Source organism: Pelecanus crispus, chromosome 16 (genome assembly GCF_030463565.1).
Source record: "Pelecanus crispus isolate bPelCri1 chromosome 16, bPelCri1.pri, whole genome shotgun sequence".
Lineage (NCBI taxonomy): Eukaryota > Metazoa > Chordata > Aves > Pelecaniformes > Pelecanidae > Pelecanus > Pelecanus crispus.
The window spans coordinates 5,412,006-5,532,623 of NC_134658.1; the positions used below are offsets into that span (position 1 = coordinate 5,412,006).

The following is a 120,618-nucleotide window of genomic DNA, read 5'->3' on the forward strand; positions in this document are numbered from 1 at the left end:
GGATGATTTACCGCCCGGCACTGGGATTTGCAGGTGCCCCGCAGCCCCGGCGGGGCTTTCCCGGAGGCTGCCCACCCACTCAGGACCTGCGAGCGGCCCCTCGGGGTGCAGCCGGCGCAGGGTGGGCTCTGGCCGGGGAGCTGGGGGTGTCCGCGGGGGCTGCCCCACAGCACAGCTTCGCCTCCCCCCCCCCCGCCTTGCGTTTTACCCATCCCCTCGCCTTGCTCCCGAGCCGAGAGATGGGAGGATGGGAGCCAGGCTCCGTGCGGGGGCTGGTGCACCCACCGCCTCCCCCAGCACCCTCCCAGGGACCCCGGCCTCGTGTCGCCGCTCCCTGCCTTGGCCGCTTCCCCACAGGGCCGGCTGCCGCCTGGGAACCTCTCCTCCGGCCCCGCATTTCACGCCAGGTCTTGTTAAATAAATATCCTATAGCCATGCAAGGGGGGAAGCCGGGTCCCCCCCTTTGCTTTGAGTGGCCCCGCAAGCCCGGGCCTCTCGGCCCCTCCTGGAACCGCTGCCTGTCCCCCGTCCCCGCGGGGACCCTCCGCCAGCCTCGCCCCATGCCAGCGCGGCAGCGGCACCGGCTGCTCCTTAACCAAAGACGGCGTCCGGGCTCCCCGGGCACGGGGACGGGGCATGCGGGGGGGCTGCGTTTGCTACATGGCGGGGATTGCTTTTGTCTCCCTGCAACTGAGAGGAGCTGGGGAAGAGCTGGGGGCCGGCTCGTCCAGCGTGGGGACGCGTTGGGACTGGGAGGTTGGCAGGAGGGAGACGGTCTCCCCCACCGAGGGGGATGGCTGGGGGTGTCGGGGGTCCTGAGTTTGGAAGGACCCGTCTTTCCCCAAGGTTTGGCTGGGGGGGGGATGCTGGGTGTTTAGGTGACTTGCAGCCCTCCCCCGGGCTCAGGGTGCCCTGCGTCGTGCTCCAGCGTGCCACCTCGTCCCCCAATGCCACCCAGCTCCCACCACGTGCCGCCCTTCGCCGTGGGTGCTGCCTCCCCCCGTGCCGTGGGGTGCTCGTAGCCCCCTCCCCGCGCCGTGCCTTGCCACGCGTCCTCTCTGCCCCACTGCCTTGGTGGGCACCCGGCCCACGCGCCCACCCGCTCCACGTCCCAACCGGGACCCCGGGGGACCGGCGCCCGCGCAGCTTCGTCACGCCGGGGCGAGAGCCCACGTCGCTGCCTGCGCCTGCCTGCCTGCCCTGCTCTGTCTCCAGGAGGAAAAAAAAGCAATGAAAATTCTCTTGTATAAAAAGGAAAAAAAAAAAACCAACACATGTAAAGAGAATCTTGGTTTTTATCATGGATATTCTAATAAATTAATGTTAATTTTTAGTGGGGTTTTTTCCAGCTGTTTGGAAACTCCTACCCCCGCTGCGGAGTCCCGGCTGTCCCAGACGAATGAGGCGGCTGCAACACCTCGTCCCCATGGCTGTCGGGACGGGGGGTCTGCCCCTCACCGTCGCGCTGTGGCCTGGGGAGATGGGGAGCCCCAGCCGGGGGGTCCTTTTTAACCCATTCCCAACTTTGGCAAAGACGGAGGCTCCGCGGAGCCTGGGGACGCCCGCATCCCTGCCCGGGGCTGTGCCGGCCCGAGGGGGCGTTGGGAGGGGAAGGGCTGGTTTTCGCACTTTGCAGGGGACGAAGGCCAAAGGCAGGGCCTTTTCCAGGAGTCCAAATGGCCCCATTGCAGCCCGAGGTGCCGGCCGGGCGTCCCGGGCAGCTCTGCCTGCCCCAAGCCCGGTGGGTTGGCCCCGGGGGGGAAGGGGCACCTGCCTGCGCTGCGGGGGGGCTTGGGGGGCCAATTGCTCCATCCCCAGAGGAGGGGGCGCGGGGATGTTTGAGTCCTGTGATTTTTTTTTTTCCCCTGGGTTTCCCCAGGAGCTGGGGCTGAAGCCGAGCCCTCGGAGAGGAGCCGGTTCCCACCAGCATCCCGCAGCCGGAGAGAGGGAAGAGGCTCAAGGCAGCGCCGGGCTGAGGGGCTGCACCCTGACCCAAAAATCCCCCAGGAAAGACCTTCCCAGCCCCAACTCACACCTTCCCCACCCCCCCCCGGGAACCCCCCAGGGCTGGGGGTGCCCTGGGGCGGCCGGAGCTCCTCGCTTTTGGGCAATCGCAATGGGAGCGTGTTTCATCGCTGCAAATTAAAGCTCTGATTCAATGCGGCCGTGACTCACCCCCTCGCCATCCAGCAAGCGCATAATGGCTGGCGTGGCTCATGTGCTTAAAATACCTGAAGCCCAGGGTCCCCCGTGGCCCCAGGCTGGGACTTGGCCCGGCTGCCGCACCCCAGGGTTCCCCGCCTTGCCGAGGGGTCCCTGGGCAGGACGAGGTGGCCGGGGATGAGGGGCAGGGGATGCCACGGGGGTGCCGGTTCGGTGGGTGCCAGCCTTGCGCCCTGCGCGGGGTTTGGGGTGCCTCATCCCTGGGGCAGCAGTGCCGGCGGGGGGACCCCAAAGCAGGAGGGTTTGGCAGGAATGGGCAAAGCCAGGCCTTGGCTCCGTCCTCGCTGGAGGAGAGCAGGAGTTTTGCCAGCCCAGCCCGAAGGGTGGGAGCGCCGAGAGGCACTGGCTGCAGCCCAGAAGCCGGGTGATGGCCACCTGCCCCGGGAACGGAGGGGAAAGCAGGAGCAGGCGGCAGCCCCGGGCTGGCCGAGCATCTCACCCGCCCCACGTGCCGGGGAGCATCACGTGCGGCCGCCCTCTTGATTTCGGTCATACCTTTAATGCGAGAACTCACCAAACCGAGGCATTTCCAGGATATTCTTGGTTCTGTCTTAAGGGGTGAGTAACTTTTTTAATGAGGGACGACTAACAACCCCTCCAGGGATGGGCTGTCATCGCTGAGCAAGTGCCAAAGCACACGCAGCGCCGAGGGGGGGGTGGCTGGGCCCCGGCGCGAGCCCCCGGCCCCGCGGTCCTGGCAGCGAAGCCTTTTCCTTGTGTGCATCCCCACCGTGCCCCGGCCCCCCCCAGCCCCGGCTCCCCCCCAAAGCGCGTTGGGGCTGTGGTGGCTGCACCAAGGACGGGGAGAACGGAGGGACCCTGAGCGGGACGACCTTGTCCCTGCGCACGCGTGTGCCGAGGCGTTCATCCCCCTTCCCGTCACCCCCATCCATGGGGATTAAAGAGCTGCTGCCTCTCTGCAGCTGCAGGAATCCGCCCCAGCCAGGACGGCTGGGCTTCCCCGTGCCTCAGTTTCCCTCTGCGTGGCTCGGCACGAAGCCCAGGCTTGCGGTGACGGGCAGGGGAGAGCAAACAGCCCCGCACCGCTGCAGGAGCAGCGAGGACCGGGACCCCTCGGGAAGGGCCGTGAAGTCACCCCCGGCGTCACGGGCTCCAGGCTCAGCAGCCACCCAAAGCGGAGCTCCCGGCTTTCCCAAGAGCAGCGTTAGCGGGGCGGCTGGCGCGGCGATGCCAAGCAGCTGGCAGGCAACGGGATGGGGCGCGCCGGAGCTGCCGCCGCCCGCAGTCGTGCCTGGGCATCACCCGGGGCCTGAAAACCCAAAGCAAAGGGACCAGCTGCGTTCTCTACCAAGCTCACATTAGTGGCATTAAGACAGGTTGTCCCTTGCCACAGCTTTAAAAGCACACGTCAGGCCAAGCAAAACAGCACGTGGTGTCAGCGGGAAGCCGCTGAGGCCGTGACACGCAGGTCGCTGTTCACACCGCGGGGGGAGCAGGGGATGGGGACCTCCCTGGCCGGTGACATCCCCCCCCATGACATTGAGGGGGCAGCTTGGTCCCTGCCCCATTCCGGGGGTGCGTCGCTGCTGTGTCCCCCTCCCTGTGCCCTGGCAGTGCCGTGTCCCCGCCGTGCTCCCCGGGCAGCATTTTGCAGCAGCCGGGGGAGGTGACGGGTGCCATTCCCCAGCTCTGTGTCACCCGCAGTAATAACACCCTTCGCTCCCTTTCATCTCAGGGCCTCCAAGGTGGCCCTCTCCAGCGTGAGGGCATCCCAGCGTCTTTACTTATTATTAATTCCAGGAAGCAGCCGAGGGCATGGCGTGGTGTGGGGGTCCCGGCTGGTGCCACAGGGACCCCAGGCTGAGAGCAGAGCCGTGACAGCCCTCGTGCCGAGCAGTGAACATGGGCGCTCACCACGCAGCCGTGCTGCCTGTGACACCGAATTTGGCCTCGCTCTGGCCACTCAGGGCCACGGAGACAGCCGTGGCACAGCCCCGGGGACACGGGTGTCCCGGCAGCGAGGGTCCGAGGGCAGCAAGCAGCGGTGGCACCTCTGGAACGGGCTGTGAGGGAGCAAGCGGGGTTGGACATGAATGCAAGCGACTGGGAGGTGTCTGGGAGCGGTGTTTGCTGAGGGAGGCTTTGGACAGGGCCAAGGAGATGGGCTCCACCTCCCAAACCACAGCGAGCCCAGGGAGGTGGGCATGTGCGAGGGGATGGCAGCGTGTGCGTGGGGACAGTGGCACGTGCGTGGGGACAGTGGCACGTGCGTGGGGCTGTGGGCATCTGCGTGGGGGTGGTGACAGGGGTGCACGGGGATGGCAGGCAAATGCACGGGGACAGCTCATGTCTGCACGGGGATGGCTGGCATCTGCGTGGGGACGGCTCGTGTCTGTGTGGGGACAGCTCGTGTCTGCATGGGGACAGCCGATATCTGCACGGGGACAGCTCGTGTCTGCACGGGGACAGCTCATGTCTGCACGGGGATGGCTGGCATCTGCGTGGGGACGGCTCGTGTCTGCGTGGGGACAGCTCGTGTCTGCATGGGGACAGCCGATATCTGCACGGGGACAGCTCGTGTCTGCACGGGGACAGCTCATGTCTGCATGGGGATGGCTGGCATCTGCGTGGGGACGGCTCGTGTCTGCATGGGGACAGCCGATATCTGCACGGGGACAGCTCGTGTGTGCACAGGGATGGCTGGTGTGTGTGCATGGGGCAGCCCAGGCATGCACAGAGGTGGCCAGTCCACGCATGGGACAGTGGGTGCATGCACGGGGACAGCTGCCATGGGCATGGGGACAGACACTATGGGCGCGGGGACAGACACTATGGGCACGGGGCCAGACTGGGACACGGCCGGCGTGTGCACGGTGGCAATGCTGGGGCGGCTGCCGTGGGAGCAGGGCAGGAGGAATGCTCCTGCCCTGACGGGGAGCATTGCTGCTCCCCCGGGGCCATGCTGGGTGACGTTGGTGGCTCTGGGAGAAGGGCTGGGTCCCTCCTGCTTGCTCAGGGAGTTGCTGCACACCCTGCTTAATGGTGGGTGGGACGGAGCTGGTCCCACGCGGGTCAGGGAGTCCCCGAGGTCTCTCTTTCACCTCCAGGTTGGGCTTTCACCCCCTGCTCTGCTTCCCCAGCTCCTCCAGCCCTTTCCCCCCAACCCCCACACTGAGCAGCCCACCACGGGCGCTCAGAGCTGCAAAAGGTCCCCAACACCCGGGGGGCTCCACTCGGCTCGGGGGGCTCCACCTCCACCCCCCCCAGCCACCTTCCCAGCAGCTCCTGCCCCTCTCCGTCCCTCCCGGCAGTGGGGTGCCCTATTCCTCCCCACGTGCACGCCGGGGCACGTCCCAGCTCCTCCCCAGGTGATTTCCCAATGGGGCGAAGCCGGTGTCCCCCGGGCAGAACCGGGACGCTGCCAACCCCGACCCGTGGCATGAGGGGGGGCACGGCATCCCCGGGGCCCCAGCCCCTGCCCATCCCCTGGGCCACCCTCACACCCCTGAAGGGGCTTCGCCACCCTCATGCCATCACCCTTGAGGTGGGATCCGCCCGCGTTTCACCCAAAGATGGTGATTATTCTTTAATTGGCAGCAAAACAAACAAATAAAGCCCGGGCTGGCCCTTGCTGAGCTGGAAGGAAACGGCCTCAGCGCCATTCCCGGCCGCAGGTTCACTGCCGGCAGCCCTTTGGGGTAATCGCTTGGTGATGGATGTTAACAAGCGAGCGGCTCAGCCAGTCCGGCCGGAGCGCGTCAGCTTTTTTTAATGGGCCAATGTTTTCTCCGGAGCCGCCAGCACGCCTGTCCCTCTCGGCCCGGGCAGCACCAGCCTGTGTCTCCCGGCTCATCCCCAGGCTGCCGGCTCGGCCTCCAAGGATCCGCAGTGACTCCGTCCATCCCATCGGCTCCGTGGCCGCATCCTGCCCCACTGCCCAGGGGTGTCGCGGCTGCTGGAGTCCCCCAGACCGCCCTGCCCATGGGGTGCTCAGCACCCAGCCAGCCCTTCCTCCTGCACCCACACCCACCTGGCCGGACCCCCGCAGCCGGGCTGGCAGGGCAGATCCTGATCCCTAAAGCCATTTGGCCCCTCTCGGCCTCTTGGGAAACTCTTCCTGACCCAGCTCTTTTGCCAACAGGATCAAAGGGATTTTGCAACAGGAGGCGGCTGCCTGATTTTTTATCAAGTTCCTTGGAAAATCACTTTTCCAGCAGGGCTGCCCTCCTCCCACGCTCCGATTCGGAGCCTTGCGGGGCGTAAAGCGTTTCATCCCGACAGAGACACCTGCCTGATGGAGCCACGCAATGATGCCAGCAGGAGCCAGAGAGCAAAATGCCGCGGCACGAGGAGCGTCCCGACGCGGGGACCCCGGCAGAGGGGACTCAGCCCCCGTGGGGACCCCTCAGGCTGTTGGTGCATCGCAGGGCGGGGAGGATTTCAGAGGGGACCAGGACTTGGGGCACCCCTTTGCCCCCTCTCCCCTCCAACCCCAGTTGTGGGTGCTCCTAAACACCCCATTCCCCACCAAACCCCAATCCCCCCATGACTCTGTTACTCTTTCCGCAGCCAGCTCCAGCTTCCAGCGGCAGACCCCTGGCAGATGGGAGAGGACAATCTGCTGCCACCAAGCCCTGGCTTTGGAGATGGAATTTGCAGCGTGGAAGAGCTCTGCAACGACCTTGAGACAAAATGCCCCAGCTTGGCAGCTTGGGGGTTTTCAGGGGTGCTCTTGCAATAAACCCCTGCGAGGGTGTAAAAATAAATCAGTGCTGGTTCATCTCCCAGCAGGGCTTGCAGCTTTTAAGGATGGATCCCAGCTCCGAGCAGGAACAGGGGGAATGGGAGCGGAGGCTGCAGATGCAGAGCCTGGAGTCGTGCCGGTCGGTCCGTGGGACCGCGGAGCATCGGGCACCGGCTCAGTGGGGAGGTGCCTCCTGGAAATGTCTGCAGGGTTAAATGCCGCGGGGAAATGAGCTCTTTAAAGTGATGGGAATTGTTGGGATGAAAGGAAATGGGCGGCCAGCAGCTGGGGACACGGCTGGCCCGAGGAGGAGGCGGTGGCTCGACGGGCAGCGGGGCCACGCGGTGAGTTTTAGGGGCTGGGGTTGAACTCCCGGGGCTGGGAGCACCCAGCATCAGCCTCCTGAGGTGGTGGGCTCCATCACCCCGGGGTGTCACCCCGTGTCTCCTGGGTGCCAGAGCTCCCGGTGGGTGCCGTGAGTCCCTGGGGATGCCGCTGGCCGGGAGAGCGGGCCCTGGGGTGGGGGTGTCAGGCTGGGGGGGCACTGGACTGTGCGGCGCCAGGCCATGGTGTATCAATGGGGCACCGGGACACGGGGCATCAATAGGGGCATCAATGGGGGCATCAATGGGGCATCAATGGGGCATCAATGGGGCACCAATGGGGCGTCCCTGTAACCCGCGCCCGTCCCGACCAATCACCGCCGGGATTCCCGCACGCAGCGGGCCGCGCTGAGGGGCGGGGCTCCACCAGCCTGTCCCGCCCCCTCCGCCCTTCGCCCCTCCTCCTCCCCTTCCCTCTCCCTCTGATTGGCGCCCAGCCCAGCCCCAACCTTCCTTCTCGACCTATGAGAGCGCCGGAGAGGCGGCGAGGCCGGGCAGGGATTGGCGGTGGGGCCGGGCCAATGGGGGCGCGGCCGGCGGGGCCTATATAAGGCGGCGGCGGGGCGCGGGCGAGCGCAGCGCTCGGCGGAGCCGGTGGCGGGTGGGGGGCGGCGGCGCGGGCCCGACTGTTGCAGCGTCCCCTGCGGGCACCGACCGCGCCTCCGCCCCGCGGGAGCAGCCCTCAGAAACAGCTTTTCTGGGGAGGGGAGCTGGCCTTTTTTTCCCTTTTTTTTTTTTTTTTTTTGAAGTTTTCCTCACGTTTTTCCCCCCCTCCCCAACCCGGCACTTCCGGCTGGTTTCCGGGCCGTTTCCGGGTGACTCGGGCTCCTCTTCCGGTGTTGTTCCGCCTGGGGAGGGCGATGGCGGCGGCGGGGCCCGCTCCGGCCGCTTCGGAGCAGCGCGGAGGCCGCTTCAGCGTCCTGACGTGGGAGCAGGTGCAGCGGCTGGACCAGATCCTGGGCGAGGCCGTGCCCATCCACGGCCGCGGGAACTTCCCCACGCTCTCGGTGCGGCCCCGCACCATCGTCCAGGTGAGGCCCGGGCCGCGGGGAGGGTACGGGCCGCGCTCCGCCGCCTCTTGGACTCTGCCCCGCTGCCGCGGGGGTCAGGCAGAAAATAAAACTGCTGAGGCGGCGGCGAGCGGCCCGCCGGGCCCAGAGCCAGCCCGGGCCGGCCCCCGCCGCCTCCCCCCGCCGGGCTCAGGGCAGAGCTCCCGGCCGGGGCCCGGTCCCCCGGGGATGCGGGGGGGGGGGCGGCGGGGAGCCGGCCCCGGTTGCCCCGGGGGGCTCGGTGGGGGCTGGCTGGGGGCTCGGCCCCGGGGGGCTCGGTGGGGGCTGGCGGGGGGCTCGGCCCCGGTCGCCCCGGGGGGCTCGGTGGGGGCTGGCGGGGGGCTCGGGCGGGGGTGCCTGCTGCACGCCGCCTCGGTTCTGCCAGCGGTGGTAGCAGAAATGTGTAAAGCTGGAAGGAGCCTCTTGGAAACGGCCTTTTGCAGGAAACAAATAATCCCATGCGTTTCAAAATTCACGCCTGGTCCCTGGAGCTGCTGCAGCTCTGTGCCCCGGATCCTGCTTCGCTTCCTCCCACCCTCTGTTCCTCCTCCTTTTGAGTTGGTTTGGTGCCCCAAGAGCTGCGAAATGTGGGTGGCCGAAGCAAAGTGGCTTTTTTTGGAGCTGCTTCCATGAAATGGCTTCGTGCTGGTGGACATGTTGGGCTTGTGCGTTGCGAGAGGCAGTTATTAATTTAAAAGCTAGATCAAATGTCAGTGTCCTTTGATTCTCGTCACGCTGGCTGTGTCCTCCAGAGTCTGCCTAAGTCTTCATCTTGTTAAAGAGTTCCTGTTAGTTTAACCAGAAAGTAATAACTGTGTTTAATATTAAACTAACAATGTAGTTCAAATAAGCTGATGCATATTCATGTTTGGGAGGCAACTTCATTCCTCAGTAATGACTCATCAAATGTAAAATCGGGCATGTTAGCTTCTAATTAAAAAGGCTATTCGCAAAGCTAAAAGCAAACTGGCTTTCACAATAAACTAATCGCTAGGATTTTGAAGGCTCAGCTGCTTGAGAAATATTTCTACCTGAGCCTGGAAAATGAAAGGGTGACATTTGAAAGACACTCTGCTGTATGAAAGCCTCAGCCCATTTCAAATTCCTCGAGTTCCTGCTGCATCTGTTGAGGGCAGGAGTGCTGAATCTTGGCTGCTACAGCTTTAGACTGAGTGACAGATGAGAGCTACTGTCAGGACACCGTCCTTCGGGGTTGTGCAAGGCCAGCGAAGCTCGGGCGCGGTGCAGCATCAAATGTTCCACCGGTTATTACTGTTTAGTTCCACAACGCTGAAGCGATTCGGTGTCGGAGCTGCCGAAAAGGATGTTGCCACTAGCAACTTCAAACACGAAATAACTGAGGGCTGTAATTCTGACCAACCGCGCTGGCAGACCCTGTACTTAGGGCTGACTAATCTGAAACAAGTAACCTAAAAGGCAGTTATTTATTGCGTGCTCGTGTTTTTGTGGGAGGTGGGAAGCGGCAGGTCAGGATGCAGGCAGGGTTTGCTCGCGCCTGGCTGTCAGAGTCAATTATCTGAACCACACGTAACGTGAGCTGCTGTTTTGGGAAGCAGGTCAGCAGCTGCCTAACCCTCTAAATATCCATCCCTCTGGGAAAACGCATACCTGGACCCACCGGCTGCGGCCGGGGGGATGTGCTTCAGGTTGAGACTGGTAGGCTGAAGCCCGCTGTCCACGGGGAAGCAGCAAGCCTCTCTGCTCCCCAGTGCTCTGCAGGTTGGGGCTTTTTTTGGATGATTTGGGACAAGACTGACTTGAGCAGTTGGATTTCTCCCCACACACACGTTTCTGAATACATCTCACACAGGCGGACCTGTAAACCTGGGGAGCTCCAGTGAGCCTGAAGTTCGTGGGTGTGAAATGCTGCAGGTCCTGAGCTGTGCCCAGAAAGGGGTCAAGCAGATGTTCTTTGGGGCTAGAAATTAATCTGGAATGAGATCTTCTCCAAGCAGTGGTCCTAGCTTTGCATCTAACGCTTTTGTGACCTGTATCTTGTCTCTCTAAGCCTAATAGCACAAAACTCTTAACTCCACAAGTAGTGCTGGAGCCGTGCCTCGGGTGAGTGACTCCGGCAACTGATGGGTCAGCAGCCACTGCGCACCAGCAGCTCCCTTGGATCGACTGCCTGATATTTGTTCTACGCGGGGGCATAACCCGGTGCCTTTTTTTAGGAGTAAATTCAGTCTTCAGACTGTCACCCTTTTGAGAAGAGCTGCGTTCATGGCTGGATTGAGTGTGCTGGTGGGGACTTGGGACTTCCGATGGTGAATAGCTCACTGGTTTAACTGTTGCCTGACACGTGACTGTCGCCATTCGGTTGGCAAAGAGCCCAGGTACATTGCTAGCCTGAGCAGCCATGGCTCATGTCAGGGAGTAATAGGGGAAACACCCGCAGAGAAGCTGCATCATGAGACTTAACAACCTCCCAAGTTCAAAAACATTCATCGGTTTGTACCAAGATATCTTCTGTTTGCAAGGGCACCTCGGGGCAGCAGGAGCTCCCTGGTGTGGCCTCTTAGCTCGGTCACCGAGAGGTCCGTGACCCGCAAAGGGTTGCATACTGCAGTCCTTGACCTTTATGTATTGTTTCTTCTAAACCAAACTGGCGGAGGGGCAGTTTTACAGCTGCTGAGACTCGCTGAAGCTGCAATGCTCCGCTGTCCCCAAACTGTCTGCTCAGGGGCCATGTCAACCAAGCAGGGGTTTTGGCCCCTCTGATAAAGTTTAGAATTTTAGCGGTGCCTCTCTTGAACTAGGACAGCCTCGCAGGGCTGAGAATCCCAGTCAGACTGGCTTCTGGTGATAGAACTTGTCCATTTGTATCCCAAGCTTTGGCTCTTTCAAGCTCTAGCCTTGCTTCAAGCACCGGGTGAGCAGGCTGGCTTGCTGGGCCTCACAGGGCAGTGGGTAATTGCTAGAGAAACATGAAAGCAGGATGGGAGATGGGCAGAGCTTCTGGTGGAAGATGTGAACTTAATCTTCCTGGGATCTTTGAGCTCAGTTAAACTCAAATTATAAGCTGGTGTCCAGATAGTTTATTTTATGGTCTTGGGGTTATTTCAGCCTCCTGCATGTTAAGTAATCGGACAAGTGATTCAGCTTAGCTCTAAATGAACAAAGCTTTGGAGGTACCGGTGGGTGTGCCAGGACTGAGCAGGCAGCATTAAAATCACTGGAGTAACACCCGTAAGATGAAAGCTGCCTCTTGTGCTTGATAGCATGCCAAGTTCAGCATGAAGCTCTGACACACTGGAAATTGTTAGGATACACTTACTAGTTAGGACACGAACTTGCATATGCCTGGCTGGGGCTTTTGAGCAGTTCGCCAGATCTTGATTTGCCTTTAATGAATCTTGACAGGCAAAGGGGATGGCTAAAAGGAGTGAGCCACCCTGATTAAATCAACAGGGACTGCTGCAGACTGTGCTGCCGTCTTGTATTTGGAGTCCTTTTTGGATCAGCTGGTCTTAGCTTGGTGGCTGGAAAGGCTGGCTGCAGCCGTGGGGGGATGAAGGCGGCAGAGACCACCCCAAAGGATGGGTTTGGGTAACCTCTCTGCTTTGGGGGAGGAAGGAAGGGGAGAGCAAACAGCTGCACTGGAAGCAGAAACAGCTGCTCATGCGCAGTAAGAGCCCCTTAATGCAAGGGAATAAGTAAAGGAGAGCCACCCCCAGCAGCTGGCAAGACTCTGGATGCTTTCCAAAGTGACCTATTTCTGATGGATTAGCTTTTTATTTCACTGTCTTGCACTGGAGTGACCCATATAAGCACAGGGAGTGAATCCTGCTGCTGTAACCAGGCTGCTCCAAGAATGCTTTCTTGCTTCTCACTGACTCTTTGTATCGCAGGTTGTCCGTAGTCGCCTGGAGAAGAAAGGAATCGCAGTCCATAACGTAAGGTTGAATGGGTCGGCAGCTAGTCACGTCCTACATCAAGACAGTGGCTTGGGGTACAAAGACCTAGATCTCATCTTCGGTGTAGATCTCAAGACCGAAGATGTCTTCCAGCTTGTTAAAGATGTGGTCATGGACTGCCTTCTTGACTTCCTCCCAGAAGGTGTCAACAAAGACAAGATCACCCCCATGACTCTGAAGGAGGCGTACGTGCAGAAGCTCGTGAAGGTATGCAATGAAACCGACCGCTGGAGCCTCATATCGCTCTCCAACAACAGCGGGAAGAACGTGGAACTCAAATTTGTGGACTCTCTCAGGCGGCAGTTCGAGTTCAGCGTGGACTCCTTCCAGATCATCCTGGATTCGCTTCTGCTGTTTGGGGAGTGTTCAGAGAACCCCATGGCTGAGAACTTCCACCCCACGGTCACTGGGGAGAGCATGTACGGGGACTTTGAGGAGGCAATGGACCATCTCCGGAACAGGGTCATCGCCACAAGGAACCCGGAGGAGATCAGAGGTGGGGGGCTTCTGAAATACTGCAACCTCTTGGTGAGGGGGTTTAAGCCCAAATCGGAAGTGGATATGAAGGCACTACAGAGATACATGTGCTCCAGGTTTTTCATAGACTTCTCTGACATCGGCGAGCAGCAGAGGAAGCTGGAGTGCTACCTCCAGAGCCACTTTGTTGGGATGGAGAGCAAAAGATATGACTATTTGATGACCCTCCACAGGGTGGTCAATGAGAGCACAGTCTGCCTTATGGGACACGAAAGGAGGCAGACCCTGAACCTCATTGCCATGCTGGCCGTGAGAGTCCTGGCTGAGCAGAACATCATCCCCACGGTCACAAACGTTACCTGCTACTACCAGCCAGCTCCTTATGTCAGTGAAATAAACTTCAACTACTACGTCACCCACGTGCAGCCCTTCCTGCCTTGCAATCAGTCTTACCCGACGTGGCTTCCCTGTAACTGAGCCAGAACAAACTTCAGGGTCTGTCCTCCAAGGTACTTCCTTGCCTTGGGGAGGGTGGGGTCGGGGGCAAAAAAAAAAAAAAGACCTTTCTAGAACTGCAACAAAAGGAAACTTCCTGGACTCTTGCTTGAGTGTCTTGTTCCTCGGGTTGTTGGAACGAGGCCTGTCTGCTGTACACTGTGATGGGAAGTGCAGTGTTATGGGAACTCGGACGTTTACAGGAAGACTCGATTGCTTATTGAATTCTGGAGGCAATGGGGGAGGGGGGTGTGCGTGAGGGGAGATTGTAGAATTACGCTAAGGTAGAGCTGCACTGCCCTGAAATGGATCTGAATTGGGGGGTTGTTTTGGTTTTTTTTTCCAGTGCGGGAGGTGTTATGGGTGTGCAGACTTGTGGTTTCTGAAGATAGAAGCCAGAGTGGCTAATTCCTTTGAAGGACCAAAGAATCCTGTTTAAGTGCCTGTAACAATATAAACACAACTGTACTGTAAACCTTATTTTTTTTTGCAGGGGCTGACATCCCAAGAGCTTGAGTGGGGATGTCCAAAGAGGAAAAATGTTTCTGTTGGGGGGGGGGGGGGAGGTTGTAAGATCATTTCTAGTAACCTTGCTGAAGCAAGTATGGGATCGCAGGTTACATGTCGCTGAGGTTTTTTGGCATGGCTTGCTGCCTGTGAAGGACCAGCTGTAGCAAATGGCTGTCAAAGTGGAGTTGCATAAACAGGGGTGGGCTTTGGATGACTACCTGTAAATGCCTAAAACTGGGGGGACACCGGGGGGGCGGGGGGGGTGGGGGTGAGTGCATGGTGGAAAATGCTGTGCAGAGCTTTATGGAGAAAAGGCAGCAGGGACCTATATATGAATTTACTCCAGCTCCCGAGTCTGCAGTGCCAAAATGTAATCATGTACATAAATGATGAGGCAGAAGGTCTGTCCAGGAGCCTGCCCCAGGCTACCGTACCTAATCGTGTATTTTCTAGGGGAATTTGAAATGCTGCTTTTTTTTTTGGCATGCAAGTGTGGTTTTAATGCACAAAGCCAGAGGCCAGCTGGGTTATCTGGGAAGATGAGGCTTGTCCTTTGAAGCACAAACCAAGTAGTTCACTAGTCAGTTATCTCCAGCTGTTGCTGTGATGGGGGCTGGAGCCCGTGTCCTTCTAGGAGATAGACAGACCTCTTCCAGAGCCTAGCCTCCCGTGGCTGGAGATCTTCCCTCTGCCCTCAGGCAGGTCCTATCTTCAAAAGCAGCCTACTTCCAGCTACGTGATTCCACATGTGAGCCACTGATAGCATTTGAAATTCATTCTGTAGCTAGAGATGGAGCTTGGCGGGGGGGGGGAACGACGATGACGTTTGTGCAAAAGTCAGTTGGCCTTAGGAAAAAAAGTATGTCTGCTCTAAAGAAACCCTCTTGTGTCTTGAGGGTTTGGCTCTCTTAGTCAAACGTGGCTTTGAAGTTGTTGGGTGTCTAGAGCACAAACAGTCTTTCACTGAGGTGCCTGGATTGCCGTGCCCGTTCTCGTGAAACATCATCTCAGACCTAACTATGCACAGAGGGAGAGGTGGGCGAGCAAGCAGGTGCTCCCTAGAGATGCTGCTCTGGGAACACCGTGACTTCATGGTGCTTCCCCTGAGGCTGACATACTTGAGTTATCTTTACTAACTTGTTTTTTTTGTTTTGTTTTTGTGACAAAACTGTAATAGCTGGGCAGATTGAACACTCTAATAAAGACTAGATCCTTGGAATGTGTATAGCCAGATTGCTACCTTTTTTGGGGTAGGGGCGATGTGGAGTGGGCGTAAGGGGTGGGGGGAGTGATGTGGGGGCTCTTGCACTTAACATGAACTAACCAATTTGAAATTGGTCCAGCTTTTGCTGCTTATCCAGTCAGAGGTGAAGAAGTGTCACTAACGATGTAGTTATTACAGGTTTAATTGCCTTCCCGTAGAACAGCTTTGCCTTCACTGACAAGGCTGGCGTGAGACTCTGCCGCAGCCCGGTAACTCCCTGGTGCCCAGAGCCTAATCCCTGTGGTGGGAGCTTGAGATTTTTCCAGTGCAAGGTAAAACTGGTTTAAGGGCTGCTTTTGAGATCCTAAGTATGCTGCCTTCATGGCTTCAAGGGAAGATAATTTTTTTCTTGCATCTTAAACTTCAGATGAACATAGATGACATGTAGCATGCTCTTTTTTACAGGCTGCTTACCCTCTACCCACAGACACATAGACGCACTAAACTGAGATTCCCTCCTTCCCTTTAAGATGTCAAAAAGATTCCCTACAGCCAACAGCTTGACAGGGCAACTTATGTTGAGATTGCACTTTTGATTTACGGAGTGTGTGTGGTGGGACTCTTGTGAATGGGTTGAATCTGAATTTTTCTAGACCTTGCAGTGATACTGTGCTGCCTCCTGTGAGGGGGCAATTGGAAGATTCCAGTAGCTTGAATGGCACTTGATTTTGTTTTAAATGTTTTTTTTTTCCTACACCTGTATCACTTGTCATGCGATGGGCTTGACATAGACTCACTAGATTCTTTAGAATCTGTTACAAATAAATACAGTGTATTCAAATTTGTTGGATTTTTTTTTATTTGCTTGTCCATCTGGGTAGCGTGGTATTGAGATGGCTGACCCTACTCCCACCAAGAACCAGGCTCTGAACCAACCAGTCACCTCGAGAGGAGCGAGATCCTGGTTCTGGACCCGGCCGAAGGCTGCTCATACGTCAGGCTGCTTAGCCCCTCGAACCGAAGCAGCTACGGAGCCTGGGAAGCGCGTAGCTGTTGGCAGGTCACTCCGGCGGCTGAGGGAGGTTTCTATTTTTAACGCTGTTCTTTAGTGTTGTGCGTCTTCCCTTTTCCTGGTGGCTCCTCAAGCTGCTGGTGGGGGAGGGTGGCCCGGTGTGGCAGCCTGCTCGGTGTCGGTGGTGATCTGAGGTCCCTTGTCTTGGGGACAGGGCTGGGAGGCTCTCGCTGCTGCTGCTCCTGGCTTTCCACGCTTCATTCTTGTCTGCTGATGGTCACGAACAGCAAAAGGATGCTTGAGTAATTAAGACTTGCTTATTTTGTGTAGCCGACCCACCTGCAGGGTGGTTCCTCTTGGAAAGGGGAGGGTGAGAGGCTCTGAAAGGTTTATCTCCCAAAAGAGAAAGTTTATCTCCCAAAAAAAGCTTGGATCTGCTGATGTTCAGGCCAGATGCCTGTGTGATGGCTGGAGGCTGGCTGCCTGTAGCTGGGTGCAAGCTCCTCCAACTCTGGCTGCTCTCCAGCCTAAGATGAAGTTTCACTTCCCCCTGTCAAGCTACAGGCAGTTCTGGTTCCACTGCAAGCAACAGTCGAGCTGACGATGTGCCAGTCCCTCTTTGGGACAAACTTGCTGGCTCTGCATCTCCAAATTTTTACGGTCCAGGGCCAAGCTTCCCTCTGACAACGGGTCAGGACTGTTCTTGCTGGGCTGGCACCATGTAAGACCGTGTCCTTATTGCCCGCTCGGGCAGGACTCTGCTCTCCAGCACTGATTTCTCTCTCAACCCGCCGGCAGCGAGGTGGGATGCTTGCCTCTTGCTGGCATGCAACCCAGCACGCAGCTCCTGCCTTCCCCGAGCGCCTCGTGGGTGGGAGTGGCTCTAAAATATCTGCTTAGGTTGTCAGCTGTCTTCTCGGTGCCAGTGGTCGGTCCTGCCGATGGCTGTTGATGCTCTGGTGAATAAGCTGCCTCTGGATTTGTGATCCTGAGCAGAGCAGCAAAAGCCCTGACAGAGACGGCTTGTCATTGTTGGAGCGGATCAGACTATACAAAAGGATGTTCGTGGAAAGTACTAGTTGTGATCAGAAAGGAGCTATCAATGTTTACAGCTCAGATTTGGATCCCTCTTTTGTTAATTGTCGAATAAAAAAAACCCACATATATTTTCTCACAGCATGTAGTCTGTCATTATTTTTTCGCTTTGAACAGAGGGTGATGGACGAGTCAGGATGTGCCTGAGTATCTGGTGGATGAGATTTGGGCTCTGTGATGGGTGCGTTGGTGTGTGCCAGGTGTCCGAGTGCTTCTCTTGGCCTTGGCTCTAGAGCTTTGCTCCTAGGAAAGATGCGTTGGGGTGCCTGTGGCTCTGCCCCAGCCATTCCCTATTTTTAGACTGCCGGTGTTATGCCCATGGCAGACTGGTCTGGGTTATGCCGGCAGTGCCTGGCTCAGGTGACTGAAGTTGGGAGCGGAGAAGCCCACGCTGTGCGAGCACGGCAGTACGGTGTGGCACGTGCCCTGCAGCACCTCTGCAAAGGGCTGGTGGGAGATCGATGCCTTGAGACGAGCCCAAAAATATTCAGTGGTGTTTCAGGCGAGATCATTTCCCAGGGCTTTGCGGTGTGGCGTTTACATCTGCAGACCTGCCCACAGCAGCTTTTCTCCTGGAGGGATGTCTGGCTGAGCTCCAAAATCACTGAAACGGCAGGAATTTGTCTTGAATCTCCAGAATGCAAGCAGCATCTTGCTCCAACCTTCCTGCTTTTCAGCTGTCCTTAATCTGTCGGCTGAATGCTGAGGGTGGCACCAGCTATATGCGGGCGGTAGCTAGACCCAGCGTGGCATTCAAATTGCATCTCAATCTCTCTAATGAGCCTCTCTTGTAGTACGCTAGCGTTTCTACCCGGCTGCTCTCCTCCTCGGTAGCAGCTCGGGCAGCGCGGGTGTTAACTCTGCTATTTGAGATCATGCAGAATGAGAGAACAGTCTGTCTGTGCGGCTCCTCTTTCCATTTATAGCTGTGTTTAGGCGATCCAGCACACGGACCCTTGTGCTCTGACGCCTGGTGCCAAGCACGAGACAAATGCTTCATTGATATGTACATACCGGGAGAGCGGTTTGCTCCCGGCGGGGCCGCGGCAGCGGGGTTGGGACGGAGCTGAGCTGCCGGAGGATGGCACAAGCTTGGTCCTGAGGCTGGGGAGCAGCCGAGCCTTGGCGGGGTGAAGGCTGATAGTGAGAAACGTGCGGCGTGCAATCTGTGCTCTGCCATTGAACCCTCCTATCTTATCTTCTGGCCCTGTCTGCTGGAGGTTCTAGTTTAGGCTTTTGTATTACAAATAGGATGTCGGCTTATGTGAGAGCTGGTTTGGAGGCGGAGGAGCATTTAAAAGGCTTTTTTTTTTTTTTTGTCCCATGCACGGGGCACTTGCACTGTTCAGCTCCAAACGCTGTTTGCTGCAGACCTTTCGGCTGGCGTCAGGGAGGCACAGCGGGAAGCTCCCTGAATCCCCTGGGTCCGACCACCTTCCCCCACCTCTGGCTTCTTGCACCCAGCCTCGAATCGGCAGCTCAGGCGTTCCCTTCCCAGCCACCGCAAGAAGAGATCGGCTCGTGCCGCTCCACCGAGGATGGCAGCCCAGCTCCCCAAAACCCCTTCATGCTTCTGCAAAAGCCAAGCCAGGCTCACCAGGTGCCCGCTCTTCCCTGCTCCTTCTCTTCTAGCAGCTCCTGCTTTGTCGGAGCGAGTCACGGCGTCGGCCATAGCTGGTGAGAGCCACGTGTGTGCCGGGTGCCCGGCTGCTGCTCGGGCTGGAAGCTGCGGTCGCTTTGCTGCTCCCTCGTCTGGGTGGATCCCTGTGCCCAGCCACCCATTTCAGCTTGTAGAAACTTGATGGCTCTGACAAATTTGATTGAAATCATCTGCTGGCATCCCAAGTTATTAAGGATGGTGACTGACAGCTGTCACAAAGTCATGTTGTCTTAGGAAAGGAGGAAAAAAAAACCAAACTAAAACCCAATCCGCAGCCTTGAGCTGTTGCACAACCGAGCTGTGAGATGTACCGGGGATGGGGTGTCCTTGCACCTCCCTACCCCAGCCCCCTGCACGTCCCTTCAGCCATGCCAAGGGGAGATAATGGCATTTCTAGGAGAGCAGAGAGCTTGTAAGGCGGGACCGTGGTTTTGGAGACAGGCGTTAGGCTGGAGCGGTGCCAGGGGAGGTGCAGGGCGATGTGTAATGTGTTATCTCTCTCCCCGTACAAGCGAGAACATGCATTTTCACTCCTGCGAGCTCACGTTGTTTTTCCAAGGTGTCGTCGTTGAGTATGGAAGGGCTGTTCCCACCTCTCCTTCCTGGCCAGGAGGTTTCTCTCCGGTGACGGATGGGGACGTCTCTCTTCGGGGTAGCTCCGTGCCGAGCCAGCTGTTTGGGGCTCAGCCGACAGCACCGGCGTGGTTGATCGTTGCCCTCTCCTGCCACCACAGCGTATTTACCCTGCTTATCTTGCCACTAAACCCCAGTTTCAGCAAGAGCGGTGTCACCCTCCCTTCAAAGGAAAAGCCACCAAGCAGCACGTTCCCCGGGGTGGTTGCGTGGCCTATATTTTTGCCTTGTAATCCAAGGAGGGGCTGGATGCACGACACCCCTCCAGCCCTCCTCCCTTCCCCCCGTAGCCACCGGGCTGGCGTGGCTGGAACAGCTGAAACAGCTGATTACTTTAAGCATCCCTCTACTAATATGCAATTACAGGTCGCTTGGGCTTGAAATCCCAGTTAAATCCGCATGTCCGCAGCGTGACTCACCTAACGACTGCTCCCCTAATGAATCCTGGGTGCATTCCTTAAAGACTGGACATAATGTTAACATGTCACTTACCACCCTTTTCAAATATCACCCGTGTAACGAGTTAAGCCAGTTCCTTCCCCTGCTCCTCCTCCCCTGCAGCCCTAGACGGTCCCTGCATGCTCCTGATCGCAAAGGCTGAGCATCCAGGGTATATTTGCAGAGGGGTTTTTCTCGCTGCCGCGACGGGGCTCAGGAGGAATCGGTCCCTGAAAGGCTGATCGTCTGCCCGGGGGTGGTTTAGTCGAGATCATAAGGAGCGGCCATCCCGAGAAGGCTAAAAAAAAAAAAGCACCTAATTGTGGATGGTGGGAAGGCAGGAGGGACGCAGCCCTTCCCTACGGTGACGGCCACCTGCCAGGGACTGCGGAGCACACGTGGCCTTCTCTGCAGCTTCGGGGTTGCTCGTACCCACGAGCAGCTCAGGGGTTTTCATAGAATCATGGAATCGTTTAGGTTGGAAAAGACCTTTAAGATCATGCAGTCCAACCATTAACCTACACTGCTAAGTCCACACTAGACCAGTCAAGGGTAGACCAGACTAAACCATGTCCCCAAGTGCCACCTCTGCCCGTTTTTTGAACGCTTCCAGGGCTGGGGACTCCACCACCTCTCTGGGCAGCCTGTTCCAATGCTTGACCACCCTTTCCGTGAAGAAATGTTTCCTAATATCCAATCTAAACCTCCCCTGGCGCAGCTTGAGCCCATTTCCTCTCATCCCATTGCTGGTTCCTTGGGAGCAGAGCCCGACCCCCCCTCCCTGCCCCCTCCTGCCAGGAGCTGCAGAGCGATCAGGTCTCCCCTCAGCCTCCTCTTCTCCAGGCTGAACACCCCCAGCTCCCTCAGCCGCTCCCCACCAGCCCTGTGCTCCAGACCCTGCCCCAGCTCCGCTGCCCTTCTCTGGCCATGCTCCAGCACCCCAATGTCTTTCTTGTAGTGAGGGGCCCAAAACTGGACACAGCATTCCAGGTGCGGCCTCCCCAGCGCCGAGCACGGGGGCGCGATCCCTGCCCTGCTTCCGCTGGCCACGCTATTCCTGACACAAGCCAGTTCTGTAACGTGCCCTCCCGAAGCAGGCAGCCTTTCAACCCAACCTGCTCATTTGGGGCTGGGTGCTGCTATTCCGGCTCGTGCTCGGCGGGTGCTGCCGGGCCGCTCGTGACGGAGGGTGCAGAGCAACGTGAGTAAGCACATCCTCACCGCCGTCCCACGTCACGGGTGACCTACCCCTGGGAGGGGCCGGGTACCCTCCACCTCCCATTAATGCCCAGGGAATTGGAGCCGGTCAGCATTGCTAATAGCAATAATTGCCCGGTAGTTATTTAGTTGATGATTTGTTTTATCCAGGCAGGCTGCCTTACGTCCAACCTCAACCCAGCCGCCCCGAGGCCATCCCGGGCTGCGCAGGTGAGCCAGGAGAGACCGCGGGGACAAGCTCTATTTTCCAGCTGGCTCCTGGCTGGATGAATGTGGTTTATCCGGTGCCAAAACCGAGCCCCATCACTCAGCCATCCCTCCAGTTTCTTATCTGCAAGCACCTCTTTCTTTGCTCCTCGTAAAACAGACGTTCAAGGCTTTTGTGGGACCATGGGGGCTGCAATGGGGAAAAACAAGGTTTCAAATCCGGCTCCACGTGTGCCCCTCTCGCTGCCACCCCGCCGTCCTGCCCCAGCCATAGGGACGGCGTCTTTTTGGCCGGAGTAAAGGAAATTCCCCCCCCCCCGTGGGGCAGTGACCCCTGGAGAAACCAGGATGCACCCGGCTCCCAGGGCTTGCTGCTCTTCCCCGCCAGCACAGCCGTGCCCTGGCAGCTCCCCGCAGCCCCAGGTAAGTGCAAAACCCACCGGCAGCCAGGAAGAGCTGGCTCCCACCTCGGGGAGAGGCGACTGCAGCCGCTGCTGGCTCGAGCGTGCCAGGAGCCACGAGCCACCAGCCACCACGATGGGCTGGGCTGGAGGGTCCATCTCCCCCAGGGCAGTCGGTGGTTTTTAGCCGATGCCAAGGGGAGAGCCTTTGGCAGGTGAGGGTGCTGCAGGGTGTTTGGGTGCCAGGGCTCATCTCGGCGGGCAGGCGGGGAGCTGCTCCGCTCCCCAATTCACAGCACAGTGAAGGCGCCGGGCTCCTTGGCTGTCACGTGGGTGGGAGGAAGGCAGGCTCATCCCGCAGCAGTTGTCACTCGCCTAAGCCTTCGAAAGCCGGGATTACTGGCGTTATCCTATAATTGAGGAAATCCACTCTCTCGTTAGCCGTATCGGTGGCTGCTGCCTCCTTCCCTCCTATCTTCTCGGGGGTGCCCACCGCTCCCCCTGTCCCCCGAACCTCAGTAAAGGCCCCGCGTGGGGCTGGGGAGCCCAGCAAGCTGCCGAGGTGGCCGCAGGGCTTCCCCCAGCCACTGGCTTGTGCCACCAAGGGCTGCGGGATCAAAGATGTTGGGTTGGGGTTTGTTTTTTTTTTTTTCTCTCTGCTCTAACTGCAAGCCGGCAGCTGCCTGCGTTTGCCTCCGGGCTGCTTTGGGGTAAAGCTCAATCATCTGCACAAGGTTTTCTGCTTGGAGCCGTCAGCAGGAGCCTGCTCCTCCCTGCAGCCTCCTGAAAGGACCCTGGTCGCTGCCGAGCCCATCCCTTTATGCACCGGCTCCTGCACCCCGTACCGGGACGTCCCTCGTCCTGTGCTCCGGCATCGGCGGCTCCGGCATCGGCTGCTTCAGCATCTGCGCACAGCTGTAACAGGACTCGGATCCAAGTCCAGCTTTGCCAGTGACTTCCAGATGTGGCACATCTGCCTATGAGGGAAACCGTGCGGGGCTCTTCCAGAATCCTGACCCTCCTCCTGCCTCCTGCTGCTTGCCTTATGGCAAGTGAAGGAGCCCTGCCAGCCCCGCGCCCTGCCAGCCGTGGTTTCTCCCCAGGCATGGTGGTGGCGGTGGACGCGTCCCCCCCTGCCCTGGGAGGACACGTGGGGGCCAGTGCCGCCAGCCAGACCTGCCTCGCTAAATCAACCCTTTGCAAGGAGGGGCTCCTGGGGGGCTGCCTCTCTCCCTGACCCACGGCTCCCCTCGCCCTGGGCCGGGCTGGGGGCATCACCGAGCCCTGTTGCTCTGCCCCACAGCCCAGCCCCACGCCGTGGTCTGTCCCAGCTCCTGCCGTGCCCTGCGCTGCGGGACATGCAAACCTCACCACGCAGGGCTGCTCCCAGCGCCGGCTGCCTGGCCGGATTGCCTTCATCGCCGCTCCTGCCGAAGAGGAGGATGCTGAGACGCCCAAGGAGCTTGGGCAGCATGAAAACCCACCGGCGTCCCCCACACCGGCTGCTCGCCCGCCCGGCAGGCTGGCGGGTGGGTGTGAATTACAGCTGCCCGACAGCCGCTCCGGTGCGTCTTGATGGATTAACGGGGTGAAAGGAGGTGTTGCAACGTAGCCCTGCCAGTACAGAGAGAGCACCCGGGCTGGGGAGAGCATCGGGCTGGCGGGGAGCCAGGTATGGGGTGCACGGGGAGGGGGTGCACGGGGAGGGGTTGCCCTTCCAGCACGGAGCAGAGCCCGACCCTGCCTGATCCTGGCCGGGTGGCTGGGAGCCGGTCCAGCTCGACAAGCCGTGCACGGCTGGGCCAGGCCAGCGCTCTCGGGGCCATTTCCAGGGAGGACTTGGCTGCAGGATGAGGCAACGCGGGAGACCAGTCTGGCAGTTTCCCCCAGCACAACGGGGTGCTCACCAGGGTCTCCCCCAACACGGCCGTGCCCTCAGCCAGGCTTTCCCGGGGTTTCTGCAGCGGCATGTCGATACACCGAGCAGATCCGTTGGGAAGGATGAAGAGGTCCATTTAGGCAGGAGTGTGAGGGCTGGATAAGTATTTCAAGCTGAAATAGCGATGGAGGGGGTATTTAGCAGGCGGGAGCACCCAAGGCTGCCCTGAGCTGGAGCTCGGGGCGGGTCTGAGATGTCAGGGCTGGTTCAGCTGGCCACGCTTCCTGGCACAAACGGGTGCCGGGAGGTGCCGTATGGCAGAGCCGAAACACCAGCACCAGGCACTGAGCATCAGGAAAGAAGACAGAACCCAACTCTCAGCCACCCCATGGCTCCATCCGGACAGAGGTGCTGCCCACACCCGGGGCTTGCATTGTCCCGATGGGAATTGCCTTCCCAGCCGCACAGGCAGGGCTGGAGGGGCCAGGGGATGCGGCTGCCACCAGCCTGCTGTCACAGCCCGGGCAGGACCAGGGCCACCCGTGCGAGCAGGACAGCGAGCCTGGAGCAGGTCCCAGCAGCGGGTGGGGGTGCCGGGGGAACATCACCCTCCCAAACCGGACAGGGTGGCTCTGGGAGTCCCCACGCCATGTGTCACACCCAGGGAAGACCTTTTAATTGTCCCCTCGTGGGACATGAGCTGGAAAAAGGAGGTGATGAGGCTCTCGGTGCTTTGTGATACCCATCTGCCCGGCTCCTCCTCTCCACGGCTGGGAGCTGAGCTGCCGGAGCTGTGCGCGGTCAGCGACCCCGTACCCAGCCGAGATAAGGACCCAGCTGTCCCTGCACCCCATGCTGCGCTCCAGCCCGCTCCCTTGGCCCCAGCCTGGGGGGTCTAATCCAGCTTTTCCCCTCCCAGGAGCGGGGATGAGTTTCCCAGCTTCACCGCGTCCCCCCGGCGCACACGTGTGTGCTGGGACACACCGGGACAGGTGTGTGGGCTGCATCCTGCTCCGGGATGACGTGAGCCCACCGGCTGCACACGGTGCAGGGGACAGGGAGGAGATGTGGGTCCCCACCATCACCTCACCCCAACGTGTCCGTCATGGGCTGGCACGTTGGCACGGCATGGCCCGGTGCCGGGGCTACCTGGGGCGAGGCTCATGCTGGGTTGTGCGTGCTGGAGAGGTCGGATCCTGCCTGGCAGCGCCTGCTGTGCATGTCCCCAGTGCCGGTCACCCTGCTGCCAGCATCCGCTCTGTCCCACGAGGCACGGTGGGATGAGGTGAGCCCAGAAAATCCCCTTCCCATCTCTCTGAGCCCAAGCCCGGCAATGCAGCACCGTCTGCACCACTAGCACAGCACCAAAACATCCCAAAAGCTGCAGCGGGGCCGGGTTATTTGCTCTGGGTGGGACTATTTGAATTTCTCCCCGGCAACTCTGCGGCTCGGGCAGCACCGGCCGGAGCAGAGTGAGACAGCAGGTAATAAATTCCCCTCCCCGTGCCCTGTTCTTCAGGTCTTTCAAGATTACAGCAATCTTTGTGTCCTGGCTGCTGTCTCCCAGCACGGGCTCTGTGCGCAGTACAGGAGATTACAGCCATTCAGCGTTATTTATGTACATACCTTTGGGGTTATTGGAAGAGCCTAGGAGGGGCAGATAGCAACATTAAAAGCACTTTGGGTTATAATGCAATTATAAGGTTAAATTGATGGGTTCCTAAAGCACATAAGCCGCAGCAAGTGTGAATTGTGCTCTTCGCTTCACTCGGGATGGGCCAGCCTTGCACCTATGCAAAGCCAAGGGAGCCTTTTACCTTTTTAATTGACTTTTGGGAGCATGTTGCTGTCTGCTTTAACAGGCCAGCATGGTAGGAGGAAAAGAATGTGGCTGTTTTCCCCCCCAGATGGGTCCCTGGGTGTCCTGGCTCATCCAGACCCATGGGCACCGCAGGACCCGTGGGCACCGCAGGCTGGGTGCCGCGCTGCCGGGCTGGAGGCTTTCTCCCCAAAGCCCTCAGCAGCTCTTCCCCAGTGGACATACAGCTTCACCTTGGCCAAAATTTTGTCAGAAAGGAGGGATTGGGGCTAAAATCCTGGGCTGAAAGCAGAGCTGGTGATGGGGGCTTGGGGGGTTGTGACCCTGGGAACCCACGGTGCAGCTTGGGCTTAAATTTTGGATGTTTCCAGGCTTTGAGCTGATGAGCACATCTCTGGTTCACCTGCCATACTTCAAACTTCTATTCTCAGGTGTAGGAAGGACTTAAAAGCTTTCAGAAAGAAGGGAAATGGGGAAAATACAGCCCTATGATCCACTTCAGAGGGGCTTCGAAAGGGCAGGGAGGGCTTTTTGAGGCTCACACCGCAGCAAGCGGGGTCCCGGCAGCTTTGCCGGCGACTCCCCAGCCAGAAGAAAATGGCAGGGACCTGATCCAAAACCCTCACCAGGAATTTTTCCATCTGCCGTGCTGGGCTGTAGATCAAACCTCGGGTGACCTGTGGAGCTGACAAAGGGAGAATGGTCTCTTGGGGTTTGTTTAATGTCCCCAGGGCTGGGAAGGGACGTTCCCAGCCTCCGACCTCTCTTTGTTCCCGGGTTGGGCATTGTAGCACGGAGCCCCAGCTGCGGGTGCGCTGCCCCGGGCTTTCTGCTTAGTCCTTGGTCAGACGGATTCAAGCTGTTGGGTCTTGGTGCTCACAAGGATTTGCAGTGGGTTTTAGGACTGTGCACATGGCAGGGGGTCTGTTCTCCGGGGTTTTACAAAGCAGGGGGTGAGGGTGCAGTGCTGGCATCTCCCTGGCATGGGAGGGAGCGGAGGGGAGCGGACCATCCCCCAAAAATAGGATGCAGCAGGACCCATTCTCGGCTCTCACAAGGTCCGATGTGTCCTACAGCCCCAGTCCAGCGTGGGCAGGAGGTGTTGGGCAGGATAGGGGTTGAGAGCACCCAAATCTCTCCATTGGGTCTGCCCCCTGTGCAGGGGAAGCGATGGGTGCGGGAGGTGGGTGGGTTTCGGTTTCAAGTCTCTGTCCGTCTGTCCTCTCACCGGCACTGGCGAGAACTGAAAGAGGAATTGCCGCAGACAGGCTGGATGTGCTCCTCTGTGGCAAGTCAGCCTGCGGCCGAGCCCCCCCAGCCTGGCAGACCGCAGCCTCCCGAAGCTCCCAGGTCCTCTTTCCCAGCAAAGCCAGGCTACGATCTCACTGCAACCTCCACGGCTCAACCGCGGCATCGTCTGCAGCCTTGCCGAGCCCCTGCCCGCAGCCCCTGCCTGCAGCCCCCCATAGCCAGGGGCTCGCCGGTCGGTAGCCGGCGCGTGGGAGCTGGCAGAGGCCACAGCGTTTGCTCGAGGTGGTTGTTTTACCCCTCAGAGCGGGGTTATCGGGCCAGCCGCCTTTTTCCACTCGGGGTGATAGCGGGGGAGCAGCACGAGGACGTGGCACGTTCCTGGGGACAGAGGGGCGCCGGGGAAGGGCTGTTGGCTTTGCCTATCAGAAGGTAAAGGGCAGAAAGCAGGCAGGGAAAAAACCACAGCTCCGCGTGGCTGCGGCCATGGGAGCCCCGCTGGCATCGGCAAAACTTTCCATGGAAATCGGTGGCACTGGGCGATAACGCTTCACCTCTGGGACGCGCCAGAGGTGGCACGCCGTGTCTCCGTGTCCTCCGATTGCTGTTTGGCCAGCCGAGGGACCACAAGCCACCCATCGCGTTGATGGGATGGGTTACTGGTGTCCCGTGCTGGGAATGGGCTCTTCTGGGAAGCAAAACAGGCACCACCCCACAGCCGGGGTGCGATGCTCATCCCGGGGGAGCCACGTTCCCGCAGCCGTCCCTGCCACCGCGGTGCTGCCGGTTCCCATCCCTGCGTGTCCCTCCGGTGCGTATTTTTCTTGGCAGCCCCCAGGCAGGAATGTTTCCCTGCTGCTGAGTGAAAGTGGAGGCAGGAATTGCTGGAATAGCAACAGGCTGAGTAACAGCGCTAACTTTATTCTCCGAAACAAAGGCCAGTGTCCCAGACGCTGAGGGCTGGTCTGGCTCCCAGCGGCGCGGAGGCCAGCGCTGGGGAGCGCGGGCAGAGCCAGAAACGCCGCCGCCGCAGGGGCCCCTGCCCCAAATTCCTGCCCTGAAGCCCCCCAGCCGTGCCAGGCTCCCACCGCAAGCCCCTCTCCTGCTGCCCGCCAGCCAAAAGTGCATTTCTAAGAGCGAAGGGGGGGGGGGGGTGAAAAATAGCACAAAAAGGGCTGGGATTTCCTTCTGAGACCTTCAAGCAGCTTCCCAGCCCTTCCCAGGGTTCTTCCCTCTGCAGGTGTATCCCCAGGGCACATCCTTGGATTTTGGGGGGCTCTGAGCCTGGCGCGGACACCCGATGGCTCTGAGGACCCCGCATTGCCTCTCCCACACTCCCTGCACCCCGGGGTGGTGCAGGACAGGGTGCTGACCTCCCCCCCGGCCCCGCTGCCCCCTTCCCTGGGTGATTTCCCAGCTGTGGAGGTGGCCGAGGAGGGGCTGGAGGAGGGTCCCCGAGCCCGAGCCCACAGGCTCCACGGGCTGTGACAGCATCTCCCCACCCCTCTCCAAGGAAGGTCCCAAATCCCCACGGAGCATCCCCGGAGCATGAGACCAGCTCCGGGCCGTTGTTTCCCTTCAATAAAGAGCACGGGTTTGTGTCTGAGCAGGATCCGGCCTCGGTGCCTGGTGCGAGCAGCCTCCCTGCCACGGCCGGCCTTGGCTGTGGGGCTCAGGGCGAGGCAGCGCTTTCCAAAGCAAATATTTGTGCAGTGCAACAACACGTGGGAAAGAGCAGGGGCATTTGCTTCCCCGGCTCTGGAGGGAGGTTCCTGGGGAGCCCGACTTAGCCTGGGGGGGTTCAGCCATGCCCTGACCTGGCCCTGTGCTGAGCTGCCCAGGTTTCAAACCTCGTTATGCTCCACAGCTTTGCACAAAGAGGCTTTTCATTTGCACCCCAGCAAAGGGGCATCACTCTCGGCTGGCCCTGGAAAACCCCGCTGGGCACCAGGGCAGGAGGATCCAGGGAGGACCTGGGCTGTTCCGGTGCCCGGCTCCCCCTGAAGATGCTCAAAGCTCCCGCGGTCCCTAAGGACCCCAAATCTACCCCCAAATCCTTCCACGTATGAAGTTGAGCAACGTTGCGCGGCGGCGGCACTGCGCTGTCGTGGCGGGGCCCTGCGCATCGGGCGCTGCCCACCCTTCCTCGCTGGTGCCCTTGGCTGTGACGGCGCGGCCACGCAGCCCACCCCAACCCGGCCCCTCACCCCCACGGTGGCCACGCTGCGCTCGGGGGGCTCCCATCTGCCATTTAATCTCCCCAGCGTTCACATCTTGAGGTTTTTCCCCTGTGGCTGCAGTGCCTTAAAGCATCATTTTCCGTCGCTTATAAAGCACGACTCTCCCGCATTCCTCAGACCGCAGCTGAGGATGGAGAAATTCCTCCTGCCCTGACAGCGCCGGGGCAGCGACACGGGCCCGACGCCGCTCCCTCGCCGCAACCATTGCAGCGGGCACTGGGCGTGTTCCCCATCCACCCAGTTTTTCTTGGAAATCATGTGGGAACTGGGGTGTGAGCCCACGCCAGAGGTGAAGGCTGATGGACCTGCCAGCCCTGACCCACCGGGCACCCACGGCACCGGGCACCCACGGCACCGGGCACCCGCGGCACCGGGCACCCGCAGCACCGGGCACCCATGGCACCGGGCACCCGCGGCACTGGGCACCCAGCGGCACCGGGCACCCGCGGCACCGGGCACCCGCAGCACCGGGCACGCACGGCACTGGGCACCCGCGGCACTGGGCACCCGCGGCACCGGGCACCCAGCGGCACCGGGCACCCGCGGCACCAGGCACCTGCAGCACTGGGCACCTGTGGCACTGGGCACCCAGCGGCACCGGGCACCCACGGCACCGGGCACCCATGGCACCGGGCACCCAGCGGCACCAGGCACCCGCGGCACCGGGCACCCATAGCACCGGGCACCCATGGCACTGGGCACCCAGCGGCACCGGGCACCCACAGCACTGGGCACCCGCGGCACCGGGCACCCGTGGCACCAGGCACCCACAGCACCGGGCACCCATGGCACCGGGCACCCATGGCACCGGGCACTCACGGCACTGGGCATCCGCGGCACCGGGCACCCGTGGCCAGTCCTTCTGCTTGTGCCTTGCCAGAGACTGGCTGACCCCCGAGCATCGAGGGTCAGCGCTAATTAGGTATTAGGAATGCAGAAAGCCCCAGGGTGAGGCCAGGTTATGGCCAGGCTGCTCCCAGCCAAGTCACCAACGCTCTTCCCCCTTCTCCTCTTCCTCCTCCTCCTCTCCAGGAGGCATCGGCCATAATGTAAAGGCGTCAGCCCTGCCTGTGGTCCCGCTGGTTTTTAAATCACTGGGTGCTTTATTGCAATGAGTCCCTTTGCCCGTGCGCAGGGAGCTCCCAGCGCGCCCGGCACCTGCCTAAAACCTGGGGGCAATTAGTGCATCTCCCGGGGGAACCCACCTCCCCTGACCGGCCGTGGCGAGGGCAGGACCCCCCATCCCATGCCTGGGCGGCTTCGAGCCGTGTCTCAGGGCTGTCCCCACAGATTATGGCATGTCCCAAGCACGTCGTCCCCCCCGCGTCCTGCCAGGGAGGCTGCTGGGGCCCCGCTGGGCACCCGTGCGAGCCAGGGCTTCCCCAGGGCTTCTCCATAACGGGAGCTGCTCCCGGCCTCTCTTCCCTCCTGCTCCTCTCCATAAGAGGCGAGGCGATGGGGAGAGCCGAGAAGAGCCTGCGCTTGGCTTCCCTCTGCAGATTCCTTTCCTGCCTGTCACCGACCGATATAGTCCCCGGCGTCAGCCCGGCCGCGCATCGGCGGTGCCAGGGCCAGCAGGCAGGCGTTGGGCTCACACACCCCGGGGACGTCACTGGGTCTCGATGCCGCGTGGGGCCCGGGGGGTCCCACGCAGGGTGGTGGGCGCAGCGCCCTGCCCGGGGGTTATTTCCACCCGAAGAGGCTGGGTCTCCTGGTGTCAGCCATCCCGCGGCACGGCGATGAGCTCGCCAGTGCTGCAGGTCCGCCACACCTGCATGCATGGGAGAGGGAAGAGAAGGAAGGGCTGTGGGGTACTTTTCTCTCCTCTACATTCCTTCCTTCTTTCCTTCCTTCCTTCCTTCCTTCTTTCCTTCCTTCCTTCCTTCCATGCTCATGACATGACAAAGCTGCTCAGCTCTGCTGCTGCACGCTCACGGGGCTCCAGGAGCTCGGTCCTTCACAGGCACCATGCAGCAGGACCAGCACCATGTACCCCAGCGCTGGGATTGCTGAGCCCCCAAAAACACTCCATTTCTAGCTTTGCCAAATGAGCTTTGCTGGTTGAATGAACCTGCCTTCAGACAACGAAGGGCTGGAAAAATTTGGGGCTTTTTTTCCTTAAATCCCCACCTGCCGGAGTCACATCGGCGTGCAAGCCCCGGCTCGGGGGTGCCGAGGCCGGGGGTGCCGAGGCCAGGGTGCCGAGGCCGGGGTGCCACCCATTTCACAGACACGCTCCAGCACGGGGGAAATGTGCCACGCATGGGAACCGGGACGTGCTGTCATCTCACAGGTGAAAACCCGGAGCTGCCTCTGCTCCCCCACCCCTGCAAGGGGAACCCCCAAACCCCAAATTCATTCTTTTTGAGATTTGGGGGTTATGGCACTGCAATTTTAGGAGATCCCCATGGATCCCGCAGCATGCAGAGCCCAGGGACCTCCAGGTCCTTCTGGAGGAGTCAGCAGGGGGGCTGCAAGCAATAACTGGTGCTTTTGGCAATTAAGCTCTTTAAACCCCTTAATGAACCTTGATCCCGTTACAGGTCTCCCCGTAACGTGGGATTGCTGAGGCTTAGCAGGGACAGCCAAATGAAATGTGCTGGAGGGGGACTTGTCTCCCTTACTGTCTGCTCTGTATGTCGCTGCTGCAGGGTGGGGTGTGGGTTTTAATATATATTTTTTTTAAATTATATTTTTTAATATATATATACACATTAGAGGTTGTAGGGGGGATCTGTTCCCACCTCCCCCAGCCGTGCCGTGCATGAGATGGGACAGTGAGCAATGCGAAACCGCTCACCCGCACCTTGCCCTTTGCTGTACGTGTTTTAAAGCTATTTTGGGGTGCAGTCCTCTCTCCATCACCCTTCTCAGGGCTGGCCGCGGATTTGGCTGCTGTGGGTGTGGGGAAACCCTGGTGCTGTAGGGAAGGGGCTCATGCAGGTCCCGGGACACTCGGGATCAGCTCCTGGGAACAGCGGGAGGATAACTCCCCTCCGTTGCAGACACAGCTCTTGGAGGAGACGCCAGCTCCTGCCCAAGCCCGTAACATAAAGCACCTGTGGGCTTTGGGAAGGAGCCGGCCGCAGCGCGGGCGGAGGCGTGTGATCGGATTAGGGCAGCTGGGGCTGAAAATAGAGACGCCGCTCCGCGACAGGAGGCTCACAGGGCGCTTAAGCCAAGCCCGGGTTGGAGGCGAGAGGTAGAGATATTTGAACCCTGGAAAATCACAGCTTGGACGGCCCGGGCTGTTGCCCAACAGCTTCCTCCAGCCCAGCCTTGAAGGAGAAAGGCCATGAGAAACCACAGCCCCGAGCCCGCACGCAGCAGGGTTAATTACCCCATTTCCCTTAAATGATTCCTTTACAAAAGGGTTCAAATGCCTGGAGAAAACGTTTCTCAAGACCCAGAAATTTGGAAAGGGTGTGGGGAGGGGGATGAAGCTGAACAAGCCACTTTCTGCCACTCCCCTCCACCCACGAGCAGAAGGTCTGTGGGGGGGACGCCGCGGGGCGGCCGTGCCAAGGAGGAGCGGCAGCACAGCCCAACTCATCCCAGCTCTGCCGGGGAGTGGGGTGCGTGGGGCAGGACCCCGAGAGAGGTGGGGGGTCAGCCTCATGCTGGGGCACCCAGCGGGCTCGCATGGACGCTCATGGCACGGCTCTGCACCCCGGTCCAAAGCTGCCCAGCTCCGCAGCATCCCTGACCCGGCTCTGGCTGCATCTTGCTGTCAGGGCTGCTCCTGCCCACGCCGAGCTGGGGACGCTGGGCAGCGTCCTGCCCGTGCCACACGCTGCCACTCATCCCCCGGGGCTGAGACACGGGCGACCAAGGGATTTGCCCAAGTCCCCACTCCACGTGGGGCTGCCCCGGTCAAAATCACCCAGGACGAGAGCAGGGGGAGACGAGCGATGTGACCGTGCCCGGCCCTGCGTGGGCACAGGGACTCTGCAGGCTGGGCGTCGGGAGTAAGCCGGGCAGGAATTAGGCACATTTAACTTGCAGGGCAAAACAAACCGATTGCTAAGGTTTAACCAGATCAGTGACTTAAAGAGCTTTAGCAGGGAAGAGAGAACTGGACCAAGACGCGCTTAGCACAGTAAGGCGAGCGCAGGGCAGCCGCGCGCAGCAGGAACAGGCTCCCGAGAGCTGGAAGCCCACCAGAGCCAGGGCAAGACCCTGGATGGGGACACGGGGACAGGGCTGGGGGTGCTGCGTGGGTGGAAAGGGGGTGGTGGGGACAAGGGGTGCCCGCTCCCACCTTCGTCACCCAAATGGCCCCGGGCAGCATCCCGCACCTCCACCGCTCTTCGGGCAGGGGATGGGGCAGCTGCAGACCCACAGTGACCCCCTGTCCCTTGGGCCTAGGGGGGTCTCAGGTCCTCAGTGGGGGGGTCTGGGCAGGTGTGGAGCAACTGAACTGAAAAGAGGGGATTTATCAAACTGAAAAGAGGGGATTTATCCCCATTTCTCAGCACATCTGAACTGGGGGTTGAAGCACAAGGGTGCCCATCCCAGGGGCTGATGCGGGCGGGGGAGATGAAGATGCCTACAGGCCAAAAACATGCCCAGGTGCGTTCACAGCCCCTGCAGCCACCCCCGGGCACTGGCTGCTCTGGCCGCAGGACAGAAAGAGGCCAAAATCCCGCTGAGGTGACTTCCAGAGCCCCCCCAAAGCTGGGGAGGGGGACCCCAGGCTGGGCTCAGCTGCTGGAAGGGGTAATTCGGGGGGGGGGGGCAATTCCCACACTCTGTGGCTGATTGGGGCTGTAACGGCCTCTTGAAGGAGTAAGGGCTGGAGTGGGGAGAGGGCATGAAATGGAGACTGGGGGGGGCAGGAGGAAAGAGTTAAGGGGGGGAAATGTCCTTTAAATGTTAATACAGCACTAAGTGCAGGGGAACGCTGGGCTGTGAGGAGGGGAGAGCTGGGGGGGATGCTGAAGGGAGAGCTGGGGGGGATGCTGAGGGGAGAGCTGGGGGGGATGCTGCGGGGAGAGGGGGGATGCTGAGCTGGGGGGGATGCTGAGCTGGGGGGGGATGCTGCGAGGAGGGGAGAGCTGGGGGGGGATGCTGAGCTGGGGGGGATGCTGAGGGGAGAGCTGGGGGGGATGCTGAGCTGGGGGGGATGCTGAGCTGGGGGGAGATGGGGGGGATGCTGCGAGGAGGGGAGAGCTGGGGGGGATGCTGAGCTGGGGGGGATGCTGAGGGGAGATGCTGGGGGGGATGCTGAGCTGGGGAGAGATGGTGGGGGGGGATGCTGTGAGGAGGGGAGAGCTGGGGGGGATGCTGAGCTGGGGGGGATGCTGAGGGGAGAGCTGGGGGGGATGCTGAGCTGGGGGGGATGCTGAGCTGGGGGGAGATGGGGGGGATGCTGCGAGGAGGGGAGAGCTGGGGGGGATGCTGAGCTGGGGGGGATGCTGAGGGGAGATGCTGGGGGGGATGCTGAGCTGGGGAGAGATGGGGGGGGGGATGCTGTGAGGAGGGGAGAGCTGGGGGGGATGCTGAGCTGGGGGTGATGCTGAGGGGAGAGGGGAGATGCTGGGGGGGATGTTGAGCTGGGGGGAGATGGAGGGGGGAGATGCTGCGAGGAAGTGAGAGCTGGGGGGGATGCTGATCTGGGGGGGATGCTGAGGGGAGAGCTGGGGGATGCTGTGGGGAGAGGGGAGAGCTTGGGGGGATGCTGAGGGGAGAGGGGGGATGCTGAGCTGGGGGGAGATGGTGTGGGGGGGGATGCTGCGAGGAGGGGAGATGCTGGGGGGGATGCTGAGCTGGGGGGAGATGCTGGGGGGGGATGCTGCGAGGAGGGGAGAGCTGGGGGGGATGCTGATCTGGGGGGGATGCTGAGGGGAGAGCTGGGGGGATGCTGAGCTCAGGGGGGGATGCTGAGCTGGGGGGATGCTGGGGGGAGATGCTGTGAGGAGGGGAGAGCTGGGGGGGATGCTGACTGGGGGTGATGCTGAGGGGAGAGCTTGGGGGGATGCTGAGCTGGCGGGAGATGCTGCGGGGAGGGGGGAGCTGGGGGCACGCTGCGGGGAGGGGAGAGCTGGGGGGACGCTGCGGGGGCGAGGCCAGGCGTGGCTGGGGCCCCCAGCGCGGGGGGACACCGCCCCAGTGCCGGAGCCGGGGTCCCGCCGGCCCCGCGGAGCTGCTGCCGGTCGCCGGGCGGTGGAAGGCGGCTCCTGCAGTGCCCTCTTGCGACGCCGTCCCGGGGAGGCTCGGGGACTCCGCGGTGGCCTCCTGGGACCTGGCCTGGGGGCCTGCAGGGGGGTAAGCCCTGTCCCCCCATGGCTCTGGCACCGTCCTTTCCGACCCTCTCCATCGCCCTCGTCCCGTCCCTGTCCCCAGCTCCATCACCCTCGTCCTGTCCCAGTCCCCCCCATCGCTCTTGCCCCGTCCCTGTCCCCCCTCCATCACCCTCGTCCCGTCCCTGTCCCCCCATCGCTCTTGCCCCGTCCCTGTCCCCCCTCCGTCACCCTCGTCCCGTCCCAGTCCCCCCCATCGCTCTTGCCCCGTCCCTGTCCCCCCTCCGTCACCCTCGTCCCGTCCCAGTCCCCCCCATCGCTCTTGCCCCGTCCCTGTCCCCCCTCCGTCACCCTCGTCCCGTCCCAGTCCCCCCCATCGCTCTTGCCCCATCCCTGTCCCCCCTCCATCACCCTCCCACTGTCCCTGGCCTCCCCTCCGTTGCTCTCACACCAACCCTTCCTCCTCTCCATCACTTTCACGCTGTCCCTGGCCCCCCTCCTCCCTCCCTCACCAGCCTCTCAGGCATTTCAGCTCTGGGGAGTTTCTGTCCCTGCCCACCCCTGGCACCCGCTCCGTGCCAACGCGCTTCATCGGGACTAGCCCGAAGGAATTAACGGCGGAAAAGAGAGAAGCTGGGCTTAGGTATTAATGTGCCACATTAATTTTATTTTTCCCAGAAAGTCTGTAACAAAATAATCTCATAAAACCAACAAGTGTCGGTGCTATTTATGTAACGCGCTTGCTGGCAGGAGGGCAGGAAGGCGAGCGGGGTTATGTAAAGCCCTGCGCTCCCGGTGCAGGGGATGCTCCCGAAAGCAGGCACCAAAAGATCAAGGCTTTTGCTCTGCGTTTTCCCTCTGACCTTGTGCTGGAGGTGGTGTGGGTTTTCTCCCCCAAAATGGTGCCCCAAATTGGCCAAGGCCCCCCCAGCAGGACTTTGCCACTGTCCCCATCATGCGCGAGCAGCCCCGTGACGGTGGCAGCCGGAGCTTGCTGGGGGTGGCACAGGGCTCCTGTGCTGCACAGGGCACGGGGCGGGGGGTTCACGGGCCAGGTCACCCACAAAACTAAAGCAAGAAGCCCAGCTGGCATCGCAGGGGGCTCCGGGCTGGTGGCTGGCCCAGCCTTGTCCATCCAGAGAGCGAACCTGGCCGTGGGGGTACCAGCACGGCCACGACCGCAGCCTGGGACACGGGGACGGGGCTCGCCGCACCCCACGGCACGGCTCCGGGGACCCCCAGCAGGCTGGGGACCGGCACTCTTGCAGGAGCTGCTGCAGAACTCACCGGATGAGGATTTACCTGCAGAGACGTTGCCCAAAACCGCGGCCCGGGGACTTGTGAGGATGCGGGAGGTGATGGCTGCCCCCATGCAGCAGAGGTAAATCCATCGGTGTGTTATCCTGCCCACGAGCAGCCACCATGTAATGGGGCTCCGGCATTAGTTTTTATTCTCTTTTTATTCTTTTCCCTGAAACGGGTATCGTGTCTCGCTCTGGCATCAGCCTGGGGAGCTGCTGTTATTCCTCCGCTCTGCAAACCAGGTCTTGGATGTGGCCACAACCACTCTCCCCATCACCCCCCTACATGGTTTAACTGCACTCGCAGCTCTTCCTGCCAAACGGGGCGACATCTGTCCCCCTGCCCCGGGAGATGGAGGGGACCCCAGCTGCCTTTCCCCATCCTTTGAAATCCCGAGCACGTCTTTCCCCGGGGCACCCGGAGCAGACAGGTATCCTCATTTCAGCTAAATGTGCATTTATTTGCAGGGTGGAGCTGTGAGGACACCTGGGATCTCCTCCTTGCCCTCCCACCAGCCCTCCCGTCCTCGCTAACTGCATCAGCCTCCCCCATCCCATAGGAAAATGGGAATAAGCGTGTGAATTGTAATGGATGTCATGTTCCAGCTAAAGATACTGCAGGAAGACAAAGTGTGATGAGACCGTAACCTTACCGAGACCAAAGGGTGGGGAGGAACCGTTGCATTGAAGCATTTTGAATGATTTTGGTCTTACTGGTTTAATGGAGTTGCTGCTTTTTTTTTTTTTTTTTTTTTTTTTTTAAGGTCTTTCCCTGCAATTCCTTTAAATAGGTTCTGCTCTAATCAGGTCAAAAGCTGATTTGCAAATAATCACCAAGGAGGTTGGGGGCGGAAAAATCAAGGGATTTAAGCCCAAGCTGTGCATTTCATACTATTAATTGCAAGCCTGGGAGAGATAATGTGCCCCTTCTCCTGGCTGAGACCTGTAAGCTGCTATTAGCAGCAAACTCCCCACCCGGCTCAGGGAATCACCCTCTGGTTGGGATTACGGCTGCGCACGCATGGGAAAACCTCCAGCAGGCAGGAATTTAGTGAAAGGGCAGAAATTAGGGAGCATCGAGGAGATATGGGGAGCCAGAGCATCTCTGAGCTCCACGTAGGGCAGCACAAAACCAAAAATAATTGTCTGAAAACAGGCATTAATAGGCGAAAGACACATTTCCCCCCCAGCACATGACTGTACAGCAGCTCAAATATTTCTCTGCCACCCATTCTCTGCACACATTCATGTGCAAGTTGTTCCTTCTTTGTGACCTTATACAAATTTTTCAGGCCAGACTATGTCTGTATGTGTGTATATGTACACGTGCAGTGCCTGAGAGACCCTGGACACTCGCAGCGTCCACATTTTCCACGTCCCCACGTGCCCCGAGGAGGGAAGAGATCAATAATCAGAGAAATCCACTCCGGTATTAATTACATGCCATTACCAGGGCTTATTTGCTAATCCCCACTCTAAATCACCCTCTTGGTTATATTTCACCCAGCACCTAAGGACACCACATGTAATGAATTTTAAAAAAAAAAATGTTTACTTCTGCTCGTGCCCTGGCTGCGGAGCACAGGCAGGAGTCCGGCAGCAGCACCAGCCGGCGCAGCGGCAAGAAGCGAGGATTACACAACAGACCAGCTGTCTCACACCAAGGGAGTCGCGGCACATTCATGAGTCAGTGAAATCCCCCCCCCCCCCAGCCCAAATCAAGTGTTGGGTGGGATTTTTTAAATTTAAATAAATAAATAAATAAATAAGGGGGGTGAGTGATGGTTTTCCAGCAGGAGGGAGGGATTCATGCAGCCTCCAGGGAAAGCCACTGCGAAAGCTTGGCGCAGCAAAGCGAGACCCCGTTTCGGCGGCTCGGCCGAAGGACGCCGTCAGCCCGGGGACGGTGAACGCTGCGGCGGTGTCCGGTGAAGGAGCAGGCTCACGGATGGCTTTGCCGGTTGAACCGCTGCAGTTCCCAGTGGGGAAGGGATGATGCTGTCAGGTCTGAGCCCTCCGTCCCGAGGCCAGCTCGGGGCTGGTGGGGCAGAGATGGGGACAGCAATGGGGACAGCAATGCCAGGACCCCGCAGAAGCCTTCTGCCCGGACAGGGGTGCTTCTTCCCGAGCCCACCTCTGCCTCCTCGTGCCTTCTCTGGAGCCCGCCGCGACAGGCTCTGCTGCAGGGTGACATTGGGGGTGCCCAAGGACTCTTGCTGGAAGCATGGAGAGGCTTTGAGTGTCACCTGCTCAGTCAGTTGTCAAAGCAGTCCCAAAAATCCGGCTTGGTGGGAAGCAAATGGTGCCAGTGCCATCGTGAGGACCAGTCCTCTTCTGCTCTCTGCCCCCGTGGGGGTGCACAGTCTGGAGCCGAAATCACTGTCCGGGGATGGTGGAAGTGGGGTGACCCCGAGCGCCCCTGATTCCCCCACTGGGGCTTGCGTGGGGGCACGGGAAGGCTGCACCCGAGCCCCAGCGTGGGGCACGGTCCCACCAGCGTCCCGCTGGCCCAGGCTCTCGGGGGACAGCAGGGCTCAGACAGGGAAGGGGCCCTGCCCCATAGTGCTGAACCTGCTGCCTTTGGGGGGGGTGACCCCAGACTAGGCTGGGGGGGTGACAGCAGATTCCCCTACGAAAACCCCCAGACCTGGCAAGATCCCCCAGGGACCCCAGACCCTGCAGGGTCCCTTGAGCACCCCAGATGCTGGAGGGTCTCCCAACCCCATGGGGGTTCCCAGACCCTGCTGGGTCCCCCAACCTCACTGCACACCCCTGGAGCCCTGACCCTGCAGGGTCCTTCAAGCACCCCAACCCCCAGGGTCCCCCAGGGACCCCCCCACCCAGATTCCTCAGGGCACCCCAAGGTCCCCAGACCCTGCTGGGTCCCCTGGAGTGCCCCAATCCCACAGGGTTCCCTAGGGAAGCCCAAACACCCCAGACCTCACAAGGTCTCCCCCCATCAGACCCCTCAGGCCACTGCTGAGGTCCCCAGACCCCACTGGGTCCCCCAGAACCCCCCCATGCCCTGCAGGATCCCCATGCAACCCCCAAACCCTCCTGACCTGCTGGGTCCCAGCCCATCAGATTCCTCAGGCCACCCCAAGGTCCCCAGACCCTGCTGGGTCACCCCACGACCCCCAAGCCCACAGGATCCCCTGGGGACCCCCAAGCCCTCCTGACCTGCCAGCTCCCAGCCCATCAGCCTCCCTGGGACCCCCTCAAAGTCCCCAGACCCTGCTGGGTCCCTCCACACCGTGGGGTCCCCAAGACCCCCCCCTACACACACCCCGTAAGGTCCCCCCATGACCCCCAGACCCTCCTGACCCACTGGATCCCAGCCCATCAGCCTCCCCAGGACCCCCTCAAGGTCCCCAGACCCTGCAGGGCCCCCCACATCCCCCAAACCTCCAGGGTCCCCAGACCCTGCTGGGTCCCCCCACGACCCCCAAGCCCACAGGGTCCCCCGGTGCCCCCCAAACCCTCCTGACCCGCCAGCTCCCAGCCCATCAGTCTCCCTGGGACCCCCTCAAGGTCCCCAGACCCCACTGGGTCCCCCACAACCCCCAAGCCCACAGGAAGACCCCCAAACCCTCCTGACCCACTGGCTCCCGGCCCCCCAGCCTCCCTGGGACCCCCTCAAGGTCCCCAGCCCCCGCTGGATCCCCCACGACCCCCAAGCCCACAGAGGGACCCCCAAACCCTCCTGACCCACCAGCTCCCGGCCCCCCAGCCTCCCCGGGACCCCCTCAAGGTCCCCAGCCCCCGCTGGATCCCCCACGACCCCCAAGCCCACAGGGTCCCCAGCCGCCGCTGGATCCCCCACGACCCCCCAAACCCTCCTGACCCGCCGGCTCCCGGCCCCCCAGCCTCCCCGGGACCCCCTCAAGGTCCCCAGCCCCCGCTGGATCCCCCACGACCCCCAAGCCCACAGGGTCCCCAGCCGCCGCTGGATCCCCCACGACCCCCCAGCCCCTCCTGACCCGCCGGCTCCCGGCCCCCCAGCCTCCCGGACCCCCCCCCCCCCCGCCCCGGCAGGCTCCCGGAGCCCCGCTCCCCCCTAGGCGGGGCTGCGGGACGCGGCGGGCAGGCGGCGGGCGGCGGCGGGCGGGGCGGCGGAGCCGCGGGGGCGGGCGGGGGCCCAGGGCACGCAGCTGCGGAGGGCGCGGGCGGCGGCCAGGAGGGCGGCGGGGCGGGGGCGGGCGCGGCGGCGCAGCCCCTTCTGCAGCCGCTGGCTCTGCGCTGCCAGCGCCAGCTGGGCCTGGGCCACGCCGGCTCCCAGGCGGCCCAGGGCCTCGGCGCGGGCGGCCAGGCGGAGCTCGGCGTGCCGCAGGGCGCAGTGCACCTGCCGCACCCGGCCCTCCAGCTCCGCCGCCGCCCGACGGCGACCCTCGGCCGCCACCAGCCGCCGCCGCGCCGCCGCCAGCTCCACCGACGCCGGGCTGCCGCTGCCGGTGCTGCCGCCGGTGCTGCCGCCGGTGCTGGTGCCGCCGCGATCGGGGCGCTGCTCGCCGCCCGCAGCCGGACCCGGATCCGCCGCCGCCGCCGCCATGGGAACGGGAACGGGAGCGGGGCAGCGCCGCGGCGAGGATATATAGCCCGGGGGCGGCGCCGGCTCCGTGCGGCTCGGCCCCGCCGGGGGCGGCACCGGCACCGCACCGGCACGGGGGGGGCGCGACCCCCGGCCCCCTACGGTGCAGCCCCGGCGGGGGTGCTCGGGCTGGGTACGGCCCGGTACGGCACCGGTACCGGCACCGGCACGGCCACGGGCTCGGTACAGCACCGGCACGGCCACCGGCCCGGTACGGCACAGCACCGGCACCGACGCGGGTCCGGGCTCGGTACAGCACCGGCACGGCCACGGGCTCGGTGCGGCACAGCTCCGGCACCGACACGGGTCCGGGCTTGGTACGGCACGGCACTGGTACCGGCACCGGTACTGGCACCAGCACGGGTCCAGGCTCAGTACGGCACGGCACTGGTACCAGCACCGACACGGCCACAGGCTCAGTATGGCACGGCACTGGTACCGGCACCGGTACTGGCACCAGCACGGGTCCAGGCTCAGTACGGCACGGCACTGGTACCGGCACCAGTACTGGCACCAGCACGGGTCCAGGCTCGGTACAACATGGCACTGGTACCGGCACCAGTACTGGCACCAGCACGGGTCCAGGCTCAGTACGGCACGGCACTGGTACCAGCACCGACACGGCCACAGGCTCAGTATGGCACGGCACTGGTACCGGCACCGGTACTGGCACCAGCACGGGTCCAGGCTCAGTACGGCACGGCACTGGTACCGGCACCAGTACTGGCACCAGCACGGGTCCAGGCTCAGTACGGCACGGCACTGGTACCAGCACCGACACGGCCACAGGCTCAGTACGGCACGGCACTGGTACCGGCACCGGTACTGGCACCAGCACGGGTCCAGGCTCGGTACAACACGGCACTAGTACCGGCACCAGCACAGCCACAGGCTCAGTATGGCACGGCACTGGTACCGGCACTGACACGGGTCTGGGCTCGGTGCAGCACGGCACCGGTACTGACACAGTCCAGGCTCGGTACGGCTCAGTACAGCACCGGCCCCGGGCTCGGTATAGCCCGGTACGGCACGGCACCAGCCTCAGTATGGCCCAGTACAGCACGGGTCTGGGCTCGGTACGGCACAGCACCAGTACCAGCACCGACACGGTCCCAGGCTCAGTACGGCACTGGCCCAGTGGCGTTAGAGGTTCGTGGGGCTGGAAAACTGCCCTCCCTTCGGGGGGTCGCTGGGAAATGTAGAGCTGGGGAGGGCAGGGGCACTGGGAAAGGCTGGGAGGGTTACTGGGGGGTACTGGGAAAGGCTGGACTGGGAGGGGGTTGCTGGGAAGGGTTACTGGAGGGGTTACTGGGAAAGGCTTGTGGGGGGGATACTGGGAAAGGCTGGGAGGGTTACTGGGGGGCACTGGGAAAGGCTGGACTGGGAGGGGGTTGCTGGGAAGGGATACTGGAGGGGTTATTGGGAAAGGCTTAGGGTGGGAGGGATACTGGGAAAGGCTGGGCTGAAGGGGGTACTGGGGACATTTACTGGGAAGGGTTAGGGGGAAAGGCTGGACTGGGACGGGTTACTGGAAAGGCTGGCTTTACCACTGCAGCCCCTGGGAGAAGCAGCGGGAGAAGCTCCTGGTGCTGGTCGGGGGCTGCTGGTGCCCCTGCCGCCAGCCTGCGGCAGGGCAGGGGCCAGCCCCCGTGTCCCCCCCCGGGGCTGTGTGTCCCAGCCTTGGGATGCAGGGGATGTGACACCAGGACAGCGTGTCCTTGGTTGCGTGACTGTCACAGCAACGTCGCTGCCAACGTCATTATCATTTAGGATGGCGTTAATAGAGCTGGGAGTGGGCCGAGATGGCACGGGGATGGGGCTGGAGCGGGAGGGTGCCGCTGCCACCTTGCTCCCCCCCAAGGAGCCTGGTTTTTGGGGTTCCTCCTGCTGGGATGTCACGCTCAGCAGCTGCATCTTCACACAGGTGCGTAGGGTAAAGCCAGCTTGTGTTTCGCATCGGAGCAGCAGAGAGGATAAAAGGGATGATAGGAACCGGGTGCCAAGGTCTCATCCCACCCCAAGATGGGAGCAAAAGCCTAAGCCAAAAAAAAAACCCCCACCCAGCAGAGCCATGGTCCAGGCCTGCGGTGGATGTCACCCCCGTCCTACGTGGGCTGGTGGCAGCTTTGCTTTCCTTACCTTAGGGGGAAAAAAAACCTCATCCCTTGCGCTTTGCGTCGCATTCCTGCTCTTGCCAACGCTGCCGCACGTCTGCCAGGCACCGGAGCAGCGTCAGAGGCTGCTGCGTCACTGCTCCTGCTGCCTGCCCGTCCCTTCCCTGCCCGTCCACCGGCTCCCACTGCATCTCCACTGCCCGGTGTCAGAGACACGGCCAGGGCATTTGGTTAAGCTCTGCAGGCTGCGTTTCAGGCTGTAGGAAAGCTGACATCTGGGCTGAGCCATCTTCATGTATCCGATGCAAATGCTGCTATAAAATGGGGTTTGCGGATTTGAGGGGTGCTGCTCCATTGTAGGTTCAGGGTCAAAGCTCTGCTCTTGCTCCCTCTGCCTCCAACCCAAAGAAATTGTGGGGACAGGCCGGTATTAAACAGAACTCCTCTCTGATTTTTTTTGCTCTGCTTCAGTGGAACCTGGACCCCCAAGGGTACCCCTAAAGGGGAAAGGGCCAGAAAGCTTCCCCCATTCCCCCAAAGTGAAACCTCAGAATCGCTGAGGTTGGAGGGACCTCTGGAGGTGCCTGCTCCATCAGTCACCTGCTCATAAAATAACTGCTTTTTTGGGTCACCCCCCAGGCCTGTGCTGCTCATCACCTTCCCAGCTCCGGTCTCTGGTCCAGGGTAAGAAAAGAAAATGGAAATAGGGAGCAGCTGTGCCTGGGCATGAGTTTAAGAAATAAGAGGGGGCCAGATGGGCTGGGGACGTCAGCCAGTGAGGCTGAGGCTGTCGCTGGGCCCCCCGTCGTGGCTGTGTCCCCAGGCTGTCCCAGCCGGCCATAGCACATCCCGGTAGATGAGAAGACAGAGGCTTGTAAAGGTAAATAATAGAAAAATACAAGAAATGCCCCTGCCCCTCAGGGTAAGTCACTGCCCGAGTCCCAGAACCCCTCCCGCGCTGCTGCAGGATCTGTGCCTGGGCTGACGAGCTATTAATGATTTAGCAGAGGAGTCTGAAATTAGCAGCACTCAGAATAAACCTCTTTGATGCAAAATTCCGGTTGAGAGCGTTGGTCTCCCTTCCCCGGCAGCCGCTTGCGGAGGCACCAACCATCTGCATGGGGCACCGCGCTGCATCCCGTTCCCGGTATTCCCACAGGGATGCGGGCAGGCAGCTCCGCGTCGGCCGTGCTCTGCCCTGGGGTAGGACAGCCCTGCGGGAGGACGCAGCCGAGGGCTGTGCGCTGACCTCTTATCTCCAGCCTCTTTAAAGCCCCACGTTGGGATGTGCTCCAGAAAAGTGAAGCCTTATTATAGGCAGCAAATAATTAATGTTAGCGCCATCTCTCCCAGTCTCTCTGCAAGTTTTTCCCCAGGTGTCCCAGTTACCGGGGCAGGGGGGGACCCAGGTGCTGCTCTCTCATCCTGGCCCAGTTTAAGGGAAGGAATCCTGCATCAGGATTTCGGGTTTCAGCCCTGGCACTCCTGGGTGGACCCAGCTCCCTGCCCTGCCATCCTGGACCCAACAACGCTGGCAGCAGCGGTTTGGGACTGGAGCCCTGGCACCTGGTGGCAGTTCAGCTCGGAGGTGATGGGGAATGGGGAAAAATGCAGGAGCCGAGGGGCATCAAGCGCGCGGTGCTGGGCTCGGGAGGCCACCGCGCTGCTCGGCTCATCCTGGCAGTGCCAGGCGCCATGGGGCAGCACCGGGAGAGGGATCTGTGCTCCAGGCACCTGGCAGAAGAAGGAGACAATGCATTTCCAAGCAGTGCTTTGAGTTACACACAAATGAAAGCCCGGCCAGGGAAATGACACCGGCTGGAATTAAGTACGGTGTTCCCGTGCCAGAGGCTTAAATAAACAAACGCGGTCTTTGTGCCCTTTAGAGAAGGAATGAGTTTCTTGGCACTGGCACGGTCCTTTAAATTGATTTCTCGCTCTCCGCTTTCCTCTTGGAAACCGGCTGGTGCATCTGAGCCGAGCGGCTGCCGCTCCAGCTGCAGCCTCAGCGCACAGCTGCCGTTCTGCTCGGCTCCTTCCCTGCCTGCCCTGCTGCCCCCCTTCCCCTCCCCGGTCTCCTTCCTTTCCTCCAACCCTTCAGGGAAGGATCCGACCCCCCGAGAGTGAATCACCAGCTCTTTGGAGAGAGCCACTGAGTCACCAAGCAGCAGCAAACAGGACGGGCTGAGCCCGGCAGCCCGGGGAGCACTGGGCATCCCCGCAGCGCGTGTCCCCCGTGCCACCACTGTCCCCGGGGGCACTTGGGCAGAAACAACTGCTCCCAGCAGGAGAAGGGATGGATGACGCTGTTGCTTCGCAGGGTGCTGAGCAGAGAGGGTGAAATCACCCCCCACGAAGGGCGCGGGTCTCTCTGTGGCTGTAGCCGGGCGGGAGGGCAGGGCTGGGTGGCAGGAGGGGCAGCCAAAGGCTTTGGGGGTGTCGAAGCGCTTGGCATGGCCTGGGTGGAGAGGTTCACCCTGGGGTGGACGGGCTCCTGACTCCAGAGTGAGGCACCCAAAACCGCGGGCAGCACCTGGGGATGCACAGGCGAGGTGCTCTGCCCTGGGCACGGGTCCCGGGGGACCCCGGGGGATGCACGTGGCCACCCCACGCCTGCCACGATAATGCCCCACGGCGGGGAGGTGCTGCCGGGCGCAGGCAGCGCGGGTGGGGGGTGTTTGTGTGCAGGGGGTTAAAATGATAGGGAGTGGTGCAGGGCACATCGGGGGGATCCTCGGGATGGGCATCCTTGGGGACGGGGATCTGTTGGGGCAGGGGTCTTCAGTGACAGGGATCTTCAGTGGTGTGAATCCACAGGGATGGGGATCCTTGGGGACGGGGATCTGTTGGGGCAGGGGTCTTCGGTGACAGGGATCTTCAGTGATGTGAATCCACAGGGATGGGGATCCTTGGGGACGGGGATCTGTTGGGGCAGGGGTCTTCGGTGACAGGGATCTTCAGTGATGTGAATCCACAGGGATGGGGATCCTTGGGGACGGGGATCTGTTGGGGCAGGGGTCTTCGGTGACAGGGGTCTTCAGTGATGTGAATCCACAGGGATGGGGATCCTTGGGGACGGGGATCCTTGGGGACGAGGATCTGTTGGGGCAGGGATCCTCAGTGACGGGGATCCTCAGGGATGGGGATCCTTAGGAATGGGGTTCCTTGAGGACGGGGATCCTTGAGGACAGGAATCCTTTGGGACAGGATCCTCAGGGACGAGGGATCTTTGGGAGGGGATCCTTGGGGGTGAGGATCCATCGGGATAGGGATCCCTCGGGACAGGGATCCTTGGGGAGTGAGAGCCTTGGGGATGGAGACCTTAAGGGCGGGGACCCTGGGGACAGGGATCCTCGGGGAAGCCGATCCTCAGCGACCGGGATCCTTGGGGACGAGGACCCCGGGAGGCGGGGCTGGTTTGGCGCACGCGGACCCTTGGGAATGAGGATCCCGGGGCGGCGGGGTGCTTTGAGACAGAGCCCGGGGGAACAGGGGGCCGGGGGCACCGAGACCCCCGGGGATGGGGCCCCCGGGGGCCGGGGCGGCTTCGCGCCGCACTCTGCTGTCCCTCGCGGCGGCCCGTCGGCCGGGTCACGTGGCTCACCTGGCCCAGGTGAGGCGGGGCCGGGCGCCGCTCCCTGGCTCGCAGGTAACGCCGGGGCGGGGGGGGCCGCGACGCCGCCCTGGGGGGGAGCCCGGCCCCGGCCCCGGTCCCGGCTTCAGCCCCCAGCCCCCCCGCTTCAGCCCCGGCTCTCGCCGGCAGCGCCCGCCGCCTCTCGGCGCTTCCCCCGCCGCGGCCGCCCGTCCCGGGCCTGGGGGCAGCAGCAGGCCGCGACCGGGAAGGAGGGGCGGCGGCAGGGAGGGGCGGGCGCTGCCTCCCCCCCTTTACCGGGGATCCCCACGGTGTTCCCCCCCCCCGCTCCCTCCCGAGAGCGGGGTGCCCCGGCTGCCGTCCCCCCGCCGAGACCGGCTTCTCCCTCTCCGTGCGCCCCGGGCCTCCCCCGAGCCAGGCGCCCCCCGGCCCCCCCCCCCCGCCACCAGCCGCCCCGTGCTGCCGTGCCTCCCCCCGCTCTGTCCCCTCCCGCTGCTCTGGGACCTTCCCTGCCCTCGCCCCGGGGGCCGGTGTCGGTAGGAGCTCTCCCGGGGAGGGGGGTCGGGTCTCCCTGGCCCCTGCCGCGGCCGGTTCGGCTTTCGAGGGCTGAAAAGCTGAGGGGGGAGCGGGGTGGGGGGGCTGTGCGGGAAAGGGCAGGCCTTGCCGGGACGGGTCAGTGGCTCCGCTGGGAGCGGGCTGTTCTCTGCTGCCAGCTTCTCTTCTCCCAAAAATCCACCATCTCGAGGATGTCCGGGGGCCCGGGGTAGGCAGAGGGGCCTCTGCTTGGTGCCCAGGCAGCCCTCCCCCCTTGCAGCCCTCCTTTTATGAGAAGGAAGGGGCAAATTTTGTTTATTTACACCGTGGCGGAGTCCTGGTTGTCAGCTGGAACGGGGGCTGTTTTTGGCCAGGGCGCAGGGAAGCGTTTGGCAGGAGGCCGTTCCTTGGCCGGGTTGTTTATATCCCAGGTAGGTGAGCGAGGGGATACGGCAGCACAGAGAGGAGGCCGGATCCGTGTTACTCCGGGCCAGGGTCTCGGTCGCTGCCCGGTGCTGGCAGAGCAGTCAGGAGTCCGGGAGCTTTGCAGGGTGGCTTTCAGCTCCTGGCGAGGCTGCTTGGAAAACTTAACAGCTATTGATGCTTCCATAGATTTAAGAGAAGTTGTATCTATGTGTAGATCTTGTATCCTGAATTTAGGTCCTCTGGCCCCTTTTTAAGTTAATGCTTTGACTTCCCTAGCTCCTAACCACAGTGGCAATATGGTTATTGGCAAACTGATGTGACTTTATTAGGTAGATTCACAACTTAATTTAGCTTTTTTTAAAACTTTCAAAGGAAAGCCTGTCCTCTGAACAATGAAGATCTTAGACCCCGGCTAACTCTTAGACGCGCAAACTCTTTGTGAATCCCTCCTCGCTCTTCTGAAGCAGATGCTGAAGTTCTTTAGAAGGATCTTCTCCATTCACACACGGTGCCTGCGTGAGAACAGAGAAAGCTCCCAACGATCTTGTGAGTACCAACTCTGCTGTGGATTTTAGTCCGAGCTTTTGTTTATGGCTGTGTTAAGCAGTTGGCTGCGGGTTTCAGTCCAGTCCATTGCTTGTGCCGGAGAAGCCGCTGGATCGAGGAGCTGTGTCTTACACGTGCTCATGGGGAACTCTTCAGACGTGTGATCCGGTGGTCTCAGTTACGCAAGCTGTGAGGGGAAGGGTGCGAGCTCAGTGGTCGGGGCTGGAGGTGTCTCTGACCCCTGATGCAGCTGGGGGCTTGTGTGATGTCAGGCAAGTGGTTTAATCTCTGAGCCTGCAAGTCTTTTTCTGTAGAGCTGAGATAACGCTCTTCCCTATGTCAAAAATGCTCCAGAATTTCAGAATATTATATATTGTTACATAAATGATGCGCAATGCGTATGTTAGATCTCTTGATAAGGCCTCGGTATTAAGAGAAACATCCCAGTAAGCAGTTCTGTGCTTCAATCAGCTCAGATGTTTTCGGTATGTTTTTAAATTTTGAACTGCGTTACAAAAATGATGAAGCTGAGAGAAAAAAACCCTGTTGTTCTGAAGTGCAAGCAATCAAAACTCTCCACTGATGCCGAGTCTAGGGAGCTCTGCCTGCTCAGCACTGAAATTGGAGCGTCTGGGGCTTTTATGTTTAACATATTGTCCAGGAATGTGCGAAGAGAGCTCCTGGGACATGCACTACTTAGAAATTTTTATAAGCTAATGGAGCCAAAATATTCCTGGAAAGCAGGGGTGTGCTGTAACTGCCTGGTTTTCAGTCTGCGCCTGTTTCTTTGTGGGAACAACATTACTGTTTGTTTTTTTTAAAAAAAAAAAAAAGGGAAAAAGAGGCAATGCTCTAACAAGGTAGAACAGATTTATTTATTCATGCTTGAGGTGCCCTATAGAAAGTATATATAGAGTAGAGCAGCAGGGACAGTCTAAAAAGGCTTAAGCTATGGCTGGCCTCTCACTGCTTATTAATTAGCCTAATTAGTATTTAAAAGGATCTCTTGGGGGTGAAAGCAGTGTTAGCCAAGAAGCTTAGAAACCGTGGACAATTTAGGGGCCCACCGTAGTCTGGGATAGAAGTGGAGAGTGACAGCCTTGACCTTACTTTCCTTGCCATCGCCCAGTGCCAAGCTTTCTTCGTAATAGGGAGATGTTATGTGCCACACTGCGTGTTGGATCTGTGGAGCTGAAGCGTGACATAGTACACTGTAAAAACAGTTTACTCCCATGTGCAGACCTGGGGCAGTTGTGTTAGTAGAGTGGCAACGAGAAAAACGGTTGAGCAGATAGTCTGCTGCAGGATTTCTGTCGCAGGGCTTTGTAAAGGTTTTGCTCCCGTGAGGCATGATTTGAGACCGTCTTGTCAACAAGATCTTTTCTTTAATCTAGATGAAGACATCAGTTTTGATAGGAGAGTCTTTAACATAACATGGCCTTAGCATGACTAGCAAAAATCATCTGTGTTTCTAACACCATCGTTGCTAAATCCTCTAAATTTAAATAGCATCGAATAACCTGGAGTCTGAATTGGCAGCTTGCATAATGATTGATTGCTTGTCATCTCCTCCTGGGCATGGTGTGTTTTGAAAAGGGTAAGCGCTGTCAGGGCCCAGCTTAATCCAAAGGAATGCAAGACAAAGGGGAAGTTGTTTAAAAGAAGATACTTTCCCTTAGAGCCTGTCAGCTGGCTCCACCTACGGCTGTGCTGCTCATTTATTGCTCTGGAGCAACGGCCTGAGCCTGATTCAGCTTCCAGCTGTGTTGAGGAAACCTCCTCTGAAGGTTACAGGGATTTTGATGTCTTAAAACCAGTCCTTTTAAAACATATCTCTTCTGATTCAAGCACCTACTGAAAGGAAGCAGCAAAGCTAGAGTAGTCGGAGAACCCTGAAACGCAGGCTGGACTCCCTCTCTATGGGACAAGCGAGAACAGCGTGAGTCCTAATGCAAAATATTTCTGTAAATAATTTGAAATGTTCAATTTGAGAATCACTGAGTTTGAATGTCAGGTCCTCCTCTGTTGACCAACAGCTCGCTAAGGTGAGACTGGTGACAAATACTTGACTTGAGACCTCCCTGTTCTCCAGGTGCCTGAGCGGTGAGCCATGCTGGGCCGGAAAACAGGACTCCCCCACAACCTGAACAGCCACCGCCAGCTGAACCAGCCCTACCAGGAGGCTGTGCCCCTGCGGAGCAGACCATCCAAGGAGACGGATGTCAGTTTGGAGGTGTTCAGCGGCTCTACGCCTGAAATCAAACAGAGCTGCACCAGAGCCCAGCAGACGCGGGACAGGAAAGGTCGCAAAACTGACCTCAAAGACTCTAATGGGAGAGAGGCAGAAACAATTACCTTTATTTCTGGTACAGCAGAGGCTCCCCCAAACCAGAGCTTCTGCTGCTCATCTCTGTCTCAGGCCTGGAACACATACAAGGCTGTTTTCTGTTGTATAGTGACCTGTGGGGGCTGCTTTCAGGACTGCAGTGTCTGTATCCCCTATCCAGGCCCCGCCGAGACCTCCACTGATGACGGAAAGAACGGAGATTATAACGGGCGACTGCCAAACAGCCCCGCCAACATCTCTCCCACTGAGAAGAATGGGAACCAGATCAAAAAGTCCAGCATGGGTAGCAGTTTCAGTTACCCAGATGTGAAACTGAAGGGCATTCCTGTCTATCAAAACAGGAGCCCCAGCCACCACCTGGAATTGGATTCATGCTGCAAAGAGATGCTGCCGGAGAAGCCCTTCAGGAACAGCATAGAAAAGCCACCGCTCCCCAGCAGCCACCGGAGTTCAGAGGAGTATTATTCCTTCCACGAGTCCGACCTGGACATCAGCGAGCTGAACGGCTCCATGTCCAGCAGGCAGATCGACGTCCTGATCTTCAAGAAACTGACAGAGCTTTTCAGCGTCCACCAGATCGATGAGCTGGCCAAGTGCACGTCAGACACTGTCTTCCTGGAGAAGACCAACAAGATCTCGGACCTCATCAATAGCATAACTCAGGACTACAACCTGGATGAGCAGGATGCTGAATGCAGGCTGGTCCGAGGCATCATACGCATCAGCACCCGGAAAAGCAGGGTCCGGCCCCATATTTCTATCCCAGCCAGCCAGAGCCACGAGGAGAAGTCCAGCAGAGGCAACGCACCAGACAGCGGGAACGAAACGATGCTAGAGTCCATGGTCATCAGCCAAGACGGTACGTGTGGCTTCCTTGGTATTACTGCTTCAACACAAGAGGGTTATTTTATCAAAGCCATGGGGATGTGGCAATGGAGCAGGGTTGAAAGCTGATGTCTGTCTTCGGGCTGGGCTTATTTTCCTGGGATGTGTGAGTGGAGGGCCTTACGTATTACTGGAGACCTCTGCTTCTCACCAGTCACCCCGTTGTGGCTTTCTCAATAGAATCTTTCACTGTCAGTGAAGTTTGTGCTGAGCAATAGAAGGGCTTATTCTGCTGCTACTGCAATGATTCTGGCTTTCCTCCGCACCTCTAAGCTAGGCAGAAAGACCATGAGTCAAACTTAACTGGTACGACCAGACGAGCTGGCTTGTGCTAGAGGATGTCCAGTTACTAAGCTGGCTCGCTCTCCCTCGTGTTCTACCCGCGCTCTTTGCTAATGCCACCCTTAGACTACCGTGACAGGGTGCCTCCGCGGAGCTGAGACTTCCTCCACGCAGTGGGGTGAGGAGCAGCCAGTAAATATCCCTGCAGAGAGGAGGGAAGGGCTGCTGCCACAGCGTAAGTGCCTGGTGGCTCTTTCAGGGATGCTCTCCTCCTTGGCTGGAGCAGCCTGAAGTGACTGACCTCCAGAACAGGTTCTAAGAGAGTTTCTTGTAGAAAGATCTTCAAAAGCTGAGTATGGGGGGCAAGGAGACATCCAGAAATAAGGAAGGAAACTGGCAGCCTGTTGTGCTTCCCGGCTTAGCAGTAAAGCTGCTGTTGCTTCCTGGTATTTAAGGACTATAAAGCTCGGATTACCAAGACAATGGTGGAAGCAATCTGAAGAATCAGACTCTACCTCTCCTGTTACCTGAGGGTGGTGCCTTCTGAAGGAGAGCCCCGTGCATTCCCTGACAGGGATCTTTACTCTTGAGTCATGGCTGCCCATCCTTCCCTGTCTCAGGCCCTCTTGGTTTGCATTCCAGATTTGGCCGTGCAAATATCGGAAGAAACACCAGCAGATGTGATAGCCAGGAATATGAGGCGGCATAGCAGCGCAGGTAACGTATCTGGCCGGGGGTCTTAGCTGCAGTGGCATCCCAGGAGTGAGGGGAATGCCCTGAACTTCCTGTATTACGTGTGCCTTCAGTTTTCACCATCTGCAAAGGCTGAGCTGACACCCGCCTCTTAGGTTACCGTCAGGGGTGTAGTTGTCTTGAGTTTTGGGAGTGAAGGGAGCTCAGGAGACTACCTGGGTCAGTGGGTCCTTCTGAAAAGGAATGAAACCCAAGTATGGAGCGCTCTCTGGCCACGCACCGTACTTGGCCCGAGAGCTTTCAGTCTCTGGGTGTCCTGACAAAGTTTGGGGCTGCATTTGGGGGCCGAGGTCACAGCTGGGTTATACTGGGAACAAAAGGAACTGTGCAAAAGGGAAGTGGGGGAGAGCGACAGGCTGTCCGCTGAGCTCTGATCCTCACGGCATGCATGCTCCACTCCAAAGAGCAGCCCAGGGCTAAAAGACAAGTTTTTTCCTGCATAATAACAGATCTCTCCTAGAAGATGGCTACAGTACAGGCAGGGTTGTTCCCTGCCTGTGGGCTTTGTGTGGCTTTCTCCTTCCTCGTGATACACAAAGCCTTTTGTGGCAGTTGCTTGCCCAACTGCCAGGCACTTGGCACTTCATGTTGTCTAATGTCACCGTCTCTTCTCTCTCCTCTCCAAGGCTCTCCAACAAGCAGAGATTCCTCTTTCCAAGACACAGAGACTGACTCATCTGGGGCACCTCTGCTTCAGGTGTATTGTTAAGGAAAAGGACCCAAGCAGCAGGCAGGCATTCCAAGGCTTTGCTGCAATCAGATTTCTCCTCTTTCAATACAGAGTGTGCTATGCCACTCTTTTTTTTTTTTTTTTTTCCCCCCCACCAAGGCTACCCTGATCCTTTGTTGAAGCCAAATTTCTCCTGCTGTCTGAATTTCACTGGCTTTTTTTTTTTTTTTGGACAATATAGAATATCAAGGAAGTGAACTGTGGAGCTAATGAACTTGGGAGGTGGAATGTGTGCCCAGGGAGGAGAAGATGGACAAGGAAGTATCAGATAACTTGTGCCTCTATGATTTCCATGCTTCACGTTTAGCTTCAACAACCTCAGTGACCCAGCCCTTTCCCTGCTTTCAGGATCTGTTGTACAGTTCTTGCTTTTTGGCATTGCATAAGTTAACTTGGGTAGGGAAGAACTGGACAGTGTCTCTGTGTTTGTGCTGACGCTGAGGTGAAGGCCAAGCACCTGCTTTCTAGGGACCCAAATCTCTATGGAAAGTGGCTGGGTTGGTCCCAAAAACGTAAATCCTCCATCCATAGTGTTTGCAGTTAGCCAGATCTGCCTTCTTCCTCCTGACCCTTAGTGGTGTCATCTCCTGCTGCCTTGCAAGAAGGTTCAGGTAACGTAGTTCGTTTAATCTTTGGTCTCCTGGCGTGTCCCCCGAAATGGTGCCAGTTGTGGAGGGGTGGGATGCCTGGAGAGCTGCCCCGCTCTCATCTCCCGAGCAGACCCCGGGGAACAGCTTTTTGCAGTCACCGCCAGCCTGATGTGAGCTGCGGGCATGAGGTGTTGCCGATTGCAGGCGTTGACCTGTGACTTGCATGCCAGTCAGCGCCTTCTCACTCATCTGCCAAGCCCTTTGCGTTTCCCCGTCACGCTTGGTGTCACGCTGACTGCCGGGAAAGCCTTGACCTCGGGTTATGGCAGGTGAGTGAAATAGTCTGTTCATTTTAAAGTTTTTGTAATTAGGAACTGGGCTGTTTGACTGTTCTGCTAGAAACTCCCTTCAAAGTGGCCTGCTTCGAAAGGAGAGCCTGAGAACGTCTGCAGAGGGTCTGTGAGGAACTGCTCGGTCCTGCCTTTCCCCTGGCACCTTCTTCCCTTTGCTCCTCTCTTCTGCCAGGCAGAAGCAGGAGATGTGGTATTGCTGCCCCGAGGGCACGGCGCCAGGCGACCTTGAGGGCTGCAGCGTTGCGGCAGGAGGAAGCCGTATCTTACTGGTGTTGCCACTTGGTGGTTTATCATAAAGTAAACACCCGAGGCCATGGGACTTGTTTATACGTTCGGGTGCCCTTGGACACGAATAGAAAACGCTTAGCTGAATTTACCAGCCATAGAATAAACACACCCACTGTTTTTTTGGGGAGAAGGAAACCAAAATAGGCCCTGTGCTTTGGTGTGGACAATGTTTTTGTGCCTGAATTGAACTGAAATGTGCCTTATTTCATAGCCTGCGATTACTCTTCAAAAGGTTGGGGAGGGGGGAAAGGATTTAATACCTCACATGAGCAGTCAGGCTTATTTAAGTGGCCAAAGCCCTTTGAAATGTTCAGTTCAAGTCCCTGTTAGAGCCTGGTTTTGTAAACTGCTCACGTTTCAGAGCATGCTTTTGTAAACCGCGGACATTACTGAGACCACACGTTGAGACGCTGACGGAGAGAGATTTTGAAAATCAAGGGGAGAGACTGAGACTTGGATTTGGCTTTCCCTCCCTGCTTTGTTTTTTAAAGCTGTCTGTTTGTGAAAAACCCTGTTTAAGGAAGAGACTTGAAGCAAGGCCAGCCCGGGACTCCCAGAGAAGCTGTATTGGGTCACCTCCTTCCGAATGCCACATGTACTGATGGACCCGTTTGGCTTCCTGCTTCTGAATGGATTTGTACATACGTATTTGGACAAGTTTACTTAAACCTATGCACTGAGGCGGCGGCATGGGTCACGCTGGCACGTAGCTCTGTGGCCTGTGCGCTGGAGCTTTGGAGACGAGGGACGAGGATGGACTTGCGAAGAGCTGCCGCTCGCTATTACAGATGCAATAGCACATTTTTAATGTTTAGTCTTGTGTACGAAGAGTGAATGTGTATGGATTAAGCTTGCCAAAAAAACCCTCCAAAACAAAACAAAAAAAACCCCAAAAACTTACTAAGAGGAAGACTGTCAACTCGATGGTCCCTGAAGCTGGTGCACCTCTGGTGTCTTACGGGATTCTTTTGCACTCCTTGGCCTTAAACGTCTGATTCGGTCTTTTTTATAAAGCGAAAGATGTGCTCTTTACCTGTGCTGTGTCTTTTATGTTCCTGCTTGCATCAGTTCGTGGAGAGCATCCCTCAGTGGAGGGAGCCTGGGCCCGGGGGGGTGGTCACACAGGGCGGTGCTGATCCCTGCTTTCCCAGCAGTACACGGACAAAGATATTTTCATCCATTTGGCAGCGCTTGCCCGTGCCTGGGGGGGGATTGTTTGGGGTGCTGAATGCCGGGCTGGTGCATGGGACACGGGGAAGCTGGGTGCAAAGAAAGGAGCCTCTGGGGAAGTGCCTGTTTGGATGCAGGGAAACCTGGACCTTCCCTGAGGGGTGATACTGGAACTGAGCTCTGGAAAAACCGAGCCTGGAGGGGGAACAATTTCCAGCTTGTTCCCTGTGGTGTAGACAGCTGTTGCTAGAAAATGCAAGAATTGCTCCGGAGTGGCTGCTGTCCCTGATGGCGGGGCAGGACCCACCTGGGGAGGGAGGCCGGCTCAGTCCCGGACCCTGTGACTTGAAGGACCAGCTTTGCACTTTCTAATTTCACTACAAAAACTCAGCTGATGACCTGCAGAGCTCCGTTCCCTGCCCCTGCCCTTCCCTCGCCCTCCCTGGGCAGAGGATGGCAGGGGGGTGGTCGTGGGTGGGTTTTTCCCCGTGGTGCCCAGGACCAACTCTCCGGGTGCCCCTGCAAGGTGAGAGGGCGGATGGTGTGAAGAATTGCCACTAACCCCTCCTTTTTTTGTTTTTTTTTTTCCTTAAGTTTGGTCTGTTAAGGATTTGTGATTCTTGTCTAGTCTGTGCAGACAGGCAGAAGACTGAGCCCAAACTTCAGTCCTTCCATGCACGGTCCCCTGCCTGTCCCGATTTTGTTGAACGAAGACCAAGTCCAACCTGGCCGGCTGCCCTTCAGCGGCAGGCAGAGCCCACTGCCATCGTGCGGGAGATGCGTTTCCTGGAAGGAGTTTTAAAGCCGTGAACAGGTAAATGCTGCCTTCTCTCGGCTGGGAAGGGTCTCCAGAGGAGATCTTTTTGTGTCTGGAGCCCTCGAACCAGCTGGTTGGTTCCAGGGAAATGGGGCGAAGGCTGCCGGCAGCAGCTTGCTGGCCAACCTCCGGCACCCCGTGCGGGGACGTGGCTGTGTCACTGCTGTCTCCACTGTCCCCACCCGCTCCTAAGCTGCCCTGCTACTTCCCCCTACAAGTTTGGGCCACGTTTTTCTGCCCTCTGCCCACCCTTCCTCTCTAAATTTCTCCAGTGCTTTTCCTGGAAGAGGTTTGTCTTCCCTCAGCGCTCTTTCAAGCTGTTGGGAGTGACCGAGTGGCTGTAACACGCAGGATTGCTTCTGCTTCTCTTGGGCATGTTGAATTCCTGGGAAAAGACTGTTTCTGGAGGCTTTGGGTCTGATGACCGCTCGGTTCGGCTCTGCTGGGTGCCCAGCACGGGAGCTCATCCCCTGCCCCAGAGCGCCGCTTCCTAACTAGCTGGCTGCTTCAAAACTGCTGCTGCAAGATCACTGCAACTTCTGGAAAGATTTTAAAACTTTGCATTTAAAACTATGATGCCGTAGTCAATCTGTCTCTGCCGTCAGTCCTGTGTTCAGCGACTGTCCTGGTTTTGAGTTCGCTGCATGGATCATGGTTTTCCTTGCTGACAGCTGCACATGGAATGAATCCACAGGGTTTTTTGTCTGCTGAAGGTGGTGGTTGCTATTGATTGAGCTGTCTTGGTTGCTGCTGTAGTGGTTTTTGCTCTGAGCATTAGTGTTGAGTGTTCTGCCGAGTGATCTGGCAGAAAGAGTTGGTTGGCCAAATGGAGATCTTACAAACACAAGAGCCCTTTACCTGGCCATGTGCATGTAAACACGCTCTTTTCACACAGGTACTTCCTTTTGGGAGCCTGACTCAGCACCTTTTCTTTTCCTGAAGACATTGTTTGATTTTTATTGGGCTTGGTTTTGCCAAGAGACTCTCTGGAGACTCGCGCTGCGCATGGGTCCTCGCCGTGCCCCAAAAGCGCTGGTCTTTAGCACAGTGACTTCGGTAGGGTCCAGCGTACTGCACCGCCACGCCGCCCCGCTGCCACTGGTTCCTTGGGTTCGGGTGAGGGAAGATGAGTAACTGCTGGGAAGGGATGCGTGGGGCTTTGTGTGTTAAAGAAATTCATCTTCCCCATCCACACCCTGAACTACTGAATGATTTATTTCAGTGTGGCTTAGAAGTGAGAAAGCGGATGGATTGACCTTAATTCTTTACAGCCTGGTCCTTAGCAGTAGCAGAGGAGCCGTGGCTTCTCCTCAAAGGAAGCGGTAGTGTTAAATATCCAGTGCCTCCGTTTCCCTTTCTGGGATTTTGCTGTTTCACAGCTCTTTCCAAAGCAGCCCTGCAGCCTGGGCCGTTTCCCAAACTGTCTGAGCTGCAATATTCATTAACAAAAGCTAAGCCAAGAGCTGCTGTTAGGGGAAGAAAAAAAAAAAAAAATAGACAGGGGAAACTTTGACCATATGGAAAGCCCTCTGCAGAGCCTGTGTGTCCTCAAGGTTTTGCTTTTAAAGGACGCGAGAAGGGGCCCAGCAGCGAGGGAGCCACGGCCGGGCGGGTGGAGGAGCTCCGGGCTGTGCTGGCAGCCACGGCTCCGGCGGGTGGCAGCACGGAAACGGCTTCTCCAGGTGACTTGCCATGGGCGTGGAAAGGCAAGGGCATCTTCATCGCCTGCCACCTTCCAGCACGGCCCTCCCCGGTCTGCTGGGAGTCAAGACAAGGACGTATTTGTAGGGTTTGGTTCCCCACGTCCCTCGTGGTGTCTGGCATTTCCCTGCCGTGGTCACAAGGATGAGGCCACGGTCCGTGGTCTCCAGTAACTCAGAGGTGGGGATTTGCGTTCTTTAAGCCACTCTTGCAGCTGGTCGGACCAGAGCTGTCCTGCCCTGGCATGATTTATTCCAGGGGAAACTGCCTTTTGGAAGCAAAAGGGTGCTTCTGGTTCAGCTCGGCCCGGAGAAAGTCGGTGGCAGCTGGGTGTTTGCAGAGGACAAGGCCGGCAGGAGAAACACCTTCTGTTCCGCTGGCCAGAAGGGCTGAAGTCCAGGGTAGCGCTGGGATCGACCGCCGTTCACAAACACGGCCCCGGGCATTCACCTGCAGCAGGGTTCAGAGCTGCAGTTACGGCCCCGCTCTCCCGGGACTGTTTGTCTTTTCCCTTCACCTGCCTGAAAGGCAAAAATGACACTCCTTCACCCCCCCGCCCTCTCCCCAAATCTCCCCCCGCTCCCTCTGGGGTTCCTGCTGCTGCCTTTTCTCTGTCTTAACTCTTGTCTTCTCTCAGCCGCTACCCGTCCTGCCTCCTGCAAGTGACACCAACCAGATCTAAGACCGGTGCCAGCCTGAACTGGAAAACTCGGGAGTTTCACAGTCACGATTACCCCGACTGCTGCCCCGGCTCACACAAGCCACGACCGTGCAGGGGCCGAGGACAGGAACAGCCACCGAGATTTTGGTTTTGGTAACACTCGAGGGAGCCCCGCACTTAGAGCAGGCAGCACAATGCTGCATAGCGGTGACCTGCTCATCCTACGGCTGCCAGATCCAGGCAGCTGCCCGCGATCGGATCCGACTGGACTCCGGGTTTCTGGCATGGCTTACAGAGCTGAGGCGGTAATGGGGACATAACGGAGCTCCAGGCTTGGCTTGGGGTGGGGCCATGCACCCCGCATGGTCCCTGTTTGCTGTGCCAGTGCCTGCTTGTGCTTGCTCCTTAGGAGAGGCTGCGGGCCGGCTGTGGATCCGGGCCATTTCCCAGATCTCCGGCAACTCCAGGGAGCGGGAGCAGCAGCAGCAGCGCTGACACACAGCCCAGAACGGGGGCAAGCTCATCACAGCCCGCAGAGCAGCCTAGCCCGCCTGGTTCAGGGCAGACGCTGGCAGGGACGCTCGCTCCAGGGGTAAGCACCTTCAAAGCCAGCAGGCTGGCTTTTTTTTTTTTATGATAACGGGAGACCCTGTTGGGTTTCAGCGCCAAAGCACAGACAGGCAAACGTGCGCGGGGTGAACTGTAAGATGAGCAGGCCGGAGGATCCAGCGGTCCAGAGGCAGCTGCCCCAACCTGGCTCCTTGCTCGCCCATAAGGTCACTGCTCAGCTGGGTGGGTGCTGGTTTTTGACCCCAAGAGCCTATGAAACTGGGAGACTAAATGCAAACGATGTCTTACTACTAAAAAAAAAAATTAAACCCAAACACGCCAGGTGCAATGCCAGGCTGGACTTTGCCCAAGCAGGTTTTTCAGCCGTTTGTGCCCACTCCCTCTGGAAGGAGGTGGAAATGTTTTGGGGCGGCAGAGGCAAGCACAGCAGCAGGGATGTGGGGTAGCCTGTAAAGGACTGACAGGAGCCCGGGCTTTTGTGACACTTTCCTCGTTAGCTCGTCATAAAGCAGACCTGGGGCAAGGGTGGCTTCCACAGTGCAGTCACGCGCTGCTACGTGGAGAGCGGAGCCCGGAGCAATCAGCCTTGGTCATCCCCGAGTGTTTCAGCTGGGCACGGAGTTCATCGGCGCTCCTGAGTGAGGCGCACAGCTCTGACTGCCTCCCCTTAGCTGGGGAGCGAACGCTAGCGCTGAGCAGGGAGCCCGAGAGGTATTTACAGGCAGCTGCGGAGAGCGAGATCCCCAGCCCCTGCCAGGCAGCCCCCCAGCACCCTCCTTCACAGGTGCTGCCCCCTCCCAGCTCCCATCCCAGCCTGCACAGGCAGCCCGGATCCCTTCCGTGGGAGAAATCACAAGCTCTGCCTGGAACTATGCCACTTTTTTTTTCCTTTATGTTGCACTGCAATTTTAACAAAGATACGAACATGCAGAGTAATGCCGCTTGTCAGCGGGAGCTCAGAAGAGAACGCAGCGATGCCCGTCAGTAGTCAGCAGGGAGAGAGGCTCTTAGAAGAGGCAGGAGATGCTCCCAGCGAGGAGAGCACCCCAAAGACCCCCCACATCCTCCCCCTTTCCCCCAGCCACAGACTCTCCGGCCTTCCCTTGCCGTAGGACAGCAGGTCAACCTCTCCAGCTGTGACGGGAGCTGTCCCCTGAGCCCTGCCGGGCTGCGTCTGCCCCGCTTCTGGCAAGAATAGAAGCAGCAGCAAGGAGGAGCAGAGTCTGTCTCTACTGCAATAGCTGGTTCTGTTAGACTGGTGTTTTCCCTTCCCAAGGAGGCAGAAGGAGAACTATTTTACAAAATAAACTGGCCCTTGTTTTCACAGGAGAGCAGGAAAGCTGAGGGGAAGGGAGTAAAAACTCGGGAGTACCTGCTGCCAAACTGAAACGGCAAAGAGTGGATTAGAGGGTCTGAAGAGCCAGGAGACAAAGCTAAGCGATACATTAAGGATATATCCCAAAACCTCTCTAGTCTGGCTCTTGTAGCCCTAACACCCTTTTTGCTGTAACCCCTCCTTCTCTCCTAACTGCTGTTTGGGAAGTGTCGCAGATGGCTCTGACCGGAGCTGCTGCAGGCTGCTTCTGTGGCCTTGCGTTCTGCTCGACACGGGACAACTGCGGACGACTTTGTGAAGCTGCCTCCACAGCAAGCTCGGGTGGGGATGCTGGAAGTGTTTACTTGCCCAAGGTAAGGGATATCCGGCAATACATATCCTGCCCCATTCGATGGGCTGACTGAAAGAGGGGGGAGAAGGGGAGGGCTCAGTTGAATTTAGCCTTTGAAAAGTCCATTTCTGGATGCTGTTCCATGAACCTGCAAGGAAAACAAAGACAAGAGCTTGGGTATCAGTCAGCAGGAGCCACAGAGCAGCTGTTTGGGGGAGTAAGGCATCCCTACTTCCTGCACCATCAAGTTTGTTCCTCCCCACGCCCTCCACAACAGAGACTGTTTTGCTAAGCTCCTTGGGGGACACTCCCCATACTACAAACAGTTTTTCCTCAGGTCAGTAGTAGCAGCAGCAATCCCACCAGCCATCGTCAGCAAGTCCAGACACACGGGAGTTATTAATTATCAGACACACACCCTTTAACTGCTACCTCTCGGCCAGACACGTAGCAGCTATGACACTGATTGTGGGTCAGAAGGGAGATTGTGAGGGTTAATTATGATTTAAGCTCAAACGTGTTACCTTGAGCATTACTGGGGACGTGGGGAATATCTCCAGTGCTGTGACAGTGAAAACTCATGAAGGACGTGACCAGAGAAATCTGGTTTCAGATTAGGTGCAACCTGATTTCACATGTACTGCAATCCCAGCAGATAGGACTATTTGGACTCAGATTGCCACATCAGAACGTTCTGAGAACAATACGCTGTGCCTACGAGCAATCAGGAGCGATGAGTGCAAGCAGAAGCTCCTGGCTTCCTCCTCTGCCCTGCAGTTCACCAAGGGATACAGCACATAACCGTCCAGAGGACTCACGCGCAAAGCGCAAGTAAGGGCGAGCCTCTGTCTTCCTCCGTGCTCTCATCTCATGGTTTCCCCTGAAACGCCACCACAGCATTTCCACTTTCCATTTCCACGGAAATATGGACTGCGAGAACAGCGTCCTTGTTAGCAGCCAGGAGGGCTTCACTGGCAGAGATTAGGACCTACCCGGGTGTCACCGAGTCTACTTTAGCCTGAACAAAGTCTAAACTTCCTATCCGTTCTTTACCAGCCAATCTGCGCGCAAGCCAAACTTCCAGAGCGCTGAACGAGTGACCTCGCCGGCGAGGTATCCTGTATGTGGACTTCCCAGGAGGAGAGGGCTACCTCCCATTCTACTAACTCAGCAGACGGGCACTAAGGAAGTCTGGTCTCTGCTCTAAAACGCTTGCACCCTACGCTGTACTTGGCACTGACCAGGGTGAAGATTCGGCCGCTACAGATAAGCTAGGGAAGAAAGGGAGAGAGGCCTCCTACGCTAAATCCTCCTTCCAGTCCTGCGATAAGATGTGGGTTTGCACTTGCTGAAGAAGCTGCATGACCCAGGACTGCCCCCACGCCTTCCCAAACGGCCTTGGGAGCTCCGTGAGTAATTTCCCTGCCAAGGTGCATTTATGCCAAACAGGGCAATAAAGACATAAAAGTGCTATTGGCTTGGAGACAGCTGTCTGGTGGCAGGTGCGTACGGGAGCGGTGATTATCTGGGCTACTGAGTAGAGGGAGATTAGAAAACAATCAAGACCATGTTAAAGTTCAGTAGAGATGGTACCTCCAGTCCCAAACATGCTTTCTGGACTTGAAATCAGCAGATTAAGGCAATTCCAGAGCTAGGCTATTCCCAGAATTTCCCGTTACGCTTTCTACCCCCATGGGCTTTTATAGACACTGGTGGTTGGCTAACAATTCGATGACTACGTAACTGGAGATGTGAACACAGGTAGGACTGAAGGCCAACCTGTTTTCTGCTCACGTATTTGTGTCAAAGAGGAAGAGAAGGGGGGCTTGGGAAAGCGAATACCCACAAATTAATGAGGTCTACGCACTTTTTCAAAATGTCTTGCTTCTTCTGTTCATCAGATGTGGGGAGGCCCATGGATTTCTGTCGTTGATCATACATCATTTTCTCCACCATACTGCGAGTTTCGCTGTCCAGGTCTGACAACTAAAAGCAAGGACTTCTATCAAAATTGGAATAATTTGTCTCAACCCATACATACACCCCGCTTGCAGAGAACACAAATACACTGAGGTGATGGCTATGCTGTCCGCCCAGGCTGCAGAAATACTTATAGAGATGCTAATCTATAGACTTGGCTTCATTCATTTGAAGTTTTGGGGGTGCTTATGTTACATGATAGCATCATATGCAGCAGTACTCCCAGTATTAGTTTTACACTGGTAAAAATAAGACATAGAAGTTGAATGCGAGCTGAGTGTGAGCACATTTATGAGAAGGCTCCATTCAGTAAAATGGGGGGAGTTCTTACCTTTGAGTTTTCTGGATTAATTTTCTTGGTGTTGATTTCTGGGTCTGTGGAGACTAGTTTGTTCCACCATTCCATCTTGTTGATCTGAAGGATGAAGAAGCAAAAATATTTTCTTTTTCCTGGACTTGCTCTAGGAATTTTATGTCTCGGTCACAGGAAAAAACTGCTGGAATCAAACTTCATTTGACAGTTTTCTAAATTTCAGTAAAATCTGAATATGGATGAAGGGTACTATTTTCATTCTGAACCACTTTAGGTAGCCTGAATTTCCACAACTGGGAAATCTGAGAGCATGTCAGATGTCACGTTTGTCGTGACATAAATGGGATTACAAATAAATCACCTGGAGAGGCCCAGAAGGGACACAGTAAGGGACGCAATAAGCGGTAAGGTCTGCCCCTTGACTTTCATGCCACTAAGAGATGTCAAAACATGGCATTATTCCATTAAGGAACAACTTTAAAATGACTGATTTCCTTCCAGCTTTTCCTGAACTGCTGAGCAATCAATTGGACATCCTGGATTAGCATGAAGTTAGGCTGAAGACAGGGGGAACTTGCAATACCCCGCTTCCAACAGCATCACTGACATTGTACCAAGGAGAAGCACGGTTCTCCTGTTTCAGCTGACAAAGGCCAGGGCTTTCATAGTTTTGTCAGACTCTTATTTCACCAGGGAAGAGGCAGACAAGTCTGAATCCTCCCTGATTCATTCTGCTTTACCTTCTCCAGGTGCACGGTGACTGTTTTACCATCTTCAATCAGCCAGGAGCTCTCCTCCACCTTCACTTCATTGAAAAGCTCTCCTTCAATGATGGGCGGATGGCCCTTCAGGCCAACCCTCAGGCGCCGTCTCTGGATATCCACCACCACGTCCTTCCCCTTCAACCTGAAGTTCACCTTGAAAGGGATGGCCAGCTGCACCAGACAAAGATCAGATTTGAGGAGCTGAGCAGTGAAGCCTCTCCTTACCCTCTTGTGCTGCTACTCTAAGACTTTTTTGCCTTAGTTTCACCAGAATAAGACAGAGCACACAATATTTTCCTTGGGGTACCGAGCGAGCGGGAGCTGAAAGGACACAAGAACAAGTTTGGCAACAGGACAGCCAATACCTCAAAGGGACCATGAAAAGGGAAGCAGATTTTAATGTCTTGTTTAAACAAGACCAAGGTTTGGCAAAGTTAACTACAGCTTCTGGGCATTTTATTTAGTTACCAAGCTCTCTTCCAGCTATCGAAAGGCTGTCGTTAAGTACAACTAACAACCTTCCACAGGCAAGTGAGATACAGGGCATCAGCTCCACCATTCTTACCAGCACCTGCTCTTATTCCCTATCTCAGATTCCTCAGATCCTGGTAATAAGGCAATACTTACATCCAGTTCCGAAAGAGTCTGTGTCCATCTGTAATTTGGAAGGTCAGCTCCATTGCCAGAGTTGGGTTTAAGTTTTCCTTTATCCTTCTCATCTTCCTCTTCGTCATCTGTTTCCTAAGCAACCAATTTAAAGCATGAAGAAAGAAGCTTTTCACGTTCCCATTTATCTTTCACTTGTAACAACAGTTCTTGGTTGTATTTGACATTTGCATAAATTTAGCCCAAAATGTATAGGTGTTTCTGTTAAAATGTAATTATAAAAAAGGAAAGGAAAACAAAACACCAAAAAAACCCTCATTGAAATCTTTGGAATTAAGTGTGAATTCTCAGTGTATTCCCTCACATTTACAGGAGTTCTCATGGTTGTCCAGAAACCTATTTCTCTCAGACTAAAATAAAGTCCCTAGATCAGCTTTACCTGTTTGTTAGAATCTGAAGAGTCACCTTCATCCTCCGAGGGTTTCACCGGGACACTGTTAATATGTCCTTGTGCCTCTTTTTTCTGTTTAAAAAGAGAATGAACATGCTCAGACAAGTGTTGGCACTTTGTGTTACTTGCTGATCTGACACTAGGTGGCCTCAGCGGAAACTAAAGAGCAGGACTCAGAACTGCACCCGAGACCGACGTGGAATTTTCAGCCCTTAGAACAGTGTTACAGGAAAGCGATACTGCCAAGGGGAAGACTCCCTCGGTCCTCACGCCTTGATGACTGTAGCAGAGAGTGCTGCTACAATCAGAGAGCTTGCTGAAGGCAGAAAGACAAAGTGCGTTAGGGGAGAACCCACGTGAAAACGCAACGATTTGGCCCAGGCTAATGTAATTTCGAAGCACACCAGTCTGGTGGTCCAGACGCTGCAAAGGAACAAGCCTTGAGCCATTTTAACCACTCACTGCTACCTGAGCTACACGCAGGCCACTGGAGGAGATGACCTAGATGGTACCTGCAGGCACCAGACACTGCTCTCACCTGGTTGATTTCCTGCTGCAGCCTTTCTGCTTCCTCGTCCGTAAGTTCCTTAATCCTTGGCTCGTTTGCTTCTTGCTTTTCTTTAGCAAGTTTTGCAGCTCTCTCTGCCTTTTCACGCCGCTCTGCCTCTTGACGAGCCTTTTTCTCTTTCCGCTCCTTCTGAGCTAGTTTGTTGTGATGGTTGAAGGTATCTGTGATCAGCTGAAAGACAGCAGCACATATCAAAGTTTTTTTTTTAAAAAAAATCACTACTTTTTCAAACCCAAATGAAGCCAGCTCACTGTCTACTGAGGAGCACAAGAACATTTGTTAGTCATATAGATGTTGTGACTTTTCCCTTCATTTTCCCTCTAGTCTTCTGACTGAAAATCTAGAGTAGGGGAAAACTCAAAATATCTAGATGTAGCCCCTTCTAGTTCTTCCTTATACAAGGGAGCATATTTCCATGCAGATAACAGAAAAATAAAGATTCTCCACTTGTTTTGGCCTTTGTGCAAATCCAGCAGGATGAGCAGACGCCTAACCTGGCCATCTGACAGCTACTCCATACATCTAGGACAGCTGGAAGAATGGAGACACTGGATCCAAGTTGGTTTTTTACCTACTTCTGACCTTTCCCACAACTGGGCTTTTCCCCAGGCACTAGATGGAGATTCAGTGTCATGATTTAGAGGAGAAACGTTTGAAAAGCTTGGTGTTTCACACTTAGGGGCAAGTTCCTTCATAAATCTTTCCTTCAAACCTCACTCCAAATTCTCATGTTGTTGTGACTATGAAAAGCAAAATCCCAAGGTCTCTGATGCAAACGGCTGTACTGCTCAGAGGGAAAGCTGAGTACACAGGCAGGAAGCCAGAGCAATTGCCCCGTGGTTGATAACGCCAGCAGTGCTGTGCGAAGCAGCACGTAAGAGAACTGAAGTCTGCTCCAGAAAACAATATAGACAGAATCTGAGAAAGGAATCAGAGTAGAGAGATTTCTCAGACGGAGGTTTCAGGTACCGGTTTATATATATCCCAGAAACTTCTGGGGCGATTCAGCACCTTTCCAGAACAACTCAAAGCGTCCATGCCTTGTAGTTTTGTAACCAACCGCCAAGTATTTCTGCTTTGTTTTAAAGGGGAAAGCAAGACTGATTTACACAACACGAGTCCAGTGTCTCCTAGGATACACAATTCAAGACGTGCATCTCCCGGCTGCTGTTCCTAACCGCACAATGATCCACAGTGAGCAAACTATTTACACTGCCCGTGCTTGTCAGTGTGCACGCACTGCACTTCTCTCAACGTACCACCATGCCCCCCTCGCTCTACACAAGGGCTTCTCAAATGCCGCCCCATAAAAGACAACGGCTTTCCCACCCTCTCCTCTGTCTCTTTGATGCCAAAGGGTGAGTGGGACTGGGGAAGCAGCTTCTTCAATTGTTGTTGTGGTTACTATGGTGTCACAGACGCTGTATTGAGCACCTTTTCAGAAGGCCACAAAGCATTGTAACAGATACCACCCAAGGACACAAACACTTTTCTTTTACAGGCACAGACACGGACTTACTATGGAACTGCCAACAACAGTAGCCAGGAGCTCCAAAAGCACCCACCAGTGCCCATCTCTGAAATGCCGCTCAGGGTTTCACTCCCTGGGAGCACACAGTCCCCAGGAATTTGGGGAGATTTGCTCTCTAGTCTAAGAAAAACAGCAGCACGCTTCATCTTTCTTCCTTTGAAACATCCTCCTTCCCATCCCTTACCTGCCTTAGTTTTGCCACTTTATTGACTAGACAGAGTACATTACACACCGTGTTAGCAATTAACATCTGCCCTAACACATTCAACGTGGAAGCAGCGCCTGCTTTGCTGGTGAAGTTCCAGTAACGCAGGAAGGGGAACAGCTGCTATGCTGGTATGTACAAGCAAGAAACCTTCAGTTCATGTTTGAATGCTCTGGTTCTTATTTCCCTACAATGAAACAATTTAGTTTTTCAGCTCTCAAGCTGGGTGAGGAATACCAGCTGGACAGGAGATGCTCAGGCTGCGAACGAGGCCGCCCGGACCCCCAGGCTTGCTCCCCAGCACACTCGCTCCGTACAGGTACCGCAACCCCGAGACAAAGGTGCAGCCGCTTGTGCAGAGATGTGGACTTTGTGCTTTTTCTGAGATGAGCAAACAAGGTAACCTGGGGTTATCAACACTGCGGTGTCTGTCACCGTTAAGTCGGTCTGGCAGATTTGCTTTCCAAACAAGCCTTTGGCCAGAGCGTGGCAAAAAAACCCCTGCACCGTTGGTACCATCCGAACAGGCAATCATATGTGCCTCACCTCAGCTCGTTATTACCTTGTTTCAGTGATGCATTTTATCAGCATTATGGGCTGCTGGTCCTCAAGTGCACTGCAGTGCTTTGAGTTGTTCAGACAGGGAAGTCTTAGCATGGCACAGACATGGGTGGCATGTAAGTTAGAAGACATAAAAGCTTGAGGATTTTTGTTTTTTACCTTCTCTGCTACTCCATCTTCTCCACCGGTGAAGAAATCTGTTTTACGCCTCAGGAAACTAAAGAACGTGTTCACCAGCTGGTAGAGGAAACGGGGAGGGGGGTGGAGAGAAAAAAAAGCAATGAGACCAGATCACTCCAAACCACTTCGTCTCTTGAGATGCCTTTATTCTTTGTACTCCCTATCCATGCCTGTGCCAGGATCATACTGAAATCAGCCCCGTGACCATTTCCCAGAGAAAATATCCAGTGGGTTTTGTGGCGATCCAGCTCCTGGATTCCCAGTTTTCAGAAGGAGTGTTTGTGTGGTTTACATGAAGAAAGGGAGCTGGCATCCCCAAAACACCCCTATGGAAATCCACACTCTCAGTGGACTTGTCTCGTCTTTATTTCCCAGGAGTTCTGTCCTGCTGGTATTTCCATCAAAGGTTTCACCACAGCACAAGGAGCTGTTATTAGCTCTGTTTTACATTATTAACCGTCTGTGTGGGGGACATTCCCAGCCTTCCTGCAGGCCAGCACCCGCACCCTTGGAGCCAGCATGGCAGGAAGCGTGTGGTGCATCAGCAGAGCCCCAACCACGAGGAGGGGAGCCATGGTCACGTTCAGGCATGCGTTATGGTCGAGTCTAAACCCATCGGGTCTCAGGGGGCCACTACCAAGTGGCTGTGCTGGGAAAGCGGGACAGAGGGGCTCCATCCTCCCCTGCGGGGTTTTGCTTTGCTGGGAGCTGGCACACCGAGATCACCGGTGACGGCCTGACCGAGCCCACCCGTGGGAAGCCCGGAGATGCAGGGCCGCGGGGAGAGCGCCGGCTGGAGCTCCTCAGCCCCTCGTTAGCAACACACCGATTAACGAGCGCGTCCTCCGCGCTCCCCGGGGCTGCCGCAGGCCTGCGCCGTTATCGCCGCTCCCGGAGGCGGGGCGGGACTCGTGCCTCCCGTACCGCACGGGGAAGGCCGGGCCGCCCCCACCTCCGCTCGCTCCTCCCGGGCCCACCCCGCCGCGCCCAGGAATACAGAAAAGTTTCTGCCGCCCCATCCCGCGCCTGGGCCTGGGCCCGGCGGCGCTACCTCGCGCACGCCGCCCTGGTGCTGCTGGGCCATGGCGAGGAGCATGCCATCGAAGCGATCCTCCTGCTCCGCCGCCTCCTCCGCGCTCAGCCCCATCCTGCCCGCCGCCGCCGCACCGGCCGCCTCAGCCCCTCACGCCGGCGCCCGGAACCGGAAGCGGCGAGAGCGGAAGCACGCGCGGGCCGCCTCCACCCACCAATCCCAACGCCCGTCTTCGCCGCTCTCTTCGCGGATTGGCCGCGGCCGCGTCCAGTCCGCCGGAGGGAGGCGGGACGCGAAGCGCGGGGGGGTCCGGTTGTCATAGCGACGGCTTATCCGCGCCCTTCCAGAAAGCTCGGCGGCGGCCCGTGACCCCGGGGGGGGCCAAGGGTCAAAGTGCAGAGGGCGAGGTCAGGGCAGAGGCCGCCTGGGGGCCGCGGGCGCTGCCCCGTGTCTCGGCCGGGCCTTGCGCCGCCCTCTCGGGGGCCGCAGGCCCGGGCGCCCCGGGCGCCGCTGCGGTGATGGGAGGCGGCTCCGGGGAGCGGCTCCGGGGAGCGGCCGCGGTGCCTCCCCTGCCCGGCCCGGCCCGGCCCGGCCCTGCCGGCCGCCCCGCCGGCCCTCCCTGCCCGCGCTCCCTGGCCGCCCTTGGCGGGCCAAGGCCTGGGTCCGGCCGTTCTCCGGCCGAGTTCCCGCTGTCCCCGGGGCCGGCAGGTTTCTCCCTCGCTGCCGCCGGCATCCCTCACCCTGCCGCCAGCCCCCTGGAAATCGGTGATGAGAAACTCCTCAATCCTGTCTCAATTTCTGCCGGTCAAGGGATAACAATACCTGGTCATTCAAGGTGAAAATCTGAGAATTTGCCCTTCCCCTGCCCTACGTTTCCTCTCAGAGACACGAACCAAAGGGCCCTGCCTGGGATCGAATACCGCAGTCCGCCAGTTCACTGGGTTTCTCTTCCTCGACTGTAACACCACGAGTCTCCTGGCAGCGAGGTTAGGCAAACAGCCGCTGATAAAACGACTTCCAGGTTGCTCTTTCCAAGGCCGGAGCGCGCAGGCCATTGAACACGGGGCCCAGATGAGCACCCTGTGCGTGTGTGTGAACCTCCTGGCAGCGTCACCAGCCATCCAGCGCTGCCCGATGACAGCGCGGGGCCTTGGTGCCATGGTACAGGCTGGGTTAATGACTTTGTTTATACTGTTTGGGTAAGCGCGATAAGGCTGCCCAACCCGCTGGCCCCTGTCCCCGCGCCGCCAGCGCTTCATTGAGAAAACGGCCGTTGACACCACGCGGAGAACTCGTTTGCCCCAGCCAATCCGCCCAGGGACAGCTGGTGGTTTTTTTTCTTTTTTTTAATGAGGACTGCTTAATCACAGAGCGGTCAAGGCTGTGGAGGGGTGTTTCACCAGTGACCCAGCCTTATAAGAGCTGGTTTGAGCAGCCGTGGGCAGGCAGAGCTGGGAGGACGGGGAGAATCCAGCCTGCAACAGAGGGTTTGGGAGGAATTTTACGTCTCTCGTCTGCTGTAGCAGGAGCTGAGTTTCACCGAGGATCCAGTCGCCCGGCTCAGCTATGACCACCAGCGGCACGGACGTGGACTGTGAGGGGTGCCAGTGCCACAGCGAAGACAAGCGCACCGCCATCCTCTACACCCTCCTCAGCCAGAACCTCAACCACAGCCGGAGCAGCCGCAGCCCAGCCCACCAGCGCTGCCTCTGCCACCAGCGCCGGACTGTCTGCCTCCGCACACCCCATGTCACCTGCCAGGCAGCCTCCAATGTGCTGGTAAAAACCATCAGCTTCATGAAAAACCTCCCTTCCTTCCACCTGCTGCCGCGAGAGGATCAACTCCTGCTGCTCGACAGCTGCTGGGTTCCCCTCTTCCTCCTGGGGCTGGTCCAGGAGATGGTGACCTTCGAGGTGATGGAGACCCCGGCCCCCAGCATGCTCAAGAAGATCCTTCTCGATGGCCAAAGCAAACGTCAAGAGCCCGAGCCGATGCAGCCCACGCTGGCTGCTGTGCAGCGCCTGCAGTGCTGCCTGAACACCTTTTGGAGCCTGGACCTGAGCCCCAAGGAATACGCCTATCTGAAGGGAGCCATCCTCTTCAATCCCGGTGAGTGCCCAGTGCTCGCAGCTCTGCCTGCCGGTGGCAGAGCACGTCCCACGCACGTTGGCATCTGAACGGGCAGCGCTTGGCTCGTTCAGAGCGCAGGCAGGCGGGAGAGCGGGGAGGGCTGGTTACCTTATCCTTAACACCCATCGTTACAAAATGCACAGGGAAGCGGGGAGGAGGGATGGCAAATGTAGTGGTAAAAGCCAGAGACCTTTGCCTGCCCTGCAGACAATAAAGATTTGATTTGTAAAGCATGAGTTTGCCCAGTTAACTACTTTTGCTCCCTCAAAACGGCAGCCCTGAAATCGTTACGTTCTCGGTAGTGCTGTGTACATCTCATCAGCGTCACCTCAGAGATCCTTTCGGAGAAATGGGGAAGAGGAAGGGTGGGAATGGGAGAAACCTGGGGATCTTTTCCAGCCTCCCTCATCACCGGCTTTTCCTCCTCTCCCTCGGCAGATGTCCCCGGGCTGAGGGCCTCCCTGTACATCGAGAGCCTCCAGCGGGAAGCCCAGAGAGCACTTCAGGAGGTCCTGCAGCCCCTGCACCCCGAGGACCAGGGCCGCTTTGCCCGCATTTTGTTGATTGCCTCCACCTTAAAATCGATCCCTCCTGCCCTCATCACGGATCTCTTCTTCCGACCCGTCATCGGCAACGCGGACATCGTCGAGCTCATCGCGGAAATGCTGTACGAAATAACTGTCGGGCAGCTGGCTCCCGTGGCACGTGTGGCGTGCTGAGCAGCCACGCTCGGCCGCCGGCCCCGTGGATGCTCCCCACACCTTGCCAGCCAGCAAAGCAAATCTAGGAAGCGAGGATTTAGCCAGACAGACGCTCTGGACTCTGCGGGGATCTGCGCATTTCGGTAGGGCTGAGGCCAGGGGATTCAGCCAGGCTGCAGCAGAGCACACGGAGAAACAGCTCCACTTCAGCAGAAGTTTACTCCTGCTCCTGCTCCGCCTGTGCCGGTCTCCATTTCGGGTAGCGCATGTGCGGGTGTGATGGGTTTCTTTCCCTGTTGTGTAGCTGGAGCTGCTCAGCTGCTTGCAAACAGACCACAGAGCAGGTCGGGTTAGAGCCCGGTCCCAGTTTTCACTCAATGAATCCTTGGTCCCGTTGAAATCAATGTGCATTTTGCTGTTAACTCCAAGAGATGAGGTTTGTCCTCAGCTAACAGCTTGATTCTGCAGTGTTTAGGCACGCTGAATTACATGGCTTCGGCAGGATGGCTTACTGAGTGCAAATATTATGGAATTAGGTCTGGGTGAAGTCTTAGTCTGTGTGTTGTGCTTGAAATCTTAGAAATATCGATGAAGGGTCTTCCTCAGGCACCAAGAGGGAAAAAGCCAGACTATTAAATCTTACAGGGCGTGCAGATTCACCCCTCTTACCTTACCTTAGATTGTATCTTTTGTCCATAATGCCATGAAACACAATGGAACTGCTTGCAGAGCAATGGGTTACCTAAAAGCACCTAAACCTATTGCACATCATCTCGGGCTGTGGGCTTATCTCGTTTATGTGACCCCCGCGAGCTGTGAACACTGCGGAGGCGAGCGGAGCGGGTTTAGGGGTAGAACCAAACGTCCCTCCCCAGAGTTACGGTCGGGTGCACGTGTAGCACACCTGGAAAGCTTGCTCCTCCTGCCTGCAGCTTCTGCAGCAAGTTAAATGTCAGTATTTTATAAGTGAACATTCTTGCGGTTTGTATATAAGATGCAGTAAATTATTTTTTTAATTAAATGTTTTACATTTTGGAACATGGTGGTGACTTTTTAGAGACAGCCTTAAATTTCTGGGGGGAGTTAGAAAAACCAGCTGCGGGCCTGGCGTGGAAAGAACGCTCAAATGAAAAGGGTCTTTCCATAAAAATCCCTCTGCCTCGCCACGTCCGGGGACGCGCGTCGATCACTGCCAGCGGGAGCTGGCTGATGAACAGCCCTGTGGCACAAAAACCCTCAGCGCACCCAGCAGACAGAAATTTGCAGAGGCAGCGGAATCGCAGCCCGTCCACACGTTGCACCTTTCTCCAGGCGTCGAGCCTCGCCCCGAGGGCTCCCGGCCCGGCGCCCATGTCGGAGGTGGGTGCTCTGACTCACCTGGCTGCGCGCACAGCTGCCAACAGGCACAAACACCAGCCCGCTTGCCGTGCCCGACCCAGCCGAGGTGTTGGGTAAAACCGCACGAAGCCTCCCTGTGCTCCGTCACCCTCCTAACCCATGGAAACACCTCGAATTTTAGCCAGCAGCCCGGTGGGAGGAAGGACTGCTTTGTCAGTCTGTCCCTCCACCTCTCCCCGCTGCTGCCGAATGGCAACGGACGGCTTCCAAGGTGATCTCAGCCCCGTGATGGCCATTTTCCACGGGGAGGGAGCGCGTGAGTCACCGGATGATTTCCGCAGACCCACGCCAGCCACGGGCAGCCCTGAGCCACGCAGCCCAGTGACACGCGCGTGAGTCACGGCACAGGGATGCCGAACGGCCCTGCTGCCGGAGTTACCCTGAACTGGGCACGCAGACGCTTCGGCGCAGGGGAGAGCCCCTGGCACCTCCACCCTGCTGCGGGTCCCACCAGCCCCTGGGGACAGGGGATCGCTGTGGGCTCCCCTGTCCATGTGGCAGCCGCCCGCGTCACTGCACGAGTGACACCGCAGGGCCACCCCTCCGTCATGGGACACACAGTGCTGGGACTTTACCAAGAGGACAAGGCCAGGACACGGGGCTGCGCTGCACGGCGGGGTGGGCCTGGACACCCCCAGTGCCCTGAGACCCCCAAGGCCTGTGACCCCCACCGGGGCCTGGCAACCCCCTGCCACCCTCAGGGCCTGTGACCCTCCTGGGGCCTGTGACCCACCCCCCCCCGGGACTTGGCCACCCTGTGCCACCCCCGGGACCTGTGAACCACCCCCCTGGGGCCTGTGATGCCCCCCTGCCACCCCCAGGGCCTGGGACCCCCCCTGGGTCCTGGCCACCCCTGGAGCCTGTGACCCTGGCCACCCCCAGGACCCGGCCACCCTGTGCCACCCCTGGGGCCTGTGATCCCCCCCCTGCCACCCCCAGGGCCTGGGACCCCCCCTGGGGCCTGTGATCCCCCTGCCACCCCTGGCACCTGGGCCCCCCCCACGGCCTGGCCACCCCCTGCCACCCCCGGGGCCTGTGTCCCGCCCGGGCCTGGCCACCCCCGGGACCCCCCGCGCCGCCGCCCGGCTGCAGCGCGCTCCCCCGCCACCAGGCGGCGCCCACACCGCGCTTCGGGAGCTGACGTCATCACCGTGCGCCCAGCTGCCGTGACGCGCCCGTCCCGGCGGGGCAAGATGGCGGCGCCCAGCTGTAGCGCCGGTAATGGCGGTGCCGCCGCCCGCTACTGCCTGGTGAGCGGCATCCCGGCCGCGCTGCGCTCCGCCCAGCTCCGCGCCTACTTCAGCCAGTTCGTAGAGGCCGGCGGCTTCCTCTGCTTCCACTACCGTCACCGCCCCGAGCGCCCGCCGGCGGGCGGCGGCGAGGAGGCCGCGGCGCCGCGCACTTGCTCCTGCCTGGTGGCCGTGCAGCCCGGCCGCGCCCGCCGCCTCGTCCGTATGTACTCGGGCAAGCGCTGGGTCGGGCCCGGCGGCGCCTCGCTGCCCGGCCGCTGCCTCATCCGCAGGGTCCGCCTCAGCCCCAGGACAGGTACGAGCGGGCACCGGGGGGGCCCGTCAAGGGCCTGGAAGGGTCCGGAGGACCCGTTGGGCACCGGATCCCGCGTCTGCGGGTCCCAGCGGGCAACCTGTGGGCACCGGCTGGTTATAAAACCCCTCAGGGAGTTTCCTTAATGCCTTAAATCCATTATAAGGCAAGAAGAGTCAGTTTGGGGTCTGCTCATCCCACTCCTGCCCGGTGGAGTCCCCACTCCTCCCCTCTCTGGTGGAGTGTGTGTTCCCCCACAAAACCATTCCTTCTCTCCTCCAGGCACGGAGACGTTTCCCTGCAGCGGGGACAAGACGGCCGCAGGTGAATCTGTCACAGAAGCAGACTTGAAGCGCCTGCCCGAGTTCAACCCCCCTTCTTTCATGCCTTACGGGAATGTGGGCACCCCCCTGAAAGTTTTTCTGGAGCTGATCCGGGCCTGCAGGCTGCCTCCCCGGATTATCAAGAAATTGCAGCTGGATTTTCCAAAGACAGGCTCATCCCGTAGGTATGGGAATGTGCCTTTTGAATACCAGGACACTGAGACAGTTATAGAAGAAGAAAGAGTATACACTGCTACGGGGGATGAGATCACAGAGGAAGAGGGGCCTGTGGCAAGATCTGAGGTGACTCACCCAGCCAGTGCTGAGGAAGATGAGGAAGGGCAGGAGAAGGTGGAAGAGGAGTTGCACTCAGATGACGTAAGTGGATTTTTCTAGCACCGTCCAAGGTTAGCTATTGTAGCTGCAAAGCTGGGAGGGCCGCAATAACTCTCCCAGAGCTCAATTTTAATCTTTTAATCTTTTAATTGTATTGTATAACTCACTTGTATAAAAATGGTGTTAAAATACGGTTGTTCACGTCTTGGTGCATTGAACCCCTTGGCACGTGAACAGTGTGGGCATTAATGCCTCCAAAACTGCTTGTCCAAATCAAGCCAGTTGTAGGAGTTGAGCCCAACGGGTTTGGCCCAGAGGAGTGAGCATGGGCGGAGGCCGCTGCTGCAGGAGCAGATCTCTGCCCCGCTGCATGGCGGATTGGCCCGGCTCTGCTGTTGCTTGTAAGTGAGGTGACTGGAGATTTGGGAGCATGTTTGTGTGCTGGAAACAACACGCTAGAGCTGTACAAATGGTTCACCTTGAATGCTCCTGTGATTGAAGTTAGTCATTCTGAGAAAAAATGGCTTTTTTGACAAAGACTTCTAGAAAACTGGGCTGGACAGGCTCTCCGGAGACGTATCTCGCTCCCTCCACCTGACAGACGCCCGTCTAGCCTGTTCTCACAAACCTCTGTCATTACAGAGGCAGCACAATCCTGAGGCAAGCCATTCCCGTTCTTTGCTATACCAGAATTAACTTAGATGCCAAATCTTTGCTGCAATTATATCCCATTAGGTTCTCCTAGCAACAGTGGACACAGAGAACACTTTGTTCCCTCCTTTACAAACTTTTTATTCAGTCTTTTCTTCTCCAGACTAAACAGACTCCTCTAGCTGTTTCTCACAGGCTCTGTTTCCTGGAGCTCTAGTCATTCTTTTGGCTGTTCCTTAGTTGGTTAATGTCTTCCTTGGAGGGCTCTGCCCAGAACTGGGCAGGCAGCAGTAAAGCTGTCAGTGTGATCTGTGTCTGTGCCAGCGAGCTGCTTCACTGGAACCGACACAATCTCTTTAGGGATCAACTTGAGTGGAATTAATTTGTTGCTAGTGCTGACTTTACGTACAACACACCTGCTCCTTAAATGGGCATCTCTGCGTTACGGGTTGGGTACGCTGCTGAAAGCATGCCGTGAAGTGGGTGTGATGTGGTATTTTTCACCACTTCTGTCTGCTGACTCTGAAGATGGCATTAGTCAGGGGAATGAGGTCATCAGTGCCGGTCGTGTTAGTGCCTGAAAACAGCAGGCTGAGACGAGCTCTGTTGACAAAGCTGTTTTGTAGGGAAGGCGTTGCGATGGGCCGCGAGGGTCAGGGAAGCAGGGAGGAGGCTGCGTGCTGTCGGTGTCGCCCACCTTTCACCGTCTCCTTTGCAGGACAATGATACCTGTGAGGAGTGGGAGCGACACGAGGCTCTGCACGAGGACGTGACCAAGCAGGACCGTGTGGAGGAGCGGCTCTTTGAAGAGGAGATTGAGCTGAAGTGGGAGAAAGGCGGCTCTGGTCTTGTCTTCTACACGGATGCTCAGTACTGGCAGGAGAAGAATGGAGGTAACGTTGGTGTTTGTGTCTCTGAGCCACAAACTGACAACCACGAGCTGGGGGGCCCAGCCCTGCAGGTAAATCAGGCATAACCCCATAAGAGCATTCTGGATCGGCTGCAGATACGGGCATCTTGCCATCACTTTTTAAACCTTCCCTTGATCACAAAACCTGCAGTGGTTCAATCCATCACCAGAGACCCCAGTGGTCCTACTGGCAGCCTGTTGTGTAAGCGCTGTGGTTTACAGAGTCTCTAATACTGTTTCCGTCCCATTTTGTTAGAGAAAACAGGGAGCTGGGCCACCAGCAAACAGCTCTTCTGTCTCAGACTTCCACAACCGTCACCAAAACCAGTGCTTTCCTTCTCTTGGCAGACTTTGATGAGCAGACTGCGGATGACTGGGACGTGGACATGAGCATCTACTACGACAAAGGTATCTGAGCTGAACGCCCCCCAGGAAACCAGAGAGATTGGGAAAATCTGACCCTGCAGAATTTCTGCAGTGGGGAACTCTTTGGTTCTGTCACCCTTTGAAAGCATCCAAGACGTCGGTGTACTTGAAACAACGTTTTTCTTGTCTGGCAGTGAGACTTGCCAAGAAGAACAGGTTCTGCCTCCTCGTTGCGTGGTGCTCTGGGGGAAATGACGGTAGTGAACAGCTTTCCTAAGCTGTGCTGCTCTGACTCTTGCTTCTTTCTCCCTAGATGGAGGTGATAAGGATGCTCGGGATTCAGTCCGGATGTGGCTGGAACAGCGACTCCGGGACGGTTTGGAGGATGGGTCTGTTTCAGGGCAACAGATTGGCACCTTCGAGAGATACACCAAGGTGAGCTCCGGACACATGCTCAGGAGAGGATGGGGCAGGACAGGAAAGGCTGTGCTGGCGATGCTCGGGGGATGTGGGTTAGGGGGGGGAGAGGTCTTGGATGTGGGGAGGGGGCAGAGGGTTCTGGGAAGATGAGGATGGGCTTTGTCCAGCAACTCTGTGACCTTTTTTTTTTTTCCCCCCTCCCAGGGCTTTGGCAGGAAGGTGCTGGAGCAGCAGGGCTGGACAGAGGGGCTGGGGCTGGGGACCAGCAACTCTGGAATGGCTGAAGCTCTGGACAACGAGGGTCAGAACCCCAGATGCAAGAGGGGGCTGGGGTAAGCACCCAACCCTGCCCTGCCAGCCTGTATTCAGAGCCTCCGCCCGGGCTCTCTGGGCTGACACAGCGGCTAACTGGCCGCAAAAGGAGCGGAGCTCCTCCTGAACCAAAACTGTAAGGCTGTCCCAGGGATCTGCCTTTCTCTGTGCCGCTGGTGGCAGGGCCTGCCACAGCGCTCCGGAGCTAAATACGCTGCTCTTCCTGAGGGTCCAGTGCTCCTCAGAGGAGCTTGCAGTGTTGAGTAGGACTGGAACCGTTCGCAGGTTCATGCAGCACACAAACATGGAGAGCTTGAGGATGGAGGGTCAGCTACGGTACTCTGGTGGGGAAAGCCCAAGTGACCTGAGCTGTAGCTGTGCACCTCACCCCTACCTTCTCTGTGGGGTTTCTGGAGGCTTTGTGTGGTGCTGTGGTTCACTGGGAGGGCTGGCTCTTGTTCTAGAGCAATCTCGCAGCCAGGGATAGGACAAGAATCCTCATTGCCCTGTATTGGTCCGCTTCTCCCCTACAGCATGTGAAGGAAATGAGCTGGGATGCGCAGGAGTGTCTGACTGCCTCAGCAATGTTGGACCAACTGTTTCCTGCTTCCCTCTAGGTACCACGGGGAGAAACTGCCAACTTTCAGCAAGGTGAAAAAGCCCCGGCGGGATGCTCCCATCCTCATCTCGACCATCTATGATGACCCTGACCCAAAGGACAGCGGTGACCAGCTGCTCAGGCGCCAGCCACCCACTGCCATGAAGTACAGGCAGGAGATGCCGTTTGTCCGGGCGTCACATGGTGCTCTGGAGAGCTTCGGTGCCCAGTCTCGCTGAGCAGAGACCGTCACAAGAACCTTTGTACTGGTTCTGCTCCTGTCGAGCGCAGGCTGGCTCCTGGTCTCGGGTTTGGAGCAGGGTGTTCATATATTTATTTTTGGGAGAAATATAGACTTGTAACAAAAATTGCCTCAGTGGGGTTTTTCTCCCTTAATTGGACTATTCAAATGAGGGGAAATAGTGCTGGTCCCGTTTGTTCAGTAGGAACAGGGAAGGGTGTTGTGTTTCTGACTGGCAGTTTAAAGCAGATACTACTGCCTGGATCAACCAAGCTCATGTGCTAGGTCAGCCTAAAAAACCAGAACTCGTAGTTCATGGCTGCCTGAGACCCAGGGAAAGACAAGTACAGACAGGGCCAGCTGTGGTACGGTAACTGTCCTGCAGAAAGCTCGCTGCTGGCCCGCAGCTTCGCGTTGCTTGGGCGTTAACGATCCCACACTCCTGGGAGAAACTCATCGGGATGAAAGACTCGTCCTGGCAGCCTCCGGAGGAATTCTGCGGGAGGCGTTTCCCTGCGGTCGGCCATAGCGGGTGCTTCCTTCCACAGCTCTCCGACGTGCTCTGCCCCGTTTTCCTGACGCAGGCACTATTCTGCGGGGAGTGGCGGGGGGCAGGGGCGGGAGAGCCTTCGTCCCAGTGACCCGGTACTGGAGGGTTAAGTGTGAATTGGTGAACGCACCGCTGGCAGGCTCTGGCTTGGCCTTGTCTGCCTTCCTTAAGGCTATCACTATGCAGGCAGTGGTTTCTTTTTCTCTTGGAGGCAGATCTGGGGACGGGGTTGTGCTGGAGGGACAAAGTCCGGCGCCGGGATTCGAACCCGGGACCCCGACCCCGATTCCGGGGTCGGGGTCCCGGGTTCGAATCCCGGCGACAGAGGAGCTGGGCGTCCCTCCCGCCGCCAGGGGGCGCCGTGGTAGCGGCGGCCATTTCTCACCCGGAACGCGGAGCTCGGGGCCCGCCGCGACCCGGACCCAGAGCCGGGTGCACCGGTGGCGGCAGGCGGTGAGCGGCCTACCGGGAGCTGGGGTGGTCATACCGGGAGCGGGGAAGGGGGGTCGTGAGGGATGAAGGGACCTGAGCAAGGAGGGGGGATGTAGGGGAGAAGAAGGGTATGGGGGAACGGGGGTCGTAGGGGAGAAGAGGGGGCGTGGGGAAAGGGAAGCGTGGGCGGGGGATATGGGGGTGCAGGCCGAGGTGGGGGGGGTGTGGGGGGAAAGGGTGTGATGGGGGAGAAGAAGGGACACGGGGGAAAGGGGGATATTGTGAGGAAGGGGGCGTATGGGGAGAAAAGGGGATGTAGGCAAAGAGGGGGACGTGGGGGAGAAGAGGGGACACGGGGGGAGAGGGGGATGTGGGGGAGAAGAGGGGACATGGGGAGAAGAGGGGATGCAGGCAAAGAGGGGGGGTGGAGGAAGGAGGGAGATGGAATATGGCAAGAGAGGAGATAACGGCAGGCAGAGGAGAGGGGAGATGTGGGACATGAGGGGAGAGGGATATGTGGTGGGGGAAGGATCGTGTGGGAGAGGGGACGCTGGCTGGCATGGGGAGAAGGGAGGAGGTGTGGAGAGTGGGAACAGGGGGGTTACATGGTGAGGAGAGGGGACGTGAAGGAGAAAAGGGACATGAGGATGTGGAGAAACGGAGGGGAGGACGTGGGGACATGCTGGGGCGAGGGAGGGAATGTGTGGGTGCTGCCACATCAGGAATCATAGAATCGTTTAGGTTGGAAAAGACCTTTAAGATCCTCCAGTCCAAGGAAGGACCCAGCTAGGGTAAAGCTGACCCCAGACGCGGGCAGGAGTAGGGACCTGCATCGCACAGGCGCGTCTGGTTGGGGGTTTGCGCTGTTTTCAGCCACGGCATCACCGGCTGAGGGGTGCTGGGGTAATGTCCGCCCCGGCACGGGGCTCCTCCGTGCAAGGAGTGACGGGAGGCAGCAGTTACACAAGGGCACTTTCCCTTCCTCCCCACCCGCTCCCTGGGTGTGAATTCCAGCAGATCGCATTCGTATAAATGCAAATAAAATGGTAAATGGGAACTTTTCCTTTCTCAGTCAACAGAAGGAGAAGGAAATGAGCTGACATGTCTGAGGGCAGCAAGGGGAGCTCTCTGGCCTTTGGCCAGGTGGTAATCGGGCCTCCAGGCTCTGGGAAGACGACCTACTGCCATGGCATGCAGGAGTTCATGGGCAGGATCGGGCGCAAGGTGACAGTGGTGAACCTGGACCCCGCCAACGAGGCGATGCCCTACCAGTGTGCCGTGGACATCACCGAGCTCATCACTCTGCCCGACGTGATGGAGAACTTGAAGCTGGGGCCCAACGGGGGGTTGATCTACTGCATGGAGTACCTGGAGGCCAACTTCGACTGGCTGCAGGAGAAACTGGCTGCATTCAGGGGTCACTACTACCTGTTCGACTGCCCAGGGCAGGTGGAGCTCTACACCCACCACGACGCCCTGAAGAACGTCTTCGCGCAGTTGGCCAAGTGGAATTTCAGGGTAGGTCTGGGGATCCGCAGGGAGCTGGGATCGGCGCCTGGCACCCCGCGTGCTTGTGCGAGGGGCTCAGAAGCTGCGCGCCACGTGGTCAGAGCTTTTGATTGTGGGTACTAATGACTGTTTTCTTTACTAACCTATTTGGCCTTTCATGTGAAACAGCTTTATCGGGGAAGAAGGGGAGTTTTGCCCCATTTTATGCTCGCAGAGGTTGGCAGAAGAGTGGCTTGTTCAGGGCATTTAATGCAGCGGGATTATCATGAACAGAAACATGGATTCCTTCCTCACCCGCTCTCTCTGTGCTCCAGGGTCCTCTCCACAGACCTTGTGTGTTTTATGAGTGGGTACTGTATTTCGCAGCAGGGAGGTAGATGTGCGCGCTGGGCGAGCAGGGAGCCTTTGCACTGCACTGCAAGAAATTCAGGCGTCATCTCAGGCTCTACCTGGCTCTCCTGCAGCCAAGCCGAACCGCTCTGCACGTTGTAGTACGTGCTCTATGCTTTCTTGCACAATGGAAGATGCAAATGAGGAAGCGCAGGTGAGAAGAGTCCCGTAACCAAGCTAACTTGCTTATGTTGCATTTGTTTTGCATTTGGGCCAAACCATGAATGCGCAAACCACGTATGGTGTGAGCGAGAAGGGCAAGTTCATTTGCTTGAGAATGTCACTGGGAATCTACACTTTAGAGATTATTTTTATTCAAATAAAGGTACATGAAGTTGCAGTTACTAAAAAAAGATAGTTACATGGTTGTTCTGATGCCCACTCGAGTGCTTACACCTGCCTGTGAGCTTTAAACTGGGTTTTTTTGCTGCAGAAGCATAGGTGTGACTCAACCGCACTCGACTACAGGGCCCTGTCTTTGAGTAACGTTGTGTAACAGGCAGTAACTTAACAGAGATCTCGCACCACGTTGTTACAGCTGCATGAAACACAGGGAATCAAACTGCTCATTAATTTAATTATTAATTATTATTTCAAACCACACGACAATCGGTTCTCCCAGCAGAGCGTGGTGTGCTGCAGTTACCGCTCCTGAGCGTACGCTGTGCGTGAGCATTCCTGTGGGGAAGGTGGAAATCTGGAGTCAGTTGTGTCGTTCAGAATGGGAGTTCACCCCAGCTCCCACCCCCAAAAAAACCTGCAGAGTTCAGACAAGCGTGGAAACTTCATCTGCAAAGAAAGAAGCCCTGGGAAAAGGGAGAGCAGTTGCAGGTTTAAGTGTCTTTCAGTACTGCTGGTGGAGCTCAGCACCCCTATAAGCCTCCCCACAGCCCTTTCTGTGCACCAGCACCCTGGGTCCTGACTCCCCAGGTGATCCATGGGTGTGAATGTGGTGATATATATTTCTAAATATATATGTGCACCCATATATGAGGATGTTTTATATGCAGGACCTAGAAGGTAGGTGGTAACTTCCCCTCTGTGGGAGTCTATGTGGTTATAGTCAGGTCTGAACAGATTGCCCTATGGCGACTTCTCAGACTGTCCCAAAAGCAGATGGACTTGTCACCGGGCCTGACCTTGCGCTGTCCCTTTGTGCCTTTGCTCTTCAGCTGGCTGCGGTGCATTTGGTGGATTCTCACTACTGCACGGACCCTGGCAAGTTCATCTCTGTTCTCTGCACCTCCCTCTCCACCATGCTGCACGTGGAGCTGCCTCACGTCAACGTCCTCTCCAAGATGGACCTGATCGAGCAATATGGCAAGCTGGGTAAGAGCCTTTGCGAGAGAGACACGTGGAATTGGGCTGTGGAATTGGGTGCGGATTAGCTGCTCGGGTACGGGTTGTATGGCTGGGAGATGGTGGGGAACTGGTATAAACTCACCGGCTTCTCAGTGGCGTGTTCTGGCCAGGGAAGCCCCAAGATTTACAGATTGCCTTCAGAGCTTCTTGGTGTTTCTGCAGCTTTCAACCTGGATTATTACACAGAGGTCCTGGACCTCTCTTACTTGGTTGACCATTTAGCTTCCGACCCCTTCTTCAGAAATTACCGCCGCCTCAACGAGAAGCTGGTGGAGGTGATTGAGGACTACAGCCTGGTGTCCTTCATTCCGCTCAACGTCCAGGTGATGCAGCAGGAGGAGCTGGGCAGAGACAACAGGGAGTGTTGGATACGTAGTCAGCACGTTTGGTAGCAGTGAGGTTACGTCTGCTTAGAGCCATGAGGGCTGAAAAGCTCACCTGTGAAGAGACTCGGGGATGGGGGAGGACAGCGAAATGCACCCAGACTTGTAAATGATCTGTGGCAACCAAAGGAAAAGAAAAGGCTAACGAGCTTGGGGCTATGTGGGCCTTGTGTCCTGGGGTCGGGAGTTAAGACTTCCCCTTCATTCAGCTCTTCTGTGCCTGCATTTCAAATCGGGGCAAAGTATTACCTAAAACGTTGTTAAATTAGGGAGCACAAAATAATTAGAAGATTGGGAGGAATACATTTGGGAGGAAGGGCTGAAAACATTAATCTTGTACTTTGCAGAAGCGTCAGCGAGGGCAAATGGGCTGAGACAAGAGGTGATCAAAGGGAGTGAGAGGGTGGAGGGTGTCAGCCGATCATGTATTCGGGCTCCACAGGGGTGCCCCTGGTTGTCCTGTGGCCCCTCTGGGCTCAGGGAGGCCGGCAGCGTGCTCAGGGGAGTTGGGTGCTGTGTGGGTGGCCCAGAGCCTGGGAGAAAATCCGTGGTAAAGCCCAGCACGAGGTCTTGCCTCCAGGGAAGGGCTGTGTTCCCTGTGTGTCATCTCCCTCCCTTTCAGGATAAGGAGAGCATGCGGCAGGTGATGCAGGCGGTGGACAAAGCCAACGGCTATTCCTTCGGAGACCAGGAGCACAGGAGCCTGGAAGCTCTGATGTCGGCAGCAGTGGGAGCCGATTTCCAATTTACTTCGTATCCTTCTCCACCGATCCTCTGTGGTGTTGAGTTTTAATCTTCTCCCTCCCTGGGGAAGAGAGGCTGGAGGCAGGGCTGGCAGTTCCAGGTTGTCGCTTAACATCACCTGATGCTGTTTGGTGAAATGCGTGTAGTGAGCAGGGCTCAGCCCAGATCTTAGCAGACACTTGTCCACACCAAAGACACCGCATTTGTTGCTAATTGATACTGCGAATGTGGGAGGAATCTTTTGACAACTTTCCTCTCTCTCACACTCACTTGGACTGGTTCATTCCACCTCGTCCAAACCACACAATTGATTCTCCTGTACTTGTCGGGTCTGGGATCAGCCAGAGCCAGAAATAACTCAGGTGATGCGTGCTGCTGCCAGTACTGCTGTCTTCCTGCCAGCCTTCGGGCTAATGTGGGGCTGGTTCCTCGCTGAGAACGTTAAGAGCTCCTTGCAGAAGGGAGTGTTTGAGCCCAGCCCCTTGTTTTCCTTAATTACTGCATTATCAGCACACTTGCAGTGCAGGAGAAGTATGTGCAATCTCAGGACAAAGCCCTGGAAGAAGAAGTGATGGATCTGTAACACACCCACCTCTTCCACAGCTGCTCTCGGTTTTGACACCTCTCCTTTTCCTGCCAGGAGCTTAAGGGATCTCTGCGTCGTGTGACTCGGCCCAAGAGAAAGCCTTTCCAGGCAGAGGTCTGGCTGCTGGACTCCCTCTCTGTAAGGGTTTGACCTCTTGTGCTTCAGCCCTGCTGCGCAGAGCGGTGTTTTTGCAGAAGGGTGACGGCTGAGTGCAAGGCAAGCCGGCTCTTCCCTTAGGAGCAAGAGAGATTTAGCCAGGTGAAGGCATGGTTAGCAAGAGAGGAGAAGCAAGATAAAGGAGACTGACCTTTGCCACTGCTCCTCCTCCCCATCATGACCAGGATAGATCCAGAGAAAGAAAAATCAGTTTGAGCAGTGAGACTTGAGACAAAAGTTCTCGGTCTACTGCATAGGAGGGGTGTGCATGGGCCTCGTACTCAGAGGAGTATTCAGGCTAAGAAGCCTCCAGTCGGTCTCAAGGAGGACAGAAAGATGGTTGTTTTATTTTTTTTTAAATAATGATGGACTCCTTCTTAATAAAACATTCCTTTGTCTTGCTTTCATCTTGTGAGTTTGCTGAACCTGAATAAATAAAACGAAGAGTGCTACAAAGCCCAAGGCTAAAAAGCCTCTGGTGGGAACGTCACAGCAGCTGGCGCATTGTGTACTTTGCAAAAAGGCTCCGTGTTTGCGACGTCGTGTTCCTCTGTGATCTACCTGAGAACAGACAAAGCGTTTGCTGGAGGGAGTGAGGAAGAGCGACTGTGGGACGTGAAAGCAGGTCACTCCTCGTGCGCCGCTTATCCAGGGGCTGAACGCTGGCAGTTGGTGTGCACGCAGCGTGCTGACAGCGACACGCAAACTGCAAGCTCGGCTTTTGTAGGCTTTTGATTAAGAAAGACCCTGTGTGACTCAGTGGGAGGTTGGAGCACGTTGTTTGCATGTAGGGCCTTTCCCAGCAGCTGGCTCGTCTGCCCTCATCCACCTTGCTTTTTCTGGGCTTGCTTTCTCCAGATCCCAAATACTGGGGCTTCCCCTCTGTCGTGGTCTAACCCCAGGCAGCAGCTCAGCACCACGCAGCCGCTCGCTCACTGCCCCTGCCCCAATGGGATGGGGGAGAGAATTGGAGGAGTAAGAGTGAGAAACACTGCTGGGTTGAGATAAGAACAGTTTAATAATTGAAATAAAGTAAAATAGTAATGATAATAACAATATAATAATAATATACAAAGCAAGTGATGCACGATGCAATTGCTCACCACCCGCCAACCAATGCCCAGCCAGTAGCCAAGCAGCGATCGCTGCTCCCCAGCCAACCCCCCCAGTTTCTATACTGCCCGTGACGCCGTATGGTATGGAATGGCCCTTGGGGCAGTTTGGATCAACTGCTCTGGCTGTGCCCCCTCCCAGCTCCTTGTGCCCCTGGTAGAGTATGGGAAGCTGAAAAGTCCTTGCTTGGTGTCAGCACTGCTCAGCAACTACTAAACCATCAGTGTGTGATCAGCGTTATTCTCATCCTAAATCAAAACCACAGCACTGTGCCAACTATTAGGAAGAAAATTTAACTATCCCAGCCGAAAGCAGGACACCCTCCTTCCTATGTCATTCCCTCTTGCTGCAGCGCCCGACCTCACGTGCCACCTTCTGTATCTCCGCTGCAGACAGCGGCCTGGGTCCGTCGGTGCTGTGAATTGGGAGGGTTGGGGCGATGAAAAGCGAGGTGTCCACACCAAGCAGCCTTCCGAGCGCCTCCCGGCAGCTCGCGCAGCCGCACGGAGGATAAGAGCGGGTGGGAATCCCGGCTCCCAGCTCGGTGTGCAGGCTCAGCATCGCTTCTTGCCCAAGACCTTGCATAAGACAAGACGGCTCCTTTGTGCAGGATGGTTTGGCCCTTAGCAGAGTGATTGCAGCCCACCGACTCGGTGAATCTAAATCTTGTAGGCGGGGAATTAAAACTAAATTTTTCTGCATCTCACAGCTTTGTAGACAGGATTTGGAGACAAGGTGGAGCTCAGGGGAGAAGAGAAATGCTTCCATACATGCACACGCACATGCACATGTGTGCGCTTGTCCTCTAACCAGATCGGTTCACAATGAAACACTACCCTGACATTTCAAATATAAAAGTCAAATTCCTGTCTGCTGTCAGTGCCTCAGCTCTTTTCCTGAGAGCCCAGGGACTTCCCTGGGTATTCCTGGCTGAAATCTGGTGGCTGCGTTTCAGTGCTATCTGGGGCTGAAGGTTTGGAAGCCAAGCTAACCGTAACCAGAGCTGAAACTCCATCCTTGTCTTGTGGTCTTGTGGACTTGTCCGGGTCATCTTTGAGCCCTGTAGTTGCTGTAAAGGTGTGATCATGAAAATGTGAATTTTATGGTGGTTTTTTTCATGACTTTTGAGAAATTTGGTGGCTTAAAAAAGTATGTCAGGTCAAGCTGGACTTATGCAAGAGCCACCAGAACTTTTGAGGCTGGTTGGCTTTTTTATTTTAATGCCCAGGCGGTTTGTGCAGCCCCAGCCCTGCCACGCTGTGCCAGTGCTGGAGAAAATGGAAGTCAAAGGTGATCGAAACTTCTCAACTCAGGGAACCTTGTTGCTGCGTCCAAGCCAAGAAATGCTGAGGTCTAAAAGAGTTACAGCCTGAAAAGTGCAGCGTTTTCGCACCAAGTGGCTCTTCTTGGCCCAGGTTTGGAAAGCAGGGACTGAATTGGGACCTGCAGCTCAGCAGGGACGATGCTTGCTGCTCCCGGTCACGGCAAAGCAGAAACTGGCTCTGCAGTGGGCAGGGATGGCCGGGGACCCCCGGTACGAAATCCAGCCGGCTCCTGCACCCACATGTCCCCACGCTGGGAGGGGACAGCCTCGCCAAGGCTCCCGGGGCTGAGGGAGGTGACAGGCTGGCTCCTGTCACTCCCGTTGAGCAATGAGCCAGGGCGAAGGGCCAGGATTAGTCACCCCAATTAAGGCACGTCCCTTGGGGGGGGGGGGGCAGGCTTTCTGCCAAGCTGGTCCTGCCTGCCCCGGCCCCTCCAAGGCCGGCACCAGGAGAGGCTGAGCCCACCCTGACCACGCGTGGGACCTCCTGGGCAAGACTGAACGTGGCAGGTTGTGTTTTTCGGGATGGAGGGGTTTGGGCTTCCATTGCAGCCACTGAGCTGGGGTTTGATGTGTCCACTCCATCACTTCCAGCCCCAACCCCTGCTTTGTGGCCAGACCACCGTGGCGGAGCCCTCGTTGCGCATCCCACCCGGATGCGCCAGGACTGCCGAGATGGTGGGTTAAAATCCAGAGGATGGGGCCAGCGTCACCCCAGGAGCATCTGCCCCAGGAAAGGTTGGGGGGCTCCTACTTGAAGGCTGTGAGTTTCCCCATCAAGTGGTGCTCTCTGCGGGGCGGGTGTGAAAAGCCTCTCCAAAAACTAAAAAGCCCCAGATCAGGCACCCAGGGCAATCCTGGCAGCACCCTGGGGTGGCTCCCCGGTAACAGCCCAGCGCCGGCTCCCGTGGGTGCCGCGACACCGGGGAGGTGCTGTTGGTGGCTCAGCCACAGCCGGCCCTGCCGGGCAGCCAGGAGCCAGCCAGCCCCGGCCCCGGGCACAACGCCCTGCGGGGAGGTTGTGAGAGCCGGGGGCAAGGGACAAGCCCAGCTGTGGGTCCTCAGGACTGGCAGAGCCTTTTGCAGGCAGCATGGCCAGCGGCAACAGCCCCCGCTTGCCCACAGAGACCGGTTTCAGTAGCCTTAACCCCATGGCTGCTAGCCACGATGGGGACAGCCCCTGTGCTCGGGGTTGGGGGACCCTCCCTGGCTCCGGGGCACCCACGTCCCTTTGCTCTACTGGTATTAAAGCCACTAACTAACATAGATTTGAGACCTTTGCTGTGCGCCCCTTCCTGCGTGCTGCTGGGGATGCTGAGAGCATCCTCCTGCGTGTCCCAGCCAGGGGACAAGGATGGGGATCGGGGTCCCGACGTCTCCCTGGTCCCCTCTGTCTGGGTCCCACCACCCTATGTAAAACAGGGAGCTGGGAGGACCCTGAGCAACGTCCTGCGCTCCGCAACCACACAGCCCTGTCACGGGAGGGGTTGTGGGGGCCAGGGGCCTCCCTCCCAGCCCCAAAAAGCTACCAGACCGGCTCGGAGGCTGGGGAGCATCGTCCTACAAGGCCCAGCCATGCTGCAATTTTGGGCGCTGTCGAAATCGGTTAACTCCTGGGAGGCAGGCGGGAGCCCCGTTGTCCTCCTGCCACCCATGGGCCCCGAGAAGCGGCAGGGGAGGACGGCTACCGGCACCCCCCCCCAGCTCCCACCTTGCCACCCCTCAGTTTAACCAGCCCGGGCTGCTCATGTCCCCAGACCGCCAGGTCAAGGGCCAGCGAGAGCCCTCAGCTCGTTTTTCACGTCGGCCGGCCCCGGTTTGGCTAATTACAGGTCTGGGGCTGGTTCCCAGGCTGGGAGTGCTCGGGGCCGGGCGGAGGCCAAGCGTCAGGGCCCCTCGCTGGCCTCCCCCCCGGGAACCGGCTGGGCTCCCCGACACAGCCGGGGGCCCCCCCAGCTCAGCCGGGACCTGCTGAGCAAATTGCAACCTGCTGGGGCCGCTGGCCCAGTCCTCAGCGGGGCCAAGGCGGCACCAACGTTGGCTTCTACAAGGTGCCATGATGGGGGTGGGACTAGGGGGTGGGCAAGGGGCTGGGGGGGCTCACAGGGGCTAATCCCCTCGGCTGGGCTCTGCGCCCGGCTCTGCTCCAGGTGACGTGTCCCATCCCGGGAGAACAGGTTCTGGTTTGCACAGCCCAGCCTCCCACAGCAGCCAGCGCTTTCCCATGGCAGAGCCCTTGCAAACCTCGTTACACCCCAGGCCGGTCCCCGCACGGGGAGCAGCAGCCCCGTGGGCTTTGCACCGGGTGCCCTGCAACCCCTGCATGCAATGGGGGGGTGGGTGTCGCTTCCCTGGTCGTGCCTCAGTTTCCCCAAAGCCCAGGAGCTCCTGGCACCCTGGGAGATGGGTTTCTGGCCATGCCGGGGCTCGGGGCTGGCATGTCCCCCACATCCCCAGTTGGGGACCCCGCTGAACGGGGGTGGCACGTCCTGAATCATGGTGCATTTCCCATCAAAGGCCGGCTCCTGCCCAGCCCTGCTGCGCTTGATCTGATGAGCTCATAGCCCAGGGTGCCATGACTGTATTTTATTGTAATTATTTTTCGTGTCGAAACTCGTGCTGGCGGGGGGGGGCCGTGCTCGGCGAGCTGCGCCCTTCGCCGTGGCCAGGCGCCAGGGCCAGAAGTGCTGAGCTTTCGCCCGCCCCAGCGCGTCCGGACCTCGACGGGGACATCCCCCCCCTGATGACACCCCAGGGCTGTCCCCATGGCGCCGCCGATGCTGCTTTTGGGGATCCCCACCACCACCATCCTTGGACACAGAGGAGAGCTGGGGGGGGGGGCGGACCTGGGGACCTGCGCAAGGCCCTCGGTGACGGATTTTGGGGCACCGGGGGTTTGCACCAAAGGGGGTTGAACGCCCCGCTGCCGGGTTGGGGACCTCGGTGCACCCCACGGAACAGCCAGCTCCACGTGGGGCTGCCGAAACCCTCGCCCCGTGGAGGCACGGCCCCCTGCTGAGCCCTCCCGTGGGCTGCAGTTTTGCAGCCGCCGAGGGATGGGGCTCCCTGGGCACCCCGAGACCCCCATCGCAGGGCTGGGGGGGATCGGGAGCAGCCGAACCGCTGCAGCAGAGCCCGAGGGACCCAACCCACTCCCCTGTCCCGTGGGGTGGGTGGTGAAGCGGGTGCCTGGCGGCGGGAGCTGCCCGGACACGTGCGCGGGGGAGAGACGAGGCAGACCAGAGGCAGGCGTGCAGGAGACGGTTTATTGGAGACGCACAGAGGCTTTGGTGATACGCAACCCCCTTCCCCAGAATGGGGGGGCTGCCCGGCCCCCTCCCTCGCCCCATCCCGGCCCCTCACCTCCTCTCACTGTGGCTCCAGCCCTCTGGAATGGTGGGTTTGGAGCCAGCACACGCCGGGCTGGGCTCCCCCACCCAAAATGTTAAATAGTGGGGGGGCTGGCAGCCCTCTGGGACGGAGGCACCCCCTCTCCCTCCCTTCCCCCCCACCCCAAGAGCAGAGGATGGGGGAGAGGGAAGGGGGGGGGGGGGGGGCATGCCAAAGCCACCCCCACTCCCGGCATCCAGGCTGGGGGGGCTGTGGGGGAGCTGAGGCGCCTTCCTCCCCCCCCCCCCCCAAAAAAAAAAAAAAAAAACCAAACAAAAAAATAAACCACAAAGAGATGCCGAAGGGACTGGAGGGAGGGGCAGGTGGGGGCCGGTCCCCGGCTCGGCGGGGGCCGTTCAGTTCTTGGGCTCTTCGCCAGCCTCGCCGCCGTCTTCTCCGGCGCACTCGGCTGTCCATAGCGTGAGGTTGTCCCTGAGCAGCTGCATGATGAGGGTGCTGTCCTTGTAGGAGTCTTCGCTGAGCGTGTGCAGGTCCCCCATGGCCTCGTCGAAGGTGGTCTTGGCCAGGGAGATGGCCTGGTCGGGGGCGTTGGCGATCTCGTAGTGGAAGACGGAGAAGTTGAGGGCCAGCCCCAGGCGGATGGGGTTCGTGGGCTGCATCTCCTTTTTGCTGATGTCCATGGCCTCTTGGTAGGCTTCCTGGGCGCTGTCTATCGTCTTCTTGCGGTCATCCCCGGTGGCCACCTCGGCCAGGTATCGGAAGTAGTCGCCCTTCATCTTCAAGTAGAAGACCTTGCTCTCAGGATCGCTCGCCTTCTTGATGAGATACTTGTCCAGCAAGTCCAGGACGTTCTTGCAGACGCCATTCAGCTCCTTTTCCACCTTCTCCCGATACTCATTCACCAGCTGCGCTTTGTCGTCCCCCTCTTCAGTTTTGTGCTCGATGCTGGAGATGACCCTCCACGCCGAGCGCTGGCACCCCACCACGTTCTTGTAGGCGACGGAGAGGAGGTTGCGTTCCTCGTTGGACAATTCGTCCCCGTGCTCCACCACCGCCTTCATGAAGTCCGCCATGTCCTCGTAGCGCTCAGCCTGCTCGGCCAGCTTGGCCTTCTGCACTTGGTGGTTTCTTGCCATGGCTGGGACGCGGGCGCAGGGCAGACGCTTGGGTGAGGAGCGGGGCCGGGAGCCGTCGGAGCCTCTGCTGAGCCCGGCTGCCGGGATTCGCTTTTGGCTGAGCGTCGGAGCCTCAAGCGAGAGCGGGAGGAGCCAGCAAGGCCGAAGGAGTGTCCTCCTCCTCCTCCTCTGCTTCCTCCCCGCCGAGCCCGGCCTTAAAAGGAAAATTGCCGTGAATCATCGCCCGCGGGCGGCAGGCGCTGGGGAAGGGGCGAGGGGGGCGGCCAACGCCCTGCCCTCCCCACGGCCCGTGGGTGCAGCACCCGTGGATGCCCCGGGGGGGTCTCCCCGCAGCCAACACCCGCCCCGGGACCGAGGGGGACACCCAACCCACTGCTGAAAGTGCTTGGACGGGGGACAGTGGCGGGGGGGGGGTTATTGTTTTGGGGGGGACGCAGAGACGCAGCAGTGTTCAGCTCTTCCACCCACCCACGCCCCCTCCCTGGAGAACCGGGCCATGGGGTGTGTCTGGTCGTAAAAATGGTTTCCTCTCCCCCACCCCCCCCCCCCCCACCCCCCCCCAAAATCATATCACTGTCGTTTTTTATATGGTGATTAATCTTGCTGGTAACTGCGAGGGCTTGACGGGCAGGTATTTATTCCCACAGGTGGGGAAACCAAGGCAGAGAGGCTCAGCAGCTTGCCCAAGCACCGCAGCAGGGACCGCGCCAAAGCAGGGCACGATAGCCCCGTGCCTTTGAGGTGCCGCGTGGTGGGACTGGCCAGACCCCCCCCAAAAAACCTCCCACAGTGGGGAAGCCACCGCTGGTGCAAAAATGGATCCGGCCGGCAGCAGGGAGCCCCATGGCCCTGCTGAACGCAAGGGTCCCCCTGCTTGCCTCCAGTCTGGAGCTCTATGTCCCCATCCCGACCTCCATCCCAGCATCTCACCAGGGACTCTCATCTCTCAAGCTGTAATTGAAGAGTTTTGGGTTGGGTGTTTTAAAAAATTTTTTTTTTTTTTTTTTTTTAAAAACACAAATTCACTGTCACTGCAGGGCCGCCGGTGGAAACGCGCCACCCCGATTAGGATCTGCGCTTGGTGTTGCGCTGCAGTTTCACTCCCAACCTGCTCGAGCTTGTTGCCACACGCCGGGCGCTGGCAGCTCCTCGCCGAGCTGGCGAAGCCTGGGCCTCGCAGCCTGCGCCAAGCCCGGCCTTATCTGCCGTGCGGGAGCCGTGCGGGAAGGGCAGGGTGGGGCGGGCGCCCGGCGGCACCAGGCCAAGGAGAAAAGGCTGGGTTTTTTTTTTTTTTTTAATCAGTGTGACTCGCTGCTTTACTCATCTCTGCAAACAGCCCCCGGTGCCACCCTGGCCAGGAGTGCCCCATCCCTGTCACCCCCCCCAGCCTCGCTCGCGTCCTGCTGGGATGGGGCGATGGAGGATGCTGGGGACGGAGGAGGCGAGAAAGACCCGTGGATGCTTTTCCCAGCTACGTGCAGCCCGGGAAAACACCCCCCAGCCTGGCGAGGGGGATTCGGGGCTGCTCACCCCCTCCCTGGCCAAGCCCCTGGGTGCATGGTGGGTCTGGGGTACCTGGGCCCGTGGAGGGGCTCACACGCAGAGGCGGCAAGGAGGGCGTCCGGCTCCACCGGCCTCCCCGCAGCCCCTCCGCGTCCCCCCCGCAGAGCCACGCCACGTGCAGCACCTCACCGGCAATTAGAGCTCCTGCCCCAGATCGGCGTGATCGCCGTGGGAGCAGATTACGCCCCGCTGAGCTGGGAAAAGGCGTTTCTGCTTTTTCCCGAAGGAACGGCCGCATGGGAGACCACTGCCCATCTCCCACCCTCCACCCAGCAGACGAGGTGCAGGGGGGGGAGGCAGACCCGTAGAGACCCTCTAAGAGCTTCAACCAAGCACAAAAACGCCCCACGGAGGGGCTGGGGGGGCCAAATGGGCAGCCTGATGTACCCAGCCATCTAAAAACCACCTCTTTCCCTCACAAAAACACAAGGCAGCGATCCCCAGGTGGGAGTTCGTCTGAGCTCGCACCCCTTCGAGCAGCAACGCCGTACGCTGGCGGAGTCCGCTGCCCCCAGCCCCGGCGAGGCACTCGCCGCCAGACCTGGCTTCAAGACCTCGGGCTGCTCCTGCACCAGCCCGGCTGCATTTGGCCTCTTTAATTCTGTTAACCTGCTCCAAGAGGGCCCCTGGGGAGACCCCTGGCCCCCGGCGGGACCCCCCCAGTGGGACGGGAAGCTCAGAGGGGGTGTGCGATGGCTCGGCCTCCGCTCAGGCGTCTGCCGGCAACCCCTGCCAAAGGGGCTGAGCTGCTGCCAAATTTTGGTTGCAATGGGCTGAGAGGAGGCTGCAAAAACATTCTGCTCTACCGGTTTCGTGAAAATCAGCGGGTGGGTGAAGGGAAGAGCCCCAGATCGCTGCGCGGAGGCTGCGGGTGAGCGTGGCTGCAGCATCACCCCGCGGAGCACCCGTGGGTGCCCCGAATGCTGAAAAGCAGCACCAGAAGGTGCATCGCCCCGGAGAGAGGGATACCCGGTGCAGCCCCAGCCCTGGAGGACGCTGCCCAGGCCAGCACGTCTCCAGTCCTGCGAGCGGAGCTGCCTGCAGGCAGGCATGGGCTGGGCGCTGGAGCGGCTCCGCGATGGCAGGCAGGAGGCAGAGGATGCTCGTGGCCATTCCCAGCGGCACTGGAAGGATGCTCACGGCCCGCCCGGCCACCCCATCCTCACCCGCCCAGCCCTGCCGCTCCCCCGGCTGTGGGGCCGCCGCCGGCTCCCGACACTTCCGTGGGGGATGAATTTTGCCAAGGGGTGCTCGCTGCAGGCCGGCTCCCACAGGCACTGCCCGTCGCTCCTTCCCCGGCCCCAGCAGCAAGGCTCGTGCCCTCCAAGGGCGCAGAGCCACGGAAGGCTGGGACTTGCCTCAAGGCCACGGCTAGTGCCACGGCCGAGTTCAGGGAGCTCCTGGCTCCTGGCCCCGTGGCCGGCACGGCCGAGCGCAGAGGGGTGCCAGCCCTCGGTGACTCCGCTCGGCTCCGCCGCCCCGCGCAGCACCGGCATGCCCAGGCAGGAGCTGCAGGGAGCAGCTCCCCTCCGCTGGCACAGCAGCAGGCAGACGCTGGCATACAGTAAATAGGAGAAACTTTTATTTCGTTACAAAAGTAAAAGGCATAAATAGATGGTGAAACCTACTGGGCTCTGCCCTGGGCTGGGGTGCAGGCCTGGCTGCACAGCTCCGCAGCGCTGCTCCCAGCCCGGCCGCTGGCGGTGGAAGGACCCAGTGCTGGGTGCTGGAGCACCCAGCCTGTGCCGCAGCCTCGGGCCACGCCGGCTGCAGAGGTGGCTGGTCAAGGTCCTGCGGGGCTTGAACCCCTTCCCCTAAAACTAGAGCCACGCTAAGACAAAAATAGGAAAGGGGGAGCTGGCCAGGGGGGTTTGCAAGGGTAATCTCTGACCACGCGCTAACTCCCGTCCGCAGAGGAGAGTCGTCCGACACACGGCCACGGCTCGGCGAGGGGCTGGTGGGGTTGGGCGTGTAATGCCACCGGCTCAGCTGTAAACACGCTGGCACGAAGCCTGCTCGTTTCGAAAGCCCGCTGGAATGCTAACCAGCATCTACGGGAGGGGAGACACCTTCACTGGGGGTAAGGCTGGTGGTTACGGGGAGCCACGGGCGGCCTCGGTGCGGTTGCGCAAGTCTGTCCCGTGGTGGGAGACAGCAGGGACCCCAGTTATTGCACTGGGATGGGGGGGGGGGCTGTATGGCTTTGCGCTTTGAACCCGCGGGATGGCCATCCCGGCTCCCGGCGGTGGGTTGGAAAAGCTTTTCCTTGTGCACGGCCGCTTTCCCCTCTCTCTTGCGGTGGGAGGGAGGAAGGCGCAGCCCTGGCGAGCGGAGGCACTCGTGGTGGTCATGGCTGAAGTCTTGGGTGTTGCCCGCCGCGTCTTGGCTCCACGGGAGGCAGAGGGCTGCAGGCTGCCAGGGCTCTTGATACTGGATCAACCCGGCGCGAGGGAGAGGAGAGGGAAGAGAAAGAGAGGGTTAGTGCCAGAAATACATGAGCGAGGAGCAGCAAGGAGCAGAGCGGAGCACCCAGGCTCGGTGGCAGAAAGGGGAGACAGTCTGGGATGGAGGCAAGCGCTGGCAGGGAGCGAGGGCAGCCTGCCTCCATGGCTGCTGCCGAGGCCGGAGCAGGCAGGAGCCCGGGGGTGCCGCAGGGAGGGAGAGGGCAGGGGTGCACAGGAGGGAGAAGAGCAGCTCCACAGCCCGCGAGTGAAGCAGGGCTTTGTCGCAACGTGCTTTGGAAGGAACTTACTGTGGCCACGGGCACGTCGGAGGAACCTGGTGTTACAGAGGGGAAAACAGGCAGAGGAGGGGCTGCCTGAATCACAGAGCGGGGCAGAGCTGGGATTAGCAATCCGTTCCAGGCTCCCACTCCTCTGTTCGGGCCACAGCTCGCTCCAAACACTGAATCTCTGCATCATCTCCAAGCTCATCATGGCAGCTCCACCAAGCGCAAACCACCACGGCATGCCATCCGGCACGCCCCGGGCTTCAGGAACCCTCTGCCCGGAGCCTGAGCCGGCCCTCAGCCACGCCGCTTTCCAAGCACCATGCACACACATGCAGCCCCGGCAGCTCCATCTCGTACCAAACCCCAGCACAAAGCTGGGGGAACGTCCCGCTCTTCTCGCCCAGGCCGCGGGCAACCCCTCTGCCATGCAGCCCCACACCGAGACGGCACAACCCGGGGCTTGCTGCCCCGCGCGCCGGTGGGATGGACGAGGCACACAGCACAGATGTCTACACAACTGGGGGGTGATGGGCTCCGTGGACAGAGCTGGTCATGCAGCGGAGATGAGATGGGGCGCTGGAGCGGGTGAGGAGGAGAATAAAGCGCTTTCTTACCAGCTAACCCTCAGAAAGCAGGGCTAACGTCCAAGGAGGGGGCAAATCCCGTCAGGCTGTGCAGGAAATGGCAAAGTCCTGGCAGGCATCCTCCTGGGGAAGACACCAGAGATTATGGCACCTCAATACCTGCCGGCACGGCCGGGGAGGGCTGGGCTAGACACGGGGACCACAGATCCTGGCACAGCCCTGGCCCGAGCGAGGTGGGTGGGGAAAGGACGCTCAGGTGACAGCTTTGCAGGAAGGGGACTGGCGAGCCGCCGAGACCCGGCACGGCCTGGAGCCCTAGGACAGAAAAATCCCTTTGCTCCAGCAAGAGTGACGGCAGCACCGATCGCTGCCGAGCGTCCCTCGCAGCCCCGTCCCGCAGGAGGGTGCAAGAGCTTCCAGGCAAGGCCTGGGCCTAATGAAGAGTCCAACTGCCACTTGTTAAACACTCAGACACCTGCCCTCTTCTGTCCTAAAGGAGTAAAATAATAATCCAAGCAATTAACTCTTTAAAAATATAACTTTATTATGTTGAGTAACAAAGGAAACCGGTTTAAATAAAACCAGGAAGGCGCTGGGCCCCTGCTAACAGCCCCACGCTGCTCCGCGCTCCCCAGCGCCAGCCGCTCTCCGCACAGCTCGGTGCACCCCGGCCCTGTGCCTCCCCTCGAGGGCCGTGTCGGCGCTCCCCGAAGGCAGGGACGAAGCCCCGCCGGGGCCACCCCTGCAGCAGAAGCGGGGAGGGAAGGGCAGGGCGGCTTCTCTGGATGCAACACGGGCAACGTGCTAAAGCAGCCGGCCCGTGAGATGGCACGAAGCCGCGGGGCTGAGGCGGCTGGCAGAGCAGCACTGGGAGCCTCCCCGCGAAGCGAGGGCCATCTGCAGGGATCCGGTAGAAATTCAGCAGCCTCCACCGCCGAGCTCTCGCCTCGGCTCTTGGGAAGGGAAGGTAGAGACGGTGGCCACAGCAAACGAGCACCGAGATCTCTGCGCAGCCGGCCAGAAACGTGAAGGCCAGGGGAACCTTGTGCCTCTGCCATCCCCCGGCGCGCCCCGAAGCTGCGTGCGGGCTGGCACGGTTGCTCGCAGCACGCAAAGCACGGCGCTGGTGAATTCAGGGGGGACAGGCTGCCCCCAGAAGCGTGCTGCCTCTGCCTGAGGTTGAAATACGTGCATCTGACCCACGGAAACCTAACCGGGCAGCTTGACACAAAACGCTGCAAGCCTCTGCCCTGGTGCGAACATGTACAACGCTACCTGCACCAAATATAAAACATTCTACATGGCGGGGGGAGGAAAAAAAAAAAAAAAAAAATCTACAAATTGTGCAAAAATATCCAGCAGCTTTTAATAACACGATTCAAGTATTGCTAACAAGGTCTGTGACTCTCCCCTACGCACGCTCCAGTGTCAGCGATGCAGAGCTGGCTGCCCAGCCCGGCTCTCCCGTGCCACCACAGGCACAGAGTGATGCTCACGGATGAGCCCAGGCACACGGGAATCGCTCCTGAGGCGCTGGGGACAGCCCTGCTCTCGTCTGCTAGCCAGAAACCCAAACTAAGAACACAATGTGAGGTTATCAGAGACCAGCACCCACTCACTGCTTCCTCTGTGAAGCCAAACCTGGGAAGGGTGCGACCCTCAGGAATTCGCATGCTTTTCTGTTGCCTTTTGGTCTCCTACAGACAGGACATAACCCAACTTTCCTGGCAAGCTAAGGTTCCCGAATCTTACAACTGTAGCCTTGCCAACCAGCATCTCATGACGAGAGCCACAGAACGCTGCGTGTTTCTTATTCCCCGTTCAAAGGAGGGTCATCCTAACTTGCGTCCTTGCTGCAAAAAGTTGTCTCACCGACTGGCAGGGCCAGAACACAACGAGTGCTTCAGCACCCCCTCAATGACCAGCCAGAAAATAGGATCAACGGCAGCTGGGACATCTAGCTAGCTTCCACGTCTGCTGGGAGCCAGAGTCCTCCCAGCTGAACAGGCCCAACTTACCAAGGCAGGGCAGCTTCTGGAAAAGAAAAGCCACTCTGGCAGCAGCCAAGGCGAGAAGCCGGCCGTTAAGAGACAGAACAGCCCTTCCACGTCAGCACAGGGGAGCAGGATGTGATCATGGAGATAACAGGGATACCGGGGAACTTACACCTCTGCCAGCCCAGAAGATGAGGTGTGAGAGCCCAGCTCAGGGTGAGAACCGTCCGCCAGTCCCCACCTCCCACACTTGGCCCACCTCATTACTCCCAGTAGGAAACACAACAACGCCCTGGAGCAGCGGCTCCAGCCTCAGAGGTCTGGTGGCTCCCCAGACCTATTTGCTTCCCGGGTACAGCAGGGACCCCCCATTTTCTGCACGAGTCTGAGGGTCTTGCATGCTGTTGGGCTCTATCAGTCGAAAAATCCAGACAGGCCACATCACAGTGAAACAAATAAACAAAAAAATAATAAATAAATTTAAAAAAAAAAAAAAAAAAAAGGCAACGTATGGCTCGACTGAGTCTTTGGCAGCTCTGTGCCACAGGGCTGTCCAGCCTGAGGCCGGGGAGATGGGGAGAGGAGAAGGTACTGGCTGGAGCGAGGTGCAGGCACAGCAGGCACTGGGCTACATCACAGCACCGCTAGGGAATGCCTCCTACCATGCTGGTGTCAGTTTTGGCTCCGAAGGAAGGGATTTCGCTCTTAGGACTGGACGGGGTCCCAACATCAGGCTGGATAAATCCTCTTCTGTCTATCAAACTGGAAAACAGAAAGGGAAGGGTGCAAGGGGAGAGGAGTTAAGGAAATGAAGACTCGGCGAAGACCGGAGCTCACAAGCCACCGCGAGGGCTCTCCTCGTGGGAGCTGCTAACCAAGGCGTCGGCGGGAGCGTGCTGGATAACCCAGCCTCCTGCCCATTAGGCAAACCACAGAGTTATCACACAAGCCAGCAAACAGCCTTTAGGCAGTTAAAGCTTTGGGTCACCACAAACCCAAATGGGAACTGGAGAAAGGTCATGAAAAAAAATACAAAACCCAACATCAATGAGGAAAGAATTGGAGTAAAACACTGTTGTCCCCACAGCCTCCCAGCAAACAGCTCGGCTCCCTGAAGAGCAGGCTGCGGGGAGACCTTAGTGCGACCTTCCAGTGCTTAAAGGGGGCCTACAGGAAGGATGGGGAGAATCTTTTTAGTAAGGCCTGTTGTGACAGAACATGGAGTAATGGATTTAAACTAAAGAAGAATAGATTTAGACTGGATATAAGGAAGAAATGTTTTACAGTGAGGGTGGTGAGGCACTGGCACAGGTTGCCCAGAGAGGCGGGGGAGGCCCCATCCCTGGGAACATCCCAGGCCAGGCTGGACGGGGCTGTGAGCACCCTGGGCTGGTTAAAGCTGTCCCTGGCACTGCAGGGGCTGGGCTGGGTGGGCTCTGAAGGGCCCTGCCCACCCAAACCATTCTGTGATTCTACGATTCTATGAATCTGCAGATTTACCATCGCCAAGCGGCAGCACCGGCATTTCGGCACCTCTGTGGGGGTACTTCAGAGCGCAGGGGCAGATCTAAGTGTAAACCACATTTTGACTCCAGCTGCACAGCCTCGGACACCCTCCCCTGCCCTTGCGTTACACTGAGTTAGCACCTGAGACGCTCCACACAAATCCAGATTGGATCCACCGAATAAACTCGTCTCCAGGATCCCCGCATGCCCCAGGACAGGCTGAGAGCTCCAGGCCAGCGGGCAGAGGTCTTCCACGCCCGCAGCACCGCGCAAGGGTGCCCGACTCTGCCCAATTGCACCCTCTTGTGACAACGCAGCGAGAATCCTGTGCTGCAGGTACCTGGGCTCCCGGCCCAAAGCTCCCTTACCTCGCCCGCCTTTGCCCTTGTTTTACCACCGGTTCTGGTTAACTCACAGGTAAGAGCATTTGGCAGGATGCTACTAAGCATTTCAGGTCATCTAAATGTTGGTAAAACCCAGGGTCTCCGCGCTGCCTGGCGCGGATCTCTGCTGCCTGCTTGCCACGGTGCTCGATCCTCAGAGTACAGGAGGAAAAACACGTGCCAAGCAGCACTGCCGCTACTGGTATCTGCCATCTGCTGCCGAGCCCCGTGGTGCCGTTACTCTCCCGCTACTGAATCGCAGGACGTGTCTTACCTGCGAGCTCCATGAAACAACTGCAGGTGACCCAAACTCGTCAAGCTCAAACACAGGAGAAGCAACAGTTCTATCTCCTACTTATACATGTCTCCAGCCTTTCTCTGCGGAGATTGAGAAACTGTTTCCTCCTCCTCATCAAAGTAGATGTGTTTGTGCTGACACAGTCTCCCCCGAGTCGTGATAAATCCGTCCTCTCACAGAGCAGGATGCAATTCCCAACGCCACAGAAGTCAAAGGCTCTTACCTGGGATGGAATGGTCCGCACAGCACCGCGCAGCAGTTTGTGAGGATACTTTTATGGCTGTAGGGATTGGCAAACTCTGAGCCCCTCTTATTTGACCAGGACCCTTTGATCTGAAAGGGAAAGGATACACGCAGCTTAAGACAGGAAAGATGCGACAGCAGACAATTACACGACAATGGACTCGGTTCGAATCCTTGCTCAAGAGGCGGAAGGCTTGTCTTACTGCAAACATCCTCCCTCTCTTTGCTTTTACAAGCAGGACAGCCGCAGAAAGGCAGCCAGAGGAGACGGCAACACGCTGCTCCTGCCTCTGCCAAGGTTCAACCTTGCAGCTAGAAAGCTCCAAAGCTGTGCCCTCCCCACGCTGCATGGCAACTTGTCGGCGCCGGCGTCTTCAACGCCCTCCTCCTCCTCCTCCTCCCGCCGCTCTCTGCTAGGCTGAAAGCTGGTCAGAGCAGGGCTCTAGCTCATGGTCCCTCCTGGGCTCCTCAGGCTGAGCAAACAGCGAGGGGATTCCCAGGCCACTCTGCAACAGGGGGAAACAATCTCATCTGTCCCCACCCCGAGCAGCTGCCACTGGGACTCTGATTTCGAAACCCCGGTCACATTAAGCGTAGGCACACACACGCGAGTGGGCAGATGCTATACCTGGCCTCAGGCTGCAGCGAACCATTTACCATTACATTTCCTCCTTTTGTTTTTACTTCCTCTCCCCAGTTGCAGCATAAGGCTGGCAACGTGGGCAACGCAGCCAGAGCGGCAACGGGCCACGTGCTTCGGACTTGGTGCTCTCAGTATCGGGGTGCTACCTCCATTAGCTTCATTTACCTGGCCTTGCGCATCTCTGCCAACACCTCTGAACGTACCCGAAAGGTGGAGAGGAAAGGGGAGGGGAAAAAAAGAAAAAAAGGGATGCAAACCTGCCTTCTGCGGTGCTGGAAGCTTCCAGCAAGGATTACAGGTACTTCTGGCCAGAAGGGTGAATTTTGATTCCCAGGATCAGACAGATCCTGCTTTTCCGTACAATCCGCCCTGCTCAGGGTACTCATTTGGCCCTTGGAGGCTGCACGCACCCCAGACTTTGAGGTAAATCTCATCAGATGTCTGTACATTATTTGCCTGTTAGACATGAGGAACTGATAGAGACAAAGGGACTTGCCCAGGGTCTCAGGGGAAACTTGTGGTTACGTGGGATGCTGAATTAAGATCACCCATGTCCCAGGCTAACACCCAAATAAACCTCTGGGGCCAGCCTTCCTTTTTTAATCTTGGAACTCCTAATTTTAAGCAAGGCCACAATACAGACTGGAAAAAACCACACACATGACCTTTCTAACATCGCAGCGCGTGACCCCCGCCCCAGCCTGAGACTGCCAAGCAACACATGTTGCACAGCCCCCGCTGCTGCGGGCTGCTTTCCCCCACTCAGCTACCTGAAACTACGGCCTCAGTGCCTCGGGCACGGGCCGTTTGCTTTGCAGGGGATTATCCCAGGCAAGGCAAGCAGCAAGCCCTACCGAGGCACTGCGCTGAGGCAGGCAGCCAAGGGTCCCCTGACAGCCTCACCCCTGCTGAGGAAGGGCCCGGGCCGGCCCCGCAGACGGACGAGCGCCCAGGTACTTACATCTTCGTTCGTCGTCAGGTTGGAGGCGACTAAGTAAGTGTGAAAACCTGAGAGGCCCAAAATAGACCAGACTGAGAAAAAACAAATCACCAGCTCCAGCACAGTGAAACAAAAGTCAAGGAAGTCTCAGGGAACAAAATCATCCTGCAAGGAGAAGCGGAGGACCGTTTTGGGAGTATGCGCTGTGACCACACACACCGGGTCAGGAAAACATCCCAGCAAGCTTCCCATTCCCCGAGCCATTCTGCAGGCACCCGCCAAGGCACAGCCTGTTCCAGCCGCTTCCCTTTCCACGTGAACTTGCAGACTGGGAAACAAGTTTGTCACCTACTCTTAGTCCCTGGCGCTGAACTAAATAAGGAATTAAAGGTCTTCCCAATTTGGTGATGTTATCAGCCTACAGATGCAGAGGTGCCCGTCTGCCCCACCCAGGTAGCTAGGGGACTAAATTAAGTTGTGGAAAGTACACGAAGGTGACCCTACAAAGAGCTCGTCGCACTTCTGCTACACCATTAGCATTGCTGCACCAGTGCTCGGCAGTCTGAGCAGCTGATGGCATCAGAAGGATATCTTGCAGGTGTCGTCTTCAGAGTGGTGAGGAATCCGTCTCTCTGAGAGCCTGCAAAGCAAAACAGGCCAAGGAATGACATCCCGCCAGGCAGCCTTGCATCTCCAGCCAAGGCTTCACTCCTGAGACGCAGCCACCCTCCCATGGGCCATATGGATCTGCCCGGCTGCCTGAGAAACATCTGCAGTCTGTAACTTTCCAGAAATGTCAGCGTGCAGATGGAGCTCCAGCAGATTTGGGGCTGACAGGCAAGTCACCTTCCCCGCCAGGTTAAGAGCGGACGTACCCAGCAGCTCGTTTGCTCTGGAGGGGATAAGCCAGCCACCAGCTCTCAAGCTCTCTCTGCAGCGAGGTGCAGGGTGGATCTGTGGTTCTGGGCAGTCTGAGACCCCGTTTATTCAGGGCTCCTGCACCGAGAAGCCTGGTGTAAACCAACCAGACCCTTCCCACACGCTGTCCCAAAGCGCTGCCTCAAGTCGTTCGTGGCCAGGAGCACGGCACGCGTCGCCGCTAGTACTCACGGTACTTACGCAGAGTGAGGTGGGTGACGACGCAAGCGAAGATGAAGGCTGTCAGGAAGGAGAGGGAGAGGATGAAGGCATAGAAGTAGCGGTAGTTGCGCTTCCCCACGCAGTTGCCCACCCAGGGGCAGTGGTGATCAAACCTCTCTGAAACAAAAGGGACACGGTGAGGACTCCTGCCACCTTGCACCCCGTAACAGAGCAAACTGCTGAGCCTCCAAAAACCAGGGGCTACAAATCGAGCTTCCACCCACCACCCCGAGAGCAGAACCTCTCCGCAGCAGTACGTTGGCAAGAAGTTTCAGCAGAGCACTGCTGCCTGCTCACATGCCCTTTTTTATCATCAAAGGCCAAACCTTCCCTCCCACCAAACCCGCCATAAATACGAGCCTTGTGACTGGTAACGTCTACCATTACTAAAACTGAAAGAGAGCAGGGAAAGTGCGGCAGTTTTTCCAGTACCTAGCAGCACTGGGTGTGTGCACGCAGCATCACTGCTCCCTTTCTGCATGTCAGCTTCCCCCGCCTTCTTCAGGGCAGAAAATAATTTTCAAAGTTATAAAGATACGCCTCTAAAACCACAGAAACTGCCTGGGAACCCGGGGCAGGTGCAATATATCTGGAAACACTGCCGACTGCCTTCTAACGAAAGGGCTGCATTTCAGACTAACAGGACTGCGGTAACCATCCTGCGGGGGACATGGCTGCAAACAAAACCCATGGCACACGGCCGCTCCTCCAGACAACTCCTCTTCAAACACTGCCCCAGCCACGGCTGCTCTCCAGCGAGCCGTTCCGGCGTAAGGAGTTACGGCCACCCACGGCTACCCCCAAACAGCTTAGCAGCCCCCAAATTTCTTCTCTTAACTAGAGCCTTGGGGTCCCGTGACCGCTGGCGGGTCGGTCGCTCCTCGGGCTGCCCCAGCAGACAGCACAAAGCGCAGCCTCCGCAGCCACGTGGTGCGTGACCAGGAGCAGCCGCACCAGGAGCAAACGCTCCGGGCACATCCCTAAATCACATGGCACCCTGCTGCCAGTTCACGTCGCTCCGGTGCAGGCAGGCTGCGCTGGGAACCTCCCTGCCCGCCCTCCCGCAGCTGCCCCACGCCTGCGCGGAGCCACCCAAGACTTTTCTTCAGGTCTTTGTCCGCTCCCTCCTGCCCCACCACAGGCTGCGGCACGGGGAGAGGACACGGAAGAGCTCACCCAGCATCTCTGGCGTCTATGGCGATGTCTGTACCAGCCTGGCAACAGCAAGGCCACAGACAACAAGGAGCCTGCAGCAAACCTTGTGTTTGGTGGGGACCTTAACCGCGTTTCATGGTACAGTCCTCCCAGAACCAGGGAAAGCAGAGACACGGAGTCTTGGATGTGCTGCCCCCTCGCCGCTGCACTGGCGGTGCTTTCATTTTGAGTGGGAAGAAGAAAGACTACTGAATACCTCGCTTTATAATCCTTTACAAGAAGCAAAAGCAATCTGTCCAGGAGCATGAAACACCCCCCAGCACACACACACACACAGAGATCGGCACCTTCCCGCTTCCCGGGCTTACCGACGCAGTTGTCGCAGACGCTGCAGTGAGAGGTGCGTGGAGGGCGGAACATTTTGCAGGTGTAGCAGTACTTGAGTTTCACCACATACTTGTTTATGACCACTTCCATCGTGCGGGCCGGCGGGCGATAGGTAGAGGTACCCATGCTGTCTGCAAGGGCAAGGAGGGACAGTCAGCCTGGTGAGGTGAAAGCCAAGCCCCCGTATCACCCCGAGCTGCTTCCTGGCAGGGTAAGCCATTGGCACGCGCTGTCCCAATTTTAAGCAAAAGCCAAGAGGCAGCTCAGCCTACAGGATTTGTTGCAGGGTGGGGCAGCCAGGAACCCCAGGCAGCTCCTCGCAGTATTATTTATGTCCTTTCCTCGTCCATTCAATGGCAACGCTGCTGGGATGCCAAGAGGAAGTGGTATCTGCCCAACAGTTTGAGAACATAAAGCAATTTATAAATAGCGAGCATAAAAGCAGCAGCGTCAACGTGCCCAGTAACACCAACTCATCTCTGCGTGTCTAACGGATCACAACACAAGGAGGCAACATAATCTGTTAATGCACGCATGGTTCCTCCTCTCCTGTACGCATCCAAGTTACAGAAATCAGGGGACGGTCACATCGGGGTAACCGCAGCAGAAGCGTTCCCCGCTGCCACCGGCGCCCGACTTGCCAAGCCGCAGCTGGAGCCAGCGGCATCGCCAGGCTCAAGGGACTCATTTCCATCACAGCGGGGGAGGACAGCGAGCAGGTCTCAAGTACTCCAGGCAGATTTCATTGAAATTTGACGTGTGTATGTTAGTAGCGCAAGAGGATTCCTCCTCCTCAAGGTCGAAATCAAGGATTTTTAGGGACACAGCAAGTTGCATCTCTGCGTGTTGGCACTTTATTATTCATTGGGGACTGGCAGCTGGACACTGTTTCTCTGCTTAGCAAAAGCGTGAGCTGGAAAACCTCTATCACATTTGCAATTTCAGGGGTTACTCCTTTAAAGTCACTCTTGAAAGAGCACCTTTCCAACTCTGATGAAGTCTTCAAAAAGAGAGATGTAACGGGGCGCACGTTAAGAGGATAATAAGCGGATTATGTTAACGGTAACAGCTGGCACATCAGGCAGCATCTGCAGCCAGATTACCGCTTTAGGTGCTTATAAATAGAACCATGGATAACCACTCTGAGCATATTTTAAAACCTTTTTTTTAGTCAGATGAAGAATTATTGCCTTGCAACTGTCTTCAGCGGGGCAGATTCGAGTTGTCTCACGTTAGCTTTGCTAAAGCATTTGTTACTACGGGTCACATCAACAAGATCCACAGATCCTGGACGCACGCACCACCTTGGCCACCACCAAACCAGCGTGACATAGCAGTTTTTAGATGGGGACAAACATTAGCATACTGTTAGAAACCATTACGATAAAGAAAACCTTGCGGCGCAGCAGGCTCAGTGGCAAATCATAAACTTAAAAAGCACTCATTCCTAAATTAATTATCCTACGTCCTCACCACCGGTATTTTGCAGAAGAACGTACAGGGTTAGATTCCTCCGAGTTTGGACAACATTTAAAGTAGCTAACGCACCGTTACGGAGCAGCACAGGCACTCTTGCTCTGGCAGCGTGATTCTGAAGGGGAATTCATGCTCCCCCAGCTGCTGGCACGCAGTCCCTATCCGCATTCACGGCTAGGGCACCGATGCCGCAAGCTCTCCCTCCCCAGCTCTGCGCAGGGCCGCTGCCCGCTCAGGCGTCATCCCCAGGGCAGGAACAGGTATAGCCCCAAGCCATGTACAGGGCTTTGCCTGGGAAAGGGATGGGACTAAACCGAAAGGAAAATCTGCTCTACTGCTCTGCAGAGCCTCTCTCTGCAGCGCTGCCTGCTGTGCTAGAGGAGCTGGTCACAGCTCTCCTACCAGGACTCACGTTAAGCCTCACGATCTGATACTCCGGCCTTTTCTCTAGAGACTCACTGAGCCCGAAATGCACGTGGCACACACGCGCACACGAGGCGTGCACTGGACCAAACGCAGAAGAGGGAAGAGAAGTCTCACCGATCCGCTTTTCCAGGTCTGCGGCCTCACTCGGCGTGGCTCTGGGCAGGATACCTGGGTCTCTGAAGCTTGTCTGGAGCAGGCAGCTGATGACAAAGAAGAAAAGGACAGCTGCGATGATGGGGATGGCCAAGGTGAGGTGACTGGCGAGGAAGGGGCAGCTGTTAAAAGAAAAGAACGCGTTGTTACCGACCATCGCTACAGAACCGGCTGTCAGCTCTGACACTACGCACTATGAATTATCACGGGGTGGTGGGCTGAGGCGCTGCTGCTTTGCAAAGGCCTCTGGAAAAGCAAGAGCCAGCCCAGAAAACACCGGAGTAGCAGTGGGAAGACAGGGCCTTGGGCACAAAGATGGCAGTACGAGCCCCTGTACACAACCTTTTTGCCCTTCTGAAGTCCCAGAATCGCGTTTCAAAAACCTGTCAGCTGCCTCAAAGCCCGGTCACCTTCTATAACAGCAGCATCAAGAACACACGGAGAAACACCCCAAGCTAAACAGGAATCAAAATCAGCGCGAACGCGATCCCATTTGATCCAACACGTGAAGCTGAGAGGGATTTTGGCTTCGATTCAACACAGCTTTGCTGTCTCCGGATGACCCGGCTGCCCTTCATGGTGTGCCAGATGTTTGGATGAGGACGCCTTCCAGCACGGACACTGCTGCGAAAGCCACCGGGCATCTCAGCAGACGATGCCTGCTCCTGGGCTCGCCGTACTACAGCCTGGGGCTGTTTTTTCACAGACGGGGACCGGCAGGATTGCGCTGCACATCAGGGCAGCTCCGTTACTCGCAGCACGACAGGCGAAGACGGCCGAGGGACGCAGCTCTTTGCATGGCGCAGTGCCGGAGACCCCTCCCGTCCCTCGCTCTGCAGGGGGATTTGCTATTATAAGCACCGATAAGTACCCAGAGTCTGGGCACAGACAGGCAAGCTGCTTGAGCCCTGATGGCTGCGGGCAGTGCTAAGTCTCAGCAACGCTGCGAGGCAGTTTGAGAGGATTAAGCAACTTTTGTTTCAACTCCCACGCTCGGCTGTCCAGAACAAAGCAGCCACCAAGCAACAAAACCGCTTCGGCCCAAGAGCAACGCTGCTGCCGAGCCCCTCGGTCGTCTGCCCGACGGAGGGAAGGGACAGAAAGGTCTCTGAAATGCGAGATGTGAGCTTGTTGCCACCCCTTTCCTGGGAGAATCTCTGGACCCCGCTTTCCCCTCATCAGGCAACAAGAAATCGCATAAAAAACATGAACCGTAGACACAGGCGAGAGGTATTTGCTATACATCTAGCAAACCGTAACCCGTACAACAGAAGCACACTGCTAAAATAACAGCTTGGAAAGCCCCAGGGCACGTTCAACCAAGAAAGAGTGACTAGGCAAGAAGGGAGGGGAGAGCAGATGTCCTCCGCTTGGCCCCGCACAAAGCAGTTACTGTGCTAGCGCTGCCCATTAGTTTCAGAGACAGCAGAGAAAGCTGTCAAAGAGGCACAGATGACACTAAGAAAGGAGTTTGCACGTCGGGATGCCATTACTGCCTCCCACAGCTGCCTGCCCCTTTCAGCTCATCTCAGCCCCTCTAATCCGATCAAATACCTTCATCTCCCCGCCCGCAGGCTTGGGCAGCTTTACTCTGAGACTCACAGAGATAACGCCGTGATCCAAAGGCAGGCATGACCCCCCCCTCCCTGGTTCGTACAGCGGCAAGGAAGAACACGCTCCCTTCCCTCCCGAGACAGAAACGCCGAGGCAGGAGAGCAGAAGCCCTCAGAGGCGTCAATAACCAGCGGTGCTCCTTCCTCGGCTTCTCCGGGCAGCGCAGGACGTAACGGGGTGCTCTCGGCTCTCCCCCGCCTTGGGGCGCAGGAGCGGGGAGCTTCCCAGGGCCAGCTTTCCTAAAGCAAAGGGGACCGGGGGAGACGCAGCTGCCTCTTGCCCAGACACGGCTGCACAAGGGGGACAGAGCTCCAGGTCAGACCCTCAAGGTGGGACCCCAAAGAATTTCACCGTTTATCAAGCACCTTGAACAGAAACACTGTTCCTGCTGCCTCTAGGGACCAAGTCCGCCAGTCTTGGGGGTTTCCTGGCTGCAATTCTGGACCAGTTCTCTCCTCGGTAGCAGGAGGGGAGACTGGGGGGGTATTTAGAGAGCAGGGGAGCATCCCGGGGGGATGTTAAACCCCTTCCCGGGGCCAGAGCGAGCAAACAAGCTCCAGGGCCGCCCCCGCTCCTGCCCCTCGCATAAGCACAGCCAGGGGCAGGCCAAGGGGAACCAGTGGGTGCCTGCGAACCGGGGCTGGGGGCTGTGCAGCTGGGGAATGCCTTGGGGGCAGTGGGAGAAGGACGGGATAGCGGGATCCCACGGGGGGGGAGAGGGGTGCCCCCCAGCCCACCTCCCTCCCAGCGCGAGGGCGTGGGTGGGATGCCAGCGAACCCACGGCTCCCCCAAAAGGAGGGGGCTTAAAGGAGGGGGACAAGAGGTGCTGAGAGACCCCAGCGGGGGACGAGCCGCGGGACAGACCCCGCACGGCTTTACCCCAGCAGGGAAAGGGGCCTGATCCCGGCGGGGGGGTGGGCCCGGGGCCCCAGCACCGGGGGGGACACCAGAGAGACCCCCAGCGCGGGGGGGGGGAGAGGGGACGGCGGGGACACGACACCCCCGGAGCCCCGCAGAGCCCAGGGCGGTGCCCGCAGCCCCGGCCCGGCATCGCGGACTCACTCGAAGGCGAAGAAGAGGCCGCTGGTGGCCAGGATGAGGCCGAGCGTGAGGGCGAAGACGCCGCTGTGCCGCGCCAGCATGAGGCGGCCGCCGCAGTAGAAGCGGTTGCGGCCCGGGAATACCTCCCACTTCCGCCGGGGCCGGCGGGCCGCACCGGACCGCTGCGCGCCGGCGGGCGGCGGAGGCGGAGAAGCGATTGTGCCCGGGCCCGGCGCCGCTACCCCGGGCGGGATCTGCCGGTACTCGCAGTCCTTCATGGCGCCCGGCCCGGCCCGGCCCGGCCCCGCCGCTCGCCCGCCCGACGCCTGCGCCCCGCCCCCTCAGCGCCCCGCCCCCATAATGCCCCGCCCCCTCATCGCCCGTCACCTCGACGCCCCGCCCCCATAACGCCCCGCCCCCTCAGCGCCCGTCACCTCGACGCCCCGCCCCCTCCGCGTCCCGCCCCCATAACGCCCCGCCCCCTCATCGCTCGTCACCTCGACGCCCCGCCCCCTCAGCGTCCCGCCCCCTCATCGCCCCGCCCCATAAACGCCCCGCCCCCTCGATGCTCGTCACCCTGACGCCCCGCCCCCTCATCGCCCCGCCCCACCCCGTCGCCGCAGCGCTGCGCCCCCTGCCGGCCGCCGCCCCACCCGCCGGGAGCTGCCTCGTCCCGGGAGCCCCGGCCCCGGCCCCGGGGGGAACGGGGGGCGAGAACCACCCGCCCGGTAAAACTCTGCATGGTTACCGGGGCCGCGCGTGTGCTTGAGACACCGACTGCCGCGCTCCCCGGCCCGCAAAGCGCCGCGCTCCCCGGCACAGCCCCGGAGGAGCGGCCGGAGCCGTCCCCTTCGAGTCCCGCCCCGCGGCCGCCGCAGGCCTGCCCGGAGCCCCGGCAAGAACTTGGGAAGAGAAGGCACCGGAGAGGCCCGAGCGGCTCCCGCAAGGCAGCAGGACCCTCCCTGCAAGAGATGCCCGCTGTGCCGGCAGCGACGCTTCCCGGAGGTTTCCCAACGGACGAGAATCTGACCGACACGGATCCTTGCCGTAAATAATTGCTCGGTGACGGTACTTCCCGCAGAAGACACAGGAGCCGAGGTGCATTCCCTGTCCCAGGCAGCTGAAAGGAATTTTGGGTGCCAGCGGCGAGAGCAGAGAGAGGGGCAGGACGCTGCAGCATCACCGCAGAGACCGTGCCTGGCTCAGGCGCGGCCACGCCGTGACAGCTCTGTACACAGGCAGTAACTGGAGCAACCGAGACAACAGCATCATCACATACAGAGCAGGCTTTTTACAAAAAGTGAGGTCCAACTCCGACCAGTGCTTCTGCCCCACGACCCGTCTGCACCGACACACACCCTCGCTACGTCCACGGCAAGAAGTTGCAGTGCAGAATCAGTCCCAGCAGCCAGTAGGACAGGAAGAATCCAAGAATGCATTTGCTGAGCGGGGTAATTAATCTACAGTTTGTCAGCAGCCTCACAACGGGGTTTCGGGAAGTCCCTTTCCCACAGGAACCCGGAGATTTATGGAGAAGAGACTTGTCGGAGCGAGGTGCCGCGGTTTGACTCTCAGTTCCTTCGCTCCGGAGCAAAGGTTCGTATTCCTGGAGCAGGTGAGCGGAGAACCAGTACAGGATGGGAGAGGAGGAGCCAAGGAACCGGGTCAGCACCTGGAGACAGGCAGAACAAAAGTCACATAAATCGCAGGTTGTCTCCGACTGCGACCAGCCCTGATCCCGAGGCACAGGAGCCATCTATCTGCCTCAGACCGCTGATAAAGGGGGCTGAAATACGGCCCCGAGTCACGGTGCTAGAATTTATTATATGGAAATGAAACACCTCTCAGCTCAACCTGCTTTATTTATTAGGGCATTTGTGTAAGCAGCCAAGTGGCGCCCAGGTTTTGGACAGGCACGGTAACTAATTGTCACTCCTCGTCGCTGCCCAGCTCAGGAGCTGGGCAGGGGCAGCAGCTTCAGGGGAGATCTGAATCTTAATTATTTTTTCACTGGAACCCCCAACCTTTAGCGCCGCCAGCTGTCCCCCGAAAAGGCCTTCAAACGCTTTCCAGAGACTGGCGACAGCTCTGGATCCTCTCACTGCCATCCCTTAAGCTCGGCCCAACATGGTAATGAGCCGGTATCCTTGTCCTCCGACAGCCCATTAGCAGGGCTCAGCAAACGCCACCCAACACCAGCCGGACCCTTGGATGCCCGTCCCGGGGTCCTCATCGCACCGAGCACGTGACAAGCTTTCTGCAGGAACTCTCCAGCAGAGCAGAGGAACTAACCGGCTTTGGAAACTGTGGAAGTAGCTCCGAAAGAGGAAAGGCAAAGCTTTTGGTTTAGCTGTGCCACCATGCCGCATTCCCCTTAAGAAACGACTCCTGTGCGTCGCTATGAGCGTCCTACCTGCACGTGCATGCAGAAGAATCCAAACGCCAGCAGGACCGTGGCGTGGACCACGTACACAAAGACAGCAGGGCAGCAAAATCCAGCTCTTGGTTTACCTTCTTCGTCACTCTTTCTTCTCTCTAGACCAAGAGTTAGGCAGTGCCGGGGGTTTGCAATGATGTAGGTCCAGGCAGCCCAGGAGCCCAGGAGTGCGACAGGCAAAGCAAGCAAGAAATTTGGTATCTGCCTGAGCTCAAAATACCTTAGAAAGCCCACATTCCAGTAAGCGTCTTGAATATAGGAATAGACTACGGGGAACCGCTGGGAGCACCAAGGGGGTTTAACCCCGTTCATGGCCGCCAGACGATAGCCCTTGTCCAGAGCCAGCTGCAGCAGCGGCTTGGGAACGCTCTGCTCCAGGCCAATGCCAGGACCACAGAACCTCACGTAGGCATAATACTGAAATAGAGCAAAAGGTAGAAAAATCCCAGCACACATCAGAACCGCTGCAGACGCCACGCTAAGGAGTTGCTTCCACAACGGAGGGAGCTCCCTTAGCGATCCTGAACCCACCTGGAGCTGGAGGGCAAAGCATTTACCGCAGGAGTAGAGAAAGAAGCCAGCATTAATAAGCCCGTTGGCACGCACCCCAGAAGCAAGGGAGAAGAGCAGTCCACTGAGCCAGCTCTGCCCCTTCTCCAGTTGCCACATGGCACTGAATGCCAGGAAGGCAAACATGCTCTCCGAGTAAGCAGCTGCCATAAATATGTTGGCAGGGCTGATAGAAAAGAGAACGGCTGCAAGAAAAGCCACCCTGCGACACTGCAGCACGACGCAGCCCAGCTTATACAGGGCAGCAGCTGCCAGGACAGAAAAGAGAGAATTAAGAAGTACAGCTGATAGCAGGAGGCGGCTCCGCAAACGCAGCAGCCACTGCAAGGGCCACAGAGCTCCCTCGGCCACGGCACGCACGCTCAGGGGGTACAGCGGGAGGAAGGCGCAGTTGTGCTCGTACAGGTAACCACGCTCGGCGATGAAGAGGAAGTGCTCCGCATCCCAGTGCGAGAGGCCTCCCAGCAGCCGCTCCAAGAGCCGGTCCCACAGGCCAGGCTCGGACAAGCGAGGGGGATGGAAGGCGTCTGCAGCGTGATCTGGGATCAGGAGGTTAAACAGAGCCTGGAAAAAGAAGAGAGGATTGAAGTTCAGCAGACATCCTCTCGTACCCTACCGAAAGCACTGAGCAGGAGGAGGGCTCCCGGCTTTCAAAGGGGACGAGAGGAGCACAGAAGCCAGGCTGAGGGACAGCACGGACACCTGTAAGGCTGTGAAAAGGTGCAAACGCAATCCTTTGAACTGAATAAAGCTCTGGAACATATCCAGCATGAATCCCCATGGAACTGGACAGGGAAAGCTGCTCAGCCCCATGCTCAGGCACATCTAACTGCGCACGCTCGCAGCACCGGTAAGCCTCCGGCATTATTGTCATTAATTTGGCATTATTGTCCCCGCTGATGTACATGGGAGAGGAGACAGAACTAGAGAAAAACATTTTCCCAGAGCAAACTGATGCAGAAGACAGAAGCCGATCCCCAGGCCCCCTCTCTAGCCTCTAGAGCATTCCGTCACCTCTGCGGCTTGGTGTGCACGAAGGGGTTCGCCTTCTGGAGGCGAGCAAGCAGAATGCAGACACCTCTGCCTCCAGGAGCTTGTGGTGCTGACCACGTTTTAAAAGGTGAGAGAAAAACCCAGAGAGCTCATAAGATAGGAGGTATGCAACTTAGTGCATTGTGTAATTCCAAATGAAAATACATTTAAAAAAAAACCAAAACCCCCAAAAACCTCAGATGGTTTTGTAGCTTAACTACACGGAGATTGGGATGAGTCCCCTGCAATAAATTCAGCGTTGGCAGAGAAAAGAGAAAAGGCCACACTGAACAAATTGGGACTAAAAGACACACAAAGTTTCACCATGAAGCACACATCTGGTCTAACGAGGCCTCTGGTATTTGTAACAGGGAGGCTTTCATCTCAGCTGATGGTTCCACTCAGCCCTACCCAGCGGTGACCGGGGCTGCCGCAATCTGCCAGCTGGCTGCTGGCCTGCTGCTAAAGAGCTTTCTCAGGCTGGTTTTGTTTCAGGAGGGCCGTGGCTACAGCCAGACTCTTTGCCGGCTGTCTCGGTACGCACAGGTAGGATGGAGCGAGCAACCGAGCTCTCCCATGTCTCTGGAAATGAGACTTGGAAGGAATTCTTGTTCCTCTTCTGTTTATGATCTTCCTCTGGTGCTGCCAAACCGGCCTCTTGCAACAGCGGCACGAAGACACAGTAAGATACAAGGAAATTTATGTAATTTTACGTAACAGCAACCTGCCTCCCTGGATGCGGCGGGTCTGTTGGTTCTCCAAAGGAGAACACGACTTCCCCGTCAAGCAGAACCAGCTAGCTCACGGTGCACAAGGCAGTACCGAAGAGAGACGCCTCGGAGCGGCAAACAACAGATGTCACAGCATCTTTGGTTCAGGAACAGCAGACTTGCCTGCAGCAGAAGCGTCAGGGCTCTGCAGCACACCGCAAACCACGCGGCCTCTCGGAGGCGGGGGTCTCGCCGGCTCACCAGCTCCATTCTGAGTTTGAAAGTTGCCTCTGTAGGTCACTGACGCCAGGGAAATTCTCCCTCTGGTTTCGAAAACCTGAATTGATAAACAGAGATGACAGACACAGAAAGGCATTTCTGGCTTCAGCCATGTTTGTAAATTATGCGCCTTTATTTACTATCAGGCACTTCAAAGGGCTGCAAACCTCTATGAACAAGAAAGTCACTTATGAAAGAGATCATGGATCCGGGAGACGACGCAGAAGACCTCTTTGATATCGTTCCTATTAAAAAAAATTTTCCCTGACTTAACCTTGGCCAGGACACAGAGGGAGAGAGGTCATAACACGTCCTCTCAGGCCATTTCTTACCGGGCCAGGGTAAATACCCGACGCATACCTGCCTCAGCACAAACACCAGCGGCTCAAGCCAGGACTCCACCAAGCATCTACGCACACATTCAAGTTCCAATGCGCTGAATGGGATTTAAACCTTTTTTTTTTTTTGGAATAGAGACAGAATGAAAATGTGGACTCTGAGCGTAACATCCGTGTAAGCAGTCTGCTGACTGGGGCTCGCAGCTGGCCAGGCGCTGCCAGCCACGCTCTCTCCTCTTCTCTGCCCTGCGTTTGCCCCGGGAAGCTGAGAGCGGCTTTTTTCGGGGCTGCCTCCCTGGCAGCGACCCCACAAGCTGCACGGGAGCAAGGCTGAGGTGCCTTCGCAGGTACGCAGGCTTCCCCCCGCCCCTTCCATCCATCACAGACAGCATCGCCAGGACGGGACGCTTGCACCGCTGCCCTGCTCTCCACCTGTAATTTTCCAGTGTTCGGGCAGGGGTCCTGGTCTCCAGAGTCTGGGCGTCTGCCTGTCAAGCAAATTGCATGTGCTGAGGCGGCTCTCTTCCACCTCTTCCCTGCACGCCTCACCTGCAAGATTTAAAACGCTTTGCGGAGTCTCACTGCTTTCATTTCTGCACACTCTGGATTGACGTTCTGGGACCAGCTACGAAAACTACTGGCCCAGAGCCACGGAAGGCAAGCAGTAGCTGTTGTGCAGCTTTCTGAGATAACACATTTCTTCCGTTGGTTCCCCAGCCACCAACTGCTTTTCAGTTTGAGAAACAGAAGACCCACAGCTCTCGCTAGGTTCCGACGACACCACATCCTGCACTGTTTCCCACCTGCCATCTTTCTGATCCAGCGCCTTACAATACACAAAGATCCCCAAAGCAATCACCTAAGGATCTGAAAACACGCTGAGGTTTTCCTATTCCCATTCTACCGACGGAGAAAAAACCTGGCAGGTTAAAAACTGCATGAGAGAGCAGCAAACAAGTCGTCAGCAAAGCAAAAAACAAGACCCAAATACGCTCATTTATAGTTCCAGTCCCTAACCGCGGGATTGTGCTTCCTATTTAGCCACACACAAAAGTTTTGGGTTTGCTCATATTCTCCTCTTGCTCCAGAGCATTCACAGCTACAGACAAAGCAACTGGTGGGAGGCACATTCTCCTGAATCACGAAGCTGCAATGTTATTTTAAGAGAGGGGATACTTCAGCCCAGCTGTAAATTCTATTAAAGCGCCTTCACAGCTGCAAATCCTATTAAAGCACAGCGGCAAAAATTGTCTCAGCGCTTTAAGTATTTTTTAAAAAGCAGAGAAATAGCTTCGCATGAGCGTGCCAAGAAGGCTCAAAGCAAACAGCTTTAAAAAGCCTGTTCCTGTCACGACGCAGCACACCTTGTAACGGAAAGCAGCGAAGTCTACAAAAAGCTGCAGCCCACAACCGCCGTTCTGGTAGAGAACGCAGCGTCAGAGCTGGAATGTCTCTACCCCGGAAAGCGCTGCGTGAAAGAGCACCTGCGCGAATGGAAAAAGGACACGAAAAGGCAGAAGCGGGTCAAAAATATTTCAGTAGAAAAAGATGCAAAGCCTTAATAAACGTTAAAGATGCCTTTCTCGCCGCGTTCTGCGTTTCCCTTTGCTCTCAGATGTGAATTCCGTTTTGCTCGCTCTGGCAACCGCGCGCAAAAAAAAGGACGCGGATACGAGCAAAACAGATGCTGGGTAAATTATCACGTAAATGGAAATATGAATTCGGCAAGGTCTGTAAGAACGCAGTGGAGAGCGGTGACCAGCCGGTGGCAGCAGGCACTCGCCACAAAGCCCTTTCCTCCCTCCACACGCCCGGCAACCAGCTCCTGGCTGGGGCACAGAATTCCTGCTGGGAATCCTATGCCAGCCTGCATCCTAGGAACACTTGGAGAGCAACGCTTTGGGCACCCCTTGGTCCTTCTCCAACCTGCTGTTGGATTCGGGAGATTCTCCAGATCTAAAAGACGTGTTTAAAGACCATTCTAACCAGGATGCCAAGGAAATAAAGACTGAATTTTGGCAATCCCGTTCGCCCAGCGCTGTTTCTGTGGACCTGGGAGCTCTGGGCCTCGTGGCCGCTTTCCCTCCTGCCCGGTTTTTCAGCGGCTGGTCCAGGGGCTGCAGCCCCAGCGCGGCTTCGCCTGCGTCTGAGCGGAAATGGGAACGTTTCTACCTTTTGTAAGAGCTCAGGTGTGCGAACGAAACCTGCGCCGGGCCAGCACGCAACCTGAGCGCCCGGCTTGAGACGACGGACCCGCCGGGCAAACGCCGGGGCTGCGGGCATTCGGGTCCCGTCGGAGCGCAGCGGGATAAGGCGCTGCGGGCGCTTCCCTGCGCGTTTTCATCGCTGCCTTCGCCTTCGCACGCAGCAGCATCCACGCGTGGACCGGCTCCTGGCGAGAGGCCGGGGACCCGCGCCCCGTTTCTGCGGTTCCCTTGGGATGAGCCGGGCCGTGGCGGCCGGCGTGCGAACGGCGGGGACCGAAGGGCCGAAATTGCTTCCCCCGGCTTTGGCGGCCAGGGCGGCCGGCGACCCGCGGGCTCCAGCCGGGGCTGGAGGCGGCTGCGGAGCTTTCAAGGCTCCCAGAGCCGGCGCAGCCGGGGGAACCGGGGCCGCCGGGGGAACCGGGGCCGCCGGGGCCTGTGCGGTCGCTGCTTGGCGCTCCTGGCTCCGCGGCTCCAGCCCAGGCTGGGCGGGGGAGGGCTCGCCGCGGGCCGGCCGGCTCAGGCGCTCCCGGCCGCTGGCACCGGAAGCACCGGAGGCCCCGGCCCCGCCGCAGGAGCCCGCGCTCCCGCCGCCCCTCCCCGCCGCGGTCTCCTCACGGCCGGGCCCCTCGGCCCGCTGCGAGGCCTCCCGGGGCCGGCGCCGAGCAGAGGCCGCCGGGGCTCCTCCCCCGCCGCGTCCGGTCCCCTCCGGGCGCGGGGCCTCGGGGCGGGGGCGCTGGGGTCTCCGAGGGGGCGGGACCCCGGTGCAAGGTGGGGTGGGGGGGAAGGGACCCGCCCCCCCGCGGCGCGCGCGCGGCCCCGCCCCTCCCCAACCTGAGCGCCCGGCGCGCGGCTCCCGCGCCGGCTCCATCCCGCCGTCACCGCCCCTCCCCCCCCACCCCGCTTCCGGCCGCGCCTCTTCCGGGGCTGCGCGCGCCGCCGGGCCGCGTCACGCGGTCGGCCGAGCGCCGCCATCTTTGTTAAGGGCGGGCGCGGGCGGCGGCGCTCACGGCCTCCGCCACCGGCAGCCCGGGCCCGGGCCCGCCCCCCCCCCCCCCCCCCCCCCCCCCTCCCTCCCCGCCGCGCTGGGGCACCCCCGGCACGCAGGGCAGCGCCCGGCGCTCCCCGGTGGTGCCGTGAGGTCGGGGGGCGGCACACTGGGCGGTTTTGTTCAAAAAAAAGAAAAAATGGGGGCGCAGCGCCCGCAGGAGGCTGCCTTGAGGCGCTGGTGGTCACGGGCGTTCAAATGGCTCCGTCCACGGCGGGGCAGGCGGCGGCGGCGGGCGCAGGCCTGGCAGCCCCGCTGCGGCGATGGGGCGGCTGTGCCCGGCTCCCGGCCCCGGCTCCCCCCAGCACCGCGGGCCCGGCCGCGGCCTCCCTCGCCCGGCCGAGCCCCCAGCCCGGTTCCTCGGGTCAGCCCGCGGCCGGGCAGGGCCGCACGGGAGGAGCTGGGCCCAGCTGCGGCCCGGGGTGCCGGGTGCGGAGCGGGAAGGGCTGCACCGCGGCAGCAGCCCCGGCTGAGCGAGGCGTTAGTCCTGGAGATGCACCAAGGCAAACCTCAAAGCAAGCCGCACGGCGGCGGCAGCGAGGGCACGGCTTAAACATGTCTCTTGCCAAAACACATTAAGTAACATCGCATAACAATAGCCTGGTAATAAGTGCACGTTATTATATTAATTACTTACTAGAGGGTGGGCAGGTTTCCCTCAAGATCTTGTCCGCGTGACGACGGAGACACGGGCTCGTGCTTTCACCCTAACCGAGCTCACGCTACGCCTAACCGCATGGCGAGCCCGTGGCAGCACGCCATCGGGGCTCGCTGCCGCTGCCAGCATGGCGAAGAGCAGCAAACCTTTGTGCTTAGCATGGCGAAGAGCAGCGAACCTTTGTGCTTACAACCGACCTGCCGTGGTATCAGCCTGACCGTATCTAGTGCAAGAATGAAAGAGAAATCATCGTGGCCAAGCGCAGCTTTAAGGGAGGCTCCCCGAGTGCTTTTAATCAGGGCTCTGGCTTGGGAAGAACTGAAGTTTTCTCCCTTGCTGGTAAAAACGGGAAACGGCGGAGCAGTCGGGGTCAGAGAGGCGTTTTAAGGAATGCCTGCAGAAATGGAAAGCTTTGGGTACAAATCAGGTCAAAGCATTGAGGATTTGCATTCTGGGCAGCCAAGTCGAGTTTGAGATCAGGTGTGGCTCTCAAAATAGTCCCTAATTACAAACTGTGAACACTGTTTGTTCTCATTTTACTAATTTCTCATCTCTGCTGTTTTTCTTTTAACCATTTTAGAAGCACGAGAGGTGTACGCGTCTGCGTGCATGCAAGCGCTGGGGGAGCGGAATGACTCCCCTCAGATCAACAGGTTGTATAAAACCGGTAAAACGCACCACTTGTGACTATTCTTTCCCTCCCAAATGTAGCATGCACTTAGGATTAAATTCACCATCGCATGAACACAGAGGCCGTACAAAAGCTGCTCACGTTACCTTCTTCAACCTTGCTGCTGCAGTCCTTTCTGTTTAGAAAAAGAAGTAAAATTTTTTACGTTAATTTCATCAGATTAAACAAAAGCTCCTGGAATACAGAACTAAGCTATCAGAGAAGTTGGGTTTAAATCAACAACGT

General features: G+C 58.3%; 10 protein-coding genes across 17 annotated transcripts; 5 read left to right on the forward strand and 5 right to left on the reverse strand.

The window, feature by feature from the left end:
• Window positions 1–8,171: 8,171 nt before the first annotated feature.
• LOC104035720 (terminal nucleotidyltransferase 5B) lies at window positions 8,172–17,147 on the forward strand. 4 transcript variants are annotated; one of them, XR_012831672.1, is made up of 4 exons: window positions 8,172–8,342; window positions 12,233–13,284; window positions 15,174–15,316; window positions 15,866–17,147. XR_012831672.1 is itself a non-coding variant. In XM_075721946.1 (3 exons), exons 1-2 carry the CDS (start codon window positions 8,172–8,174, stop codon window positions 13,250–13,252), a joined length of 1,191 nt encoding a protein of 396 aa, XP_075578061.1. In that variant the 3' UTR covers window positions 13,253–13,284; window positions 15,174–15,801. The 4 variants fall into 4 exon arrangements, 2 of the variants coding, with proteins under 2 accessions (XP_075578061.1, XP_075578063.1); XR_012831671.1 differs by lacking the exon at window positions 15,866–17,147 and adding an exon at window positions 15,450–15,801; XM_075721946.1 differs by lacking the exon at window positions 15,866–17,147 and having other exon boundaries at window positions 15,174–15,801.
• A 23,287-nt stretch (window positions 17,148–40,434) lies between these two features.
• TRNP1 (TMF1 regulated nuclear protein 1) lies at window positions 40,435–43,434 on the reverse strand. Its single transcript, XM_075722173.1, has 2 exons — window positions 43,353–43,434; window positions 40,435–41,063 (listed from the first exon to the last, which is right to left on the reverse strand). The coding sequence occupies exons 1-2, from the start codon at window positions 43,432–43,434 to the stop codon at window positions 40,435–40,437; spliced, it is 711 nt and encodes a 236-aa protein (XP_075578288.1).
• Window positions 43,435–50,287: 6,853 nt separating this feature from the next.
• KDF1 (keratinocyte differentiation factor 1) lies at window positions 50,288–53,153 on the forward strand. Its single transcript, XM_009482705.2, has 3 exons — window positions 50,288–51,383; window positions 52,334–52,408; window positions 53,071–53,153. The coding sequence occupies exons 1-3, from the start codon at window positions 50,288–50,290 to the stop codon at window positions 53,151–53,153; spliced, it is 1,254 nt and encodes a 417-aa protein (XP_009480980.2).
• A 7,241-nt stretch (window positions 53,154–60,394) lies between these two features.
• On the reverse strand, window positions 60,395–69,297 carry NUDC (nuclear distribution C, dynein complex regulator). Of its 2 annotated transcripts, XM_075721961.1 has the most exons (10): window positions 69,202–69,297; window positions 68,130–68,207; window positions 65,644–65,844; window positions 65,231–65,233; window positions 65,094–65,177; window positions 64,676–64,789; window positions 64,025–64,219; window positions 63,303–63,386; window positions 62,859–62,977; window positions 60,395–61,139 (listed from the first exon to the last, which is right to left on the reverse strand). In XM_075721961.1, exons 1-10 carry the CDS (start codon window positions 69,295–69,297, stop codon window positions 61,088–61,090), a joined length of 1,026 nt encoding a protein of 341 aa, XP_075578076.1. In that variant the 3' UTR covers window positions 60,395–61,087. The 2 variants fall into 2 exon arrangements, with proteins under 2 accessions (XP_075578076.1, XP_075578074.1); XM_075721959.1 differs by lacking the exon at window positions 65,231–65,233.
• Window positions 69,298–70,718: 1,421 nt separating this feature from the next.
• Window positions 70,719–72,033, forward strand: NR0B2 (nuclear receptor subfamily 0 group B member 2). Its single transcript, XM_009486043.2, has 2 exons — window positions 70,719–71,293; window positions 71,753–72,033. Exons 1-2 carry the CDS (start codon window positions 70,750–70,752, stop codon window positions 72,031–72,033), a joined length of 825 nt encoding a protein of 274 aa, XP_009484318.1. The 5' UTR covers window positions 70,719–70,749.
• Window positions 72,034–74,606: 2,573 nt separating this feature from the next.
• On the forward strand, window positions 74,607–79,656 carry GPATCH3 (G-patch domain containing 3). Its single transcript, XM_075722007.1, has 7 exons — window positions 74,607–74,958; window positions 75,238–75,656; window positions 76,984–77,158; window positions 77,524–77,583; window positions 77,855–77,976; window positions 78,166–78,293; window positions 78,891–79,656. Exons 1-7 carry the CDS (start codon window positions 74,607–74,609, stop codon window positions 79,108–79,110), a joined length of 1,476 nt encoding a protein of 491 aa, XP_075578122.1. The 3' UTR covers window positions 79,111–79,656.
• A 1,158-nt stretch (window positions 79,657–80,814) lies between these two features.
• On the forward strand, window positions 80,815–85,663 carry GPN2 (GPN-loop GTPase 2). Its single transcript, XM_009493689.2, has 5 exons — window positions 80,815–81,612; window positions 83,166–83,322; window positions 83,518–83,678; window positions 84,361–84,491; window positions 84,993–85,663. Exons 1-5 carry the CDS (start codon window positions 81,196–81,198, stop codon window positions 85,063–85,065), a joined length of 939 nt encoding a protein of 312 aa, XP_009491964.2. The 5' UTR covers window positions 80,815–81,195; the 3' UTR covers window positions 85,066–85,663.
• A 5,744-nt stretch (window positions 85,664–91,407) lies between these two features.
• On the reverse strand, window positions 91,408–92,148 carry SFN (stratifin). The gene has a single exon (XM_009485141.2). It carries the CDS (start codon window positions 92,146–92,148, stop codon window positions 91,408–91,410), a length of 741 nt encoding a protein of 246 aa, XP_009483416.2.
• A 4,937-nt stretch (window positions 92,149–97,085) lies between these two features.
• On the reverse strand, window positions 97,086–110,704 carry ZDHHC18 (zDHHC palmitoyltransferase 18). 2 transcript variants are annotated; one of them, XM_075721856.1, is made up of 9 exons: window positions 110,448–110,704; window positions 107,732–107,892; window positions 105,697–105,846; window positions 104,153–104,290; window positions 103,625–103,673; window positions 103,055–103,157; window positions 101,431–101,540; window positions 99,683–99,782; window positions 97,086–97,149 (listed from the first exon to the last, which is right to left on the reverse strand). In XM_075721856.1, exons 1-9 carry the CDS (start codon window positions 110,702–110,704, stop codon window positions 97,108–97,110), a joined length of 1,110 nt encoding a protein of 369 aa, XP_075577971.1. In that variant the 3' UTR covers window positions 97,086–97,107. The 2 variants fall into 2 exon arrangements, with proteins under 2 accessions (XP_075577971.1, XP_075577972.1); XM_075721857.1 differs by lacking the exon at window positions 97,086–97,149 and having other exon boundaries at window positions 99,508–99,782.
• Window positions 110,705–111,718: 1,014 nt separating this feature from the next.
• PIGV (phosphatidylinositol glycan anchor biosynthesis class V) lies at window positions 111,719–119,702 on the reverse strand. 3 transcript variants are annotated; one of them, XM_075722046.1, is made up of 5 exons: window positions 115,359–115,803; window positions 113,906–113,997; window positions 113,318–113,327; window positions 112,840–113,235; window positions 111,719–112,098 (listed from the first exon to the last, which is right to left on the reverse strand). In XM_075722046.1, the coding sequence occupies exons 1-5, from the start codon at window positions 115,443–115,445 to the stop codon at window positions 111,790–111,792; spliced, it is 894 nt and encodes a 297-aa protein (XP_075578161.1). In that variant the 5' UTR covers window positions 115,446–115,803; the 3' UTR covers window positions 111,719–111,789. The 3 variants fall into 3 exon arrangements, with proteins under 3 accessions (XP_075578161.1, XP_075578160.1, XP_075578159.1); XM_075722045.1 differs by adding an exon at window positions 119,682–119,702 and having other exon boundaries at window positions 112,840–113,997; window positions 115,359–115,512; XM_075722044.1 differs by adding an exon at window positions 118,831–118,866 and having other exon boundaries at window positions 112,840–113,997; window positions 115,359–115,512.
• Between the last annotated feature and the right edge of the window lie 916 nt (window positions 119,703–120,618).

What these genes read in the sequence shown, in the direction of transcription:
- LOC104035720 (XM_075721946.1), top strand. Translation starts at nt 8,172, where the DNA reads ATGGCGGCGGCGGGGCCCGCTCCGGCCGCTTCGGAGCAGCGCGGAGGC. An exon ending in GGCCCCGCACCATCGTCCAG is followed by an intron (nt 8,343 to 12,232) that starts GTGAGGCCCGGG and finishes TTTGTATCGCAG; the next exon opens with GTTGTCCGTAGTCGCCTGGA.
- TRNP1 (XM_075722173.1), bottom strand. Translation starts at nt 43,434, where the DNA reads ATGGAGCAGCACCCCTCAAATCCGCAAACCCCATTTTATAGCAGCATT. An exon ending in GAAGATGGCTCAGCCCAGAT is followed by an intron (nt 41,064 to 43,352) that starts GTCAGCTTTCCT and finishes GCTGCACCGTAG; the next exon opens with GGGGCCGGGGGTCGCGCCCC.
- KDF1 (XM_009482705.2), top strand. Translation starts at nt 50,288, where the DNA reads ATGCTGGGCCGGAAAACAGGACTCCCCCACAACCTGAACAGCCACCGC. An exon ending in CATGGTCATCAGCCAAGACG is followed by an intron (nt 51,384 to 52,333) that starts GTACGTGTGGCT and finishes TTTGCATTCCAG; the next exon opens with ATTTGGCCGTGCAAATATCG. An exon ending in GAGGCGGCATAGCAGCGCAG is followed by an intron (nt 52,409 to 53,070) that starts GTAACGTATCTG and finishes CTCCTCTCCAAG; the next exon opens with GCTCTCCAACAAGCAGAGAT.
- NUDC (XM_075721961.1), bottom strand. Translation starts at nt 69,297, where the DNA reads ATGGGGCTGAGCGCGGAGGAGGCGGCGGAGCAGGAGGATCGCTTCGAT. An exon ending in CTTCAGATTCTAACAAACAG is followed by an intron (nt 64,790 to 65,093) that starts GTAAAGCTGATC and finishes TTGGTTGCTTAG; the next exon opens with GAAACAGATGACGAAGAGGA. An exon ending in TCACCGTGCACCTGGAGAAG is followed by an intron (nt 63,387 to 64,024) that starts GTAAAGCAGAAT and finishes TTCATCCTTCAG; the next exon opens with ATCAACAAGATGGAATGGTG.
- NR0B2 (XM_009486043.2), top strand. Translation starts at nt 70,750, where the DNA reads ATGACCACCAGCGGCACGGACGTGGACTGTGAGGGGTGCCAGTGCCAC. An exon ending in AGCCATCCTCTTCAATCCCG is followed by an intron (nt 71,294 to 71,752) that starts GTGAGTGCCCAG and finishes CTCCCTCGGCAG; the next exon opens with ATGTCCCCGGGCTGAGGGCC.
- GPATCH3 (XM_075722007.1), top strand. Translation starts at nt 74,607, where the DNA reads ATGGCGGCGCCCAGCTGTAGCGCCGGTAATGGCGGTGCCGCCGCCCGC. An exon ending in CCGCCTCAGCCCCAGGACAG is followed by an intron (nt 74,959 to 75,237) that starts GTACGAGCGGGC and finishes TCTCTCCTCCAG; the next exon opens with GCACGGAGACGTTTCCCTGC. An exon ending in AGGAGTTGCACTCAGATGAC is followed by an intron (nt 75,657 to 76,983) that starts GTAAGTGGATTT and finishes TCTCCTTTGCAG; the next exon opens with GACAATGATACCTGTGAGGA.
- GPN2 (XM_009493689.2), top strand. Translation starts at nt 81,196, where the DNA reads ATGTCTGAGGGCAGCAAGGGGAGCTCTCTGGCCTTTGGCCAGGTGGTA. An exon ending in TCATTCCGCTCAACGTCCAG is followed by an intron (nt 83,679 to 84,360) that starts GTGATGCAGCAG and finishes CCTCCCTTTCAG; the next exon opens with GATAAGGAGAGCATGCGGCA. An exon ending in GCCGATTTCCAATTTACTTC is followed by an intron (nt 84,492 to 84,992) that starts GTATCCTTCTCC and finishes CTGCATTATCAG; the next exon opens with CACACTTGCAGTGCAGGAGA.
- SFN (XM_009485141.2), bottom strand. Translation starts at nt 92,148, where the DNA reads ATGGCAAGAAACCACCAAGTGCAGAAGGCCAAGCTGGCCGAGCAGGCT.
- ZDHHC18 (XM_075721856.1), bottom strand. Translation starts at nt 110,704, where the DNA reads ATGAAGGACTGCGAGTACCGGCAGATCCCGCCCGGGGTAGCGGCGCCG. An exon ending in AGACCTGGAAAAGCGGATCG is followed by an intron (nt 105,847 to 107,731) that starts GTGAGACTTCTC and finishes TTGCCCTTGCAG; the next exon opens with ACAGCATGGGTACCTCTACC. An exon ending in CTGAAGACGACACCTGCAAG is followed by an intron (nt 103,158 to 103,624) that starts ATATCCTTCTGA and finishes CTTTTGTTTCAC; the next exon opens with TGTGCTGGAGCTGGTGATTT.
- PIGV (XM_075722045.1), bottom strand. Translation starts at nt 115,445, where the DNA reads ATGGAGCTGGTGAGCCGGCGAGACCCCCGCCTCCGAGAGGCCGCGTGG. An exon ending in CCCTGACGCTTCTGCTGCAG is followed by an intron (nt 113,998 to 115,358) that starts GCAAGTCTGCTG and finishes TTCTTTTTCCAG; the next exon opens with GCTCTGTTTAACCTCCTGAT. An exon ending in TCTTCTGCATGCACGTGCAG is followed by an intron (nt 112,099 to 112,839) that starts GTAGGACGCTCA and finishes GCCTGTCTCCAG; the next exon opens with GTGCTGACCCGGTTCCTTGG.